Source organism: Salmo salar, chromosome 01 (genome assembly GCF_965601325.2).
Source record: "Salmo salar chromosome 01, fSalSal1, whole genome shotgun sequence".
Taxonomy (NCBI): domain Eukaryota; kingdom Metazoa; phylum Chordata; class Actinopteri; order Salmoniformes; family Salmonidae; genus Salmo; species Salmo salar.
Window position 1 is genome coordinate 107,601,278 of NC_138291.1, and position 115,611 is coordinate 107,716,888.

The 115,611-nt window shown below is 43.7% G+C and overlaps 1 protein-coding gene across 3 annotated transcripts; it reads left to right on the forward strand.

The window, feature by feature from the left end:
- Window positions 1-4,425: 4,425 nt before the first annotated feature.
- LOC106591555 (exportin-1) lies at window positions 4,426-113,541 on the forward strand. 3 transcript variants are annotated; one of them, XM_082978747.1, is made up of 25 exons: window positions 4,426-4,814; window positions 6,516-6,680; window positions 8,963-9,064; window positions 17,731-17,803; window positions 60,304-60,365; window positions 60,483-60,527; window positions 65,357-65,538; window positions 68,831-68,879; window positions 69,477-69,596; window positions 73,620-73,748; window positions 73,823-73,981; window positions 75,396-75,593; window positions 79,348-79,486; window positions 80,333-80,514; window positions 86,361-86,517; window positions 87,036-87,199; window positions 88,286-88,420; window positions 92,299-92,482; window positions 92,829-92,935; window positions 96,415-96,609; window positions 97,598-97,766; window positions 105,627-105,761; window positions 107,557-107,716; window positions 111,299-111,395; window positions 111,757-113,541. In XM_082978747.1, exons 2-25 carry the CDS (start codon window positions 6,555-6,557, stop codon window positions 111,901-111,903), a joined length of 3,216 nt encoding a protein of 1,071 aa, XP_082834873.1. In that variant the 5' UTR covers window positions 4,426-4,814; window positions 6,516-6,554; the 3' UTR covers window positions 111,904-113,541. The 3 variants fall into 3 exon arrangements, with proteins under 3 accessions (XP_082834873.1, XP_082834872.1, XP_082834874.1); XM_082978746.1 differs by having other exon boundaries at window positions 4,427-4,814; window positions 6,549-6,680; XM_082978748.1 differs by having other exon boundaries at window positions 4,432-4,545; window positions 6,549-6,680.
- The last annotated feature ends 2,070 nt before the right edge of the window (window positions 113,542-115,611 follow it).

Consider the following 115,611-nt stretch of genomic DNA (forward strand, 5'->3'; position numbering starts at 1 on the left):
TTATCACAAACAACTTCCATATACACTGGTTTGAAACCAACACCACAATAACAACCTGACAAGTGTCTCACAACACAGACCTTATCCCCCTCTGCTTTGCAGGCTAGTATCATTCTACATGCCCTCCCAAACCGTGCCAGAGTTCCAATACCTCCACTAGTCTGTATTATATCCAATAACACTGCACTGGCTGTACGAACATAAGAGCAACAACAGAAGTGAATACAGGTTTGTTGTGGAGGAACTCCTAGAACACCAGGGTCAGAACCCTATTATGATGTAATGAATAATGTATGTAAATGACCTGGCCCCGATCACAACCAGACAGAACAAGATTTGACCAGTCTAATCCTGAGTGAGCAGGTTTGGTTGCTCACTTCCAATTCTCGCACATGTGTAACAATGAATTCCTGTGAGAGCTGTTGACAGGGGAAAGGAGGAAGGGAGGGGCACAAATCACAGGCAGCCTAACTCTTTTTCATTTTCAAATGATACCGCTCTCTCTCTCTGCAGTCAAAAAGTGACTTTTTTTCCTGACAGATTCATTTGAATAGTTTTATTGGCATGACAGGATAGTTAAATGATGCATGCTATAGAAACATAGAATAGAAAATGTAGAATATATCTCTATAATATGATGATATGATGCAAGCTGAAGAATGGAGTGAAAGGTGACCGTATGGAGGGACTTTTAAAAGTCCAGTGACAGTTGCACAGTTCATTGGTCAGTCAATATTTGTAAACATTACTCAGTCAAAATAGTGCACTTATAATAAGTTTAGAGGTGGCTATATCCCTTTTTAAAAGAAGAATAGAGGTATATCCCTCTATGTAAACGAAACAACCCTCAAACAAAACCAGGAGAGTAAGAAAGACTCCAGATATTACACACGGGTGTAAAACAACCCTCAAACAAAACCAGGAGAGTAAGAGAGACTCCAGATATTACGCACGGGTGTAAAACAACCCTCAAACAAAACCAGGAGAGTAAGAGAGACTCCAGATATTACACACGGGTGTAAAACAACCCTCAAACAAAACCAGGAGAGTAAGAGAGACTCCAGATATTACACACGGGTGTAAAACAACCCTCAAACAAAACCAGGAGAGTAAGAGAGACTCCAGATATTACACACCGGGTGTAAAACAACCCTCAAACAAAACCAGGAGAGTAAGAGAGACTCCAGATATTACACACGGGTGTAAAACAACCCTCAAACAAAACCAGGAGAGTAAGAGAGACTCCAGATATTACGCACGGGTGTAAAACAACCCTCAAACAAAACCAGGAGAGTAAGAGAGACTCCAGATATTACACACGGGTGTAAAACAACCCTCAAACAAAACCAGGAGAGTAAGAGAGACTCCAGATATTACGCACGGGTGTAAAACAACCCTCAAACAAAACCAGGAGAGTAAGATAGACTCCAGATATTACGCACGGGTGTAAAACAACCCTCAAACAAAACCAGGAGAGTAAGAGAGACTCCAGATATTACGCACGGGTGTAAATCATATGCTGCCTGATTTGTCTGCCAATCTGTTAATATGTTATATTCAAATTAGACAAACTGTCATTTCAAGCGCAGGCTTGTTACTGTGCCTGCAGCCTGTCACGTTAGTAGGATCTGGAAATCACCTTATTGATTAATGAAGATAATAAATGTACACAACAGTCTTCTTCTCTCTGTAGGCGGCCTGATGAAGGCTAGCTAATGATAAACCTGTTGGTTTTGTATCAATAAAGAACAATGTGTCTATCAATTTCAATTGTCTTAGAAGTTGTGACTGAATAATACCTGACATATCTGTTCCTCATATCTATTCATTGAACCCTTTGCAATGTAAACAACAGAAACTGAATTTATATAGCCTTTATTTAACCAGGTTAGAATCCCTTTGAGAATAGAAACCTCTTTTCTCTTGAGGCAGACCTAAAACTCAGAATCTTAATTCAACAGTCTGTGCACACTCTGCATCCCAAATGGCACCCTATTCCCTTCATAGTGCACTACTTTTGACCAGGGCCCTATATAATGCACTACTTTTGACCAGAGCCATATGGGACTAGGGTGCCATTTGAGCCGTCCGTTTGTCTACCTGTTAAATTTAAACCTGAAGGAGCTGAGATCACTGAGGGAGGTTACTCAAACGCTTTTTTTCTCAAGTTCCTGGAAAGTCGACAGCCCTGTTTGTTTTTCTTTCAAGGTGGAATTTCTTGGAATTTGACATTGACTTCAAGAGAAGGGGAAGATGAGAGAAAATCTAAGCCAGAGGGGACTACACACACTCTTTCAAACATTTACTGAATGACCTGCATGGCTGAGGACTTATCTTGGCTTGTGTATATATATATATATATATATATATATGGTTTACCTGATTTACTCTTAATTGCTGTTATCTTTCAGGCTTGGCTGTAGTAGGCTAGTGAAGGCATCAAGTTCACAAATAGACAGGAAGATAACAATTTTTTTCTGTGTAGCCAGCACATATTGTTAAAATATGCTTAAACCCAAAAAGCTTTGTTGAATACGGGTGAATTGACAAATATTCTTCAACCCAAACAGCTTTGTAGAATATGGGTGAATGAACTAATATGCTTCAACCCAAATAGCTTTGTAGAATACAGGTCAATTAACAGTTGACAAAAAAAGGAAAATGTGAACTTCCACTGGACACCTGCTTGTTGAACATCTCATTCCAAAATCATTACTATGGAGTTGGTCCCGCCTTTACTGCTATAACATCCTCCACTCTTATGGGAAGCCTTTCCACAAGCTGTGAGTGTTGCAACTGAGGACAAGCAATATTTGTGCGCTACGCCCTTCAGCATTCGGTGGTCCCTTAGAACTTGTGTTTGCCCTACCACTTAGGGCTGAGCCGCTGTTGCTCCTAGACCTTTCCACTTTACAATAACAGCACTTACAGTTGACTGGGGCAGCTCTAGCAGGGTAGAAATTTGACGAACTGACTTGTTGTAAAGGTGGCATCCTATGACAGTGCCACGTTGAATATCACTGATCTCTTCAGTACGGGCCATTCTACTGCCAATGTTTGTCTATGGAGATTGCATGGCGGTGTGCTCGATTTTATACACCTGTCAGCAATGGGTGTGGCTGAAATAGTCAAATCCACTAATTTGAAGGGGTGTCCACATACTTTTGGTCAGGTAGTGTGCATTGTATAATGGCAATCAAAATTGTGCAGAATAGCATGCAATGACATTGTGCATGGTCTGCTTATTTGATGACAATGTTTGTTTGTGTGCAAAAGTATAGAAAATTAAAACCACACACTGATTATTGCACATGTGTAATAGCCATGTAATGATTGAAAATCTATTATTAATGTCTCTCTCTATGATAGCTCAAACCACACTGAGCACATTGAATTTGAGGGTAACAGTGTTGTGTTGCTGGGTAAGGTAGCCTATAGAATAATGAACGTACGTCCTTCTGAAACCCCGCTCTCAATTATGTTAGCGGATGACTTTACTAGTACAGCTTGCCTACACTAAATCCAGTATTTTTCCATCAAGTGGCACGCTGGGTCACGTGACAGTGAGGGTTAAAAAAAAACGCTGTCATGTTTGCATCCTTTACAGAGCAGCAATGATACTACATATTTGTTTAACTCTCCTAAATTGCAATCTGGACTAATGTTACATGGTCTTTGATGCTAGCGTCATGTTCTGAACTGAAGAGGTACACCACATAGCGTGGACATTTCCCTTCCATGTCATTTTTGTCAGCTTGTGCAGTGCGCGGATTCATTGTAACCACTCCCACTCGTGGCTGGTGGAAAATTACCAGCAACAGGCTCACGAGTCAGGCGATTGTATTGTGGACTGTATCTCCTCTACCTAATGTAAACACGTTTCCTCTTTGTATCTCGTGTAGGTTGCACAGCACAGATTAGTGAATTGCAATGTCATGATCACAACAAAACAGCGTGATGGTGAGCTGGGTCGATAACGAAATGAAATGCTGTTCTGATAAGTCACACATCCTTTTGCAATGGATACAGTGTTAGAAAAATACATTTCTCTAAACGTCAATCAAGTCAAGACTATTGAGCAATACTAGCGACACTTCTGAAGTTGCAAAGTGACTGTAGATTGTAATAAACGCGCACACAATGGCAAAACAATATTGAAAGCACTATTTGCCATTCACGTTAGAGGCATCGAAAAGTCCATTCTGCTTGATCGGAGTCCGCCCTCTTTTTCTGACCACGGGCGGGAGCAGTCGCGTGGGTGCCTGGACGAATTTAAGTTGATTGACAATGGAGTTACCCAATAGAGTTAAAGCAACGATGTCCGTAAAAAACAACCCCACCAATGGGAGTGTAAAGTGGGCGTGACGTTAGTCCAAACTTTCCGCGGCGCCATCGGCTGAAAACTAAACCGAGATGGAATCTCCCAGTCTGAACCGGTTTCAACCGGTTATGTGAGTTAGTTGCTTCAACGAGGAGAAGAGGCGCAGGAATACAATCTCTCAAACCGCCCCGCTGCAAAAAAATATTATAGTAAAGAATTAAATTGTAAATCAAGGTTTATTTTATTTCGTAAAATGAATCGGAGTATATTACTGAGCGTGCCGTGATAATAGTTGCGGAATCCACATCTGTGATCCTTATTAACTAGCCATCAATACACATTGTGGAATTGGAGCCAGCTAACGTTTCAGAGATAACAGTAACGTTAGCTAGTCTATTTCTTACTAAACAACAACGATATTGTATATAGCCTTGTAGCTAGCTTCCCTGGGGGGAAAATACAATCTTCTTTCAGTCAGAGGCTTGGACTTTTGGTAGGTAACTCAGGGGTGCAAAGTAGCATTTGACTTGGGGGTAAAAATCTATATTTTAGACTTTAATTTCACTTTTGGAATGTAAAATCCAGAGAGCATCAGTAATAAAGTGTAACTACTAGTTAGGTAAGTAAGTGGTAACGTTGCTGTGTGATGCACTTTACAAGGGATGCTGGTGTGTGAGGAACTCCTAGGGTTGGGTGTGAGTAGTGTGTGGTGATGATAGCAGGCAATGCTGAGGACCGGGGGTGACAACAACATATATATGAATTCGTCCACTACTTCCTCAGAAACAGCGTCCGAGGTGTGAACGGATGTATTTTGTTGCTAGTTTGCTAACGTTAATTGTGCTAACTTTACCAGTGATGCGCCGTGTTCGTGCGCTGTTTTGAACTATTATTTTACTAAGACATAAAAACATTAAGATGCATTAGGGTCATAGCTACTTTTCAAAGTTATTTAAAAAAAAAGATGTATTTTGTTAGTCGTGTATTACTTGCAGTAGTTAACCGAGGCCAGCCTGCAGTGGGAGGGTTGGGGAGGCGGGTGTCTGGTAGTCAGGGTGATGATAGTTAGCTAGCTATGGAGGACCACACGGTTTCTCTGGTGGAGGAGACTTCCTTTTGTCTTGACATCAACGACAGTCTTATCAATAGCTTGCTACCGAATCACAATTTAGCCAGGGGCAATGCGCTGCTGGTGCTGAGTGTATTTACTATTTTTTATCGAATTGAGATTGTTGAATTTTCCCCCAATTTTTTTTAAACGAACTTGTAAACTAGCCTACCTGTATCCAGTTTCGCTAACTTGTTATTGCTTACGAAGTGTTGCAGGTAATGGATAAATGTCACGTGGGCTGCTTACCCCATGTTTTATTGCCGCGTTCATATCAACTGGGAACTAGTACATTTCCATGTCCGACTTCAGTGTCGGGGGAAAAATCGATTTGAACGGTCATCAAACTCGGGCCTCTTTCTAGAGCTCCGACTTCCCCACCTGAAGATCAATGACGTCATGATTTGACTTTGTATTTTTCCGTGTCCCCAGTTGTTTTGAACGCGGCATTATATAGACCTGGAACGCACCCAATACCACCTAACGTTATCTACACCGTCACACGGTAGCTATCAACCGAAGTTGGTGGTTGTGTTAAGCGAGATAAACTGATTGATTTCATCGGATGTAAGACGATAAAGTAGCATATTTCAGTATTCTTCTACATTCATCAGTGTTTAAACTGTCAAAATAAGGTGTGTTTGAACTTCAAAATAACCACGCCTGTCAGGTACCAGATGTAAACAAAGTGACGTCCTGTGGCACGTGGTTCGATTGTGTTCTGGAGGTGGCATGATAATGTGATATTTTCAGTCTGTCAGACAATCTGTCATGTTTGTTTATTAAACGATATCAGAAAAAGCTTTTTATGAATTGTCAAAATACAACTGTCAGAACGTTCCTTTATGGAAAGGGTATATGCCTGATCTAAACTTAGCTGTCTGTCATTGTGTTTTGTTTTTCAGTGTATTTTCTTATTTATAACTTTGGGTAGTTTGTGTGACAAGATATAACTAATTGGAAAAAGTGAGCAAGGTGCCAGCTCATGTCACACACACACACACACACACACACACACACACACACACACACACACACACACACACACACACACACACACACACACACACACACACACACACACAGTCTAACCCCCCTCCTTGCTGTCCATCCTTGCAGAGCTCTATGCCAGCAGTTATGACAGTGTTAGCAGACCATGCAGCGCAGCAGCTGCTGGACTTCAGCCAGAAACTAGACATCAACCTGTTGGACAACGTGGTCAACTGTCTGTACCACGGGGTCGGAACACAGGTAAGTAGTACTGGCACTTGACCTTTTCCCCCCTTACTATAACTGACTTCTCCCCTTACTACCACTGACTTCCCCCCTTACTACCACTGACTTTCCCCCCTTACTACCACTGACTTCCCCCCTTACTACCACTGACTTCCCCCCTTACTACCACTGACTTCCCCCCTTACTACCACTGACTTTCCCCCTTACTACCACTGACTTCCCCCCTTACTACCACTGACTTCCCCCCTTACTACCACTGACTTCCCCCCTTACTACCACTGACTTCCCCCCTTACTACCACTGACTTCCCCCCTTACTACCACTGACTTCCCCCCTTACTACCACTGACTTTCCCCCTTACTACCACTGACTTTCCCCCTTACTACCACTGACTTTCCCCCCTTACTACCACTGACTTCCCCCCTTACTACCACTGACTCTCCCCCCTTACTACCACTGACTTCCCCCCTTACTACCACTGACTTTACCCCCTTACTACCACTGACTTTACCCCCTTACTACCACTGACTTTACCGCCTTACTACCACTGACTTTACCCCCTTACTACCACTGACTTCCCCCCTTACTACCACTGACTTTACCCCCTTACTACGACTGACTTTACCCCCTTACTACCACTGACTTTACCCCCTTACTACCACTGACTTTCCTGATAGCTACTTTATTGAGGACAAATGTACTGACTATGACTGAGATGTGGGGTTGTCCCACCTAGCTATCTGTAGATGAATGTACTGACTGTAAGTCACTCTGGATAAGAGTGTCTGCTAAATGACTAAAATGTAACTGTAAGTTGTCAAGTAACCACAAAGCTGGTGGAGTTTTGCGGGATTTGTAATTTTGCTATGATGGTCGCTTGCCCAGGTGCCTTACTAAGTTTTACTTCTAACTTTTTGGGGACAGATAGAAGAACAGGGAGTGAAACAAGTTAGTATTGCAGAAAATAATGTCTGAAATGGTGACGTATGAACAGGACAGCTTTTCTATCACACTCTGTCATTGGTGAGGGGTTTACCGGACACTCAGATTTTTTACCAGACAAAATATATATTTTTTTCTGTTAAAAATGGCAGAAATGGATGAGAATGCTTTATAATGTTTCTAAAACAATAAATGTATTACTAGAAATAAGTAATGTGGCTGGTAAATGTCTTATTTATTTCATTTTTTAACCAATATGCCGACGTTTATATATACACTACTGTTCAAAAGTTTGGGGTCACTTAGAAATGTCCTTGTTTTAGAAAGAAAAGCAATTTTTTTTATCCATTAAAATAACATCAAATTGACCAGAAATACAGTGTAGACATTGTTAATGTTGTAAATGACTGTTGTAGCTGGAAACGGCTGATTTTTAATGGAATATCTACATAGGTGTACAGAGGCCCATTATCAGCAACCATCACTCCTGTGTTCCAACAGCACGTTGTGTTAGCTAATCCAAGTTTATCATTTGAAAAGGCTAATTGATCATTAGAAAACCCTTTTGCAATTATGCTAGCTGGCCTTCTAGGCAGATTCTCTGTCCAGTGTCTGTGTTCTTTTGCCCATCTTAATCTTTTCTTTTTATTGGCCAGTCTGAGATATGGCTTTTTCTTTGCAACTCTGCCTAGAAGGCCAGCATCCCAGAGTCTCCTCTTCACTGTTGACGTTGAGACTGGTGTTTTGTGGGTACTATTTAATGAAGCTGCCAGTTGAGGACTTGTGAGGCGTCTGTTTCTCAAACTAGACACTCTAATGTACTTGTCCTCTTGCTCAGTTGTGCACCGGGGCCTCCCACTCCTCTTTCTATTCTGGTTAGAGCCAGTTTGCGCTGTTCTGTGAAGGGAGTAGTACACAGCGTTGTACGAGATCTTCAGTTTCTTGGCAATTTCTCGAATGGAATAGCCTTCATTTCTCAGAACAAGAATAGACTGATGAGTTTCAGAAGAAAGTTCTTTGTTTCTGGCCATTTTGAGCCTGTAATCGAACCTAGAAATGCTGATTCTCCAGATACTCAACTAGTATAAAGGCCTGTTTTATTGCTTCTTTAATCAGAAGTACAGTTTTCAGCTGTGCTAACATAAGACCAATAAAATTTGATTTGATTTGAAATGGACATCTTACTCGCCAATGTCTACCCGCATTTGGCAGGTGGCGGGTGTTCATTTTAGGCCGTGTGTGTGTGTGTGTGTGTGTGTGTGTGTGTGTGTGTGTGTGTGTGTTGTTTGTGTGAGATAGGCACACACTCTATGTTTCAAAATCGGATTTCATCCATTCTTGTTCCTGCATTGCAGCAAAGGATGGCTCAGGAGGTTCTGACCCAGCTGAAAGAGCACCCGGATGCTTGGACCAGAGTGGACACCATACTGGAGTTCTCCCAGAGTATGAACACCAAAGTAAGTGAAAAACCTGCAGGGAGCACGTGCTGGTGGAGGGTCGCAGCACTCTAGCTGTGAGTAATCTGCAGGGAGCACGTGCTGGTGGAGGGTCGCAGCACTTTAGCTGTGAGTAATCTGCAGGGAGCACGTGCTGGTGGAGGGTCGCAGCACTTTAGCTGTGAGTAATCTGCAGGGAGCACGTGCTGGTGGAGGGTCGCAGCACTTTAGCTGTGAGTAATCTGCAGGGAGCACGTGCTGGTGGAGGGTCGCAGCACTTTAGCTGTGAGTAATCTGCAGGGAGCACGTGCTGGTGGAGGGTCGCAGCACTTTAGCTGTGAGGAACCTGCAGGGAGCACGTGCTGGTGGAGGGTCGCAGCACTCTAGCTGTGAGTAATCTGCAGGGAGCACGTGCTGGTGGAGGGTCACAGCACTTTAGCTGTGAGTAATCTGCAGGGAGCACGTGCTGGTGGAGGGTCACAGCACTTTAGCTGTGAGGAAGTTAGGTGCTGGTAGTTACAACTCACTTGTCACTCAGTCGGTAGAGCATTACGCTTGTAACGCCAGGATAGTGGGTTCGATTTCCCCACATCACATGTATGTGAAATGTACGCACACATGACTAAAAGTCTCTTTGGATAAAAACGTCTGCTAAATGGCAGATACAGTGTTGTTACTTACTCAGGCCTTTTTCCCTTGAGGAGCATATGGCATCACCAGCAGCGCTCTCACATAGAACAACAACTTCAAACTAAAACACACACTCAAACATGAGTTGTTAAGTTCTGTCTGCCGAGCCCAATGGTAGGTTATCATGTAGTTCTGTCTGCCGAGCCCAATGGTAGGTTATCATGTAGTTCTGTCTGCCGAGCCCAATGGTAGGTTATCATGTAGTTCTGTCTGCCGAGCCCAATGGTAGGTTATCATGTAGTTCTGTCTGCTGAGCCCAGTGGTAGGTTATCATGTAGTTCTGTCTGCCGAGCCCAATGGTAGGTTATCATGTAGTTCTGTCTGCCGAGCCCAATGGTAGGTTATCATGTAGTTCTGTCTGCCGAGCCCAATGGTAGGTTATCATGTAGTTCTGTCTGCCGAGCCCAATGGTAGGTTATCATGTAGTTCTGTCTGCCGAGCCCAATGGTAGGTTATCATGTAGTTCTGTCTGCCGAGCCCAATGGTAGGTTATCATGTAGTTCTGTCTGCCGAGCCCAATGGTAGGTTATCATGTAGTTCTGTCTGCCGAGCCCTGTCGTTCTCCCTTTGTCACAAATGACCTGATGTAATATTTCTGGAGGGATGGTTGGTTGTTTTGGTCTGTCTTTGGTGTTGATAGATTTGGGAGTTGTAACACTGATGTAGGTTTACTCTGTTACTCCTCCTGAGAGACCCCCTACCACCCCCATCCTACCACCCCCATTCTCAGGACCCCGCTCTATCAGCTTGAGTCAAACTAGGCATCTCCACAGTGAAATCCCTTAGTGTGGTACTCACTACACGTAAATACAATCATAGTGAGCAATAGTAACAGCGTCTTTTTGTAGGGACTAACGGAGGATAAGTGGGCAAAGCCTATGGGGGAGATTCATGTTTTGTTGTCTAAACTCTGAAAATAACACAGGCTTAGAATAACTTCTGTTTTGTTCTATGAGATAATCTTCATCAGCTAAAATACATTTTTGTGAATTTTTTAAGAATTTATGTAATCAAAAAAAGCTACCAATGTGCTGACATGTAAACATGTTAAATACACTGCATGCACAGCTTCATCTAAATGGACATCCAAAATCTGGTTAAATAGCCGTGTAACACAGCTCTGTTAAATAGCCGCGTAACACAGCTCTGTTAAATAGCCGCGTAACACAGCTCTGTTAAATAGCCGCGTAACACAGCTCTTGTTAAATAGCCGTGTAACACAGCTCTGGTTAAATAGCCGTGTAACACAGCTCTGGTTAAATAGCCGTGTAACACAGCTCTGGTTAAATAGCCGTGGAACACAGCTCTGTTAAATAGCCGTGTAACACAGCTCTGGTTAAATAGCCGTGGAACACAGCTCTGTTAAATAGCCGTGTAACACAGCTCTGTTAAATAGCCGTGGAACACAGCTCTGGTTAAATAGCCGTGTAACACAGCTCTTGTTAAATAGCCGTGTAACACAGCTCTGGTTAAATAGCCGTGTAACACAGCTCTGGTTAAATAGCCGTGGAACACAGCTCTTGTTAAATAGCCGTGTAACACAGCTCTGGTTAAATAGCCGTGTAACACAGCTCTGGTTAAATAGCCGTGGAACACAGCTCTGGTTAAATAGCCGTGGAACACAGCTCTGGTTAAATAGCCGTGTAACACAGCTCTGTTAAATAGCCGTGTAACACAGCTCTGTTAAATAGCCGTGTAACACAGCTCTTGTTAAATAGCCGTGTAACACAGCTCTGGTTAAATAGCCGTGTAACACAGCTCTGGTTAAATAGCCGTGTAACACAGCTCTGGTTAAATAGCCGTGGAACACAGCTCTGGTTAAATAGCCGTGGAACACAGCTCTGGTTAAATAGCCGTGGAACACAGCTCTGGTTAAATAGCCGTGTAACACAGCTCTGGTTAAATAGCCGTGGAACACAGCTCTGGTTAAATAGCCGTGGAACACAGCTCTGGTTAAATAGCCGTGTAACACAGCTCTGGTTAAATAGCCGTGGAACACAGCTCTGGTTAAATAGCCGTGGAACACAGCTCTGGTTAAATAGCCGTGTAACACAGCTCTGGTTAAATAGCCGTGGAACACAGCTCTGGTTAAATAGCCGTGGAACACAGCTCTGGTTAAATAGCCGTGGAACACAGCTCTGTTAAATAGCCGTGTAACACAGCTCTGTTAAATAGCCGTGTCACACAGCTCTGGTTAAATAGCCGTGGAACACAGCTCTGGTTAAATAGCCGTGGAACACAGCTCTGGTTAAATAGCCGTGTAACACAGCTCTGGTTAAATAGCCGTGGAACACAGCTCTGGTTAAATAGCCGTGTAACACAGCTCTGTTAAATAGCCGTGGAACACAGCTCTGGTTAAATAGCCGTGGAACACAGCTCTGGTTAAATAGCCGTGTAACACAGCTCTGGTTAAATAGCCGTGGAACACAGCTCTGGTTAAATAGCCGTGTAACACAGCTCTGTTAAATAGCCGTGTAACACAGCTCTGTTAAATAAGTTAGTATGTTATATTTGCCTCCCTAAATTGTTTGGTTAGTTGTAAAGGGGTACGAAGACAGGAGGGAGATTCCATGCTAGCTAGCTAGCAAGCTAACGTAGCTAACATGCTTAGCTTACCTTATAAGACATACCCTAAGTCTCCTCTTGACAACACCGTTCGGGAAACAATAAAACAAGCACCTTTCTGCTGAAGAGCTATGGGTGCAGGCTGGAGCAAAACAATATACCATCCTGGTAAGCAGAAAGCTAACAAACTTGTTTAGCTAAGTAGTGGCGTGAAATTTTTTTCAACCTAATGTTGTTGTTCCATTTCTATTACAGTTAGCAACAGACTTATTTTGAGCACATAAAGGCTTCATAGTCCATAAAGGTCATGTTAACTGACTGATATTTGCTCATAGAACAAAACATAAATAAGTTCTCCTAAGCCTGTGGTCACCTCAAACCCCATTAATTTCCCTCACAACAAGTGCCAATGAAGCAGAGGTAGAAAATGCTAACTCATTTCTGTTTTTTAGGACTACAAGCTGGGCAGCTCTATTCCTTCCTTGCACTCGCATACAGCTTAAATAGCTCTACATACTGAAAGCTTATGCACACATCCAAATCAACTTGACAATCCAATGATAGGTATTACTTTCTAGTTTATTTGCAAAACAAACACACATTAAGGTGGGCAAAGGGAGGGTTCTCCTGTCCAGTATTTGTGTAACCATCAAAGGGGCTCTTGTTTAGATCTCTGTATTTTCTATAAGTGTTGAAAATGAAATGTAATTTTTAAGTTTTCCTCAAAGTGATGGTAATGTTTGCCTTTTCCTTTTTGTTGCTTGCCTGTTGCCCTTTAACCCTGACATCCATTACTAATGTCTTGAGTTGATCTACCAACAGTATTGTTATAGTTTCAAATTCATTACTTGCCCCAAAATGAGGTCTTTAGAGGAAAAGACAGGAAAGAAGGAATCAGAAAAGGTAAAACACCTCTTGGATTTGTCTAAATTCTGCATTCACCTTTTTCTTTCATTTATTGACAAAATAAAAGAGACAACAGTGCATCATTTTTTGACTAAAGCACTTGTTGTGAACATTTGGGTTTATTAATAGTTGATAACTACTTTCAAATAACTTAGTTTTCCTAAAGAAATTGAATTGAATGAATTCAAGTTGTTACTACTTGCTATTTGCTATTGATATGAATCCTAATGTTCCGTTATGTTGATTGGTTGTAATAGGAGGAAAAGGGGTGTCTCATCCTGTGCACCTTGACACTGCTAGGCTTTGACGGCAGGCCTACACAAGGTCTACCCTTTTCATTCCCTTTGACTCTGTTCTGTTCAGCACTTTCTATTACATCTGCTTCAGTGGGCTGAGGAAGTGGGGTACAGACTGAAGTCAGTCAGTCATTAGGGTAGAGGAAGTGGGGTGCAGACTGCAGTCAGTCATTAGAGTAGAGGGAGTGGGGTAAAGACTGCAGTCAGTCAGTCATTAGGGTAGTAATAATATAGATGAGAGGTCTAGTAGTGAGCGACTTGATATTTCACCTGAAGGGATCACAACTCTGTCTATTTCTATGTCTCTCTCTGTGTCTCTCTCTCTCTGTCTCTCTGTCTCTCTCTCTCTCTGATCTTCTCTCCATCCCTAAACCTTGCAATGCGGTGCTGGTGGCAGCGGAAAAAAGTGTTGCAAGACCTCACCCTCTGTCTTTCATTTAATTTTTTACCTTGTTTTATTTCTGCCCTGTTTTATTTCTGCCTTGTTTTATTTCTGTCTGGTGATAATTGAAGGTGTATCAGTCAAAAGGTTCTCAAGATGTTCACTAGGCATCACCTGACACCTGTTATTGGTGGAGACCAACAGTTAGTAGTGATGACAGTGTAGTGCACCTTTAATGAACCGCCCCACCAGCGTTAAAACTAACAACTTTCAATCTCATTTATTTGTTGAATCACTGACTGTCTTCCATCTTACCTTTTGAAACAGTGATCCCTACTGTCTTCCATCTTACCTTTTGAAACAGTGATCCCTACTGTCTTCCATCTTACCTTTTGAAACAGTGATCCCTACTGTCTTCCACCTTACCTTTTGAAACAGTGATCCCTACTGTCTTCCATCTTACCTTTTGAAACAGTGATCCCTGTTGTCTTCCACCTTACCTTTTGAAACGGTGATCCCTACTGTCTTCCACCTTTTGAAACAGTGATCCCTACTGTCTTCCACCTTACCTTTTGAAACAGTGATCCCTACTGTCTTCCACCTTTTGAAACAGTGATCCTTGTTGTCTTCCACCTTACCTTTTGAAACAGTGATCCCTACTGTCTTCCACCTTTTGAAACAGTGATCCCTGCTGTCTTCCACCTTTCCTTTTGAAACAGTGATCCCTACTGTCTTCCACCTTTTGAAACAGTGATCCCTGCTGTCTTCCACCTTTTGAAACAGTGATCCCTACTGTCTTCCACCTTAGCTTTTGAAACAGTGATCCCTACTGTCTTCTACCTTACCTTTTGAAACAGTGATCCTTACTGTCTTCCACCTTACCTTTTGAAACAGTGATCCCTACTGTCTTCTACCTTACCTTTTGAAACAGTGATCCCTACTGTCTTCCACCTTTTGAAACAGTGATCCCTGTTGTCTTCCACCTTTTGAAACAGTGATCCCTGCTGTCTTCCACCTTTTGAAACAGTGATCCCTGTTGTCTTCCATCTTACCTTTTGAAACAGTGATCCCTACTGTCTTCCACCTTTTGAAACAGTGATCCCTGTTGTCTTCCACCTTTTGAAACAGTGATCCCTGCTGTCTTCCACCTTTTGAAACAGTGATCCCTACTGTCTTCCACCTTTTGAAACAGTGATCCCTGTTGTCTTCCACCTTTTGAAACAGTGATCCCTACTGTCTTCCACCTTTTGAAACAGTGATCCCTACTGTCTTCCACCTTTTGAAACAGTGATCCCTACTGTCTTCCACCTTACCTTTTGAAACAGTGATCCCTGCTGTCTTCCACCTTACCTTTTGTAACAGTGATCCCTGTTGTCTTCCATCTTAGCTTTTGAAACAGTGATCCCTGCTGTCTTCCACCTTACCTTTTGAAACAGTGATCCCTGTTGTCTTCCATCTTACCTTTTGAAACAGTGATCCCTACTGTCTTCCACCTTACCTTTTGTAACAGTGATCCCTGCTGTCTTCCACCTTTTGAAACAGTGATCCCTACTGTCTTCCACCTTTTGAAACAGTGATCCCTACTGTCTTCCACCTTACCTTTTGAAACAGTGATTGATCCCTGCTGTCTTCCACCTTTTGAAACGGTGATCCCTACTTTCTTTCACTTTACTTTTGAAACGGTGATCCCTACTGCCTTCCACCTTACCTTTTGAAACAGTGATCCTACTGTCTTCCACCTTGCCTTTTGAAACAGTGATCCCTACTGTCTTTCACCTTACCTTTTGAAACAGTGATCCCTGTTGTCTTCCACCTTTTGAAACAGTGAGCCCTACTGTCTTCCACCTTACCTTTTGAAACAGTGATCCCTACTGTCTCCCACCTTACCTTTTGAAACAGTGATCCCTACTGTCTTCCACCTTTTGAAACAGTGATCTTTACTGCCTTCTACCTTACCTTTTGAAACAGTGATCGCTGCTGTCTTCCACCTTACCTTTTGAAACAGTGATCCCTAATGTCTTCCACCTTACCTTTTGAAACAGTGATCCCTACTGTCTTCCACCTTTTGAAACAGTGATCCCTACTGTCTTCCACCTTTTGAAACAGTGATCTTTACTGTCTTCCACCTTTCCTTTTGAAACAGTGATCCCTGCTGTCTTCCACCTTACCTTTTGAAACAGTGATCCTTACTGTCTTCCACCTTACCTTTTGAAACAGTGATCCCTACTGTCTTCCACCTTTTGAAACAGTGATCCCTGTTGTCTTCCATCTTACCTTTTGAAACAGTGATCCCTGCTGTCTTCCACCTTACCTTTTGAAACAGTGATCCCTACTGTCTTCCACCTTACCTTTTGAAACAGTGATCCCTAATGTCTTCCACCTTACCTTTTGAAACAGTGATCCCTAATGTCTTCCACCTTACCTTTTGAAACAGTGATCCCTACTGTCTTCCACCTTACCTTTTGAAACAGTGATCCCTGCTGTCTTCCACCTTTTGAAACAGTGATCCTTACCGTCTTCCACCTTTTGAAACAGTGATCCCTGCTGTCTTCCACCTTTTGAAACAGTGATCCCTGCTGTCTTCTACCTTACCTTTTGAAACAGTGATCCCTGCTGTCTTCCACCTTTTGAAACAGTGATCCTTACCGTCTTCCACCTTTTGAAACAGTGATTCCTACTGTCTTCCACCTTACCTTTTGAAACAGTGATCCCTACTGTCTTCCACCTTTTGAAACAGTGATCCCTACTGTCTTCCACCTTTTGAAACAGTGATCCCTACGGTCTTCCACCTTACCTTTAGTAACAGTGATCCTTACCGTCTTCCACCTTACCTTTTGAAACAGTGATCCCTGCTATCTTCCACCTTTTGAAACAGTGATCCCTACTGTCTTCCACCTTACCTTTTGAAACAGCGATCCCTGCAGTTGAAATACTGTTGATCCAAATAACAATAGACCAAATTATAAAATACACTAACTTGTAACATTTAAGTCCTTTTTAAATGTTTGTTTTGCTTGACTTTATAAAAGCATATCATTCATTTGATAGATAAAGGACAAATGAAAACCTGTGGCTGGTCTTGCTGTTTCTTAAGAGACACACTAATTTAAGGTGAAAATTGGTCCATGTCTAGAATGGTACCCTATTCCCTCTATAGTGCACTCCTTTTAACCAGAGCTGGTAGTGCACTATATAACGGATATGATGCCATTTGGGATGCACACACAACCTGATTAGTTTGGTTCTTATGAGGGAAGAGATTTGTTAGGTGCAGTAAGACACCAGTCTTACCCTGATGGTTCCTAAACAGACCAACGTTCACATTTTTGATAACAACCTCTTAAACCAATTGCTTAGACATAGTTTTAATACCAAATCTGCAATGTCTCTAAGGCTACTAGGTGTAACGTAACTAATAATATCTTTATTTTATATAGTATTTTTTATTACAAGTAGAATCTGTCACTTTAAAAACCAAATAAACAGTAGTATTTAACAAAACAAATGTTGTGAGGTGTATTAGTGTTCTTCCCCTCGGTCTTTCACCTTCTGGTGTGGTCCTGGGAGAAACAGCAGGACTTCTACATGCCTTCAGCCCTACGGTGGCTCGTAGAGAACAAAACTAAAATACCACTTTTATTCAAATGTTTACATACTAAAAATCTGCATGAAATGTAGTTCAATCCGATTGAAACAGATGAAAAATATATATATATATATTTTTAGGCAGGCTCAATTCATGTTTTTTGTTGTTTCTGTTGCTCCAAAATATACACCAAATGTTTTTAATGTTCAGCGTTGCTATGACCACTGTCACCTCACGCTGTTTCTCTCCTTGTGCGTTACAGTACTATGCTCTGCAGATTCTGGAAACGGTTATCAAAACAAGATGGAAGATTCTACCCAGAAACCAGTGTGAAGGTAAGCCTCGCTGCCCCTGCACAAATCACATTTATTTTCCAAAGCCCTTTTTATGTCAGCAGTTGTCGCTAAGTGCTTTACAGATACCAGCCTAAGAGCAAGCAATGCAGAATTAATTTATTAACCTTAATTTAACTAGGCAAGTCAGTTAAGAACAAATTCTTATTTACAATGACGGCCTACACCGGACAAACCCAGACAACGCTGGACCAATCGCCTTATGAGACTTCCAATCACAGCTGGTTGTGATACAGCCTGGATTCAAACCAGTGTGTCTGTAGTGACGCCGCTAGCACTGAGATGCAGTGTATTAGACCGCTGCGCCACTCGGGAGCCCAGTGGCACAGTGTCTACGAAAAACTCCCTGGAAGGCAGAAACCTAGAGAGGAACCAGGCTCTGAGGGGTGGCCAGTCTTCTCCTGGCTGTACTGGGTAGAGAGGAACCAGGCTCTGAGGGGTGACCAGTCCTCTCCTGGCTGTACTGGGTAGAGAGGAACCAGGCTCTGAGGGTGGCCAGTCCTCTCCTGGCTGTACTGGGTAGAGAGGAACCAGGCTCTGAGGGGTGACCAGTCCTCTCCTGGCTGTACTGGGTAGAGAGGAACCAGGCTCTGAGGGGTGACCAGTCCTCTCCTGGCTGTACTGGGTAGAGAGGAACGAGGCTCTGAGGGGTGACCAGTCCTCTCCTGGCTGTACTGGGTAGAGAGGAACCAGGCTCTGAGGGGTGGCCAGTCCTCTCCTGGCTGTACTGGGTAGAGAGGAACCAGGCTCTGAGGGGTGGCCAGTCCTCTCCTGGCTGTACTGGGTAGAGAGGAACCAGGCTCTGAGGGGTGACCAGACCTCTCCTGGCTGTACTGGGTAGAGAGGAACCAGGCTCTGAGGGGTGACCAGTCCTCTCCTGGCTGTACTGGGTAGAGAGGAACCAGGCTCTGAGGGGTGACCAGTCCTCTCCTGGCTGTACTGGGTAGAGAGGAACCAGGCTCTGAGGGGTGGCCAGTCCTCTCCTGGCTGTACTGGGTAGAGAGGAACCAGGCTCTGAGGGGTGGCCAGTCCTCTCCTGGCTGTACTGGGTAGAGAGGAACCAGGCTCTGAGGGGTGACCAGTCCTCTCCTGGCTGTACTGGGTTGAGAGGAACCAGGCTCTGAGGACCAGTCCTCTCCTGGCTGTACTGGGTTGAGAGGAACCAGGCTCTGAGGGGTGGCCAGTCCTCTCCTGGCTGTACTGGGTTGAGAGGAACCAGGCTCTGAGGGGTGGCCAGTCCTCTCCTGGCTGTTCTGGGTAGAGAGGAACCAGGCTCTGAGGGGTGGCCAGTCCTCTCCTGGCTGTACTGGGTAGAGAGGAACCAGGCTCTGAGGGGTGGCCAGTCCTCTCCTGGCTGTACTGGGTAGAGAGGAACCAGGCTCTGAGGGGTGACCAGTCCTCTCCTGGCTGTACTAGGTAGAGAGGAACCAGGCTCTGAGGGGTGACCAGTCCTCTCCTGGCTGTACTGGGTAGAGAGGAACCAGGCTCTGAGGGGTGACCAGTCCTCTCCTGGCTGTACTGGGTAGAGGAACCAGGCTCTGAGGGGTGACCAGTCCTCTCCTGGCTGTACTGGGTAGAGAGGAACCAGGCTCTGAGGGGTGACCAGTCCTCTCCTGGCTGTACTGGGTAGAGGAACCAGGCTCTGAGGGGTGACCAGTCCTCTCCTGGCTGTACCAGATGGGCATTAAGGCCAGATTGTTGTCAAACAATCACCTTTCGCCCCTCTCAGCCTCGCTCGCCAACCAAACCATTCCCTCACCTCATGTCTGAGGACAGGGGGGAACAGGACAGCAGACTGTTCAATGTGTGTTGACACGACTGTAGGTGAATTTGGACACGGTATTTGTGTCTTAGTTTCATTGCTCTGTCTCTTAAGACACATGTTCTTCCTCATTAAGAGTTGGAGAAGAACCCATGGGGAGAATCAGCTGTCCTTTGGAATATTGCTCCTGACAACTCAAGACGTCTTAATTGTGGAGGCAGCGACACCCTCTCTCTCTCCCCTTAACCCGGCCGACGTGCGGTTGCCAAGATGGGCCGTGTTCCCCTCTAAGCACGCCGGTTCACTTTCTGCTTGGCTGAGTCCTGTTCACTTCTGCAGAAAAGCTGGGTTCTGTCTCTGGCAGTTCTTTACACAAGGGAAAAGCTAGGGGGAAAGAATAAAACAGGCTGCTGTTCGTTGAGGGATTGTAAAGGGACTTGTGCTGTAACTTTAGCCAGCGACCACTGGTGTGAGTCTATCCGTCCCAGCATGTTCATCTTAGTTAAAACATGTAGATAGAAAGCCATGACAGACAGGCTGAGGCTCAATATGTTGGTCGAAGATCTAGCATCAGCTACACAGGAGATCTGATCAATTTAGGGACCAATAAGGCTCTGACCTTATTGTGCAATCCCGGTCACGTCAACATTTGAATCATTTTCTTCACTAGGTAGTGTGTATATTAGACTTGGGCAGTATACTGTGTACAGGGGATTTGGAAATGGCCACCGAATGGTTTTTCAATACAGTCCATACTGTTGAAACTACTGTATTTTTTGAAGTTTTTCAATAAATTGGAATATTTGTAGCTACTTTTTAAGTAAATACCTGCAGTGCAATAGGTTAGGAGATAAAGCAGGTTGGGTTCTTCATTTCACCTGTCACATTATTTTACATTATGAAGCTTAGTGTTGTTCCCCAGAACAGTTGAGCCAGTCATGTGTTTGTAATTAGCACAATGGGAGAAAGCAGGAGTCAAGCTGTGTATTGACAGGGCTCAGTGTTCTATATGGAAAGTCAACAGAGTTTTTGTTGCTTCAATAGAGTGATCAGAGACATGTAACTATAGTGTTCCTTCACAGAAAATACATCAGTGCAACACATTCAGCAGAAAACAGCTTCATTTTCATCAGATGACAACAAAAGTGCAACTCTATTTGGCTGGCAGCCACACCAGTAAATACTTTTGCAATGAAAAAGCAATGTGTTATTGATGGATGATGGAGAACAGTAGCTCCACATCAGAGTGCTGTCTGCTGATAGAATGATGGAGAACAGTAGCTCCACATCAGTCAGAGTGCTGTCTGCTGATAGAATGATGGAGAACAGTAGCTCCACATCAGTCAGAGTGCTGTCTGCTGATAGAATGATGGAGAACAGTAGCTCCACATCAGTCAGAATGCTGTCTGTTGATAGAATGCGTTTTTTCTGAATTCTCATCCGAGCGGAGAAGTGCAACTGAAGCACAAAATTAGTCTGATGCTGAGCAGAAATTACAATAAGAAGCATTCTACATCTGTGTTTACAAAATGCAGCAAGACATTCTGCGTGAAAAACGGAGAGATTGTGCGTTAATGCGACCCCTAATATTAACTTGCTAGTTATCTAAGTAGTTACTGAATTAATAAGGTGATGGGCATCGTATTGTGTTAGCTTTCCGCCGTGTTTGAGAAGTCAAAATAATTTGATTGAGTTATCTGTATAGCTGTCAATCTTCATTTCCTAGAGATTTTTTTCCCTCTCTTCGTTCTCGCCCGTCTTCTCAGAGCAGGCAGGCCCGTTGCCCTAGCGACTCGATTCCACACAGACACAGCAGGTACACATTCTGCTCCAGAGCCACTACTGTTCTTCCTTTAGACAAGCATGGTCAAAACTTTGTTCATTTGCACAATGTCTCTCATTCACATTCTTTTTTAAATGTCCAAACTCACCAAAAAGGACATTCGGTAGCTCCTACCTATATATGTATAACTTTATGAGTTGGATTGCCTGTCTTTGCGATTTGTTTATTTTCGTTTGCACTCGTTAGCATATTTAGCTAATAACCGACCATGGAAATTCGCTATTACTTGTGCTGAATGCACCAATTTGTAAGTCGCTCTGGATAAGAGTGTCTGCTAAATGACATAAATGTAAACGCAATGCAGATTTTTTTAGTTGTTGTGTGTTTTTGGCGCCCCCTTGTGTACTAAGCTGGTAATACTATAACTCCGGGGATGAAAGGACGATATGAAAATCTGCATACCGCCCAACGCTAGTGCATATATATTATTATTATTATTATTATTTTAAATCAATCAACTGAGATTTGAAACACTCTGTCTGCCCCCAAAACTGAGCCAGTATTCAAACTCAGCATGCACTACTCGCTATAATTGCCCTACTCTCTATAAATCAAATCAAAAACTTTATTTGTCACATGCGCCGAAATGCCATGAAATGCTTACTTACAAGCCCTTAACCAACAGTGCAGTTCAAGAAGAGTTAAGAAAATATTTACCAAATAAACTAAAGTAAAAAATAAGAAGTAACACAATAACATAACAATAACGAGGCTATATACAGGGGGTACCGGTACAGAGTCAGTGTGGAGGTACCAAGTCAGTGTGGAGGTTATATACAGGGGGTACAGGTACCGAGTCAGTGTGGAGGTTATATACAGGGGGTACCGGTACAGAGTCAGTGTGGAGGTTATATACAGGGGGTACCGGTACAGAGTCAGTGTGGAGGTTATATACAGGGGGTACCGGTACAGAGTCAGTGTGGAGGTTATATACAGGGGGTACCGGTACAGAGTCAGTGTGGAGGTTATATACAGGGGGTACCGGTACAGAGTCAGTGTGGAGGTTATATACAGGGGGTACAGGTACCGAGTCAGTGTGGAGGCTATATACAGGGGGTACCGGTACAGAGTCAATGTGGAGGGTATATACAGGGGGTACAGGTACCGAGTCAGTGTGCGGGGGTACAGGTTAGAGGTAATTTGTACATGTAGGTAGGGGTGAAGTGACTATGCATAGATAATAAACAGTGAGTATCATCAGTATACAAAACAAATGGGGGGGGTCAATGTAATAGTCCGGTGGCCACTTGATTATTTGTTCAGCAGTCTTATGGCTTGGGGGTAGAAGCTGTTAAGGAGCCTTTTGGTCCTAGACTTGGTGCTCCGGTACCGCTTGCCGTGCGGTAGCAGAGAAGACAGTCTATGACTCGGGTGACTGGAGTCTCTGACAATTTTATGGGCTTTCCTCTGACACCGCCTATTATATAGGTCCTGGATGGCAGGAAGCTTGGCACCAGTGATGTACTGGGCCGTACACACTACCCTCTGTAGTGCCTTACGGTCAGATGCCGAGCAGTTGCCATACCAGGCGGTGATGCAACTGGTCAGGATGCTCTCTGGTGCAGCTGTAGAACTTTTTGAGGATCTGGGGACACATACCAAATATTTTCAGTCTCCTGAGGGGGAATAGGTTTTGTTGTGGCCTCTTCACGACTGTTGGTGTGTTTGGACCATGAAAGATCGTTGGTGATATGGACACCAAGGAACTTGAAACTCTCGACCCGCTCCACTACAGCCCCGTTGATGTTAATGGGGGGCCTGTTCGGCCCGCCTTTTCCTGTAGTCCACGATCAGCTCCTTCATCTTGTTCACGTTGAGGGAGAGGTTATTGTCCTGGCACCACCCTGCCAGTTCTCTGACCTCTCCATAGGCTGTGTCATCGTTGTCGGTGATCAGGCCTACCACTGTTGTGTCGTCTGCAAACTTAATGATGGTGTTGGAGTCGTGTTTTGGCCACGTAGTCGTGGGTGAACAGGGAATACAGGAGGGAACTAAGTACACACCCCAGAGGGGCCCGAGTGTTGAGGATCAGCGTGGCTGACGTGTTGTTGCCTACCCTTACCACCTGGGGGCGGCCTGTTTAAACAATGAGTTTAAACGCTATGTGCATGATAACAGCATACCCATTCATAAACTGGTCGCGGTCACTACAGACGGGGCACCAGCAATGCGTGGGCTGCATTCGGGCTTCGTTGCACTGTGCCGTCGTGATCCGATTTCCCAGAGTTTTTGAACGATCACTGTGTGATCCATCAGCAAGCACTAGCTAGTAAAGTCGTGGACTTGTCTCATGTCATGACACTAGCTAGTAAAGCAGTGGACTTGTCTCATGTCATGACACTAGCTAGTAAAGTAGTGGACTTGTCTCATGTCCTGACACTAGCTAGTAAAGTAGTGGACTTGTCTCATGTCCTGACACTAGCTAGTAAAGTAGTGGACTTGTCTCATGTCATGACACTAGCTAGTAAAGTAGTGGACTTGTCTCATGTCATGACACTAGCTAGTAAAGTAGTGGACTTGTCTCATGTCATGACACTAGCTAGTAAAGTAGTGGACTTGTCTCATGTCATGACACTAGCTAGTAAAGTAGTGGACTTGTCTCATGTCATGACACTAGCTAGTAAAGTAGTGGACTTGTCTCATGTCATGACACTAGCTAGTAAAGTAGTGGACTTGTCTCATGTCCTGACACTAGCTAGTAAAGTAGTGGACTTGTCTCATGTCATGACACTAGCTAGTAAAGTAGTGGACTTGTCTCATGTCATGACACTAGCTAGTAATGTAGTGGACTTGTCTCATGTCCTGACACTAGCTAGTAAAGTAGTGGACTTGTCTCATGTCATGACACTAGCTAGTAAAGTAGTGGACTTGTCTCATGTCATGACACTAGCTAGTAAAGTAGTGGACTTGTCTCATGTCATGACACTAGCTAGTAAAGTAGTGGACTTGTCTCATGTCATGACACTAGCTAGTAAAGTAGTGGACTTGTCTCATGTCATGACACCTGTCTTTATGATTGTTAATTCGATTAGTGCAAAAGGACTTCAGCACCGCTTGTTTAAATCTTTATTAGATGAGCTTGATGCCGCGTACGGTGACTTGATTCTCCACACTTGCGTAAGGTGGTTGAGTCGCGGGAAAGTACTGCAGCGATTTGTTGACTTGCTGCCCGAGATCAAATCATTTCTGGAGTCATGAAGTGAGGAGCGTGAGGGACTGTCTGATGATGCATGTCCTCACGGACATAACAGCCAAACTGAACCAGCTCAACTACGAGCTTCAGGGAAAAGACAAAGACGTGATACACATGATCAGTGCTGTCAATGCCTTTAAGGCCAAGGCCTTTCAGCTGAGGAATGGAAGGCTGGTGCACTTCCCAAACCTGGAGAAAATGTCACTAAACATCGGAAACAAAGATTATTTTCTCCCTCCAAGAATTCTGTTCCCACCTGGAGAAACAGGCATCTGAATTCAACAGGTGTTTTCAGGAGTTAAATGACACGGGAGGTTGTAACATTTTATCTCAAACCCTTTCCTCTCCATTGACATGGAGGAGGTGTCCGCCAAATTCCAGCAAGTATTTGCTTTACCAGTCGGAGTTGACATGGAGATAATTGAATTGCAAAATGACATCGAGTTGAAAGCAAGATCAAGAAATGGTGACTTGAGGTCTTGTAAACACTGAAAAGTTTCCCCTCCTTTCATCCTGCACACTTAAGGTGAAGGTCTACTTTGGATCAACTGTATCTCTGTGAGATGGCCTTTCCACAGATGAAAAGAGTCATGTCAAAGAACAGGTCTTTTCGATCTAATAGACGTCTTACAGACCGTGTTAGACTTCCTGATAGTGTGCGATCACAGCCGTCACATTGAATGTGTGTGTGGGGAGAGGGGATCTCATCCACAGCCGTCAGAGGGAGTGAGTGTGTGTGGGGAGAGGGGATCTCATCCACAGCAGTCATATTGAATGTGTGTGTGGGGAGAGGGGATCTCATCCACAGCCGTCAGAGGGAGTGAGTGTGTGTGGGGAGAGGGGATCTCATCCACAGCCGTCAGAGGGAGTGAGTGTGTGGGGAGAGGGGATCTCATCCGCAGCCGTCAGAGGGAGTGAGTGTGTGGGGAGAGGGGATCTCATCCACAGCCGTCAGAGGGAGTGAGTGTGTGTGGGGAGAGGGGATCTCATCCACAGCAGTCAGAGGGAGTGAGTGTGTGGGGAGAGGGGATCTCATCCACAGCTGTCAGAGGGAGTGAGTGTGTGTGGGGAGAGGGTATCTCATCCACAGCTGTCAGAGGGAGTGAGTGTGTGTGGGGAGAGGGGATCTCATCCACAGCTGTCAGAGGGAGTGAGTGTGTGTGGGGAGAGGGGATCTCATCCACAGCTGTCAGAGGGAGTGAGTGTGTGTGGGGAGAGGGGATCTCATCCACAGCCGTCAGAGGGAGTGAGTGTGTGTGGGGAGAGGGGATCTCATCCACAGCAGTCAGAGGGAGTGAGTGTGTGGGGAGAGGGGATCTCATCCACAGCTGTCAGAGGGAGTGAGTGTGTGTGGGGAGAGGGGATCTCATCCACAGCTGTCAGAGGGAGTGAGTGTGTGTGGGGAGAGGGGATCTCATCCACAGCCGTCAGAGGGAGTGAGTGTGTGTGGGGAGAGGGGATCTCATCCACAGCCGTCAGAGGGAGTGAGTGTGTGTGGGGAGAGGGGATCTCATCCACAGCCGTCAGAGGGAGTGTGTGTTGCCAGTTGTAAATGTGTTTATGATGTGTGATCTGTGTTGTATGTTGTTCCAAAAGGGAAAGTGAAACATTACTGTACATGATTGGCTTAGGCCTGTAATTGACTGATTATTGAGGTTATATATGAATGGTAGTAGGCCTGTAATTGACTGATTATTGAGGTTATATATGAATGGTAGTAGGCCTGTAATTGACTGATTATTGAGGTTATATATGAATGGTAGTAGGCCTGTAATTGACTGATTACGGAGGTTATATATGAATGGTAGTAAGCCTGTAATTGACTGATTATTGAGGTTATATATGAATGGTAGTAGGCCTGTAATTGACTGATTACGGAGGTTATATATGATTGGCTTAGGCCTGTAATTGACTGATTACGGAGGTTATATATGAATGGTAGTAGGCCTGTAATTGACTGATTATTGAGGTTATATATGAATGGTAGTAGGCCTGTAATTGACTGATTACGGAGGTTATATATGAATGGTAGTAGGCCTGTAATTCACTGGTTACTGAGGTTATATATGAATGGTGAATGAGTAGTAGGCCTGTGGAAATATTGAAACATGTAATATGACTGTTATAAAATGTTGAATAATAGTGCTATTTTATACGATTATACTATTTTTATAATTAAATGAATACTTTACTTGTGACTGACAAGTAACAAAATAAAGAATGTCAAAGTGGAACTACGTTGTGGCCTTGTTATGTCCTCATTTTGTGGTAGATCTTGGTTTACATTTGGACTTGGGATGTGATTTTAGGCTTGAAAAGGTTGGTGACCACTGCACTATAATTACCCTACTCACTATAATTACCCTACTCACTATAATTACCCGACTCACTATAATTACCCTACACACTATAATTGCGCTACTGAATATATTTATGACACTGACTTGGCCCATAGTACTGCCTGCATCTTACTACTGACAGTGGGCTGTACACAGTAAGTTCTGATAAATAAGGAAATGTAGTTTATTGTTAACTGTAGCTCCAGCCATGTGCTATTCTGTGTCTTTACAAAGTGTTTATCTTGTTTCCTGTCCTGTTGTTAAACCGACGCACAACAAAAGTGTAATGATGTGTTTTTTTCTACTTCTGGAACTTCTCCTCCTGCTGACTGGTGTTCTCAGCTACCACCTACTGGTGTGGCCCTGTAATGTTTATCAGGGAAACAGTTCTAATCTACTGGGGTGGCCCTGTAATGTTTATCAGGGAAACAGTTCTAATCTACTGGGGTGGCCCTGTAATGTTTATCAGGGAAGCAGTTCTAATCTACTGGGGTGGCCCTGTAATGTTTATCAGGGAAACAGTTCTAATCTACTGGGGTGGCCCTGTAATGTTTATCAGGGAAACAGTTCTAATCTACTGGTGTGGCCCTGTAATGTTTATCAGGGAAACAGTTCTAATCTACTGGGGTGGCCCTGTAATGTTTATCAGGGAAACAGTTATAATCTACTGGTGTGGCCCTGTAATGTTTATCAGGGAAACAGTTCTAATCTACTGGGGTGGCCCTGTAATGTTTATCAGGGAAACAGTTCTAATCTACTGGGGTGGCCCTGTAATGTTTATCAGGGAAACAGTTCTAATCTACTGGTGTGGCCCTGTAATGTTTATCAGGGAAACAGTTCTAATCTACTGGTGTGGCCCTGTAATGTTTATCAGGGAAACAGTTCTAATCTACTGGGGTGGCCCTGTAATGTTTATCAGGGAAACAGTTCTAATCTACTGGGGTGGCCCTGTAATGTTTATCAGGGAAGCAGTTCTAATCTACTGGGGTGGCCCTGTAATGTTTATCAGGGAAACAGTTCTAATCTACTGGGGTGGCCCTGTAATGTTTATCAGGGAAACAGTTCTAATCTACTGGGGTGGCCCTGTAATGTTTATCAGGGAAACAGTTATAATCTACTGGTGTGGCCCTGTAATGTTTATCAGGGAAACAGTTCTAATCTACTGGTGTGGCCCTGTAATGTTTATCAGGGAAACAGTTCTAATCTACTGGTGTGGCCCTGTAATGTTTATCAGGGAAACAGTTCTAATCTACTGGGGTGGCCCTGTAATGTTTATCAGGGAAACAGTTCTAATCTACTGGGGTGGCCCTGTAATGTTTATCAGGGAAACAGTTCTAATCTACTGGTGTGGCCCTGTAATGTTTATCAGGGAAACAGTTCTAATCTACTGGGGTGGCCCTGTAATGTTTATCAGGGAAACAGTTCTAATCTACTGGGGTGGCCCTGTAATGTTTATCAGGGAAACAGTTCTAATCTACTGGGGTGGCCCTGTAATGTTTATCAGGGAAACAGTTCTAATCTACTGGGGTGGCCCTGTAATGTTTATCAGGGAAACAGTTCTAATCTACTGGGGTGGCCCTGTAATGTTTATCAGGGAAACAGTTCTAATCTACTGGTGTGGCCCTGTAATGTTTATCAGGGAAACAGTTATAATCTACTGGGGTGGCCCTGTAATGTTTATCAGGGAAACAGTTCTAATCTACTGGTGTGGCCCTGTAATGTTTATCAGGGAAACAGTTCTAATCTACTGGTGTGGCCCTGTAATGTTTATCAGGGAAACAGTTCTAATCTACTGGGGTGGCCCTGGTGTGGCCCTGTAATGTTTATCAGGGAAACAGTTCTAATCTACTGGTGTGGCCCTGTAATGTTTATCAGGGAAACAGTTATAATCTACTGGGGTGGCCCTGTAATGTTTATCAGGGAAACAGTTCTAATCTACTGGTGTGGCCCTGTAATGTTTATCAGGGAAACAGTTCTAATCTACTGGTGTGGCCCTGTAATGTTTATCAGGGAAACAGTTCTAATCTACTGGGGTGGCCCTGTAATGTTTATCAGGGAAACAGTTCTAATCTACTGGTGTGGCCCTGTAATGTTTATCAGGGAAACAGTTATAATCTACTGGTGTGGCCCTGTAATGTTTATCAGGGAAACAGTTCTAATCTACTGGGGTGGCCCTGTAATGTTTATCAGGGAAACAGTTCTAATCTACTGGGGTGGCCCTGTAATGTTTATCAGGGAAACAGTTCTAATCTACTGGGGTGGCCCTGTAATGTTTATCAGGGAAACAGTTATAATCTACTGGGGTGGCCCTGTAATGTTTATCAGGGAAACAGTTCTAATCTACTGGGGTGGCCCTGTAATGTTTATCAGGGAAACAGTTCTAATCTACTGGGGTGGCCCTGTAATGTTTATCAGGGAAACAGTTCTAATCTACTGGGGTGGCCCTGTAATGTTTATCAGGGAAACAGTTCTAATCTACTGGGGTGGCCCTGTAATGTTTATCAGGGAAACAGTTCTAATCTACTGGGGTGGCCCTGTAATGTTTATCAGGGAAACAGTTCTAATCTACTGGTGTGGCCCTGTAATGTTTATCAGGGAAACAGTTCTAATCTACTGGGGTGGCCCTGTAATGTTTATCAGGGAAACAGTTCTAATCTACTGGGGTGGCCCTGTAATGTTTATCAGGGAAACAGTTATAATCTACTGGTGTGGCCCTGTAATGTTTATCAGGGAAACAGTTCTAATCTACTGGTGTGGCCCTGTAATGTTTATCAGGGAAACAGTTCTAATCTACTGGGGTGGCCCTGTAATGTTTATCAGGGAAACAGTTCTAATCTACTGGGGTGGCCCTGTAATGTTTATCAGGGAAACAGTTCTAATCTACTGGGGTGGCCCTGTAATGTTTATCAGGGAAACAGTTCTAATCTACTGGTGTGGCCCTGTAATGTTTATCAGGGAAACAGTTCTAATCTACCGGGGTGGCCCTGTAATGTTTATCAGTGAAACAGTTCTAATCTACTGGGGTGGCCCTGTAATGTTTATCAGGGAAACAGTTCTAATCTACTGGGGTGGCCCTGTAATGTTTATCAGGGAAACAGTTCTAATCTACTGGGGTGGCCCTGTAATGTTTATCAGGGAAACAGTTCTAATCTACTGGTGTGGCCCTGTAATGTTTATCAGGGAAACAGTTCTAATCTACTGGGGTGGCCCTGTAATGTTTATCAGGGAAACAGTTCTAATCTACTGGTGTGGCCCTGTAATGTTTATCAGGGAAACAGTTCTAATCTACTGGTGTGGCCCTGTAATGTTTATCAGGGAAACAGTTCTAATCTACTGGTGTGGCCCTGTAATGTTTATCAGGGAAGCAGTTCTAATCTACTGGGGTGGCCCTGTAATGTTTATCAGGGAAGCAGTTCTAATCTACTGGGGTGGCCCTGTAATGTTTATCAGGGAAGCAGTTCTAATCTACTGGTGTGGCCCTGTAATGTTTATCAGGGAAACAGTTCTAATCTACTGGTGTGGCCCTGTAATGTTTATCAGGGAAACAGTTCTAATCTACTGGGGTGGCCCTGTAATGTTTATCAGGGAAACAGTTCTAATCTACTGGTGTGGCCCTGTAATGTTTTTCAGGGAAACAGTTCTAATCTACTGGGGTGGCCCTGTAATGTTTATCAGGGAAACAGTTCTAATCTACTGGTGTGGCCCTGTAATGTTTATCAGGGAAACAGTTCTAATCTACTGGGGTGGCCCTGTAATGTTTATCAGGGAAACAGTTATAATCTACTGGTGTGGCCCTGTAATGTTTATCAGGGAAACAGTTCTAATCTACTGGGGTGGCCCTGTAATGTTTATCAGGGAAACAGTTCTAATCTACTGGGGTGGCCCTGTAATGTTTATCAGGGAAACAGTTCTAATCTACTGGTGTGGCCCTGTAATGTTTATCAGGGAAACAGTTCTAATCTACTGGTGTGGCCCTGTAATGTTTATCAGGGAAACAGTTCTAATCTACTGGGGTGGCCCTGTAATGTTTATCAGGGAAACAGTTCTAATCTACTGGGGTGGCCCTGTAATGTTTATCAGGGAAGCAGTTCTAATCTATTGGGGTGGCCCTGTAATGTTTATCAGGGAAACAGTTCTAATCTACTGGGGTGGCCCTGTAATGTTTATCAGGGAAACAGTTCTAATCTACTGGGGTGGCCCTGTAATGTTTATCAGGGAAACAGTTATAATCTACTGGTGTGGCCCTGTAATGTTTATCAGGGAAACAGTTCTAATCTACTGGTGTGGCCCTGTAATGTTTATCAGGGAAACAGTTCTAATCTACTGGTGTGGCCCTGTAATGTTTATCAGGGAAACAGTTCTAATCTACTGGGGTGGCCCTGTAATGTTTATCAGGGAAACAGTTCTAATCTACTGGGGTGGCCCTGTAATGTTTATCAGGGAAACAGTTCTAATCTACTGGTGTGGCCCTGTAATGTTTATCAGGGAAACAGTTCTAATCTACTGGGGTGGCCCTGTAATGTTTATCAGGGAAACAGTTCTAATCTACTGGGGTGGCCCTGTAATGTTTATCAGGGAAACAGTTCTAATCTACTGGGGTGGCCCTGTAATGTTTATCAGGGAAACAGTTCTAATCTACTGGGGTGGCCCTGTAATGTTTATCAGGGAAACAGTTCTAATCTACTGGGGTGGCCCTGTAATGTTTATCAGGGAAACAGTTCTAATCTACTGGTGTGGCCCTGTAATGTTTATCAGGGAAACAGTTATAATCTACTGGGGTGGCCCTGTAATGTTTATCAGGGAAACAGTTCTAATCTACTGGTGTGGCCCTGTAATGTTTATCAGGGAAACAGTTCTAATCTACTGGTGTGGCCCTGTAATGTTTATCAGGGAAACAGTTCTAATCTACTGGGGTGGCCCTGGTGTGGCCCTGTAATGTTTATCAGGGAAACAGTTCTAATCTACTGGTGTGGCCCTGTAATGTTTATCAGGGAAACAGTTATAATCTACTGGGGTGGCCCTGTAATGTTTATCAGGGAAACAGTTCTAATCTACTGGTGTGGCCCTGTAATGTTTATCAGGGAAACAGTTCTAATCTACTGGTGTGGCCCTGTAATGTTTATCAGGGAAACAGTTCTAATCTACTGGGGTGGCCCTGTAAAGTTTATCAGGGAAACAGTTCTAATCTACTGGTGTGGCCCTGTAATGTTTATCAGGGAAACAGTTATAATCTACTGGTGTGGCCCTGTAATGTTTATCAGGGAAACAGTTCTAATCTACTGGGGTGGCCCTGTAATGTTTATCAGGGAAACAGTTCTAATCTACTGGGGTGGCCCTGTAATGTTTATCAGGGAAACAGTTCTAATCTACTGGGGTGGCCCTGTAATGTTTATCAGGGAAACAGTTATAATCTACTGGGGTGGCCCTGTAATGTTTATCAGGGAAACAGTTCTAATCTACTGGGGTGGCCCTGTAATGTTTATCAGGGAAACAGTTCTAATCTACTGGGGTGGCCCTGTAATGTTTATCAGGGAAACAGTTCTAATCTACTGGGGTGGCCCTGTAATGTTTATCAGGGAAACAGTTCTAATCTACTGGGGTGGCCCTGTAATGTTTATCAGGGAAACAGTTCTAATCTACTGGGGTGGCCCTGTAATGTTTATCAGGGAAACAGTTCTAATCTACTGGTGTGGCCCTGTAATGTTTATCAGGGAAACAGTTCTAATCTACTGGGGTGGCCCTGTAATGTTTATCAGGGAAACAGTTCTAATCTACTGGGGTGGCCCTGTAATGTTTATCAGGGAAGCAGTTATAATCTACTGGTGTGGCCCTGTAATGTTTATCAGGGAAACAGTTCTAATCTACTGGTGTGGCCCTGTAATGTTTATCAGGGAAACAGTTCTAATCTACTGGGGTGGCCCTGTAATGTTTATCAGGGAAACAGTTCTAATCTACTGGGGTGGCCCTGTAATGTTTATCAGGGAAACAGTTCTAATCTACTGGGGTGGCCCTGTAATGTTTATCAGGGAAACAGTTCTAATCTACTGGTGTGGCCCTGTAATGTTTATCAGGGAAACAGTTCTAATCTACCGGGGTGGCCCTGTAATGTTTATCAGGGAAACAGTTCTAATCTACCGGGGTGGCCCTGTAATGTTTATCAGGGAAACAGTTCTAATCTACTGGGGTGGCCCTGTAATGTTTATCAGGGAAACAGTTCTAATCTACTGGGGTGGCCCTGTAATGTTTATCAGGGAAACAGTTCTAATCTACTGGGGTGGCCCTGTAATGTTTATCAGGGAAACAGTTCTAATCTACTGGTGTGGCCCTGTAATGTTTATCAGGGAAACAGTTCTAATCTACTGGGGTGGCCCTGTAATGTTTATCAGGGAAACAGTTCTAATCTACTGGTGTGGCCCTGTAATGTTTATCAGGGAAACAGTTCTAATCTACTGGTGTGGCCCTGTAATGTTTATCAGGGAAACAGTTCTAATCTACTGGTGTGGCCCTGTAATGTTTATCAGGGAAGCAGTTCTAATCTACTGGGGTGGCCCTGTAATGTTTATCAGGGAAGCAGTTCTAATCTACTGGGGTGGCCCTGTAATGTTTATCAGGGAAGCAGTTCTAATCTACTGGTGTGGCCCTGTAATGTTTATCAGGGAAACAGTTCTAATCTACTGGTGTGGCCCTGTAATGTTTATCAGGGAAACAGTTCTAATCTACTGGGGTGGCCCTGTAATGTTTATCAGGGAAACAGTTCTAATCTACTGGTGTGGCCCTGTAATGTTTTTCAGGGAAACAGTTCTAATCTACTGGTGTGGCCCTGTAATGTTTATCAGGGAAACAGTTCTAATCTACTGGGGTGGCCCTGTAATGTTTATCAGGGAAACAGTTCTAATCTACTGGGGTGGCCCTGTAATGTTTATCAGGGAAACAGTTCTAATCTACTGGTGTGGCCCTGTAATGTTTATCAGGGAAACAGTTCTAATCTACTGGGGTGGCCCTGTAATGTTTATCAGGGAAACAGTTCTAATCTACTGGGGTGGCCCTGTAATGTTTATCAGGGAAACAGTTCTAATCTACTGGGGTGGCCCTGTAATGTTTATCAGGGAAACAGTTCTAATCTACTGGGGTGGCCCTGTAATGTTTATCAGGGAAACAGTTCTAATCTACTGGGGTGGCCCTGTAATGTTTATCAGGGAAACAGTTCTAATCTACTGGGGTGGCCCTGTAATGTTTATCAGGGAAACAGTTCTAATCTACTGGTGTGGCCCTGTAATGTTTATCAGGGAAGCAGTTCTAATCTACTGGTGTGGCCCTGTAATGTTTATCAGGGAAACAGTTCTAATCTACTGGGGTGGCCCTGTAATGTTTATCAGGGAAACAGTTCTAATCTACTGGGGTGGCCCTGTAATGTTTATCAGGGAAACAGTTCTAATCTACTGGGGTGGCCCTGTAATGTTTATCAGGGAAACAGTTCTAATCTACTGGGGTGGCCCTGTAATGTTTATCAGGGAAACAGTTCTAATCTACCGGTGTGGCCCTGTAATGTTTATCAGGGAAACAGTTCTAATCTACCGGGGTGGCCCTGTAATGTTTATCAGTGAAACAGTTCTAATCTACCGGGGTGGCCCTGTAATGTTTATCAGGGAAACAGTTCTAATCTACTGGTGTGGCCCTGTAATGTTTATCAGGGAAGCAGTTCTAATCTACTGGGGTGGCCCTGTAATGTTTATCAGGGAAGCAGTTCTAATCTACTGGGGTGGCCCTGTAATGTTTATCAGGGAAGCAGTTCTAATCTACTGGTGTGGCCCTGTAATGTTTATCAGGGAAACAGTTCTAATCTACTGGTGTGGCCCTGTAATGTTTATCAGGGAAACAGTTCTAATCTACTGGGGTGGCCCTGTAATGTTTATCAGGGAAACAGTTCTAATCTACTGGTGTGGCCCTGTAATGTTTTTCAGGGAAACAGTTCTAATCTACTGGTGTGGCCCTGTAATGTTTATCAGGGAAACAGTTCTAATCTACTGGGGTGGCCCTGTAATGTTTATCAGGGAAACAGTTCTAATCTACTGGGGTGGCCCTGTAATGTTTATCAGGGAAACAGTTCTAATCTACTGGTGTGGCCCTGTAATGTTTATCAGGGAAACAGTTCTAATCTACTGGGGTGGCCCTGTAATGTTTATCAGGGAAACAGTTCTAATCTACTGGGGTGGCCCTGTAATGTTTATCAGGGAAACAGTTCTAATCTACTGGGGTGGCCCTGTAATGTTTATCAGGGAAACAGTTCTAATCTACTGGGGTGGCCCTGTAATGTTTATCAGGGAAACAGTTCTAATCTACTGGGGTGGCCCTGTAATGTTTATCAGGGAAACAGTTCTAATCTACTGGGGTGGCCCTGTAATGTTTATCAGGGAAACAGTTCTAATCTACTGGGGTGGCCCTGTAATGTTTATCAGGGAAACAGTTCTAATCTACTGGTGTGGCCCTGTAATGTTTATCAGGGAAACAGTTCTAATCTACTGGGGTGGCCCTGTAATGTTTATCAGGGAAACAGTTCTAATCTACTGGTGTGGCCCTGTAATGTTTATCAGGGAAACAGTTCTAATCTACTGGTGTGGCCCTGTAATGTTTATCAGGGAAACAGTTCTAATCTACTGGGGTGGCCCTGTAATGTTTATCAGGGAAACAGTTCTAATCTACTGGTGTGGCCCTGTAATGTTTATCAGGGAAACAGTTCTAATCTACTGGTGTGGCCCTGTAATGTTTATCAGGGAAACAGTTCTAATCTACTGGGGTGGCCCTGTAATGTTTATCAGGGAAACAGTTCTAATCTACTGGGGTGGCCCTGTAATGTTTATCAGGGAAACAGTTCTAATCTACTGGGGTGGCCCTGTAATGTTTATCAGGGAAACAGTTCTAATCTACTGGGGTGGCCCTGTAATGTTTATCAGGGAAACAGTTATAATCTACTGGGGTGGCCCTGTAATGTTTATCAGGGAAACAGTTCTAATCTACTGGGGTGGCCCTGTAATGTTTATCAGGGAAACAGTTCTAATCTACTGGGGTGGCCCTGTAATGTTTATCAGGGAAACAGTTCTAATCTACTGGGGTGGCCCTGTAATGTTTATCAGGGAAACAGTTCTAATCTACTGGGGTGGCCCTGTAATGTTTATCAGGGAAACAGTTCTAATCTACTGGTGTGGCCCTGTAATGTTTATCAGGGAAACAGTTCTAATCTACTGGGGTGGCCCTGTAATGTTTATCAGGGAAACAGTTCTAATCTACTGGGGTGTCCCTGTAATGTTTATCAGGGAAACAGTTATAATCTACTGGTGTGGCCCTGTAATGTTTATCAGGGAAACAGTTCTAATCTACTGGTGTGGCCCTGTAATGTTTATCAGGGAAACAGTTCTAATCTACTGGGGTGGCCCTGTAATGTTTATCAGGGAAACAGTTCTAATCTACTGGGGTGGCCCTGTAATGTTTATCAGGGAAACAGTTCTAATCTACTGGGGTGGCCCTGTAATGTTTATCAGGGAAACAGTTCTAATCTACCGGTGTGGCCCTGTAATGTTTATCAGGGAAACAGTTCTAATCTACCGGGGTGGCCCTGTAATGTTTATCAGTGAAACAGTTCTAATCTACCGGGGTGGCCCTGTAATGTTTATCAGGGAAACAGTTCTAATCTACTGGGGTGGCCCTGTAATGTTTATCAGGGAAACAGTTCTAATCTACTGGGGTGGCCCTGTAATGTTTATCAGGGAAACAGTTCTAATCTACTGGGGTGGCCCTGTAATGTTTATCAGGGAAACAGTTCTAATCTACTGGTGTGGCCCTGTAATGTTTATCAGGGAAACAGTTCTAATCTACTGGGGGGGCCCTGTAATGTTTATCAGGGAAACAGTTCTAATCTACTGGTGTGGCCCTGTAATGTTTATCAGGGAAACAGTTCTAATCTACTGGTGTGGCCCTGTAATGTTTATCAGGGAAACAGTTCTAATCTACTGGGGTGGCCCTGTAATGTTTATCAGGGAAACAGTTCTAATCTACTGGGGTGGCCCTGTAATGTTTATCAGGGAAACAGTTCTAATCTACTGGGGTGGCCCTGTAATGTTTATCAGGGAAACAGTTCTAATCTACTGGGGTGGCCCTGTAATGTTTATCAGGGAAACAGTTATAATCTACTGGGGTGGCCCTGTAATGTTTATCAGGGAAACAGTTCTAATCTACTGGGGTGGCCCTGTAATGTTTATCAGGGAAACAGTTCTAATCTACTGGGGTGGCCCTGTAATGTTTATCAGGGAAACAGTTCTAATCTACTGGGGTGGCCCTGTAATGTTTATCAGGGAAACAGTTCTAATCTACTGGGGTGGCCCTGTAATGTTTATCAGGGAAACAGTTCTAATCTACTGGTGTGGCCCTGTAATGTTTATCAGGGAAACAGTTCTAATCTACTGGGGTGGCCCTGTAATGTTTATCAGGGAAACAGTTCTAATCTACTGGGGTGGCCCTGTAATGTTTATCAGGGAAGCAGTTATAATCTACTGGTGTGGCCCTGTAATGTTTATCAGGGAAACAGTTCTAATCTACTGGTGTGGCCCTGTAATGTTTATCAGGGAAACAGTTCTAATCTACTGGGGTGGCCCTGTAATGTTTATCAGGGAAACAGTTCTAATCTACTGGGGTGGCCCTGTAATGTTTATCAGGGAAACAGTTCTAATCTACTGGGGTGGCCCTGTAATGTTTATCAGGGAAACAGTTCTAATCTACTGGTGTGGCCCTGTAATGTTTATCAGGGAAACAGTTCTAATCTACCGGGGTGGCCCTGTAATGTTTATCAGGGAAACAGTTCTAATCTACCGGGGTGGCCCTGTAATGTTTATCAGGGAAACAGTTCTAATCTACTGGGGTGGCCCTGTAATGTTTATCAGGGAAACAGTTCTAATCTACTGGGGTGGCCCTGTAATGTTTATCAGGGAAACAGTTCTAATCTACTGGGGTGGCCCTGTAATGTTTATCAGGGAAACAGTTCTAATCTACTGGTGTGGCCCTGTAATGTTTATCAGGGAAACAGTTCTAATCTACTGGGGTGGCCCTGTAATGTTTATCAGGGAAACAGTTCTAATCTACTGGTGTGGCCCTGTAATGTTTATCAGGGAAACAGTTCTAATCTACTGGTGTGGCCCTGTAATGTTTATCAGGGAAACAGTTCTAATCTACTGGTGTGGCCCTGTAATGTTTATCAGGGAAGCAGTTCTAATCTACTGGGGTGGCCCTGTAATGTTTATCAGGGAAGCAGTTCTAATCTACTGGGGTGGCCCTGTAATGTTTATCAGGGAAGCAGTTCTAATCTACTGGTGTGGCCCTGTAATGTTTATCAGGGAAACAGTTCTAATCTACTGGTGTGGCCCTGTAATGTTTATCAGGGAAACAGTTCTAATCTACTGGGGTGGCCCTGTAATGTTTATCAGGGAAACAGTTCTAATCTACTGGTGTGGCCCTGTAATGTTTTTCAGGGAAACAGTTCTAATCTACTGGTGTGGCCCTGTAATGTTTATCAGGGAAACAGTTCTAATCTACTGGGGTGGCCCTGTAATGTTTATCAGGGAAACAGTTCTAATCTACTGGGGTGGCCCTGTAATGTTTATCAGGGAAACAGTTCTAATCTACTGGTGTGGCCCTGTAATGTTTATCAGGGAAACAGTTCTAATCTACTGGGGTGGCCCTGTAATGTTTATCAGGGAAACAGTTCTAATCTACTGGGGTGGCCCTGTAATGTTTATCAGGGAAACAGTTCTAATCTACTGGGGTGGCCCTGTAATGTTTATCAGGGAAACAGTTCTAATCTACTGGGGTGGCCCTGTAATGTTTATCAGGGAAACAGTTCTAATCTACTGGGGTGGCCCTGTAATGTTTATCAGGGAAACAGTTCTAATCTACTGGGGTGGCCCTGTAATGTTTATCAGGGAAACAGTTCTAATCTACTGGGGTGGCCCTGTAATGTTTATCAGGGAAACAGTTCTAATCTACTGGTGTGGCCCTGTAATGTTTATCAGGGAAACAGTTCTAATCTACTGGGGTGGCCCTGTAATGTTTATCAGGGAAACAGTTCTAATCTACTGGTGTGGCCCTGTAATGTTTATCAGGGAAACAGTTCTAATCTACTGGGGTGGCCCTGTAATGTTTATCAGGGAAACAGTTCTAATCTACTGGGGTGGCCCTTTAATGTTTATCAGGGAAACAGTTCTAATCTACTGGTGTGGCCCTGTAATGTTTATCAGGGAAACAGTTCTAATCTACTGGGGTGGCCCTGTAATGTTTATCAGGGAAACAGTTCTAATCTACTGGTGTGGCCCTGTAATGTTTATCAGGGAAACAATTCTAATCTACTGGTGTGGCCCTGTAATGTTTATCAGGGAAACAGTTCTAATCTACTGGGGTGGCCCTGTGATGTTTATCAGGGAAACAGTTCTAATCTACTGGGGTGGCCCTGTAATGTTTATCAGGGAAACAGTTCTAATCTACTGGTGTGGCCCTGTAATGTTTATCAGGGAAACAGTTCTAATCTACTGGTGTGGCCCTGTAATGTTTATCAGGGAAACAGTTCTAATCTACTGGGGTGGCCCTGTAATGTTTATCAGGGAAACAGTTATAATCTACTGGGGTGGCCCTGTAATGTTTATCAGGGAAGCAGTTCTAATCTACTGGGGTGGCCCTGTAATGTTTATCAGGGAAACAGTTCTAATCTACTGGTGTGGCCCTGTAATGTTTATCAGGGAAACAGTTCTAATCTACTGGTGTGGCCCTGTAATGTTTATCAGGGAAACAGTTCTAATCTACTGGGGTGGCCCTGTAATGTTTATCAGGGAAACAGTTCTAATCTACTGGGGTGGCCCTGTAATGTTTATCAGGGAAACAGTTCTAATCTACTGGGGTGGCCCTGTAATGTTTATCAGGGAAACAGTTCTAATCTACTGGGGTGGCCCTGTAATGTTTATCAGGGAAACAGTTATAATCTACTGGGGTGGCCCTGTAATGTTTATCAGGGAAACAGTTCTAATCTACTGGGGTGGCCCTGTAATGTTTATCAGGGAAACAGTTCTAATCTACTGGGGTGGCCCTGTAATGTTTATCAGGGAAACAGTTCTAATCTACTGGGGTGGCCCTGTAATGTTTATCAGGGAAACAGTTCTAATCTACTGGGGTGGCCCTGTAATGTTTATCAGGGAAACAGTTCTAATCTACTGGTGTGGCCCTGTAATGTTTATCAGGGAAACAGTTCTAATCTACTGGGGTGGCCCTGTAATGTTTATCAGGGAAACAGTTCTAATCTACTGGGGTGTCCCTGTAATGTTTATCAGGGAAACAGTTATAATCTACTGGTGTGGCCCTGTAATGTTTATCAGGGAAACAGTTCTAATCTACTGGTGTGGCCCTGTAATGTTTATCAGGGAAACAGTTCTAATCTACTGGGGTGGCCCTGTAATGTTTATCAGGGAAACAGTTCTAATCTACTGGGGTGGCCCTGTAATGTTTATCAGGGAAACAGTTCTAATCTACTGGGGTGGCCCTGTAATGTTTATCAGGGAAACAGTTCTAATCTACCGGTGTGGCCCTGTAATGTTTATCAGGGAAACAGTTCTAATCTACCGGGGTGGCCCTGTAATGTTTATCAGTGAAACAGTTCTAATCTACCGGGGTGGCCCTGTAATGTTTATCAGGGAAACAGTTCTAATCTACTGGGGTGGCCCTGTAATGTTTATCAGGGAAACAGTTCTAATCTACTGGGGTGGCCCTGTAATGTTTATCAGGGAAACAGTTCTAATCTACTGGGGTGGCCCTGTAATGTTTATCAGGGAAACAGTTCTAATCTACTGGTGTGGCCCTGTAATGTTTATCAGGGAAACAGTTCTAATCTACTGGGGGGGCCCTGTAATGTTTATCAGGGAAACAGTTCTAATCTACTGGTGTGGCCCTGTAATGTTTATCAGGGAAACAGTTCTAATCTACTGGTGTGGCCCTGTAATGTTTATCAGGGAAACAGTTCTAATCTACTGGTGTGGCCCTGTAATGTTTATCAGGGAAGCAGTTCTAATCTACTGGGGTGGCCCTGTAATGTTTATCAGGGAAGCAGTTCTAATCTACTGGGGTGGCCCTGTAATGTTTATCAGGGAAGCAGTTCTAATCTACTGGTGTGGCCCTGTAATGTTTATCAGGGAAACAGTTCTAATCTACTGGTGTGGCCCTGTAATGTTTATCAGGGAAACAGTTCTAATCTACTGGGGTGGCCCTGTAATGTTTATCAGGGAAACAGTTCTAATCTACTGGTGTGGCCCTGTAATGTTTTTCAGGGAAACAGTTCTAATCTACTGGTGTGGCCCTGTAATGTTTATCAGGGAAACTGTTCTAATCTACTGGGGTGGCCCTGTAATGTTTATCAGGGAAACAGTTCTAATCTACTGGGGTGGCCCTGTAATGTTTATCAGGGAAACAGTTCTAATCTACTGGTGTGGCCCTGTAATGTTTATCAGGGAAACAGTTCTAATCTACTGGGGTGGCCCTGTAATGTTTATCAGGGAAACAGTTCTAATCTACTGGGGTGGCCCTGTAATGTTTATCAGGGAAACAGTTCTAATCTACTGGGGTGGCCCTGTAATGTTTATCAGGGAAACAGTTCTAATCTACTGGGGTGGCCCTGTAATGTTTATCAGGGAAACAGTTCTAATCTACTGGGGTGGCCCTGTAATGTTTATCAGGGAAACAGTTCTAATCTACTGGGGTGGCCCTGTAATGTTTATCAGGGAAACAGTTCTAATCTACTGGGGTGGCCCTGTAATGTTTATCAGGGAAACAGTTCTAATCTACTGGTGTGGCCCTGTAATGTTTATCAGGGAAACAGTTCTAATCTACTGGGGTGGCCCTGTAATGTTTATCAGGGAAACAGTTCTAATCTACTGGTGTGGCCCTGTAATGTTTATCAGGGAAACAGTTCTAATCTACTGGGGTGGCCCTGTAATGTTTATCAGGGAAACAGTTCTAATCTACTGGGGTGGCCCTTTAATGTTTATCAGGGAAACAGTTCTAATCTACTGGTGTGGCCCTGTAATGTTTATCAGGGAAACAGTTCTAATCTACTGGGGTGGCCCTGTAATGTTTATCAGGGAAACAGTTCTAATCTACTGGTGTGGCCCTGTAATGTTTATCAGGGAAACAGTTCTAATCTACTGGTGTGGCCCTGTAATGTTTATCAGGGAAACAGTTCTAATCTACTGGGGTGGCCCTGTGATGTTTATCAGGGAAACAGTTCTAATCTACTGGGGTGGCCCTGTAATGTTTATCAGGGAAACAGTTCTAATCTACTGGTGTGGCCCTGTAATGTTTATCAGGGAAACAGTTCTAATCTACTGGTGTGGCCCTGTAATGTTTATCAGGGAAACAGTTCTAATCTACTGGGGTGGCCCTGTAATGTTTATCAGGGAAACAGTTATAATCTACTGGGGTGGCCCTGTAATGTTTATCAGGGAAGCAGTTCTAATCTACTGGGGTGGCCCTGTAATGTTTATCAGGGAAACAGTTCTAATCTACTGGTGTGGCCCTGTAATGTTTATCAGGGAAACAGTTATAATCTACTGGTGTGGCCCTGTAATGTTTATCAGGGAAACAGTTCTAATCTACTGGGGTGGCCCTGTAATGTTTATCAGGGAAACAGTTCTAATCTACTGGGGTGGCCCTGTAATGTTTATCAGGGAAACAGTTCTAATCTACTGGGGTGGCCCTGTAATGTTTATCAGGGAAACAGTTATAATCTACTGGGGTGGCCCTGTAATGTTTATCAGGGAAACAGTTCTAATCTACTGGGGTGGCCCTGTAATGTTTATCAGGGAAACAGTTCTAATCTACTGGGGTGGCCCTGTAATGTTTATCAGGGAAACAGTTCTAATCTACTGGGGTGGCCCTGTAATGTTTATCAGGGAAACAGTTCTAATCTACTGGGGTGGCCCTGTAATGTTTATCAGGGAAACAGTTCTAATCTACTGGGGTGGCCCTGTAATGTTTATCAGGGAAACAGTTATAATCTACTGGTGTGGCCCTGTAATGTTTATCAGGGAAACAGTTCTAATCTACTGGGGTGGCCCTGGTGTGGCCCTGTAATGTTTATCAGGGAAACAGTTCTAATCTACTGGTGTGGCCCTGTAATGTTTATCAGGGAAACAGTTATAATCTACTGGGGTGGCCCTGTAATGTTTATCAGGGAAACAGTTCTAATCTACTGGTGTGGCCCTGTAATGTTTATCAGGGAAACAGTTCTAATCTACTGGTGTGGCCCTGTAATGTTTATCAGGGAAACAGTTCTAATCTACTGGGGTGGCCCTGTAATGTTTATCAGGGAAACAGTTCTAATCTACTGGTGTGGCCCTGTAATGTTTATCAGGGAAACAGTTATAATCTACTGGTGTGGCCCTGTAATGTTTATCAGGGAAACAGTTCTAATCTACTGGGGTGGCCCTGTAATGTTTATCAGGGAAACAGTTCTAATCTACTGGGGTGGCCCTGTAATGTTTATCAGGGAAACAGTTCTAATCTACTGGGGTGGCCCTGTAATGTTTATCAGGGAAACAGTTATAATCTACTGGGGTGGCCCTGTAATGTTTATCAGGGAAACAGTTCTAATCTACTGGGGTGGCCCTGTAATGTTTATCAGGGAAACAGTTCTAATCTACTGGGGTGGCCCTGTAATGTTTATCAGGGAAACAGTTCTAATCTACTGGGGTGGCCCTGTAATGTTTATCAGGGAAACAGTTCTAATCTACTGGGGTGGCCCTGTAATGTTTATCAGGGAAACAGTTCTAATCTACTGGGGTGGCCCTGTAATGTTTATCAGGGAAACAGTTCTAATCTACTGGTGTGGCCCTGTAATGTTTATCAGGGAAACAGTTCTAATCTACTGGGGTGGCCCTGTAATGTTTATCAGGGAAACAGTTCTAATCTACTGGGGTGGCCCTGTAATGTTTATCAGGGAAACAGTTATAATCTACTGGTGTGGCCCTGTAATGTTTATCAGGGAAACAGTTCTAATCTACTGGTGTGGCCCTGTAATGTTTATCAGGGAAACAGTTCTAATCTACTGGGGTGGCCCTGTAATGTTTATCAGGGAAACAGTTCTAATCTACTGGGGTGGCCCTGTAATGTTTATCAGGGAAACAGTTCTAATCTACTGGGGTGGCCCTGTAATGTTTATCAGGGAAACAGTTCTAATCTACTGGTGTGGCCCTGTAATGTTTATCACGGAAACAGTTCTAATCTACCGGGGTGGCCCTGTAATGTTTATCAGTGAAACAGTTCTAATCTACCGGGGTGGCCCTGTAATGTTTATCAGGGAAACAGTTCTAATCTACTGGGGTGGCCCTGTAATGTTTATCAGGGAAACAGTTCTAATCTACTGGGGTGGCCCTGTAATGTTTATCAGGGAAACAGTTCTAATCTACTGGGGTGGCCCTGTAATGTTTATCAGGGAAACAGTTCTAATCTACTGGTGTGGCCCTGTAATGTTTATCAGGGAAACAGTTCTAATCTACTGGGGTGGCCCTGTAATGTTTATCAGGGAAACAGTTCTAATCTACTGGTGTGGCCCTGTAATGTTTATCAGGGAAACAGTTCTAATCTACTGGTGTGGCCCTGTAATGTTTATCAGGGAAACAGTTCTAATCTACTGGTGTGGCCCTGTAATGTTTATCAGGGAAGCAGTTCTAATCTACTGGGGTGGCCCTGTAATGTTTATCAGGGAAGCAGTTCTAATCTACTGGGGTGGCCCTGTAATGTTTATCAGGGAAGCAGTTCTAATCTACTGGTGTGGCCCTGTAATGTTTATCAGGGAAACAGTTCTAATCTACTGGTGTGGCCCTGTAATGTTTATCAGGGAAACAGTTCTAATCTACTGGGGTGGCCCTGTAATGTTTATCAGGGAAACAGTTCTAATCTACTGGTGTGGCCCTGTAATGTTTATCAGGGAAACAGTTCTAATCTACTGGTGTGGCCCTGTAATGTTTATCAGGGAAACAGTTCTAATCTACTGGGGTGGCCCTGTAATGTTTATCAGGGAAACAGTTCTAATCTACTGGGGTGGCCCTGTAATGTTTATCAGGGAAACAGTTCTAATCTACTGGTGTGGCCCTGTAATGTTTATCAGGGAAACAGTTCTAATCTACTGGGGTGGCCCTGTAATGTTTATCAGGGAAACAGTTCTAATCTACTGGGGTGGCCCTGTAATGTTTATCAGGGAAACAGTTCTAATCTACTGGTGTGGCCCTGTAATGTTTATCAGGGAAACAGTTCTAATCTACTGGGGTGGCCCTGTAATGTTTATCAGGGAAACAGTTCTAATCTACTGGGGTGGCCCTGTAATGTTTATCAGGGAAACAGTTATAATCTACTGGTGTGGCCCTGTAATGTTTATCAGGGAAACAGTTCTAATCTACTGGTGTGGCCCTGTAATGTTTATCAGGGAAACAGTTCTAATCTACTGGGGTGGCCCTGGTGTGGCCCTGTAATGTTTATCAGGGAAACAGTTCTAATCTACTGGTGTGGCCCTGTAATGTTTATCAGGGAAACAGTTATAATCTACTGGGGTGGCCCTGTAATGTTTATCAGGGAAACAGTTCTAATCTACTGGTGTGGCCCTGTAATGTTTATCAGGGAAACAGTTCTAATCTACTGGTGTGGCCCTGTAATGTTTATCAGGGAAACAGTTCTAATCTACTGGGGTGGCCCTGTAATGTTTATCAGGGAAACAGTTCTAATCTACTGGTGTGGCCCTGTAATGTTTATCAGGGAAACAGTTCTAATCTACTGGTGTGGCCCTGTAATGTTTATCAGGGAAACAGTTCTAATCTACTGGGGTGGCCCTGTAATGTTTATCAGGGAAACAGTTCTAATCTACTGGGGTGGCCCTGTAATGTTTATCAGGGAAACAGTTCTAATCTACTGGGGTGGCCCTGTAATGTTTATCAGGGAAACAGTTCTAATCTACTGGGGTGGCCCTGTAATGTTTATCAGGGAAACAGTTCTAATCTACTGGGGTGGCCCTGTAATGTTTATCAGGGAAACAGTTCTAATCTACTGGGGTGGCCCTGTAATGTTTATCAGGGAAACAGTTCTAATCTACTGGGGTGGCCCTGTAATGTTTATCAGGGAAACAGTTCTAATCTACTGGGGTGGCCCTGTAATGTTTATCAGGGAAACAGTTCTAATCTACTGGGGTGGCCCTGTAATGTTTATCAGGGAAACAGTTCTAATCTACTGGTGTGGCCCTGTAATGTTTATCAGGGAAACAGTTCTAATCTACTGGGGTGGCCCTGTAATGTTTATCAGGGAAACAGTTCTAATCTACTGGGGTGGCCCTGTAATGTTTATCAGGGAAACAGTTCTAATCTACTGGTGTGGCCCTGTAATGTTTATCAGGGAAACAGTTCTAATCTACTGGTGTGGCCCTGTAATGTTTATCAGGGAAACAGTTCTAATCTACTGGGGTGGCCCTGTAATGTTTATCAGGGAAACAGTTCTAATCTACTGGGGTGGCCCTGTAATGTTTATCAGGGAAACAGTTCTAATCTACTGGGGTGGCCCTGTAATGTTTATCAGGGAAACAGTTCTAATCTACTGGTGTGGCCCTGTAATGTTTATCACGGAAACAGTTCTAATCTACCGGGGTGGCCCTGTAATGTTTATCAGTGAAACAGTTCTAATCTACCGGGGTGGCCCTGTAATGTTTATCAGGGAAACAGTTCTAATCTACTGGGGTGGCCCTGTAATGTTTATCAGGGAAACAGTTCTAATCTACTGGGGTGGCCCTGTAATGTTTATCAGGGAAACAGTTCTAATCTACTGGGGTGGCCCTGTAATGTTTATCAGGGAAACAGTTCTAATCTACTGGTGTGGCCCTGTAATGTTTATCAGGGAAACAGTTCTAATCTACTGGGGTGGCCCTGTAATGTTTATCAGGGAAACAGTTCTAATCTACTGGTGTGGCCCTGTAATGTTTATCAGGGAAACAGTTCTAATCTACTGGTGTGGCCCTGTAATGTTTATCAGGGAAACAGTTCTAATCTACTGGTGTGGCCCTGTAATGTTTATCAGGGAAGCAGTTCTAATCTACTGGGGTGGCCCTGTAATGTTTATCAGGGAAGCAGTTCTAATCTACTGGGGTGGCCCTGTAATGTTTATCAGGGAAGCAGTTCTAATCTACTGGTGTGGCCCTGTAATGTTTATCAGGGAAACAGTTCTAATCTACTGGTGTGGCCCTGTAATGTTTATCAGGGAAACAGTTCTAATCTACTGGGGTGGCCCTGTAATGTTTATCAGGGAAACAGTTCTAATCTACTGGTGTGGCCCTGTAATGTTTTTCAGGGAAACAGTTCTAATCTACTGGTGTGGCCCTGTAATGTTTATCAGGGAAACAGTTCTAATCTACTGGGGTGGCCCTGTAATGTTTATCAGGGAAACAGTTCTAATCTACTGGGGTGGCCCTGTAATGTTTATCAGGGAAACAGTTCTAATCTACTGGTGTGGCCCTGTAATGTTTATCAGGGAAACAGTTCTAATCTACTGGGGTGGCCCTGTAATGTTTATCAGGGAAACAGTTCTAATCTACTGGGGTGGCCCTGTAATGTTTATCAGGGAAACAGTTCTAATCTACTGGTGTGGCCCTGTAATGTTTATCAGGGAAACAGTTCTAATCTACTGGGGTGGCCCTGTAATGTTTATCAGGGAAACAGTTCTAATCTACTGGGGTGGCCCTGTAATGTTTATCAGGGAAACAGTTATAATCTACTGGTGTGGCCCTGTAATGTTTATCAGGGAAACAGTTCTAATCTACTGGTGTGGCCCTGTAATGTTTATCAGGGAAACAGTTCTAATCTACTGGGGTGGCCCTGTAATGTTTATCAGGGAAACAGTTCTAATCTACTGGGGTGGCCCTGTAATGTTTATCAGGGAAACAGTTCTAATCTACTGGGGTGGCCCTGTAATGTTTATCAGGGAAACAGTTCTAATCTACTGGTGTGGCCCTGTAATGTTTATCAGGGAAACAGTTCTAATCTACCGGGGTGGCCCTGTAATGTTTATCAGTGAAACAGTTCTAATCTACCGGGGTGGCCCTGTAATGTTTATCAGGGAAACAGTTCTAATCTACTGGGGTGGCCCTGTAATGTTTATCAGGGAAACAGTTCTAATCTACTGGGGTGGCCCTGTAATGTTTATCAGGGAAACAGTTCTAATCTACTGGGGTGGCCCTGTAATGTTTATCAGGGAAACAGTTCTAATCTACTGGTGTGGCCCTGTAATGTTTATCAGGGAAACAGTTCTAATCTACTGGGGTGGCCCTGTAATGTTTATCAGGGAAACAGTTCTAATCTACTGGTGTGGCCCTGTAATGTTTATCAGGGAAACAGTTCTAATCTACTGGTGTGGCCCTGTAATGTTTATCAGGGAAACAGTTCTAATCTACTGGTGTGGCCCTGTAATGTTTATCAGGGAAGCAGTTCTAATCTACTGGGGTGGCCCTGTAATGTTTATCAGGGAAGCAGTTCTAATCTACTGGGGTGGCCCTGTAATGTTTATCAGGGAAGCAGTTCTAATCTACTGGTGTGGCCCTGTAATGTTTATCAGGGAAACAGTTCTAATCTACTGGTGTGGCCCTGTAATGTTTATCAGGGAAACAGTTCTAATCTACTGGGGTGGCCCTGTAATGTTTATCAGGGAAACAGTTCTAATCTACTGGTGTGGCCCTGTAATGTTTATCAGGGAAACAGTTCTAATCTACTGGTGTGGCCCTGTAATGTTTATCAGGGAAACAGTTCTAATCTACTGGGGTGGCCCTGTAATGTTTATCAGGGAAACAGTTCTAATCTACTGGGGTGGCCCTGTAATGTTTATCAGGGAAACAGTTCTAATCTACTGGTGTGGCCCTGTAATGTTTATCAGGGAAACAGTTCTAATCTACTGGGGTGGCCCTGTAATGTTTATCAGGGAAACAGTTCTAATCTACTGGGGTGGCCCTGTAATGTTTATCAGGGAAACAGTTCTAATCTACTGGTGTGGCCCTGTAATGTTTATCAGGGAAACAGTTCTAATCTACTGGGGTGGCCCTGTAATGTTTATCAGGGAAACAGTTCTAATCTACTGGGGTGGCCCTGTAATGTTTATCAGGGAAACAGTTCTAATCTACTGGGGTGGCCCTGTAATGTTTATCAGGGAAACAGTTCTAATCTACTGGGGTGGCCCTGTAATGTTTATCAGGGAAACAGTTCTAATCTACTGGGGTGGCCCTGTAATGTTTATCAGGGAAACAGTTCTAATCTACTGGGGTGGCCCTGTAATGTTTATCAGGGAAACAGTTCTAATCTACTGGGGTGGCCCTGTAATGTTTATCAGGGAAACAGTTCTAATCTACTGGTGTGGCCCTGTAATGTTTATCAGGGAAACAGTTCTAATCTACTGGGGTGGCCCTGTAATGTTTATCAGGGAAACAGTTCTAATCTACTGGTGTGGCCCTGTAATGTTTATCAGGGAAACAGTTCTAATCTACTGGGGTGGCCCTGTAATGTTTCTCAGGGAAACAGTTCTAATCTACTGGGGTGGCCCTTTAATGTTTATCAGGGAAACAGTTCTAATCTACTGGTGTGGCCCTGTAATGTTTATCAGGGAAACAGTTCTAATCTACTGGGGTGGCCCTGTAATGTTTATCAGGGAAACAGTTCTAATCTACTGGTGTGGCCCTGTAATGTTTATCAGGGAAACAGTTCTAATCTACTGGTGTGGCCCTGTAATGTTTATCAGGGAAACAGTTCTAATCTACTGGGGTGGCCCTGTGATGTTTATCAGGGAAACAGTTCTAATCTACTGGTGTGGCCCTGTAATGTTTATCAGGGAAACAGTTCTAATCTACTGGTGTGGCCCTGTAATGTTTATCAGGGAAACAGTTCTAATCTACTGGTGTGGCCCTGTAATGTTTATCAGGGAAACAGTTCTAATCTACTGGGGTGGCCCTGTAATGTTTATCAGGGAAACAGTTATAATCTACTGGGGTGGCCCTGTAATGTTTATCAGGGAAGCAGTTCTAATCTACTGGGGTGGCCCTGTAATGTTTATCAGGGAAACAGTTCTAATCTACTGGTGTGGCCCTGTAATGTTTATCAGGGAAACAGTTATAATCTACTGGTGTGGCCCTGTAATGTTTATCAGGGAAACAGTTCTAATCTACTGGGGTGGCCCTGTAATGTTTATCAGGGAAACAGTTCTAATCTACTGGGGTGGCCCTGTAATGTTTATCAGGGAAACAGTTCTAATCTACTGGGGTGGCCCTGTAATGTTTATCAGGGAAACAGTTATAATCTACTGGGGTGGCCCTGTAATGTTTATCAGGGAAACAGTTCTAATCTACTGGGGTGGCCCTGTAATGTTTATCAGGGAAACAGTTCTAATCTACTGGGGTGGCCCTGTAATGTTTATCAGGGAAACAGTTCTAATCTACTGGGGTGGCCCTGTAATGTTTATCAGGGAAACAGTTCTAATCTACTGGGGTGGCCCTGTAATGTTTATCAGGGAAACAGTTCTAATCTACTGGGGTGGCCCTGTAATGTTTATCAGGGAAACAGTTCTAATCTACTGGTGTGGCCCTGTAATGTTTATCAGGGAAACAGTTCTAATCTACTGGGGTGGCCCTGGTGTGGCCCTGTAATGTTTATCAGGGAAACAGTTCTAATCTACTGGTGTGGCCCTGTAATGTTTATCAGGGAAACAGTTATAATCTACTGGGGTGGCCCTGTAATGTTTATCAGGGAAACAGTTCTAATCTACTGGTGTGGCCCTGTAATGTTTATCAGGGAAACAGTTCTAATCTACTGGTGTGGCCCTGTAATGTTTATCAGGGAAACAGTTCTAATCTACTGGGGTGGCCCTGTAATGTTTATCAGGGAAACAGTTCTAATCTACTGGTGTGGCCCTGTAATGTTTATCAGGGAAACAGTTATAATCTACTGGTGTGGCCCTGTAATGTTTATCAGGGAAACAGTTCTAATCTACTGGGGTGGCCCTGTAATGTTTATCAGGGAAACAGTTCTAATCTACTGGGGTGGCCCTGTAATGTTTATCAGGGAAACAGTTCTAATCTACTGGGGTGGCCCTGTAATGTTTATCAGGGAAACAGTTATAATCTACTGGGGTGGCCCTGTAATGTTTATCAGGGAAACAGTTCTAATCTACTGGGGTGGCCCTGTAATGTTTATCAGGGAAACAGTTCTAATCTACTGGGGTGGCCCTGTAATGTTTATCAGGGAAACAGTTCTAATCTACTGGGGTGGCCCTGTAATGTTTATCAGGGAAACAGTTCTAATCTACTGGGGTGGCCCTGTAATGTTTATCAGGGAAACAGTTCTAATCTACTGGGGTGGCCCTGTAATGTTTATCAGGGAAACAGTTCTAATCTACTGGTGTGGCCCTGTAATGTTTATCAGGGAAACAGTTCTAATCTACTGGGGTGGCCCTGTAATGTTTATCAGGGAAACAGTTCTAATCTACTGGGGTGGCCCTGTAATGTTTATCAGGGAAACAGTTATAATCTACTGGTGTGGCCCTGTAATGTTTATCAGGGAAACAGTTCTAATCTACTGGTGTGGCCCTGTAATGTTTATCAGGGAAACAGTTCTAATCTACTGGGGTGGCCCTGTAATGTTTATCAGGGAAACAGTTCTAATCTACTGGGGTGGCCCTGTAATGTTTATCAGGGAAACAGTTCTAATCTACTGGGGTGGCCCTGTAATGTTTATCAGGGAAACAGTTCTAATCTACTGGTGTGGCCCTGTAATGTTTATCACGGAAACAGTTCTAATCTACCGGGGTGGCCCTGTAATGTTTATCAGTGAAACAGTTCTAATCTACCGGGGTGGCCCTGTAATGTTTATCAGGGAAACAGTTCTAATCTACTGGGGTGGCCCTGTAATGTTTATCAGGGAAACAGTTCTAATCTACTGGGGTGGCCCTGTAATGTTTATCAGGGAAACAGTTCTAATCTACTGGGGTGGCCCTGTAATGTTTATCAGGGAAACAGTTCTAATCTACTGGTGTGGCCCTGTAATGTTTATCAGGGAAACAGTTCTAATCTACTGGGGTGGCCCTGTAATGTTTATCAGGGAAACAGTTCTAATCTACTGGTGTGGCCCTGTAATGTTTATCAGGGAAACAGTTCTAATCTACTGGTGTGGCCCTGTAATGTTTATCAGGGAAACAGTTCTAATCTACTGGTGTGGCCCTGTAATGTTTATCAGGGAAGCAGTTCTAATCTACTGGGGTGGCCCTGTAATGTTTATCAGGGAAGCAGTTCTAATCTACTGGGGTGGCCCTGTAATGTTTATCAGGGAAGCAGTTCTAATCTACTGGTGTGGCCCTGTAATGTTTATCAGGGAAACAGTTCTAATCTACTGGTGTGGCCCTGTAATGTTTATCAGGGAAACAGTTCTAATCTACTGGGGTGGCCCTGTAATGTTTATCAGGGAAACAGTTCTAATCTACTGGTGTGGCCCTGTAATGTTTTTCAGGGAAACAGTTCTAATCTACTGGTGTGGCCCTGTAATGTTTATCAGGGAAACAGTTCTAATCTACTGGGGTGGCCCTGTAATGTTTATCAGGGAAACAGTTCTAATCTACTGGGGTGGCCCTGTAATGTTTATCAGGGAAACAGTTCTAATCTACTGGTGTGGCCCTGTAATGTTTATCAGGGAAACAGTTCTAATCTACTGGGGTGGCCCTGTAATGTTTATCAGGGAAACAGTTCTAATCTACTGGGGTGGCCCTGTAATGTTTATCAGGGAAACAGTTCTAATCTACTGGTGTGGCCCTGTAATGTTTATCAGGGAAACAGTTCTAATCTACTGGGGTGGCCCTGTAATGTTTATCAGGGAAACAGTTCTAATCTACTGGGGTGGCCCTGTAATGTTTATCAGGGAAACAGTTATAATCTACTGGTGTGGCCCTGTAATGTTTATCAGGGAAACAGTTCTAATCTACTGGTGTGGCCCTGTAATGTTTATCAGGGAAACAGTTCTAATCTACTGGGGTGGCCCTGTAATGTTTATCAGGGAAACAGTTCTAATCTACTGGGGTGGCCCTGTAATGTTTATCAGGGAAACAGTTCTAATCTACTGGGGTGGCCCTGTAATGTTTATCAGGGAAACAGTTCTAATCTACTGGTGTGGCCCTGTAATGTTTATCAGGGAAACAGTTCTAATCTACCGGGGTGGCCCTGTAATGTTTATCAGTGAAACAGTTCTAATCTACCGGGGTGGCCCTGTAATGTTTATCAGGGAAACAGTTCTAATCTACTGGGGTGGCCCTGTAATGTTTATCAGGGAAACAGTTCTAATCTACTGGGGTGGCCCTGTAATGTTTATCAGGGAAACAGTTCTAATCTACTGGGGTGGCCCTGTAATGTTTATCAGGGAAACAGTTCTAATCTACTGGTGTGGCCCTGTAATGTTTATCAGGGAAACAGTTCTAATCTACTGGGGTGGCCCTGTAATGTTTATCAGGGAAACAGTTCTAATCTACTGGTGTGGCCCTGTAATGTTTATCAGGGAAACAGTTCTAATCTACTGGTGTGGCCCTGTAATGTTTATCAGGGAAACAGTTCTAATCTACTGGTGTGGCCCTGTAATGTTTATCAGGGAAGCAGTTCTAATCTACTGGGGTGGCCCTGTAATGTTTATCAGGGAAGCAGTTCTAATCTACTGGGGTGGCCCTGTAATGTTTATCAGGGAAGCAGTTCTAATCTACTGGTGTGGCCCTGTAATGTTTATCAGGGAAACAGTTCTAATCTACTGGTGTGGCCCTGTAATGTTTATCAGGGAAACAGTTCTAATCTACTGGGGTGGCCCTGTAATGTTTATCAGGGAAACAGTTCTAATCTACTGGTGTGGCCCTGTAATGTTTTTCAGGGAAACAGTTCTAATCTACTGGTGTGGCCCTGTAATGTTTATCAGGGAAACAGTTCTAATCTACTGGGGTGGCCCTGTAATGTTTATCAGGGAAACAGTTCTAATCTACTGGGGTGGCCCTGTAATGTTTATCAGGGAAACAGTTCTAATCTACTGGTGTGGCCCTGTAATGTTTATCAGGGAAACAGTTCTAATCTACTGGGGTGGCCCTGTAATGTTTATCAGGGAAACAGTTCTAATCTACTGGGGTGGCCCTGTAATGTTTATCAGGGAAACAGTTCTAATCTACTGGTGTGGCCCTGTAATGTTTATCAGGGAAACAGTTCTAATCTACTGGGGTGGCCCTGTAATGTTTATCAGGGAAACAGTTCTAATCTACTGGGGTGGCCCTGTAATGTTTATCAGGGAAACAGTTCTAATCTACTGGGGTGGCCCTGTAATGTTTATCAGGGAAACAGTTCTAATCTACTGGGGTGGCCCTGTAATGTTTATCAGGGAAACAGTTCTAATCTACTGGGGTGGCCCTGTAATGTTTATCAGGGAAACAGTTCTAATCTACTGGGGTGGCCCTGTAATGTTTATCAGGGAAACAGTTCTAATCTACTGGGGTGGCCCTGTAATGTTTATCAGGGAAACAGTTCTAATCTACTGGTGTGGCCCTGTAATGTTTATCAGGGAAACAGTTCTAATCTACTGGGGTGGCCCTGTAATGTTTATCAGGGAAACAGTTCTAATCTACTGGTGTGGCCCTGTAATGTTTATCAGGGAAACAGTTCTAATCTACTGGGGTGGCCCTGTAATGTTTCTCAGGGAAACAGTTCTAATCTACTGGGGTGGCCCTTTAATGTTTATCAGGGAAACAGTTCTAATCTACTGGTGTGGCCCTGTAATGTTTATCAGGGAAACAGTTCTAATCTACTGGGGTGGCCCTGTAATGTTTATCAGGGAAACAGTTCTAATCTACTGGTGTGGCCCTGTAATGTTTATCAGGGAAACAGTTCTAATCTACTGGTGTGGCCCTGTAATGTTTATCAGGGAAACAGTTCTAATCTACTGGGGTGGCCCTGTGATGTTTATCAGGGAAACAGTTCTAATCTACTGGTGTGGCCCTGTAATGTTTATCAGGGAAACAGTTCTAATCTACTGGTGTGGCCCTGTAATGTTTATCAGGGAAACAGTTCTAATCTACTGGTGTGGCCCTGTAATGTTTATCAGGGAAACAGTTCTAATCTACTGGGGTGGCCCTGTAATGTTTATCAGGGAAACAGTTATAATCTACTGGGGTGGCCCTGTAATGTTTATCAGGGAAGCAGTTCTAATCTACTGGGGTGGCCCTGTAATGTTTATCAGGGAAACAGTTCTAATCTACTGGTGTGGCCCTGTAATGTTTATCAGGGAAACAGTTCTAATCTACTGGTGTGGCCCTGTAATGTTTATCAGGGAAACAGTTCTAATCTACTGGGGTGGCCCTGTAATGTTTATCAGGGAAACAGTTCTAATCTACTGGGGTGGCCCTGTAATGTTTATCAGGGAAACAGTTCTAATCTACTGGTGTGGCCCTGTAATGTTTATCAGGGAAACAGTTCTAATCTACTGGGGTGGCCCTGTAATGTTTATCAGGGAAACAGTTCTAATCTACTGGGGTGGCCCTGTAATGTTTATCAGGGAAACAGTTCTAATCTACTGGGGTGGCCCTGTAATGTTTATCAGGGAAACAGTTCTAATCTACTGGGGTGGCCCTGTAATGTTTATCAGGGAAACAGTTCTAATCTACTGGGGTGGCCCTGTAATGTTTATCAGGGAAACAGTTCTAATCTACTGGGGTGGCCCTGTAATGTTTATCAGGGAAACAGTTCTAATCTACTGGGGTGGCCCTGTAATGTTTATCAGGGAAACAGTTATAATCTACTGGTGTGGCCCTGTAATGTTTATCAGGGAAACAGTTCTAATCTACTGGGGTGGCCCTGTAATGTTTATCAGGGAAACAGTTCTAATCTACTGGGGTGGCCCTGTAATGTTTATCAGGGAAACAGTTCTAATCTACTGGGGTGGCCCTGTAATGTTTATCAGGGAAACAGTTCTAATCTACTGGGGTGGCCCTGTAATGTTTATCAGGGAAACAGTTCTAATCTACTGGTGTGGCCCTGTAATGTTTATCAGGGAAACAGTTCTAATCTACTGGGGTGGCCCTGTAATGTTTATCAGGGAAACAGTTCTAATCTACTGGTGTGGCCCTGTAATGTTTATCAGGGAAACAGTTCTAATCTACTGGTGTGGCCCTGTAATGTTTATCAGGGAAACAGTTCTAATCTACTGGGGTGGCCCTGTGATGTTTATCAGGGAAACAGTTCTAATCTACTGGGGTGGCCCTGTAATGTTTATCAGGGAAACAGTTCTAATCTACTGGTGTGGCCCTGTAATGTTTATCAGGGAAACAGTTCTAATCTACTGGTGTGGCCCTGTAATGTTTATCAGGGAAACAGTTCTAATCTACTGGGGTGGCCCTGTAATGTTTATCAGGGAAACAGTTATAATCTACTGGGGTGGCCCTGTAATGTTTATCAGGGAAGCAGTTCTAATCTACTGGGGTGGCCCTGTAATGTTTATCAGGGAAACAGTTCTAATCTACTGGTGTGGCCCTGTAATGTTTATCAGGGAAACAGTTCTAATCTACTGGTGTGGCCCTGTAGTGTTTATCAGGGAAACAGTTCTAATCTACTGGTGTGGCCCTGTAATGTTTATCAGGGAAGCAGTTCTAATCTACTGGTGTGGCCCTGTAATGTTTATCAGGGAAACAGTTCTAATCTACTGGGGTGGCCCTGTAATGTTTATCAGGGAAACAGTTCTAATCTACTGGGGTGGCCCTGTAATGTTTATCAGGGAAACAGTTCTAATCTACTGGGGTGGCCCTGTAATGTTTATTAGGGAAGCAGTTCTAATCTACTGGGGTGGCCCTGTAATGTTTATCAGGGAAACAGTTCTAATCTACTGGGGTGGCCCTGTAATGTTTATCAGGGAAACAGTTCTAATCTACTGGGGTGGCCCTGTAATGTTTATCAGGGAAGCAGTTCTAATCTACTGGGGTGGCCCTGTAATTTTTATCAGGGAAACAGTTCTAATCTACTGGGGTGGCCCTGTAATGTTTATCAGGGAAGCAGTTCTAATCTACTGGTGTGGCCCTGTAATGTTTATCAGGGAAACAGTTCTAATCTACTGTAATGTTTATCAGGGAAACAGTTCTAATCTACTGGGGTGGCCCTGTAATGTTTATCAGGGAAACAGTTCTAATCTACTGGGGTGGCCCTGTAATGTTTATCAGGGAAACAGTTCTAATCTACTGGTGTGGCCCTGTAATGTTTATCAGGGAAACAGTTCTAATCTACTGGGGTGGCCCTGTAATGTTTATCAGGGAAACAGTTCTAATCTACTGGGGTGGCCCTGTAATGTTTATCAGGGAAACAGTTCTAATCTACTGGGGTGGCCCTGTAATGTTTATCAGGGAAACAGTTCTAATCTACTGGTGTGGCCCTGTAATGTTTATCAGGGAAACAGTTCTAATCTACTGGGGTGGAAGTTGCACAGAATTATCACAACGATTCAAGTGTGAGCTCAGCAGATTAGCTCAGTGGCTACATTTTGTTGAGGGAACATTGGATAGTAGTGGAGGGGAAAAGGGTGCATGTGTTTGGGCATTGATAAACACACCAGTCTGCATTAATGATAGGTAGTAAAATAAAGACGCCACTTCTAAAAGCCTATTTCACACCATATCCTGATGAATTTGCAAGAACTTTTCTTTTCATTTTCATTTTGGACAAATTAAAATGTTCCACCGACTCACCCATAGATTGATGTTTCAGCATTGTCTCAATGAATAGTTCTGACTCACCCATAGATTGATGTTTCAGCATTGTCTCAATGAATAGTTCTGACTCACCCATGGATTGATGTTTCAGCATTGTCTCAATGAATAGTTCTGACTCACCCATAGATTGATGTTTCAGCATTGTCTCAATGAATAGTTCTGACTCTCCCATGGCTTGATGTTTCAGCGAATAGTTCTGACTCACCCATGGCTTGATGTTTCAGCATTGTCTCAATGAATAGTTCTGACTCTCCCATGGCTTGATGTTTCAGCATTGTCTCAATAAAGAGTTCTGACTCGCCCATGGATTGATGTTTCAGCATTGTCTCAATGAATAGTTCTGACTCACCCATAGATTGATGTTTCAGCATTGTCTCAATGAATAGTTCTGACTCTCCCATGGCTTGATGTTTCAGCGAATAGTTCTGACTCACCCATGGCTTGATGTTTCAGCATTGTCTCAATGAATAGTTCTGACTCTCCCATGGCTTGATGTTTCAGCATTGTCTCAATAAAGAGTTCTGACTCGCCCATGGATTGATGTTTCAGCATTGTCTCAATGAATAGTTCTGACTCACCCATAGATTGATGTTTCAGCATTGTCTCAATAAAGAGTTCTGACTCGCCCATGGCTTGATGTTTCAGCATTGTCTCAATAAAGAGTTCTGACTCGCCCATGGATTGATGTTTCAGCATTGTCTCAATAAAGAGTTCTGACTCGCCCATGGATTGATGTTTCAGCATTGTCTCAATGAATAGTTCTGACTCACCCATAGATTGATGTTTCAGCATTGTCTCAATGAATAGTTCTGACTCTCCCATGGCTTGATGTTTCAGCGAATAGTTCTGACTCACCCATGGCTTGATGTTTCAGCATTGTCTCAATGAATAGTTCTGACTCTCCCATGGCTTGATGTTTCAGCATTGTCTCAATAAAGAGTTCTGACTCGCCCATGGATTGATGTTTCAGCATTGTCTCAATAAAGAGTTCTGACTCGCCCATGGATTGATGTTTCAGCATTGTCTCAATGAATAGTTCTGACTCTCCCATGGATTGATGTTTCAGCATTGTCTCAATAAAGAGTTCTGACTCGCCCATAGATTGATGTTTCAGCATTGTCTCAATGAATAGTTCTGACTCTCCCATGGATTGATGTTTCAGCATTGTCTCAATAAAGAGTTCTGACTCGTCAATGGATTAGCGATGGGCGGACGAGCAATTATCCACCGTCGTAGTACGAATGAAGCCTGAGCTGGAATGTGAAGCTAACTGAAGCTGGTTAGCTTTAGAAAACCCAGAGTAGATGTAGCTAGGATACCCCTCTGGTGTTATGAGATCTGATGAAGCCTGACTGCTATGAAGACAACCTGGACACACCCGTTGTGTTGAATGTGTCCACCCTTCTGTATTCCTACTCAGTTAGTCTCATGGCACTATGGTAAGAGTAAGGGTGTTATCCCCGCTGTGTTGGGATGTATTCACTTGGATCCAAACAGAACCGGGGAGGGACCCTCCCCGAATTTGTCCAATAGAAAGTCTCGTTTTCGCTGCAAAACGTTTTCCGTTTTACAACGGTTTGTACTAATGATCCCCCCCCCCCCCCGGCTAAATAACCAATATGGTCCTCAAACCATCATAGCCACCTAATCATCCCCAGCTTCCAATTGGCTCATTCATCCCCTCTCCCCTGTAACTCTTCTCCAGGTCGTTTCTGTAAAAGACAATATGTTCTCATCAACGTAGCTGGTCAAATAAGGGTTAATAATAATGGCGCTGTACAGAAAAGTAGGTAGTCTGTGTGCAGCTTGTTTAAAAGCAGCCAGCATCAGTCCAGTTCAGCAGCTAGCTACATTACACAGTAACAGTATGCATGACAGCAAGCAGCAGACTAGCAGACACTTATCAATACTCTGCTTGCTCACTAGGTTCCACTAAAGCAGATATGTGGATCAGCCAATGCCCAGCTGTTGGTTCAGTAGATTCTAGATTCACACCTTGTGAAGCAGCACTGTGTTCTGGGTCACTGATTATGTTGTTACCTGCTCTGTAAGGATGTGTTGTGTACAAACCTGTGTCCTGTACGTTCTGGTGGAGGCTGACTGATCTGGTCCTGTTGTTTCTGCTGGTCTCTGATCTGGTCTTGTTGTTTCTGCTGGTCTCTGATCTGGTCTTGTTGTTTCTGCTGGTCTCTGATCTGGTCCTGTTGTTTCTGCTGGTCTCTGATCTGGTCTTGTTGTTTCTGCTGGTCTCTGATCTGGTCTTGTTGTTTCTGCTGGTCTCTGATCTGGTCCTGTTGTTTCTGCTGGTCTCTGATCTGGTTCTGTTGTTTCTGCTGGTCTCTGATCTGGTCCTGTTGTTTCTGCTGGTCTCTGATCTGGTCCTGTTGTTTCTGCTGGTCTCTGATCTGGTCTTGTTGTTTCTGCTGGTCTCTGATCTGGTCCTGTTGTTTCTGCTGGTCTCTGATCTGGTCTTGTTGTTTCTGCTTGTCTCTGTAGGTATTAAAAAGTATGTTGTTGGACTTATTATCAAGACGTCGTCGGACGCCACAATGGTCGAGGTGAGGGCTGAAACATGTGTCATGTTAATATGAGTGTAAACTCCCGTCACATGATGCTGGTAACAATGATGATAACAGCATGTTGACGTTGACTCCGTTCTCATTTACCTTTTTCAGAAAGAGAAAGTTTACATTGGAAAGCTGAACATGATCCTTGTGCAGGTAAGAGAGAGTGTGTGTGTGTCTGTGTGTGTGTGTGCACCTACTAACATTGCTGTTCTCTTATCTGTGAATGAACTAGGATGCTCTCTTTATAAACTAGGACTCAGGTGTGCTGCTCAGCTTCATCTGAGCAGAGTCCTCCAATCTGTGTGTGTGTGAGTTTATTCATATGTGTGTACCACGTGTATCATGTGTGTGTACAGCTGACTGTAGCTGCATGAGTCTCTGTGTGTCATTTAGTGTGAGTCAGTGTGTCTGCGTCAGCTGATGTTGTTTTGTCCTGAAGAGACCAACCAGGTCAGAGTGTCTCAGCGTCTACTGTCTGTTCTGACTGGTTGGGTGTGAGGGGGTAGTGTGTGTGTGTAGGGGGTGTGTGTGTGAGGGGGTGTGTGTGTGAGGGGGTGTATGTGTGTGAGGGGGTGTGTATGTGTGGGGGTGTGTATGTGTGGGGGTGTGTGTGTGTGGGGGTGTGTGTGGGGGGGTGTGTGTGTGTGGGGGTGTGTGTGTGGGGGGTGTGTGTGTGTGAGGGGGGGTGTGTGAGGGTGTGTGTGGGGGGGTGTGTGTGTGGGGGGGTGTGTGTGTGAGAGGGGGGGGGGTGAGGGGGGTGTGTGTGTGTGTGGGGGGTGTGTGTGTGAGGGGGTGTGTGTGTGTGTGGGGGGGGGGGGGGGGGTGTGTGTGAGGGTGTGTGTGTGTGAGGGTGTGTGTGTGAGGGTGGTAGTTTGGTGAATCACACACTTAAGGAATGAGTAACCTTCTCCGAGAGCAGCATTAGCTCCCAGAACTAATGATGTCTATACAGTGCCTTGCAAAAGTATTCGGCCCTCTTGAACTTTTCGACCTTTTGCCACATTTCAGGCTTCAAACATAAAGATATAAAACTGTAATTTTTTGTGAAGAATCAACAACAAGTGGGACACAATCATGAAGTGGATTTATTGGATATTTCAAACTTTTTTAACAAATAAAAAACTGAAAAATTGGGCGTGCAAAATTATTCAGCCCCCTTAAGTTTATACTTTGTAGCGCCACCTTTTGCTGCGATTACAGCTGTAAGTCACTTGGGGTATGTCTCTATCAGTTTTGCACGTCGAGAGACTGAAATTTTTGCCCATTCCTCCTTGCAAAACAGCTCGAGCTCAGTGAGGTTGGATGGAGAGCGTTTTCAGTTCTTTCCACAGATTCTCGATTGGATTCAGGTCTGGACTTTGACTTGGCCTTTCTAACACCTGGATATGTTTATTTGTGAACCATTCCATTGTAGATTTTGCTTTATGTTTTGGATCATTGTCTTGTTGGAAGACAAATCTCCGTCCCAGTGTCAGGTCTTTTGCAGACTCCATCAGGTTTTCTTCCAGAATGGTCCTGTATTTGGCTCCATCCATCTTCCCATCAATTTTAACCATCTTCCCTGCCCCTGCTGAAGAAAAGCAGGCCCAAACCATGATGCTGCCACCACCATGTTTGACAGTGGGGATGGTGTGTTCAGGGTGATGAGCTGTATTGCTTTTACGCCAAACATAACGTTTTGCATTGTTGCCAAAAAGTTCGATTTTGGTTTCATCTGACCAGAGCACCTTCTTCCACATGTTTGGTGTGTCTCCCAGGTGGCTAGTGGCAAACTTTAAACGACAATTTTTATGGATATCTTTAAGAAATGGCTTTCTTCTTGCCACTCTTCCATAAAGGCCAGATTTGTGCAGTATACGACTGATTGTTGTCCTATGGACAGAGTCTCCCACCTCAGCTGTAGATCTCTGCAGTTCATCCAGAGTGATCATGGGCCTCTTGGCTGCATCTCTGATCAGTCTTCTCCTTGTATGAGCTGAAAGTTTAGAGGGACGGCCGGGTCTTCGTAGATTTGCAGTGGTCTGATACTCCTTCCATTTCAATATTATCGCTTGCACAGTGCTCCTTGGGATGTTTAAAGCTTGGGAAATCTTTTTGTATCCAAATCCATCTTTAAACTTCTCCACAACAGTATCTCGGACCTGCCTGGTGTGTTCCTTGTTCTTCATGATGCTCTCTGCGCTTTAAACGGACCTCTGAGACTATCACAGAGCAGGTGCATTTATACGGAGACTTGATTACACACAGGTGGATTCTATTTATCATCATTAGTCATTTAGGTCAACATTGGATCATTCAGAGATCCTCACTGAACTTCTGGAGAGAGTTTGCTGCACTGAAAGTAAAGGGGCTGAATAATTTTGCACGGCCAATCTTTCCGTTTTTTATTTGTTAAAAAAGTTTGATATATCCAATAAATTTCGTTCCACTTCATAATTGTGTCCCACTTGTTGTTGATTCTTCACAAAAAATTACAGTTTTATATCTTTATGTTTGAAGCCTGAAATGTGGCAAAAGGTCGAAAAGTTCAAGGGGGCCGAATACTTTCGCAAGGCACTGTAGGCTTTAGCACAGCAAGCTAACATACAGAGCCTTCAGAAAGGGTTTTGTTTGTATTTATTATGGATCCTCTTCCTGGGGTCCAGCAAAATTACGGCAGTTTATACAATTTTAAAAACATTACAATACATTCACAGAATTCACAACACACTGTGTGCCCTCAGGCCCCTACTCCACCACTACCACATATCTACAGTACTAAATCCCTGTGTGTGTGTGCGTGTGCGTGTGTGTGTGTGCCAATGTTTGTGTTGCACACAGAGTGAGTATTCATACCCCTTGATTTATTCCACATTTTGTTGTGTTACATCCTGAATTCAAAGTGGATTAAATCTTTTTTTTAATCTCACCCATCTACACACAATACCCCATAATGACAAAGTGAAAACATTATTTTTCAAAATTTGTGCACATTTTTTAAATTTGTATAATATGTTTTATTATTTTTCAATAATAATAAAAATAAGACATTTATTGACATTCATTGTATTGTTGAATGGGATGGCAAATTTAGAGGAGAAAACTCAACTTAACTCACATATAGAAAACATAAAATAAATCCTATTAGGTGGTACATATTATTAGAAGACAGCATATAGTCATTACAAGAAGTGTAGTGAAACCCAAAATAAATATTGAGTGGAGTACAACACAGAGTAGCAGCACATCTTAACCCAGTTATGAAGGGGGAATAAACCATTTATCCTGTATCAGCTGACATATTTTATAAAACATTGGACTATTGAAGGTATTGTGTTGAATCTTGTGGCCATTTATTGAAAATGAACTACAGAAATATCTCATTTAGATAAGTATTCAACCCCCTGAGTCAATACATATTAGAATCACCCAGTGATTACAGCTGTGAGTCTTTCTGGGTAAGTCTCTAAGAGCTTTCTACACCTGGATTGTACAATATTTACACATTATTCTTTTTAAACTCTTCAAGCTCTGTCAGATTGGTTGTTGATCATTGCTAGACAACCATTTTCAAGTCTTGACATAGATTTCCAAGTAGATTTAAGTTAAAACTGTAACTTGGCCGTTCAGGTACATTCAGGGTCTTCTTGGTAAGCAACTCCAGTGTAGATGTGGCCTTGTGTTGTAGGTTATTGTCCTGCTGAAAGGTGAATTCATCTCCCAGTGTCTGTTGGAAAGCAGACTGAACCTGAAACTCCCTTGCCTATGACAAGCGTACCCATAACATGATGCAGCCACCACCATGCTTGAAAATATGGAGAGTGGTACTCAGTGATGTGTTGTATTGGATTTGCCCCAAACATAACACTTTGAATTCAGGACAAAAAGTGAATCGCTCTGCCACATTTTTTGCAGTATTACATTAGTGCCTTGTTGCAAACAGGATGCATGTTTTGGAATATTTTTATTCTGTACAGGCTTCCTTCTTTTCACTCTGTCAATTAGGTTAGTATTGTGGAGTAACTACAATGTTGTTGATCTATTCTCAGTTTTCTCCTATCACAGCCATTAAACTCTGTAACTGTTTTAAAGTCACCATTGGCCTCAAGGTGAAATCCCTGAGCGGTTTCCATCCTCTCCGGCAACTGAGTTAGGAAGGACGCCTGTATCTGTGTAGTGACTGGGTGTATTGATACACCATCCAATGTGTAATTAATAACTTCACCATGCTAAAAAGGATGTTTAACATCTGCTTTTTTTTTTATTTCTACCCATCTACCAATAGGTGCCCTTCTTTGCGAGGCATTGGAAAACCTCCCTGGTCTTTGTGGTTGAATCTGTGTTTGCAATTCACTGCTGGACTGAGGGACCTTATAGATAATTGTATGTGTGGGTTACAGAGATGAGGTAGTTATTACAAAATCATGTTAAACACTGTTATTGTACACAGAGTGAGTCCATCCAACTTACTATGTGACTTGTTAAGCACATTTTTACTCCTGAACTTTAGGTTTGTCATAACAAAGGGGTTTAGTACTTATTGACTCAAGACATTTCAGATTCTCATTTTTGTATTAACTTGTAAAAATCTAGAAAAAGATGATGAAAAAAAAATCTCAATATAATCAATTTTAAAATCAGGTTGTAACACAATGTGGAATAAGTCAAGGGGTGTGAATACTTTCTGAAGACACAGTAGTCTGGTGGTGTGCAGACCACATGGGTTCAAACCTAATTGGTCACGTGTGTGTGTGTGTGTGTGTGTGTGTGTGTGTGTGTGTGTGTGTGTGTGTGTGTGTGTGTGTGTGTGTGTGTGTGTGTGTGTGTGTGTGTGTGTGTACCTACAGTATGTCTGTATTGTGTGTGTGTGTGTACCTACAGTATGTCTGTATTGTGTGTGTGTGTGTGTTGGCATGCATCCGCGAGTGGGTGTGCATGTGTTTGCATGTATGAATGATTGTATATATTAAAGTGTGTGTATACCTCTCCTCCTTTCTCTCCAGATCCTAAAGCAGGAGTGGCCCAAGCACTGGCCCACGTTCATCAGTGACATCGTGGGAGCCAGCCGCACCAGCGAGAGCCTCTGTCAGAACAACATGATCATCCTCAAGCTGCTCAGTGAGGAGGTGTTTGACTTCTCTAGTGGGCAGATGACCCAGGTCAAGGCCAAGCACCTCAAAGACAGGTAATATAGAAATTTACTGTATATCTTAACATAGCAGATTTTGTATATTTGTGTGTGTGTGTGTATATATATATATATACACACTGCTCAAAAAAATAAAGGGAACACTTAAACAACACAATGTAACTCCAAGTCAATCACACTTCTGTGAAATCAAACTGTCCACTTAGGAAGCAACACGGATTGACAATAAATTTCACATGCTGTTGTGCAAATGGAATAGACAACAGGTGGAAATGATAGGCAATTAGCAAGACACCCCCAATAAAGGAGTGGTTCTGCAGGTGGGGACCACAGACCACTTCTCAGTTCATATGCCTCCTGGCTGATGTTTTGGTCACTTTTGAATGCTGGCGGTGCTTTCACTCTAGCGGTAGCATGAGACGGAGTCTACAACCCACACAAGTGGCTCAGGTAGTGCAGCTCATCCAGGATGGCACATCAATGCGAGCTGTGGCAAGAAGGTTTGCTGTGTCAGTCAGCGTAGTGTCCAGAGCATTGAGGCGCTACCAGGAGACAGGCCAGTACATCAGGAGACGTGGAGGAGGCCGTAGGAGGGCAACAACCCAGCAGCAGGACTGCTACCTCCGCCTTTGTGCAAGGAGGAGCAGGAGAAGCACTGCCAGAGCCCTGCAAAATGACCTCCAGCAGCCCACAAATGTGCATGTGTCTGCTCAAACGGTCAGAAACAGACTCCATGAGGGTGGTATGAGGGCCCGACGTCCACAGGTGGGGGTTGTGCTTACAGCCCAACACCGTGCAGGACGTTTGGCATTTGCCAGAGAACACCAAGATTGGCAAATTCGCCACTGGCGCCCTGTGCTCTTCATAGATGAAAGCAGGTTCACACTGAGCACGTGACAGACGTGACAGAGTCTGGAGACGCCATGGAGAACGTTCTGCTGCCTGCAACATCCTCCAGCATGACCGGTTTGGCGGTGGGTCAGTCATGGTGTGGGGTGGCATTTCTTTGGGGGGCCGCACAGCCCTCCATGTGCTCGCCAGAGGTAGCCTGACTGCCATTAGGTACCGAAATGAGATCCTCAGACCCTTTGTGAGACCATATGCTGGTGCGGTTGGCCCTGGGTTCCTCCTAATGCAAGACAATGCTAGACCTCATGTGGCTGGAGTGTGTCAGCAGTTCCTGCAAGAGGAAGGCATTGATGCTATGGACTGGCCCGCCCATTCCCCAGACCTGAATCCAATTGAGCACATCTGGGACATCATGTCTCGCTCCATCCACCAACGCCACGTTGCACCACAGACTGAGGAGATCCCTCAGGAGACCATCCGCCACCTCATCAGGAGCATGCCCAGGCGTTGTAGGGAGGTCATACAGGCACGTGGAGGCCACACACACTACTGAGCCTCATTTTGACTTGTTTTAAGGACATTACATCAAAGTTGGATCAGCCTGTAGTGTGGTTTTCCACTTTAATTTTGAGTGTGACTCCAAATCCAGACCTCCATGGGTTGATAAATTGGATTTCCATTGATTATTTTTGTGTGATTTTGTTGTCAGCACATTCAATTATGTAAAGAAAAAAGTATTTCATAAGATTATTTCTTTCATTCAGATCTAGGATGTGTTGTTTAAGTGTTCCCTTAATTTTTTTGAGCAGTATATATATATATATATATATATATATATATATATAATATATATATATATATATCATTTAGCAGACACATTGATCTAAAGCCACTTAGTCATGTGTGTATACATTTTCTGTATATGCCCCGGGAATCGAACCCACAATCCTAGCGTTTCAATCAGCATCCTCTACCAACTGAGTCATACATACCGGACCAAACTCTTTTATATAATGTAGCACCTCAAAGCTGTTAGCACCCTGCTCTACCAAAAGCTGTTAGTACCCTGCTCTACCAAAAGCTGTTAGTACCCTGCTATACCAAAAGCTGTTAGCACCCTGCTCTACCAAAAGCTGTTAGCACCCTGCTTTACCAAAAGCTGTTAGCACCAGGCTCTACCAAAAGCTGTTAGCACCCTGCTCTACCAAAAGCTGTTAGCACCCTGCTCTACCAAAAGCTGTTAGCACCAGGCTCTACCAAAAGCTGTTAGTACCCTGCTCTACCAAAAGCTGTTAGCACCAGGCTCTACCAAAAGCTGTTAGCACCAGGCTCTACTAAAAGCTGTTAGCACCCTGCTCTACCAAAAGCTGTTAGTACCCTGCTCTACCAAAAGCTGTTAGTACCCTGCTCTACCAAAAGCTGTTAGTACCCTGCTCTACCAAAAGCTGTTAGCACCAGGCTCTACCAAAAGCTGTTAGTACTCTGCTCTACCAAAAGCTGTTAGCACCCTGCACTACCAAAAGCTGTTAGTACCCTGCTCTACCAAAAGCTGTTAGCACCCTGCTCTACCAAAAGCTGTTAGTACCCTGCTCTACCAAAAGCTGTTAGTACCTTGCTCTACCAAAAGCTGTTAGCACCAGGCTCTACCAAAGCTGTTAGCACCCTGCTTTACCAAAAGCTGTTAGTACCCTGCTCTACCAAAATCTGTTAGCACCAGGCTCTACCAAAAGCTGTTACCACCCTGCTCTACCAAAAGCTGTTAGCACCCTGCTCTACCAAAAGTTGTTAGTACCCTGCTTTACCAAAAGCTGTTTATCACCCTGCTCTACCAAAAGCTGTTAGCACCCTGCTTTACCAAAAGCTGTTAGCACCCTGCTCTACCAAAAGCTGTTAGCACCAGGCTCTACCAAAAGCTGTTAGTACCCTGCTCTACCAAAAGCTGTTAGCACCCTGCTCTATCAAAAGCTGTTAGCACCCTGCTCTACCAAAAGCTGTTAGCACCCTGCTCTACCAAAAGCTGTTAGTACCCTGCTCTACCAAAAGCTGTTGGTACCCTGCTCTACCAAAAGCTGTTAGTACCCTGCTCTACCAAAAGCTGTTAGCACCAGGCTCTACCAAAAGCTGTTAGTATAGCTGAGAAAAGACTAGATCTTAAAACGTTGTGGTGTTCTGATATGTGCACTGTGACTGCTTCCTGGTAGCAGTTTCATATCAATGTGGATCCTGAGATTGATCAGCAGTGCAGCGTGACTGCAGTAAAGACCACCTGGAACGCGCCCCTGGTCTGCACCTCAGACAGTGATGCCCTACATATCTCAGAGACTGATAAACTCTCACCACAATCAATAGGCAAGAATGTCTGCACCACAGAACTGGCATGAGTTGTATTTGTCTGGTGTGAGCTATGCTGTCTTCCTATGACCCTGAAAATGGAAATAAAATCCTGACTCTGTCGTAACACTCACTGTCTCTCTTTCAGCATGTGTAACGAATTCTCCCAGATATTCCAGCTCTGCCAGTTTGTCATGGTACGTGAAGCCTCTTCCTTTACCTCAGACCAGTTTAGAATATATTATAAACTGGGTGGTTTGAGCCCTGAATGCTTTTTGTCTGAAAGCTGTGGTATATCACACCGTATACCACGGCTATGACAACATGTATTTTTATTGTTCTAATTATGCCGGTAACCAGTTTATAATAGCAATAAAGCACCTTGGGGGTTTGTGGTATATGGCCAATATACCGTGGCTAATGGCTGCATCCAGGCACTCCACGTTGTGCCGTGCATAAGAGCAGCCCTTAGCCGTGGAGTATTGGCCATATACCACAACCCCTCGGGCCTTATTGCTTAAATAATATATGCCATTTAGCAGACGCTTTTATCCAGAGAGACTTACAGTCAAGCTGCATACATATTATATATGGGTGGTCCCGGGAATCAAACCCACTACCCAGGAATCAAACCCACTACCCAGGAATCAAACCCACTACCCTGGTGTTACAAGCTCCGTGCTCTACCAACTGAGTTACAGAGGACATAAACATCAATGGCACTTTTCCTCATCTCTCCTCCACTGTTCTTATTTGGTCGTCAACGTTTCCCCCATGTGTGTTCTGTTCTCCAGGAGAATTCCCAGAATGCACCACTGGTCCACGCCACTCTAGAAACGCTGCTGAGGTTTCTCAACTGGATTCCTCTGGGGTACATTTTTGAGACCAAACTCATCAGCACACTCGTCTACAAGGTAGATATCTCTGTCTCGCTCTCTCTCTGTCTCTGTCTCTCTCTGTCTCGCTCTCGGTCTCTCTCTGTCTCTCGGTCTCGCTCTCGGTCTCTCTCTCTGTCTCTCTCTCTCTGTCTTGCTCTCTCTTTGTCTCTGGCTCTCTGTCTCTCTCTCTCTGTCTGTCTCGCTCTCTCTCTGGCTCTCTGTCTCTCTGTCTCTCGCTCTCAGTCTCTCTCGGTCTCTCTCTCTGTCTCTCTCTCTCTGTCTCGCTCTCTCTTTGTCTCTGGCTCTCTGTCTCTCTCTCTCTGTCTGTCTCGCTCTCTCTCTGGCTCTCTGTCTCTCTGTCTCTCGCTCTCAGTCTCTCTCGCTCTCAGTCTCTCTCTGTCTCTGGCTCTCTGTCTCTCTGTCTCTGGCTCTCTGTCTCTCTGTCTCTGGCTCTCTGTCTCTCTGTCTCTCGCTCTCTGTCTCTCTCTCTCTGTCTCGCGCTCTGTCTCTGTCTCTCTCTCGCTGTGTGTGTGTTCACATCCGTGTCTAGTTTACTGCCCTGGTCTAAATCAACCTATTTCCTAGGCCCTTGTGTAGCTAGATAGCTATGTGTGAAAGGATTGGATAGTTTCCATCTAGCCTAACAGAGGACAAGGTAAAGCTATTGCCGTATTGCAAATACCAATCCTTTTTAGAGTGTAGGGCAGTGTTTTTTGGGAAACCCTGGACTAGGGCTTGTTTTAGGACCTCTCTCGCCAACACGTGGGTCGTATTCTCCAGGTCAAGCACACCGATCGTAGCAAAACATGTTGCAACGGAAAACAAGCGTTTCAGTCTGTTTTCTTCTGTTTGGCGCCTAATGAATACAACCCTGGACAGTTAACCTGTTGGGGATAGGGGGCAGTATTTGCACGGCCGGATAAAAAACGTACCCGATTTAATCTGGTTACTACTCCTGCCCAGTAACTAGAATATGCATATAATTGTTTGATTTGGATAGAAAACACCCTAAAGTTTCTAAAACTGTTTGAATGGTGTCTGTGAGTATAACAGAACTCATTTGGCAGGCCAAAACCTGAGAAGATTCCAAACAGGAAGCGCTCTCTCTGACTATTTCTTGATCATCTCTATCCAAAACAGGGGATCTCTGGCATAAGGTGACATTTTCTAACGCTCCCATAGGCTCTCAGAAGGCGCCAGAACGTTGAATGGTGACTTTGCAGGCCATGGCTGAAAAACAGTAGCGCATTTGGATAGTGGTCGATCTGAGAACAAGGAGACTGGGGGCGCGTGCACGAGCCGACACCATGTTTTAATTTTTTCGCCTTTGAACGAAAACAGGGTTTCCCAGTCGGAATATTATCGCTTTTTTACGAGAAAAATCGCATAAAAATTGATTTTAAACAGCGTTTGACATGCTTCGAAGTACGGTAATGGGATATTTGGCATTTTTTTGTCACGAAACGAGCCGGGCGCGTCACCCTTCTTTACCCTTTGGATAGTGTCTTGAACGCACGAACAAAACGCCGCTATTTGGATATAACTATGGATTATTTGGAACCAAACCAACATTTGTTATTGAAGTAGAAGTCCTGGGAGTGCATTCTGACGAAGAACAGCAAAGGTAATCCAATTTTTCTTATAGTAAATCTGAGTTTGGTGAGTACCACACTTGGTGGGTGTCAAAATAGCTAGCCCGTGATGGCCGGGCTATCTACTCAGAATATTGCAAAATGTGCTTTCACCGAAAAGCTATTTTAACCTGTTAGGGCTAGGGGCAGTATTTACACCGCCGGATAAAAAACGTACCCGATTTAATCTGGTTACCACTCCTACCCAGTAACTAGAATATGCATATACTTATTACATATGGATAGAAAACACCCGAAAGTTTCTAAAACTGTTTGAATGGTGTCTGTGAGTATAACAGAACTCATTTGGCAGGCAAAAAACTGAGAAGGTTTCATGCAGGAAGTGGCCTGTCTGACAAGGTGTCGTTCTTCTTGTCTCTGTTTATTGAAGAGTGAGGATCTTAGCTGTCCCGTGACACTTCCTACGGCTGGCATAGGGTCTCAGAAGGCGGTAAAAAGCTGAATCGTGGCTTTGCAGGCTCTGGCTGAAAAAAAGTAGCGCGTTTGGGTAGTGGCTGGTAACAGTACTGTGAGACTCAGGCTCGTGCCCGCGTCGACCGAAAGCTTTGTTTACTTTCCTCTGTTTAGCTAAATGGACATTCCCGGTCGGAATATTATCGCTTTTTTACGAGAAAAATGGCATAAAAATGGATTTTAAACAGCGGTTGACATGCTTCGAAGTACGGTAATGGAATATTTAGATTTTTTTTGTCACGAATTGCGCCATGCGCGCGACCCTGATTTACCATTTCAGATAGTGTCTGGGACGCACGAACAAAACGCCGCTATTCGGATATAACAATGGATTATTTTGGACCAAACCAACATTTGTTATTGAAGTAGCAGTCCTGGGAGTGCATTCTGACGAAGACAACAAAAGGTAATCAAACTTTTATAATAGTAAACCTGATATTGGTGAGTGCTAAACTTGCCGGGTGTCTAAATAGCTAGCCCGTGATGCCTGGGCTATGTACTTAGAATATTGCAAAATGTGCTTTCACCAAAAAGCTATTTTAAAATCGGAAATATCAAGTGCATAGAGGAGTTCTGTATCTATAATTCTTAAAATAATTGTTATGCTTTTTGTGAACTTTTATCGTGAGTAATTTAGTAAATCGTTAGTGAATTCGCCGGAAGTTTGCGGGGGGTATGCTAGTTCTGAACGTCACATGCTAATGTAAAAAGCTGGTTTTTGATATAAATATGAACTTGATTGAACAAAACATGCATGTATTGTATAACATAATGTCCTAGGAGTGTCATCTGATGAAGATCATCAAAGGTTAGTGCTGCATTTAGCTGTGGTTTTGGTTTTTGTGACATATGCTAGCTTGAAAAATGGGTGTCTGATTATTTCTGTCTGGGTACTCTGCTGACATAATCTAATGTTTTGCTTTCGTTGTAAAGCCTTTTTGAAATCGGACAGTGTGGTTAGATTAACGAGAGTCTTGTCTTTAAAATGGTGTAAAATAGTCATATGTTTGAGAAATTGAAGTAATAGCATTTCTAAGGTATTTGAATATCGCGCCATGGGATTCCACTGGCTGTTGAGAAGAGGTTAGCCCATAGAGGTTAATGGAGAAGATGAGGGATTCCTCTTTTATAAATACATTTCTGGGAGCATTCAGCCAGGAGAGGACTGGCCACCCCTCAGAGCCTGGTTCCTCTCTACCCAGTACAGCCAGGAGAGGACTGGCCACCCCTCAGAGCCTGGTTCCTCTCTACCCAGTACAGCTAGGAGAGGACTGGTCACCCCTCAGAGCCTGGTTCCTCTCTACCCAGTACAGCCAGGAGAGGACTGGTCACCCCTCAGAGCCTGGTTCCTCTCTACCCAGTACAGCCAGGAGAGGACTGGCCACCCCTCAGAGCCTGGTTCCTCTCTACCCAGTACAGCCAGGAGAGGACTGGTCACCCCTCAGAGCCTGGTTCCTCTCTACCCAGTACAGCTAGGAGAGGACTGGTCACCCCTCAGAGCCTGGTTCCTCTCTACCCAGTACAGCCAGGAGAGGACTGGTCACCCCTCAGAGCCTGGTTCCTCTCTACCCAGTACAGCTAGGAGAGGACTGGTCACCCCTCAGAGCCTGGTTCCTCTCTACCCAGTACAGCCAGGAGAGGACTGGCCACCCCTCAGAGCCTGGTTCCTCTCTACCCAGTACAGCCAGGAGAGGACTGGTCACCCCTCAGAGCCTGGTTCCTCTCTACCCAGTACAGCCAGGAGAGGACTGGTCACCCCTCAGAGCCTGGTTCCTCTCTAGGTTTCTTCCTAGGTTCCTGCTTTCCAGGGAGTTTTTCCTAGCCACCGTGCTTCTACATCTGCATTGCTTGCTCTCTGGGGTTTTAGGCTGGGTTTCTGTACAGCACTTTATGACATCTGCTGATGTAAGAAGGTCTTAATAAATGACATGTGATTGGTTGATTGATTCTGTAGTTCCTGAACGTGCCGATGTTCCGCAACGTGACGTTGAAGTGTCTGACGGAGATCGCCGGGGTCAGTGTCAGCCAATACGAGGAGCAGTTTGTCAACCTCTTCACACTCACCATGTGTCAACTCAAACAGGTATACACACACACACACACACACACTTTCCCAGTCAATCGTCCATTCCTAATCGCCGTGGTCTCCCTCTCCAGATGCTTCCCCTGAACACCAACATTCGTCTGGCGTATTCCAACGGTAAAGATGACGAGCAGAACTTCATCCAGAACCTCAGCCTGTTCCTCTGCACGTTCCTTAAGGAACACGGACAGCTCATCGAGAAGAGGCCCAACCTCCGAGAGACACTCATGGAGGTAAGAAACATACCACAACCGTTTCTCCCAAAACGGCACTTTTCTCATTTCCTGAACGCTGCTGGTCTTAGTTGATTCAAGCCCACTGGTTACATCCTGGGACTGGGTGGAACAGAGGACATGGTTACATCCTGGGTGGGACATAGTGGAGAACAGAGGACATGGTTACATCCTGGGACTGGGTGGGACAGAGGACATGGTTACATCCTGGGACTGGGTGGGACATAGTGGAGAACAGAGGACATGGTTACATCCTGGGACATAGTGGAGAACAGAGGACATGGTTACATCCTGGGACTGGGTGGGACATAGTGGAGAACAGAGGACATGGTTACATCCTGGGACATAGTGGAGAACAGAGGACATGGTTACATCCTGGGACTGGGTGGGACATAGTGGAGAACAGAGGACATGGTTACATCCTGGGACTGGGTGGGACATAGTGGAGAACAGAGGACATGGTTACATCCTGGGACTGGGTGGGACATAGTGGAGAACAGAGGACATGGTTACATCCTGGGACTGGGTGGGACATAGTGGAGAACAGAGGACATGGTTACATCCTGGGACATAGTGGAGAACAGAGGACATGGTTACATCCTGGGACTGGGTGGGACATAGTGGAGAACAGAGGACATGGTTACATCCTGGGACATAGTGGAGAACAGAGGACATGGTTACATCCTGGGACATAGTGGAGAACAGAGGACATGGTTACATCCTGGGACTGGGTGGGACATAGTGGAGAACAGAGGACATGGTTACATCCTGGGACTGGGTGGGACATAGTGGAGAACAGAGGACATGGTTACATCCTGGGACTGGGTGGGACATAGTGGAGAACAGAGGACATGGTTACATCCTGGGACTGGGTGGGACAAAACCACTAAACACTAACTATACAAACAGATTCTTCAAATTAAACAAAGTAACCTCTCCTCCCCTCTCTCCCCCCCTCTCTCCTACCCTCTCTCTCCCCCTTCCTCTCCCCTCTCTCCTACCCTCTCTCTCTCCCTTCCTCTCCCCTCTCTCCTACCCTCTCCCACCTCCTCTCCTCCCCCTCTCTCCCCCTTCTCTCCCCTCCTCTCTCTCCCCCTTCCTCTCCTCCCCTCTCCCACCTCCTCTCCTCCCTCTCCCCCCTCTTCGCCTCCCTCTCTCTCCTCCCCCTCTCTCCTCCCTCCTCTCCCCCCTCTCTCTCCTCCCCTCTCCCACCTCCTCTCCTCCCTCTCTCCTCCCCCTCTCTCCCCCTTCTCTCCCCCCTCCTCTCCCCCCTCCTCTCCTCCCCCTCTCTCCCCCTTCTCTCCCCCCTCCTCCCTCTCTCTCCTCCCTCTCCCCCCTCCTCTCCCCCCTCTCTCCTCCCTCTCTCTCCTCCTCTCCCCCCTCTCTCTCCTCCTCTCCCCCTCCTCTCCTCCAGGCTCTCCACTACATGCTGCTGGTGTCTGAGGTAGAGGAGACAGAGATCTTTAAGATCTGTCTGGAGTACTGGAACCACCTGGCTGCAGAGCTTTATAGGGAGAGTCCCTTCTCCACCTCCACCTCCCCCCTGCTGTCTGGATCACAACACTTTGATGTCCCTCCTCGCAGACAGCTCTACCTGCCTGTACTCTCCAAGGTGACCAGACAGACAGACAGACAGACAGACAGACAGACAGCTCTACCTGCCTGTACTCTCCAAGGTGACCAGACAGACAGACAGACAGACAGACAGACAGACAGACAGACAGACAGACAGACAGCTCTACCTGCCTGTACTCTCCAAGGTGACCAGACAGACAGACAGACAGACAGACAGACAGACAGACAGACAGACAGACAGACAGACAGACAGACAGACAGACAGACAGACAGACAGACAGACAGACAGACAGACAGAGAGAGAGAAAATTTGTTGGCACATGGTCAGAGTGTGTGTGGTCCAAAGAATTTGTTGGCATGAAGTGAGTGTGTGTGTAGTTAGTCTGTGTCTCTGTGTGTGTCTCTCTCTCTCTCTGTGTGTGTCTCCCTCTCTGTGTGTGTGTCTTTCTCTGTGTGTCTCTCTCTCTGTCTCTCTGTGTGTCTCTCTCCGTGTCTCTGTGTGTGTCTCTCTCCGTGTCTCTGTGTGTGTCTCTCTCCGTGTCTCTGTGTGTGTCTCTCTCCGTGTCTCTGTGTGTGTCTCTCTCCGTGTCTCTGTGTGTGTCTCTCTCCGTGTCTCTCTCCGTGTCTCTGTGTGTGTCTCTCTCCGTGTCTCTGTGTGTGTCTCTCTCCGTGTCTCTGTGTGTGTCTCTCTCCGTGTCTCTGTGTGTGTCTCTCTCCGTGTCTCTGTGTGTGTCTCTCTCCGTGTCTCTGTGTGTGTCTCTCTCCGTGTCTCTGTGTGTGTCTCTCTCCGTGTCTCTGTGTGTGTCTCTCTCCGTGTCTCTGTGTGTGTCTCTCTCCGTGTCTCTGTGTGTGTCTCTCTCCGTGTCTCTGTGTGTGTCTCTCTCCGTGTCTCTGTGTGTGTCTCTCTCCGTGTCTCTGTGTGTGTCTCTCTCCGTGTCTCTCTCCGTGTCTCTGTGTGTGTCTCTATGTGTGTCTCTCTCCGTGTCTCTATGTGTGTCTCTATGTGTGTCTCTCTCCGTGTCTCTGTGTGTGTCTCTCTCCGTGTCTCTGTGTGTGTCTCTCTCCGTGTCTCTGTGTGTGTCTCTCTCCGTGTCTCTCTCCGTGTCTCTGTGTGTGTCTCTCTCCGTGTCTCTCTCCGTGTCTCTGTGTGTGTCTCTCTCCGTGTCTCTGTGTGTGTCTCTCTCCGTGTCTCTGTGTGTGTCTCTCTCCGTGTCTCTGTGTGTGTCTCTCTCCGTGTCTCTGTGTGTGTCTCTCTCCGTGTCTCTGTGTGTGTCTCTCTCCGTGTCTCTGTGTGTGTCTCTGTGTGTGTCTCTCTCTGTGTCTCTATGTGTGTCTCTCTCCGTGTCTCTGTGTGTGTCTCTCTCCGTGTCTCTGTGTGTGTCTCTCTCCGTGTCTCTGTGTGTGTCTCTCTCCGTGTCTCTGTGTGTGTCTCTCTCTGTGTCTCTGTGTGTGTCTCTCTCTGTGTCTCTGTGTGTGTCTCTCTCCGTGTCTCTGTGTGTGTCTCTCTCCGTGTCTCTGTGTGTGTCTCTCTCCGTGTCTCTGTGTGTGTCTCTCTCTGTGTCTCTCTCTGTGTCTCTGTGTGTGTCTCTCTCCGTGTCTCTGTGTGTGTCTCTGTGTGTGTCTCTCTCTGTGTCTCTGTGTGTCTCTCTCCGTGTCTCTGTGTGTGTCTCTCTCCGTGTCTCTGTGTGTGTCTCTCTGTGTGTCTCTGTGTGTGTCTCTCTCCGTGTCTCTGTGTGTGTGTGTCTCTGTGTGTCTCTGTGTGTGTCTCTTTCCGTGTCTCTGTGTGTGTCTCTCTCCGTGTCTCTCTGTGTGTCTCTCTCCGTGTCTCTCTGTGTGTCTCTGTGTGTGTCTCTCTCCGTGTGTCTGTGTGTGTCTCTCTGTGTGTCTCTGTGTGTGTCTCTCTCTCTGTGTCTCTGTGTGTGTCTCTCTCCGTGTCTCTGTGTGTGTCTCTCTCTGTGTCTCTGTGTGTGTCTCTCTCCGTGTCTCTGTGTGTGTCTCTCTCCGTGTCTCTGTGTGTGTCTCTCTCTGTGTCTCTCTGTGTGTCTCTGTGTGTGTCTCTCTCCGTGTCTCTGTGTGTGTCTCTCTCTCTGTGTCTCTGTGTGTGTCTCTCTCCGTGTCTCTGTGTGTGTCTCTCTCTGTGTCTCTGTGTGTGTCTCTCTCCGTGTCTCTGTGTGTGTCTCTCTCCGTGTCTCTCTGTGTGTCTCTCTCCGTGTCTCTATGTGTGTCTCTCTCCGTGTCTCTCTGTGTGTCTCTGTGTGTGTCTCTCTGTGTGTCTCTGTGTGTGTCTCTCTCTCTGTGTCTCTGTGTGTGTCTCTCTCTGTGTGTGTCTCTCTCTGTGTGTGTCTCTCTCTCTGTGTCTCTCTCTGTGTCTCTGTCGTGTGTCTCTGTGTGTGTCTCTCTCCGTGTCTCTATGTGTGTCTCTCTCCGTGTCTCTCTGTGTGTCTCTGTGTGTGTCTCTCTGTGTGTCTCTCTGTGTGTCTCTCTCCGTGTCTCTGTGTGTGTCTCTCTCCGTGTCTCTGTGTGTGTCTCTCTCTGTGTCTCTGTGTGTGTCTCTCTCCGTGTCTCTGTGTGTGTCTCTCTCCGTGTCTCTGTGTGTGTCTCTCCTCCCGTGTCTCTGTGTGTGTCTCTATGTGTGTCTCTCTCCGTGTCTCTGTGTGTGTCTCTCTCCGTGTCTCTGTGTGTGTCTCTATGTGTGTCTCTCTCCGTGTCTCTGTGTGTGTCTCTCTCCGTGTCTCTGTGTGTGTCTCTATGTGTGTCTCTCTCCGTGTCTCTCTCAGTGTCTCTATGTGTGTCTCTCTCCGTGTCTCTATGTGTGTCTCTCTCCGTGTCTCTATGTGTGTCTCTCTCCGTGTCTCTATGTGTGTCTCTCTCCCGTGTCCTCTGTGTGTGTCTCTCTCCGTGTCTCTGTGTGTGTCTCTCTCCGTGTCTCTGTGTGTGTCTCTCTCCGTGTCTCTGTGTGTGTCTCTCTCCGTGTCTCTGTGTCTGTCTCTCTCCGTGTCTCTGTGTGTGTCTCTCTCCGTGTCTCTATGTGTGTCTCTGTGTGTGTCTCTCTCCGTGTCTCTGTGTGTGTCTCTCTCCGTGTCTCTGTGTGTGTCTCTCTCCGTGTCTCTGTGTGTGTCTCTCTCCGTGTCTCTGTGTGTGTCTCTCTCCGTGTCTCTGTGTGTGTCTCTCTCCGTGTCTCTGTGTGTGTCTCTCTATGTGTGTCTCTCTCCGTGTCTCTCTCCGTGTCTCTATGTGTGTCTCTCTCCGTGTCTCTGTGTGTGTCTCTCTCCGTGTCTCTGTGTGTGTCTCTCTCCGTGTCTCTGTGTCTGTCTCTCTCCGTGTCTCTGTGTGTGTCTCTCTCCGTGTCTCTGTGTGTGTCTCTCTCCGTGTCTCTATGTGTGTCTCTCTCCGTGTCTCTATGTGTGTCTCTCTCCGTGTCTCTGTGTGTGTCTCTCTCCGTGTCTCTGTGTGTGTCTCTCTCCGTGTCTCTGTGTCTGTCTCTCTCCGTGTCTCTGTGTGTGTCTCTCTCCGTGTCTCTATGTGTGTCTCTGTGTGTGTCTCTCTCCGTGTCTCTGTGTGTGTCTCTCTCCGTGTCTCTGTGTCTGTCTCTCTCCGTGTCTCTGTGTGTGTCTCTCTCCGTGTCTCTCTGTGTGTGTCTCTCTCCGTGTCTCTGTGTCTGTCTCTCTCCGTGTCTCTGTGTGTGTCTCTCTCCGTGTCTCTCTGTGTCTGTCTCTCTCCGTGTCTCTCTGTGTCTGTCTCTCTCCGTGTCTCTCTGTGTGTGTCTTGACGGCTGTTGATGTTGGTAACAGGTGCGTCTGCTGATGGTGAGCCGCATGGCCAAGCCGGAGGAGGTGCTGGTGGTGGAGAATGACCAGGGAGAGGTGGTACGAGAGTTCATGAAGGATACAGACTCCATCAACCTCTACAAGAACATGAGGGAGACACTGGGTAAGTCACGTGTGTGTGGTGGGGTGATGCTTGATGAGTGCAGGAACCAGATACAGCAGCTGTTTGGAATAGTCTATGTGTTACTTTCTACATTTAGACTGATTGTCAGTTTCCTTTGTGGACATCACATAACTGTACAGCACTACTACATGTTCAATAAGGACTATAGTCTATTGACTGGATCTACACTCTAAACTCTCTGTGATCGTCTCCTCTCTCTCTCATGCTCTCTCTCACTCTGTCTCTCGCTCTGTCTCTCTCGCTCTGTCTCTCTCACTCTGTCTCTCGCTCTCTCTCACTCTGTCTCTCGCTCTGTCTCTCTCGCTCTGTCTCTCTCACTCTGTCTCTCGCTCTCTCTCGCTCTGTCTCTCGCTCTGTCTCTCTCTCGCTCTGTCTCTCTCTCTCGCTCTGTCTCTCTCGCTCTGTCTCTCGCTCTGTCTCTCGCTCTGTCTCTCTCACTCGCTCTGTCTCTCTCACTCGCTCTGTCTCTCTCACTCGCTCTGTCTCTCTCACTCACTCTGTCTCACTCGCTCTGTCTCTCACTTGCTCTGTCTCTTTCACTCGCTCTGTCTTTCTCACTCGCTCTGTCTCTCTTTTGCTCTGTCTCTGTCGCTCGCTCTGTCTCTGTCGCTCGCTCTGTCTCTGTCGCTCGCTCTGTCTCTCTCTCTCGCTCTGTCTCTCTCTCTCGCTCTGTCTCTCTCACTCGCTCTGTCTCTCTGTCTCTCTCTATCTCCGTCTCTCTGTTTGTCTCTCTCTGTCTCTGTCTCTCTCTGTTTGTTTGTCTCTCTCTCTCTGTCTCTCTGTCTCTCTCTCTCTCTCTCTCTCTGTTTGTCTCTCTCTCTCTAGTGTACCTGACCCATCTGGACTATGCAGACACGGAGCGTATAATGACAGAGAAGCTTCATAACCAGGTGAACGGTACAGAGTGGTCCTGGAAGAACCTCAACACACTGTGCTGGGCTATAGGGTCCATCAGTGGAGCCATGCACGAAGAGGACGAGAAGAGGTTCCTGGTTACCGTCATCAAGGTACGGAGGCCACCTATGGACAAGTAGAGCGGTATAACGGAGAGAGTAAAATGGGATTCATGTAGAGACTTGATGACCAGAAGGCTTTAGGAGAATGTTGAGCTGAATCTTTCTCTCTGGGAGAATGTTGAGCAGAATCTTTCTCTTCAGGAGAATGTTGAGCAGAATCTTTCTCTTCAGGAGAATGTTGAGCAGAATCTTTCTCTTCAGGAGAATGTTAAGCTGAATCTTTCTCTTCAGGAGAATGTTGAGCTGAATCTTTCTCTTCAGGAGAATGTTGAGCTGAATCTTTCTCTTCAGGAGAATGTTGAGCTGAATCTTTCTCTTCAGGAGAATGTTGAGCTGAATCTTTCTCTTCAGGAGAATGTTGAGCTGAATCTTTCTCTCTGGGAGAATGTTGAGCAGAATATTTCTCTTCAGGAGAATGTTGAGCAGAATCTTTCTCTTCAGGAGAATGTTGAGCTGAATCTTTCTCTTCAGGAGAATGTTGAGCTGAATCTTTCTCTCTAGGAGAATGTTGAGCTGAATCTTTCTCTTCAGGAGAATGTTGAGCTGAATCTTTCTCTTCAGGATAATGTTGAGCTGAATCTTTCTCTCTGGGAGAATGTTGAGCAGAATATTTCTCTTCAGGAGAATGTTGAGCAGAATCTTTCTCTTCAGGAGAATGTTGAGCTGAATCTTTCTCTTCAGGAGAATGTTGAGCTGAATCTTTCTCTCTGGGAGAATGTTGAGCAGAATATTTCTCTTCAGGAGAATGTTGAGCAGAATCTTTCTCTTCAGGAGAATGTTGAGCTGAATCTTTCTCTTCAGGAGAATGTTGAGCTGAATCTTTCTCTCTGGGAGAATGTTGAGCTGAATCTTTCTCTCTAGGAGAATGTTGAGCTGAATCTTTCTCTTCAGGAGAATGTTGAGCTGAATCTTTCTCTTCAGGAGAATGTTGAGCTGAATCTTTCTCTCTAGGAGAATGTTGAGCAGAATCTTTCTCTTCAGGAGAATGTTGAGCTGAATCTTTCTCTTCAGGAGAATGTTGAGCAGAATTTTTCTCTCTTGGAGAATGTTGAGCAGAATCTTTCTCTTCAGGAGAATGTTGAGCTGAGTCGTTCTCTTCAGGAGAATGTTGAGCTGAATCTTTCTCTTCAGGAGAATGTTGAGCTGAATCTTTCTCTTCAGGAGAATGTTGAGCTGAATCTTTCTCTTCAGGAGAATGTTGAGCTGAATCTTTCTCTTCAGGAGAATGTTGAGCTGAATCTTTCTCTTCAGGAGAATGTTGAGCTGAATCTTTCTCTAGGAGAATGTTGAGCTGAATCTTTCTCTCTAGGAGAATGTTGAGCTGAATCTTTCTCTCTAGGAGAATGTTGAGCTGAATCTTTCTCTTCAGGAGAATGTTGAGCTGAATCTTTCTCTTCAGGAGAATGTTGAGCTGAATCTTTCTCTTCAGGAGAATGTTGAGCTGAATCTTTCTCTCTAGGAGAATGTTGAGCAGAATCTTTCTCTCTAGGAGAATGTTGAGCTGAATCTTTCTCTCTAGGAGAATGTTGAGCTGAATCTTTCTCTTCAGGAGAATGTTGAGCAGAATCTTTCTCTTCAGGAGAATGTTGAGCTGAATCTTTCTCTCTAGGAGAATGTTGAGCTGAATCTTTCTCTTCAGGAGAATGTTGAACTGAATCTTTCTCTTCAGGAGAATGTTGAGCTGAATCTTTCTCTCTGGGAGAATGTTGAGCTGAATCTTTCTCTTCAGGAGAATGTTGAGCAGAATCTTTCTCTTCAGGAGAATGTTGAGCTGAATCTTTCTCTTCAGGAGAATGTTGAGCTGAATCTTTCTAGGAGAATGTTGAGCTGAATCTTTCTCTTCAGGAGAATGTTGAGCTGAATCTTTCTCTTCGGGAGAATGTTGAGCTGAATCTTTCTCTTCGGGAGAATGTTGAGCTGAATTTTTCTCTCTAGGAGAATGTTGAGCAGAATCTTTCTCTTCAGGAGAATGTTGAGCTGAGTCTTTCTCTTCAGGAGAATGTTGAGCTGAATCTTTCTCTTCAGGAGAATGTTGAGCTGAATCTTTCTCTTCAGGAGAATGTTGAGCTGAATCTTTCTCTTCAGGAGAATGTTGAGCTGAATCTTTCTCTTCAGGAGAATGTTGAGCTGAATCTTTCTCTAGGAGAATGTTGAGCTGAATCTTTCTCTCTAGGAGAATGTTGAGCTGAATCTTTCTCTAGGAGAATGTTGAGCTGAATCTTTCTCTTCAGGAGAATGTTGAGCAGAATCTTTCTCTCTAGGAGAATGTTGAGCAGAATCTTTCTCTTCAGGAGAATGTTGAGCTGAATCTTTCTCTCTAGGAGAATGTTGAGCTGAATCTTTCTCTTCAGGAGAATGTTGAGCTGAATCTTTCTCTTCAGGATAATGTTGAGCTGAATCTTTCTCTCTGGGAGAATGTTGAGCAGAATATTTCTCTTCAGGAGAATGTTGAGCAGAATCTTTCTCTTCAGGAGAATGTTGAGCTGAATCTTTCTCTTCAGGAGAATGTTGAGCTGAATCTTTCTCTCTGGGAGAATGTTGAGCAGAATATTTCTCTTCAGGAGAATGTTGAGCAGAATCTTTCTCTTCAGGAGAATGTTGAGCTGAATCTTTCTCTTCAGGAGAATGTTGAGCTGAATCGTTCTCTCTGGGAGAATGTTGAGCTGAATCTTTCTCTCTAGGAGAATGTTGAGCTGAATCTTTCTCTTCAGGAGAATGTTGAGCTGAATCTTTCTCTTCAGGAGAATGTTGAGCTGAATCTTTCTCTCTAGGAGAATGTTGAGCAGAATCTTTCTCTTCAGGAGAATGTTGAGCTGAATCTTTCTCTTCAGGAGAATGTTGAGCAGAATTTTTCTCTCTTGGAGAATGTTGAGCAGAATCTTTCTCTTCAGGAGAATGTTGAGCTGAGTCGTTCTCTTCAGGAGAATGTTGAGCTGAATCTTTCTCTTCAGGAGAATGTTGAGCTGAATCTTTCTCTTCAGGAGAATGTTGAGCTGAATCTTTCTCTTCAGGAGAATGTTGAGCTGAATCTTTCTCTTCAGGAGAATGTTGAGCTGAATCTTTCTCTAGGAGAATGTTGAGCTGAATCTTTCTCTCTAGGAGAATGTTGAGCTGAATCTTTCTCTAGGAGAATGTTGAGCTGAATCTTTCTCTTCAGGAGAATGTTGAGCTGAATCTTTCTCTTCAGGAGAATGTTGAGCTGAATCTTTCTCTTCAGGAGAATGTTGAGCTGAATCTTTCTCTCTAGGAGAATGTTGAGCAGAATCTTTCTCTCTAGGAGAATGTTGAGCTGAATCTTTCTCTCTAGGAGAATGTTGAGCTGAATCTTTCTCTTCAGGAGAATGTTGAGCAGAATCTTTCTCTTCAGGAGAATGTTGAGCTGAATCTTTCTCTCTAGGAGAATGTTGAGCTGAATCTTTCTCTTCAGGAGAATGTTGAACTGAATCTTTCTCTTCAGGAGAATGTTGAGCTGAATCTTTCTCTCTGGGAGAATGTTGAGCTGAATCTTTCTCTTCAGGAGAATGTTGAGCAGAATCTTTCTCTTCAGGAGAATGTTGAGCTGAATCTTTCTCTTCAGGAGAATGTTGAGCTGAATCTTTCTAGGAGAATGTTGAGCTGAATCTTTCTCTTCAGGAGAATGTTGAGCTGAATCTTTCTCTTCGGGAGAATGTTGAGCTGAATCTTTCTCTTCGGGAGAATGTTGAGCTGAATTTTTCTCTCTAGGAGAATGTTGAGCAGAATCTTTCTCTTCAGGAGAATGTTGAGCTGAGTCTTTCTCTTCAGGAGAATGTTGAGCTGAATCTTTCTCTTCAGGAGAATGTTGAGCTGAATCTTTCTCTTCAGGAGAATGTTGAGCTGAATCTTTCTCTTCAGGAGAATGTTGAGCTGAATCTTTCTCTTCAGGAGAATGTTGAGCTGAATCTTTCTCTAGGAGAATGTTGAGCTGAATCTTTCTCTCTAGGAGAATGTTGAGCTGAATCTTTCTCTAGGAGAATGTTGAGCTGAATCTTTCTCTTCAGGAGAATGTTGAGCAGAATCTTTCTCTCTAGGAGAATGTTGAGCAGAATCTTTCTCTCTAGGAAAATGTTGAGCTGAATCTTTCTCTTCAGGAGAATGTTGAGCTGAATCTTTCTCTTCAGGAGAATGTTGAGCAGAATCTTTCTCTTCAGGAGAATGTTGAGCTGAATCTTTCTCTCTAGGAGAATGTTGAGCTGAATGTTTCTCTTCAGGAGAATGTTGAACTGAATCTTTCTCTTCAGGAGAATGTTGAGCTGAATCTTTCTCTCTGGGAGAATGTTGAGCAGAATCTTTCTCTTCAGGAGAATGTTGAGCAGAATCTTTCTCTTCAGGAGAATGTTGAGCTGAATCTTTCTCTTCAGGAGAATGTTGAGCTGAATCTTTCTCTTCAGGAGAATGTTGAGCTGAATCTTTCTAGGAGAATGTTGAGCTGAATATTTCTCTCTAGGAGAATGTTGAGCTGAATCTTTCTCTTCAGGAGAATGTTGAGCTGAAACTTTCTCTCTAGGAGAATGTTGAGCAGAATCTTTCTCTTCAGGAGAATGTTGAGCTGAATCTTTCTCTAGGAGAATGTTGAGCAGAATCTTTCTCTTCGGGAGAATGTTGAGCTGAATCTTTCTCTTCGGGAGAATGTTGAGCTGAATTTTTCTCTCTAGGAGAATGTTGAGCAGAATCTTTCTCTTCAGGAGAATGTTGAGCTGAGTCTTTCTCTTCAGGAGAATGTTGAGCTGAATCTTTCTCTTCAGGAGAATATTGAGCTGAATCTTTCTCTTCAGGAGAATGTTGAGCTGAATCTTTCTCTTCAGGAGAATGTTGAGCTGAATCTTTCTCTTCAGGAGAATGTTGAGCTGAATCTTTCTCTCTAGGAGAATGTTGAGCTGAATCTTTCTCTCTAGGAGAATGTTGAGCTGAATCTTTCTCTTCAGGAGAATGTTGAGCTGAATCTTTCTCTCCAGGAGAATGTTGAGCTGAATCTTTCTCTTCAGGAGAATGTTGAGCTGAATCTTTCTCTTCAGGAGAATGTTGAGCTGAATCTTTCTCTTCAGGAGAATGTTGAGCTGAATCTTTCTCTTCAGGAGAATGTTGAGCTGAATCTTTCTCTTCAGGAGAATGTTGAGCTGAATCTTTCTCTCTAGGAGAATGTTGAGCTGAATCTTTCTCTAGGAGAATGTTGAGCTGAATCTTTCTCTTCAGGAGAATGTTGAGCTGAATCTTTCTCTTCAGGAGAATGTTGAGCTGAATCTTTCTCTTCAGGAGAATGTTGAGCAGAATCTTTCTCTCTAGGAGAATGTTGAGCAGAATCTTTCTCTCTAGGAGAATGTTGAGCTGAATCTTTCTCTTCAGGAGAATGTTGAGCTGAATCTTTCTCTAGGAGAATGTTGAGCTGAATCTTTCTCTTCAGGAGAATGTTGAGCTGAATCTTTCTCTTCAGGAGAATGTTGAGCTGAATCTTTCTCTCTAGGAGAATGTTGAGCTGAATCTTTCTTTCTAGGAGAATGTTGAGCTGAATCTTTCTAGGAGAAGGAGAAGAATGGGAGTTTGTTTGGTGGATATTTAGTTGAGCTGATGGACAATGTGACAGAGATGCAGGAGGAAAGATGTGGGGGTAAAACAGTGCTGCCTCTGGACACACTGGACCTCAAGGATGAACATATCGCTCATCTATTGTCCAAAGACTCTCTGTTATCCATCTGTCTAACTGAGTTGGGATTCTGTGTGTGTGTGTGTGTGTGTGTGTGTGTGTGTGTGTGTGTGTGTGTGTGTGTGTGTGTGTGTGTGTGTGTGTGTGTGTGTGTGTGTGTGTGTGTGTGTGTGTGTAGGATCTGCTGGGTCTGTGTGAACAGAAGAGGGGGAAGGACAATAAGGCCATCATTGCCTCCAATATCATGTACATCGTGGGCCAGTACCCTCGCTTCCTCAGAGCCCACTGGAAGTTCCTCAAGACTGTCGTCAATAAACTCTTTGAGTTCATGCACGGTGAGAGAACTAACTCTGTCTGTGTAACTGGTGTACAGAGGTGAGAGAACTAACTCTGTCTGTGTAACTGGTGTACAGAGGTGAGAGAACTAACTCTGTCTGTGTAACTGGTGTACAGAGGTGAGAGAACTAACTATGTCTGTGTAACTGGTGTACAGAGGTGAGAGAACTAACTGTCTGTGTAACTGGTGTACAGAGGTGAGAGAACTAACTTTGTGTAACTGGTGTACAGAGGTGAGAGAACTAACTTTGTGTAACTGGTGTACAGAGGAGAGAGAACTAACTGTCTGTGTAACTGGTGTACAGAGGTGAGAGAACTAACTTTGTGTAACTGGTGTACAGAGGTGAGAGAACTAACTCTGTCTGTGTAACTGGTGTACAGAGGTGAGAGAACTAACTCTGTCTGTGTAACTGGTGTACAGAGGTGAGAGAACTAACTCTATCTGTGTAACTGATGTACAGAGGTGAGATGTGTGTTTTCCAGCCTGTCTCACCCCCTCCCTCCCTCCCCCTCTCAGAGACCCATGATGGGGTACAGGATATGGCGTGTGACACTTTCATCAAGATCGCCCAGAAGTGCCGTCGCCATTTTGTCCAGGTGCAGGTGGGCGAGGTGATGCCCTTCATCGACGAGATCCTCAACAACATCAACACCATCATCTGTGACCTGCAGCCACAACAGGTACACACACACACACACACACACACACACACACACGTGACGAGATCCTCAACAATATCAACTCCATCATCATGACCTTTAACCCCAACAGATAGGTCAGCCTCAGGCCCTAGAAATGCACTGACTAGAGAGAACTATAACTGTCATTCACTCAACCAAAACTAAAAGGCGTGTATTAGGGCATGTTGAAATGGGTTCGAACACATACCAAGCTGTAGAAATGGATTGAGTAGAGAGGACTCTGTCGTCTACTGAAAAAGCGCTGGGATTCAGAACATTTGAGCATTTCCAGTCTAACCAATAAAACCCAGATTGTCTTTCACTGTTTCTTGTATCTGTGTTCATTATTAATAACGCTGACAAAAGTTACAAACCTTGACCATCCCTCAGTGCTGATGTTATGTTTGTGTGTTCGTACCAAGCTGTAGAAACACACTGACTAGATGGGACTTGATCTCTATGTCCACTGAGAAGCATCACGCTGACTCAGAGCAGAATCTAGTATTTGTGTATCTATCTCTCTCTACTGAGAAGCATCACGCTGACTCAGAGCAGAATCTAGTATTTGTGTATCTATCTCTGTCTACTGAGATGCATCACGCTGACTCAGAACAGAATCTAGTATTTGTGTATCTATCTCTGTCTACTGAGATGCATCACGCTGACTCAGAGCAGAATCTAGTATTTGTGTATCTATCTCTGTCTACTGAGATGCATCACGCTGACTCAGAGCAGAATCTAGTATTTGTGTATCTATCTCTGTCTACTGAGAAGCATCACGCTGACTCAGAGTAGAATCTAGTATTTGTGTATCTATCTCTGTCTACTGAGAAGCATCACGCTGACTCAGAGTAGAATCTAGTATTTGTGTATCTATTTCTGTCTACTGAGAAGCATCACGCTGACTCAGAGTAGAATCTAGTATTTGTGTATCTATCTCTGTCTACTGAGAAGCATCACGCTGACTCAGAGCCGAATCTAGTATTTGTGTATCTATCTCTGTCTACTGAGAAGCATCACCCTGACTCAGAGTAGAATCTAGTATTTGTATATGTTATGTCACATGTATCTGTGTGTGTTGTGCAGGTTCATACGTTCTACGAGGCCGTGGGGTATATGATCGGAGCCCAGACAGACCAGGCAGTACAAGAGCATATCATAGAGAAATACATGTTACTACCTAACCAGGTGTGGGACAGCATCATTCAACAGGCCACCAAGGTACGTCACTCCTGTAATAATCAATCTATTCACTCCTGTAATAATCAATCTATTCACTCCTGTAATAATCAATCTATTCACTCCTGTAATAATCAATCTATTCACTCCTGTAATAATGAATCTATTCACTCCTGTAATAATCAATCTATTCACTCCTGTAATAATGAATCTATTCACTCCTGTAATAATCAATCTATTCACTCCTGTAATAATCAATCTATTCACTCCTGTAATAATGAATCTATTCACTCCTGTAATAATGAATCTATTCACTCCTGTAATAATCAATCTATTCACTCCTGTAATAATCAATCTATTCACTCCTGTAATAATCAATCTATTCACTCCTGTAATAATCAATCTATTCACTCCTGTAATAATGAATCTATTCACTCCTGTAATAATCAATCTATTCACTCCTGTAATAATCAATCTATTCACTCCTGTAATAATCAATCTATTCACTCCTGTAATAATCAATCTATTCACTCCTGTAATAATCAATCTATTCACTCCTGTAATAATGAATCTATTCACTCCTGTAATAATCAATCTATTCACTCCTGTAATAATCAATCTATTCACTCCTGTAATAATCAATCTATTCACTCCTGTAATAATCAATCTATTCACTCCTGTAATAATCAATCTATTCACTCCTGTAATAATCAATCTATTCACTCCTGTAATAATCAATCTATTCACTCCTGTAATAATCAATCTATTCACTCCTGTAATAATGAATCTATTCACTCCTGTAATAATGAATCTATTCACTCCTGTAATAATGAATCTATTCACCCCTGTAATAATGAATCTATTCACTCCTGTAATGATGAATCTATTCACTCCTGTAATGATGAATCTATTCACTCCTGTAATGATGAATCTATTCACTCCTGTAATAATCAATCTATTCACTCCTATAATAATCAATCTATTCACTCCTGTAATGATGAATCTATTCACTCTTGTAATGATGAATGTATTCACTCCTGTAATGATGAATCTATTCACTCCTGTATTAATCAATCTATTCACTCCTGTAATAATCAGTCTATTCACTCCTGTAATAATCAATCTATTCACTCTGTGATCATTCATTTCATATTTTGTAAATGTTTTGTAAATAAGCTAAAATCGCCCAGTGAGAACGTGACTGGATAGGACAGTGAGTAAGACAGGATGGAGGGAGAGCGTTGTTCAGAAGAGCAGTGTGTCTGATTGAAACCCAGGTCAGGACTGTTATGTACATGTGTTCAGCTGCTGGAGAACCCCAGGTCACAGAAAGACCTGTAGTAGCTACCCCTTTCCTGTAGTCAAAGACCTGTAGAAGCTACCCCTTTCCTGTAGTCAAAGACCTGTAGTAGCTACCCCTTTCCTGTAGTCAAAGACCTGTAGTGGCTACCCCTTTCCTGTAGTCAAAGACCTGTAGTAGCTACCCCTTTCCTGTAGTCAAAGACCTGTAGTGGCTACCCCTTTCCTGTAGTCAAAGACCTGTAGTCGCTACCCCTTTCCTGTAGTCAAAGACCTGTAGTGGCTACCCCTTTCCTGTAGTCAAAGACCTGTAGTAGCTACCCCTTTCCTGTAGTCAAAGACCTGTAGTAGCTACCCCTTTCCTGTAGTCAAAGACCTGTAGAAGCTACCCCTTTCCTGTAGTCAAAGACCTGTAGTAGCTACCCCTTTCCTGTAGTCAAAGACCTGTAGTGGCTACCCCTTTCCTGTAGTCAAAGACCTGTAGTAGCTACCCCTTTCCTGTAGTCAAAGACCTGTAGTGGCTACCCCTTTCCTGTAGTCAAAGACCTGTAGTCGCTACCCCTTTCCTGTAGTCAAAGACCTGTAGTGGCTACCCCTTTCCTGTAGTCAAAGACCTGTAGTAGCTACCCCTTTCCTGTAGTCAAAGACCTGTAGTGGCTACCCCTTTCCTGTAGTCAAAGACCTGTAGTAGCTACCCCTTTCCTGTAGTCAAAGACCTGTAGTGGCTACCCCTTTCCTGTAGTCAAATCACCTAGTGGCCTCATGGCTGGTATGTTATTCATATTTTTCATCATTTCCTAATTAATAAGTTGTATAAATAAAAAATATATTAAAAAAAAACAGAAAATCTGATGTTTCTATGTCAAACAGTTTTGTTATATTTCAGTCTTCTGTGACCCTGATTTAGTCCACTGCAGTGAAAGATTATTAACTTAATCCATTCACGTTTCTGTCACGGTTGTTGTATGGATTGGACCAAAACGCAGCGGTAATATGTATACTCATCTTCTTTTTATTTTGAAGAAAGAGAAACAACTAAATACGTATAGAAAAAGGACAAAACAGTCCTGTCAGGTGCAACAAACATTAACCAAGGAACAACTACCCACAAATCCCATAGAAAAACACCCCTCTTAAATAGGACCTTCAATTAGAAGCAACGAGGAGCAGCTGCTTCCAATTGAAGGTCCACCCAATAAACATCACATAGAAATAGACATACTAGAACTAACATAGAAATAGACTAACAAAGAACATAGCCCAACAAACCCCGAAACACTCTAAACAAACACCCCCTGCCACGTCCTGACCAAACTACAATAACAAATAACCCCTTTTACTGGTCAGGACGTGACAGTTTCAGTCTGATCAATAACCCTGATCAATAACCCTGATCAAGTCACCCACACACCTGGGAAACTGAATATACAAAATCTATTTTCTCTCTAATGATGTCCAGCTGTCTTTATGGGCTATTTGTCCAGGACACAGATAAAGTTTACTCCTGAACTGAAAAAAGTATTCTCCATTGAGGTAATTGATTGTAAATGATTGTTTTGTTCTTTGCGGACCCCAGGAGGAAGAGTAGCTGTTGCAGCTTATTGGCATTATTAAACTCAATATAATCAGAATGAATAAACAGGCTCATCATATCTGTTTCTTCTCTAGTCAACCCCTTTATTATTGTCATGTTTTAACTCCGTCCATTCACGTTTCAGTCTCATGATCACTAAAGTACCCTTCTCTTACATTTCTACCCAGTACAGCCAGGAGAGGACTGGTCACCCCTCAGAGCCTGGTTCCTCTCTACCCAGTACAGCTAGGAGAGGACTGGTCACCCCTCAGAGCCTGGTTCCTCTCTACCCAGTACAGCTAGGAGAGGACTGGCCACCCCTCAGAGCCTGGTTCCTCTCTACCCAGAACAGCCAGGAGAGGACTGGCCACCCCTCAGAGCCTGGTTCCTCTCTACCCAGTACAGCCAGGAGAGGACTGGCCACCCCTCAGAGCCTGGTTCCTCTCAACCCAGTACAGCCAGGAGAGGACTGGCCACCCCTCAGAGCCTGGTTCCTCTCTACCCAGTACAGCTAGGAGAGGACTGGTCACCCCTCAGAGCCTGGTTCCTCTCTACCCAGTACAGCCAGGAGAGGACTGGCCACCCCTCAGAGCCTGGTTCCTCTCTACCCAGTACAGCTAGGAGAGGACTGGCCACCCCTCAGAGCCTGGTTCCTCTCTACCCAGTACAGCTAGGAGAGGACTGGTCACCCCTCAGAGCCTGGTTCCTCTCTACCCAGTACAGCCAGGAGAGGACTGGCCACCCCTCAGAGCCTGGTTCCTCTCTACCCAGTACAGCTAGGAGAGGACTGGTCACCCCTCAGAGCCTGGTTCCTCTCTACCCAGTACAGCCAGGAGAGGACTGGTCACCCCTCAGAGCCTGGTTCCTCTCTAGGTTTCTTTCTAGGTTCCTGCTTTCCAGGGAGTTTTTCCTAGCCACCGTGCTTCTACATCTGCATTGCTTGCTGTTTGGGGTTTTAGGCTGGGTTTCTGTACAGCACTTTATGACATCTGCTGATGTAAAAAGGTCTTAATAAATGACATGTGATTGATTGACTCCCCTCTGTTAGAACGTGGACATTCTGAAGGACCCAGAGACAGTGAAGCAGCTAGGCAGCATCCTGAAGACCAACGTCCGGGCTTGTAAGGCCGTGGGACACCCCTTCGTTATCCAGTTAGGACGCATTTATCTGGACATGCTCAACGTCTACAAGTGCCTCAGTGAAAACATCTCCGCAGCCATCCAGACCAACGGTCAGTGGGGGGGTGTTTGGGGGATGGGGTGGGTTGGGCTGGGGGCTGTGTGTGTGTGTCCTCTCCTCATGCATCTCTTCTGTTGGCGGTGTGTCCTTTCCTCATGCGTCTGTTCTCTTGGCGGTGTGTCCTTTCCTCATGCGTCTGTTCTCTTGGCGGTGTGTCCTTTCCTCATGCGTCTGTTCTCTTGGCGGTGTGTCCTTTCCTCATGCGTCTGTTCTCTTGGCGGTGTGTCCTTTCCTCATGCGTCTGTTCGCTTGGCGGTGTGTCCTTTCCTCATGCGTCTGTTCTCTTGGCGGTGTGTCCTTTCCTCATGCGTCTGTTCTCTTGGCGGTGTGCGTTTCAGGAGAGATGGTGACGAAACAGCCCCTGATCAGAAGTATGAGGACGGTGAAAAGAGAGACGCTCAAACTCATCTCCGGCTGGGTTAGCAGATCCAGCGATCCACAGATGGTGAGATACACATATATACACATCTGACAGGAAGATATTGGTACTACATATATCACATATATACACATCTGACAGGAAGATATTGGTACTACATATATCACATATATACACATCTGACAGGAAGATATTGGTACTACATATATCAGATATATACACGTCTGACAGGAAGATATTGGTACTACATGTATCAGATATATACACATCTGACAGGAAGATATTGGTACTACATGTATCAGATATATACACATCTGACAGGAAGATATTGGTACTACATATATCAGATATATACACATCTGACAGGAAGATATTGGTACTACATATATCAGATATATACACATCTGACAGGAAGATATTAGTACTACATATATCAGATATATACACATCTGACAGGAATATATTGGTACTACATATATCAGATAAATACACATCTGACAGGAAGATATTGGTACTACATGTATCAGAATATATTGTTACTACATACAGTTGAAGTGGGAAGTTTACATACACTTAGGTTGGTTTTTCAACCACTCCACACATTTCTTGTTAACAAACTATAGTTTTGGCAAGTCGGTTAGGACATCTACTTTGTGCATGACACAAGTAATTTTTCCAACAATTGTTTACAGACATATTATTTCACAATTCCAGTGGGTCAGAAGTTTACATACACCAAAGTTGACTGTGCCTTTAAACAGCTTGGAAAATTCCAGAAAATGTCATCATGGCTTTAGAAGCTTCTGATAGGCTAATTTACATAATTTGAGGTGTACCTGTGGATGTATTTCAAGGCCTACCTTCAAACTCAGTGCCTCTTTGCTTGACATCATGGGAAAATCAAAAGAAATCAACCAAGACCTCAGAAAAAAAATTGTAGACCTCCACAAGTCTGGTTCATCCTTGGGAGCAATTTCAAAACGCCTGAAGGTACCACGTTCATCTGTACAAACAATAGTACGCAAGTATAAACACCATGGGACCACGCAGCCGTCATACCACTCAGGAAGGAGACGCATTCTGTCTTCTAGAGATGAACGTACTTTGGTGCGAAAAGTGCAAATCAATCCCAGAACAACAGCAAAGGACCTTGTGAAGATGCTGGATGAAACAGGTACAAAAGTATTTACATCCACAGTAAAACGAGTCCTATATCGACATAACCTGAAAGGCTGCTCAGCAAGGAAGAAGCCACTGCTCCAAAACCGCCATAAAGAAGTCAGACTACTGTTTGAAACTGCACATGGGGACAAAGATCGTACTTTTTGGAGAAATGTCCTCTGGTCTAATGAAACAAAAATAGAACTGTTTGGCCATAATGACCATTGTTATGTTTGGAGGAAAAATGGGGAGGCTTGCAAGCCGAAGAACACCATCCCAATCGTGAAGCACGGGGATGGCAGCATCATGTTGTGGGGGTGCTTTGAGGGACTGGTGCACTTCACAAAATAGATGGCATCATGTGGAAGGAAAATGACGTGGATATATTGAAGCAACATCTCAAGACATCAGTCAGGAAGATAAAGCTTGGTCGCAAATGGGTCTTCCAAATGGACAATGACCCCAAGCATACTTCCAAAGTTGTGGCAAAATGGCTTAAGGACAACAAAATCAAGGTGTTGGAGTGGCCATCACAAAGCCTTTACCTCAATCCTATAGAAAATGTGTGGCAGAACTGAAAAGGCGTCTGCGAGCAAGGAGGCCTACAAACCTGACTCAGTTACACCAGCTCTGTCAGGAGGAATGGGCCAAAATTCACCCAACTTATTGTGGGAAGCTTGTGGAAGGCTACCCGAAACGTTTGACCCAAGTTAAAAAAAAATGTAGGCAATGCTACCAAATACTAATTGAGTGTATGTAAACTTCTGACCCACTGGGAATGTGATGAAAGAAATAAAAATCGTTCTCTCTACTATTATTCTGACGTTTCACATTCTTAAAATAAAGTGGTGATCCTAACTGACCTAAGACAGGGATTTTTTACTAGGATTAAATGTCAGGAATTGTGAAAAACTGAGTTTAAATGTATTTCGACAAGGTGTATGTTAACTTCTGACTTAAACTGTATATCAGGATATATTGTTACTACATGTATCAGGATATATTGTTACTACATATATCAGGATATATTGTTACTACATATATCCTGATATATTGTTACTACATATATCAGGATATATTGCTACTGCATGTATCAGGATATATTGTTACTACATATATCCTGATATATTGTTACTACATATATCAGTATATATTGCTACTGCATGTATCAGGATATATTGTTACTACATGTATCAGGATATATTGTTACTACATATATCAGGATATATTGTTACTACATATATCAGGATATATTGTTACTACATATATCAGGATATATTGTTACTACATATATCAGGATATATTGTTACTACATGTATCAGGATATATTGTTACTACATATGTCAGGATATATTGTTACTACATGTATCAGGATATATTGTTACTACATGTATCAGGATATATTGTTACTACCGTAATTTCCGGATTATTAAGCGCACCTGAATATAAGCCGCACCCACTGAATAAAAAAATATATATTATTTTGAACATAAATAAGCCGCACATGTCTATAAGCCGCAGGTGCCTACCGGTACATTGAAACAAATGAACTTTACAAAGGCTTTAACGAAACACGGCTTGTAACAAAAATAAATAGGCTTTAACGAAGCACGGCTTGTAACAAAAATAAATAGGCTTTAACGAAACACGGCTTGTAACAAAAAATAAAAAATTAGCAGTAAACAGTAGCCTACCAAGAAAGTCATTGGTCACTATCTTCCTCCTCCTGTGCACTGAAACCACTGAAGTCATCTCCCTCGGTGTCGGAGTTGAATAGCCTCAGAATTGCTTCATCCGATATTGGATCGTTTTCATTGTCGCTCTCGTCACTTTCATCCAGAGGCAAATCCCCCGCTGAGCCCTCTTGATAGTGGATTTTTTGACAATGCTCCACGCTGTCAGGACCCACAAATTTGAAAGCGGGAAAAATCCATATATTAGCCACATCATTGTTTAAGCCGCGAAGTTCAAAGCATGGGAAAAAAGTTGCGGCTTATAGTCCGGAATTTACGGTACATGTATCAGGATATATTGTTACTACATGTATCAGGATATATTGTTACTACATGTATCAGGATATATTGTTACTACATATATCCCAATGAAAGACAGCGGAGGTGTTTCAATGAAAAACTACATGACAGAAAAGACTTGTACACCCTAGACTGTCCAACCTGACTGTTTAAAGCAGTACTTGTCAGTCCTGTGTGTACTCCAGGAACCGTGTTGGTCACTTAGTCCTTAGTAACAAACACACACACACTGACCTCAGTCCTGTCCTACAATAACCTGGTGAGAACATAACAACAACATTCCTCCCTCTGCCGCGTTGATCTGTCCGTTAATCCCATCCTCTCTTCCCTTCCGGTGTTCCTTCCTTCCAGGTGGGGGAGAACTTTGTTCCGCCGCTGCTCGACGCCGTTCTCATCGACTACCAGCGCAACGTCCCCGCCGCCCGGGAGCCCGAGGTCCTCAGCACCATGGCAACCATCGTCAACAAGCTGGGTGGACACATCACCGGGGAGATCCCGCAGATCTTCGATGCCGTGTTCGAATGCACGCTCAACATGATCAATAAAGTACGTATCAGCATTATTAATAGTGGGTATTGTTCTAAACTTTCATCTTGAAAATGTATAAAATGTACTCTTAACATGTTGAAGTCAGTATGGCTGTAAATCCTTGACATAGTAGGCAAAATTTGTCAAAAGTACAAACCAAACTACCAAAACATCCAATGATGTGATTTATAAATAAATTATCTGGGTTCCTGAAAGGACTGATCTTAATAATATATAAACAACTTTTGGAAAGCTCATATTCTGAGCTAGACATTAAAAGAGTCAATTCTACAGATCTAATTGAATCTGAACAACGCTTTAACTGGAACAGAATATGGGAAAATCTGACCTTGGCATCCCGTAATCTGAGGGTGTAGGAAGCATGGTTTCTGGGTGGAGAGGGAGGATGTGGGTGGGTGGATGGGGACTGAGGGGGGGAATGGGTCGGGTTACCTTGTATGCATTGATTTGATTGTTTTTGTACCTGTAACCCCCCTCTGAAAAAAGAAAAATGACAGCAAAAGAAGTCAATTTTAAAGAGGTAGTTCACTGAGATCTCCATTTCCATACTGACTGTAGGGGGTCTCTCTCCATGGAGTGTTCCATTTCCATACTGACTGTAGGGGGTCTCTTTCCATGGAGTGTTCCATTTCCATACTGACTGTAGGGGGTCTCTCTCCATGGAGTGTTCCATTTCCATACTGACTGTAGGGGGTCTCTCTCCATGGAGTGTTCCATTTCCATACTGACTGTAGGGGGTCTCTCTCCATGGAGTGTTCCATTTCCATACTGACTGTAGGGTGTCACTCTCCATGGAGTGTTCCAATTCCATACTGACTGTAGGGGGTCTCTCTCCATGGAGTGTTCCATTTCCATACTGACTGTAGGGGGTCTCTCTCCATGGAGTGTTGTGCTACCAATACCAAGGCCAACCTATCTTTTTAGTGCCTACAACTGTTGTCGGTTGGTTCTCATCAATATGGCCCGTTTCACTCTCTCCCTCCAGGACTTTGAGGAGTACCCGGAACACAGGACTCATTTCTTCTACCTGCTGCAGGCGGTCAACTCCCACTGTTTCCCAGCATTCCTGGCCATCCCTCCGGCCCAGTTCAAACTGGTGCTGGACTCCATCATCTGGGCCTTCAAACACACCATGAGGAACGTGGCCGACACCGGTGAGAACACACACACACAAACACACACACACACACACACACACACACACACACACACACATGCTGCAGAAATCTTCTTTAAAGCAGTATCCAAATCCATTGGATGTACTGAACACAATATAGTAGCCATATCTAGGAAAACCAAAGTTCCAAATGCTGGGCTTAATATAGTATATAAGAGGTCATACAATAAGTTTTGTAGTGATTCTTATTTTAATGTAAATAATATTTGCTTGTCTGTGGTGTGTAATGAGGAGCAACCAGACGCTGCACTTGACACATTTTATGAAATTGCTTATTCCAGTTACTAATAAGCATGCACCCATTAAGAAAATTACTGTAAAAACTGTTAAATCCCCCTGGATTGATGAATAAAAAAACTATTGTATGGTTCATGGGAATGAGGCAAAAAGAATGACAAATAAGCCTGGATGCTCAACGGATTGGCAAAAGTACTGCAAATTGAGAAATAATGTGACTAAAACTGAATTAAAAGAATAAGAAACTATACTATGAAACAAAGATAAATTATATAAAGAATGATAGTAAAAAGCTTTGGAGCACATTCAATTACATTTGGGGCAAAAAGGCAAACTCAGCTCCATCATTCATTGAATCAGATGGCTCATTCATCACAAAACCAACTGATATTGCCAACTACTTTAATTATTTTTTTCATTGGCAAGATTAGCAAAGTTAGGCATGACATGCCAGCAACAAATGCTGACCTTACACATCCAAGTATAACTGACTGATTATGAGACAAGCATTGTAATTTTTAATTCTGTAAAGTGAGTGTGGAAGAGGTGAACAAATGATTGTTGTCTATCAACATAATAGCGGACGATATTGGCACTCCTATTTGCCATATCTTCAGTCTCAGCCTTCAAGAAAGTGTGTGCCTTCAGGCCTGGAAGGAAGCTAAATTCATTCTGCTACCCAAGAATAGTAAAGCCCCCTTTACTGACTCAAATAGCCAACCAATCAGCCTGTTACCAACCCTTAGTAAACTTTTGGAAAAAATGGTGTTTGACAAGATACAATGCTATTTTACAGTAAACAAATTGACAACTGACTTTCAGCGCTCTTATAAGGAAGGACATTCAACGTGCACGGCACTTACACAAATGACTGATGATTGGCTGAGATAAGTTGATGATAAAAAGCTTGTGGAAGCTGTTTTGTTAGATATCAGTGCATCTTGACATTATCAATCATAGTCTGCTGCTGGAAAAACGTATGTGTTATGGCTTTACATCCCCTGCTATATTGTGGATAAAGAGTTACCTGTCTAACAGAACACAGAGGGTGTTCTTTAATGGAAGCTTCTCCAACATAATCCAGGTAGAATCAGGAATTCCCCAGGGCAGCTGTCTAGGCCCCTTTCTTTTTTTCAATCCTTACTAATGACCTTTGAGTAAAGCCAGTGTGTCTGTATGTGGATGACTCAACACTATACACGTCAGCTACTACAGCAAATTAAATCACTGCAACACTTAACAAAGAGCTGGAGTCAGTTTCAGAATGGGTGGCAAGGAATAAGTTAGTCCTAAATATTTACAAATCTAAAAGCATTGTATATGGGACAAATCATTCACTAAACCCTAAACCTCAACTACATCTCGTAATGAATAATGTGGAAATTGAGGAAGTTGAGGTGACTAAACCGCTTGGAGTAACCCAGGATTGTAAACTGTCATGGTCAAAACATGTTGATACAACAGTAGCTAAGATGGGAAGAAGTCTGTCCATAATAAATGCACAGCTCTGCCGTCTTAACAACACTATCAACAAGGCAGGTCCTACAGGCCCTAGTTTAGTCGCACCTGGACTACTATCCAGTCGTGTGGTCAGGTGCCACAAAGAGGGACAGGAAAATTACAATTGGCACAGAACAGAGCAGCACGGCTGGCCCTTAAAAGTACACAGAGAGCTAACATTAATAATATGTATGGAAATCTCTCCTGGCTCAAAGTAGAGAAGAGAGTGACTTCATCACTACTTGTTTTTGTAAGAAGTGTTGACATGCTGAATGCACCGAGCTGTCTGTTTAATCTAGAGGTCGACCGATTAATCGGAATGGCCAATTAATTAGGGCCGATTTCAAGTTTTCATAACAATCGGTAATCGGCATTTTTTGGACACCGATTATGGCCGATTACATTGCGCTCCACGAGGAGACTGCGTGGCAGGCTGACTACCTGTAATGCGAGTGCAGCAAGGAGCCAAGGTAAGGTGCTAGCTAGCATTAAACTTATCTTATAAAAAACAGTCAATCTTAACATAATCACTAGTTAACTACACATGGTTGATGATGTTACTAGTTTATCTAGCTTGTCCTGCGTTGCATATAATCGATGCGGTGCCTGTTAATTTATCATTGAATCATAGCCTACTTCGCCAAACGGGTGATTTAACAAGCGAATTCGCAAAAAAAGCACTGTCGTTGCACCAATGTGTACCTAACCATAAACATCAATGCCTTTCTTAAAATCAATACACGTATATATTTTTAAACCTGCATATTTAGTTAACCTGTTATGGCTAGGGGGCAGTATTTTCACGGCTGGATAAAAAACGTGTCCGATTTAATCTGGTTACCACTCCTACCCAGTAACTAGAATATGCATATACTTATTACATATGGATAGAAAACACCCTAAAGTTTCTAAAACTGTTTGAATGGTGTCTGTGAGTATAACAGAACTCATTTGGCAGGCAAAAACCTGACAAGGTTTCAGGCAGGAAGTGGCCTGTCTGACAAGGTGTCGTTCTTCTTGTCTCTGTTTATTGAAGAGTGAGGATCTTAGCTGTCCCGTGACACTTCCTACGGCTGCCATAGGGTCTCAGAAGGCGGTAAAAAGCTGAATCGTGGCTTTGCAGGCTCTGGCTGAAACAAAGTAGCGTGTTTGGGTAGTGGCTGGTTACAGTACTGTGAGACTCAGGCGCGTGCCCGCGTCGACCTTTGTTTTCTTTCCTCTGTTTAGCTAAAAGGAGATTCCCGGTCGGAATATTATCGCTTTTTTACAATAAAAATGGCATAAAAATGGATTTTAAACAGCGGTTGACATGCTTCGAAGTACGGTAATGGAATATTTCGATTTTTTTTGTCACGAATTGCGCCACGCGCGCGACCCTGATTTACCATTTCAGATAGTGTCTGGGACGCACGAACAAAACGTTGCTATTCGGATATAACGATGGATTATTTTGGACCAAACCAACATTTGTTATTGAAGTAGCAGTCCTGGGAGTGCATTCTGACGAAGACAACAAAAGGTAATCAAACTTTTATAATAGTAAACCTGATATTGGTGAGTGCTAAACTTGCCGGGTGTCTAAATAGCTAGCCCGTGATGCCTGGGCTATGTACTTAGAATATTGCAAAATGTGCTTTCACCAAAAAGCTATTTTAAAATCGGACATATCGAGTGCATAGAGGAGTTCTGTATCTATAATTCTTTAAATAATTGTTATGCTTTTTGTGAACGTTTATCGTGAGTAATTTAGTAAACTCTTAGTGAATTCGCCGGAAGTTTGCGGGGGGTATGCTAGTTCTGAACGTCACATGCTAATGTAAAAAGCTGTTTTTTGATATAAATATGAACTTGATTGAACAAAACATGCATGTATTGTATAACATAATGTCCTAGGGTTGTCATCTGATGAAGATCATAAAAGGTTTGTGCTGCATTTAGCTGTCTTCTGGGTTTTTGTGACATTATATGCTAGCTTGAAAAATGGGTGTCTGATTATTTCTGGCTTGGTACTCTGCTGACATAATCTAATGTTTTGCTTTCGTTGTAAAGCCTTTTTGAAATCGGACAGTGTGGTTAGATAAAGGAGAGTCTTATCTTTAAAATGCTGTGAAATAGTCATATGTTTGAAAAATTGAAGTTTTTGTATTTTTGAGGAGTTTGTATTTCGCGCCACGCCCATCATTGGATGTTGGAGCAGGTGTTCCGCTAGCGGAACGTCTAGATGTAAGAGGTTAATATTGCCTGCTAACATGAATTTCTTTTAACTAGGGAAATTGTGTCACTTCTCTTGCGTTCTGTGCAAGCAGAGTCAGGGTATATGCAGCAGTTTGGGCCGCCTGGCTCGTTGCGAACTGTGTGAAGACCATTTCTTCCTAACAAAGACCGTAATTAATTTTCCAGAATTGTACATAATTATGACATAACATTGAAGGTTGTGCAATGTAACAGCAATATTTAGACTTAGGGATGCAACCCATTAGATAAAATACGGAACGGTTCCGTATTTCACTGAAAGAATAAACGTTTTGTTTTCGAAATGATAGTTTCCGGATTTGACCATATTAATGACCTATGGCTCGTATTTCTGTGTGTTATTATATTATAATTAAGTAACTACATAGAGCCATGACTACATGGAACTCTATTCCACATCAAGTAACTGATGCAAGCAGTAGAATCAGATTTTCAAAAACAGATTAAATACACCTTATGGAACACCGGGGACTTTGAAGAGACACACATGCATACATATGCTAACACACACACTCTACACACACGTACATATGGATTTTCTATTGTAAATGCACTACATATACAAAAGTATATGGACACCCCTTCAAATTAGTGGATTTGGCTATTTCAGCCACACCCGTTGCTTACAGGTGTATAAATTCTAGCACACAACCATGCAATCTCCATAGACAAACATTGGCAGTAGAATGCCCTTACTGAAGAGCTCAGTGACTTTGAACGTTGCACCGTCATAGGATGCCACCGTTCCAACAAGTCAGTTGGTAAAATGTATGCCCTGCTAGAACTGCCCCGGTCAACTGTAAGTGCTGTTATTGTGAAGTGGAAACGTTTAGGAGCAACAACGGCTCAGCCTTGAAGTTGTAGGCCACACAACACTCAGTACCAAGTTCCAAATTCCCTCTGGAAGCAACGTTAGCACAAGAAGTGTTCGTCGGAGCTTCATGAAATGGGTTTCCATGGCGTAGCAGCCGCAAACAAGCCTAAGATCACCATGTGCAATGCCAAGCGTCGTCTGGAGAGCTGTAAAGCTAGCCGCCATTGGACTCTGGAGCAGTGGAAACACATTCTCTGGAGTGATGAATCACGGTTCACCATTTGGCAGTCCGACGGACGAATCTGGGTTTGGCGAATGCCAGGAGAACTCTACCTACCCCAATGCATAGTGCCAAGTGTAAAGTTTAGTGGAGGAGGAATAATGGTCTGAGGTTGTTTTTCATGGTTCAGGCTAGGCCCCTTCATTCCAGAGAAGGGAAATCTTAACGCCACAGCATACAATGACATTCTAGATGATTCTGTGCTTCCGACTTTGTGGCAACAGTTTGAGGAAGGCCCTTTCCTGTTTAAGCATGACAATGCCCCTGTGCACAAAGTGAGGTCCATACAGAAATGGTTTGTCGAGATCGGTGTGGAAAGACTTGACTGGCCTGCACAGAGCCCTGACTTCAACCCCATCAAACACCTTTGGGATGAATTGGAACGCTGACTGCGAGCCAGGCCTAATCGCCCAACATCAGTGCCCGACCTCACTCATGCTCGGATTGACTGACCTTCATGTCTTAAAGTAATGATGGACTGTTGTTTCTCTTTGCTTATTTTGGGGGTGGCAGGTAGCCTAGTGGTTAGAGAGTTGGGCCAGTATCTGAAAGGTTACTGGATTGAATCCCCGAGCTGACAAGGTAAAAATCTGTTGTTCTGCCCCTGAATAAGGCAGTTAACCCACTGTTCCTAGGCTGTCATTGTAAATAAGAATTTGTTCTTAACCTGTTGGGGCTAGGGGGCAGTATTTTCACGGCTGGATAAAAAAACGTACCCGATTTCATCTGGTTACTAATCCTACCCAGTAACTAGAATATGCATATACTTATTATATATGGATAGAAAACACCCTAAAGTTTCTAAAACTGTTTGAATGGTGTCTGTGAGTATAACAGAACTCATTTGGCAGGCAAAACCCTGAGACATTTTCTGACAGGAAGTGGATACCTGATGTGTTGAATTACCTTTAAGCTTATGCCATTGAAACACACAGGGGTTGATTAATGTTTTGGCACTTCCTATTGCTTCCACTAGATGTCACCAGCCTTTACAAAGTGTTTTGAGTCTTTTACTGTGAGATCTGACCGAACAAGAGCCATGGAACCGTGATGGCCGATTAGACTCTGGCGCGCGAGTTCATGTTGGGTACCCTCGTTCCAATACGTTATAAAAGAGAATGCATTCGTCCACCTTGAATATTATTCATGTTCTGGTTAAAAAAGGCACTAATGATTTATGCTATACAATGTTTGACATGTTTGAACGAACGTAAATATATTTTTTCCCCTCGTTCATGACGAGAAGTCCGGCTGGCTTAGATCATGTGCTAACAACACGGAGCTTTTGGGATATAAATGATGAGCTTTTTTTAACAAAACTACATTCGTTATGGACCTGGGATTCCTGGAAGTGACATCTGATGAAGAGAATCAAAGGTAATGGATTATTTACATAGTATTTTCGATTTTAGATCTCTCCAACATGGCCGTTTGTCTGTATAGCAAAGCATATTTTTCTGGGCGCAGTGCTCAGATTATTGCAAAGTGTGATTTCCCAGTAAGGTTATTTTTAAATCTGGCAAGTTGATTGCGTTCAAGAGATGTAAATCTATAATTCTTTAAATGACAATATAATATTTTACCAATGTTTTCTAATTTTAATTATTTAATTTGTGGTGCTGACTTGACTGCCGGTTATTGGAGGAAAACGATTTCCTCAACATCAATGCCATAGTAAAACGCTGTTTTTGGATATAAATATGAACTTGATAGAACTAAAAATGCATGCATTGTCTAACATAATGTCCTAGGAGTGTCATCTGATGGAGATTGTAAAAGGTTAGTGCATCATTTTAGCTGGTTTTATGGTTTGGTGACGCCCGTCTTTGAATTGACAAAACATTACACACAGCTATTGTCAATGTACTCTCCTAACATAATCTAACTTTATGCTTTCGCCATAAAACCTTTTTGAAATCGGACAACGTGGTTAGATTAAGGAGATGTTTATCTTTCAAAGGGTGTAAGATAGTTGTATGTTTGAAAAATGTGAATTTTGACATTTATTTGGTTTCAAATTTGCCGCTCTTGAAATGCACCTGCTGTTGATAGGGTGCACCACGGGTGGCACGCTAGCGTCCCACATAGCCCCAAGAAGTTAACTGACTTGCCTAGTTAAATATAGGTAAAATAAAATTTCAGCTATTCTTGCCATAATATGGACTTGGTCTATTACCAAATAGGGCTAAATTTTGTATACCGCCCTACCTTGTCACAACACAACACATTGGCTCAAACACATTAAGAAGGAAAGAAATTCCACAAATTAACTTTTAACAAGGCACACCTGTTAATTGAAATGCATTCCAGGTGACTACCTCATGAAGCTGGTTGAGAGAATGCCAAGAGTGTGCAAAGCTGTCATCAAGGCAAAGGGTGTCTACTTTGAAGAATCTAAAATATATTTTTATTTGTTTAACACTTTTTTGGTTACTACATGATTCCATAGGTGTTATTTCATAGTTTTGATGTCTTCACTATTATTCTACAATGTAGAAAATAGTAAAAATAAAGAAAAACCTTTGAATGAGTTGGATACATTGGACACAGTTTTTGCTTTGTTATTATGGGGTATTGTGATGTCATTATGGGGTATTGTGATGTCATTATGGGGTATTGTGTCGATTGAGGAAAAAAAACAATAATCAATTTTAGAATAAGGCTGTAACGTAAGAAAATGTAGAAAAAGTCAAAGGGTCTGAACTTTTCGAATGCACTGTATATGATACATATTGTGTATGTTCCTGTGGCAGGTCTTCAGATCCTCTACACTCTACTGCAGAACGTGACTCAGGAAGAGGCTGCAGCACAGAGCTTCTACCAGACATACTTCTGTGACATCCTCCAACACATCTTCTCTGTGGTCACTGACACATCACACACTGCTGGTGAGTACAGTACACACATGGATGCAACGCACACACACGGATGCAATGCACACACACACACTGACGATGAGCACGCACACACACCCCAGCTAGCACATTTGGTTCCGTGGAAGTTGTGGGAACTAACGTTTTTTGTTTCCCAATGGTTCTGGGGACGAAGCCATACGTTTCCTGACTGGTAAATGTAAAAAACATTTTTTTTTTTACATTCTGAGAATGGAAGTGAACATTTTTCCTGTTCTGGTAACGTACTTTTATAGGTTGCAGGGAGGTTCTGAGAACCTTTTACTCTGGGTCCTTGAAAGTTTTCCTAGAAGGTTTTATTAATTCTCTGAGAACGGAAATGATAGGTTATTTTGAGATAACTTCCTTAAAACTTTCACTGAACCTAACACTGCTAGGTTATTTTGGGTTATTTTTTAACTCCACGCACTGATAGGATACATGGAAATGAATTTCCTTAGGCATTAATCATGAGAACACATAGTGATGGGGGGAAAATGTATACAGTTACAGATTGGGATATTATTTTTGATGATGTATTGGTTTGACAATATTATGTTAGTGCAAAACTCCAGTATTTTTCCTTCATAGCTTGTTCTCCATCTTTTTAAAAAAGGGGGACAATTTGTTTTCAGCACTTTTTTATTTCCAACTCATTGTCTCATGGTTCTCTCTTGTCCCTCTGCAGCAGACATATGGTGAGAAATATGTTTGGAACATCAAATCGCAATAAAATCACAGTATCGAATACATATAATATCAGCACTTAAGTATTGTGATATCGTATCGTGAGGTCTCTGGCAATTCTCAGCCCTACAAGCACATTTCTGTTTTACTGTGAAACGGCATCAGTGGGATTCAAACCTATAATCTTCTATTCATGGAATTAGTCCACTGACCCAGAAGGATGGAGCTAGCATGCCATATGTTTTACACATACAAAGCTGTTCCTTTTAGTCTATTCAAACAGACCCCATTTCAAAGGAAACAAGGACTCATTAAGATCAGCTGTGGCCAATCAGTGGGCACGGCTAACACCTGAACACACTTAACAAGATGGAGAATAGAGAGTTTTGTTGATGCTGAGAACGGAATGTATATGTTTTTAAATAACATTCTTAGAACGTTACTAACGTTTACTTTACGTTCTGAGAATTAATGTTTTTTCCAATTACATCCTTAGAATGTTCTCTGACCGTTACTAATGTTTTCTTGTGTTTTTTTTAATGGAAAGTTTTCTTAACGTTCTTGGAACAAATTGAGAACATGATTTTAAATAGAACCATGAGGAAACCTGTAGGAAATGTTATGCTGAATTACTGAAATTCCCAAAGAACAACTGTTTCTTAAGGTTCTCTGGACTATTTGAGAACATTCCCAATGTCAAACCAGTTGGAGAACGTTCCTAGAACATTACCAAAATTGTAACCATGTAAATGTAATCATGTTTGAACTTTTAGGAAACGTTTTGTTAAAGTAATGATTTACAAAGCAAATAGCGGTTTTCTTTTGTCAAGTTAAATGTGCAGAGAATGTTCCAAAGCCAAGCAACTATCCTGCACCATTCCCAGGAAGTTGTGGCAAGGTTGTATGCTAAATAACCATAGGACAACCACGCTCTCACCAAGTTCTAAGTAACATATGGTTCTCAGAACGTTATGTGTTAGCTGGGACACACGCACAAACTGCCAGGAAGAACACACATCTCTTGTTCTGTTTTACCATTTTGTATAAATCCATGTCACGTAACTGTGCAAGTCTGGTTGTGTGTGTCTCTCTGCCTCTCCCCCAGGCCTGACGATGCATGCCTCCATCCTGACCTACATGTTTAACCTGGTGGAGGAAGGGAAGATCAACACCCAGCTCAACCCCTCCAACCCCAGCAACAACCAGGTCTTCATACAGGAGTACGTGGCCAACCTGCTCAAAACTGCTTTCCCACATCTACAGGAGTAAGTACCTTTATGAACAAAATAAAATTCATCATTATTTCCATACCATTATTAGAGAATCAGGAAAATTATGCTACCCTCTGCCTATTGGCTACTTAGCTATTCCACCCTGTCTCAAAATACACAAAATACAAATGCATCTACTCATGACCGCTCATGCTGTAAAAACAGTCCAGTTGAAAGTGAATGGCACAAATCCATATATGGACAAAAGCTGAAGAACATAGGCACATCCAGGTACTTTTAGCAGGTGCTGGAGTTGTAGATGAACTCATGGAAAACAGAAAGGAAAATGCCGCACAGATCCATATATGGCAATGGTCTATTTGCATATAGGCCTATTGCAGCTATGATTGGTTATGGTACCGGTCTGTGTAGAGTACGGGCTTGAGTCGTGCCTGTTAATGCAATAGAATCCTACTCCGATGCGTTCTGCCTACAAGAAAATATCTTGCATAATTAGTTTTGCATACTAAGTCTTGCATAGTTCGTTTAGTTTCGGTATGTTTAATTGAATGTGGTTAATATTGCGTTGATTCAATTACAATTCCCACAGTAAAGGGAAACGTTGATAGTTTTAACTAAAGGGGAAAACTCTTTAAAGTTGAGTGAAGTTTAATCTCATGCATCTCTGCACGGGCTGATATTTCTTCTGTGCGGCAGTCTCCCAGGGGAGCTGCGTGCCCGCACACGCACGCACCTTAGAGGGAACATTGCTTACTGCTATTAGCCCATACTAACACATTGAATAACAGATTCACTACATAGAACAACAAGATAGTCCTTACTGCTATTAGCCAATAGAAACACATTGAATAACAGATAGTCCTTACTGCTATTAGCCAATAGAAACACATAGAATAACAGACAGTCCTTACTGCTATTAGCCAATAGAAACACATTGAATAACAGTCCTTACTGCTATTGACCAATAGAAACACATTGAATAACAGATAGTCCTTACTGCTTTTAGCCAATAGAAACACATTGAATAACAGACAGTCCTTACTGCTATTAGCCAATAGAAACACATTGAATAACAGATAGTCTTTACTGCTATTAGCCAATAGAAACACATTGAATAACAGATAGTCCTTACTGCTATTAGCCAATAGAAACACATTGAATAACAGATAGTCTTTACTGCTATTAGCCAATAGAAACACATTGAATAACAGATAGTCCTTACTGCTATTAGCCAATAGAAACACATTGAATAACAGATAGTCTTTACTGCTATTAGCCAATAGAAACACATTGAATGACAGATAGTCCTTACTGCTATTAGCTCATACCAACACATTGAATAAGAGATTCACTACATGGAACAACAGATACAACAACAGAAAGTTTGTTCTGAAGTGTTTGTCCTATATCTGAGGGATATAAGAAAGATCAGAAAACTATTATTATTTTCCATGTATTTATCCCCATATTTTAGGCACTAAACTATCTCCATGTTCAGTGCATTCTGAAAGTATTCAGACCCTTTGACCTTTTCCACATTTAGTTACATTACAGCCTTATTCTAGAATGGATTACATTTCATAAAATACTCAGCAATCTACACACAATACCTCACAATGACAAAGCATAAACAGGTTTTACAAATGTTTGCAAATGTACTAAAAATAAAAAACAGATACCTTATTTACATAAGTATTCCTTTGCTATGAGACTCACAATTGAGCTCAGTTGCATCCTGTTTCCATTGATCATCCTTGAGATGTTTCTACAACTTGATTGGAGTCCACCTGTGGTAAATGAAATGGATTGGACATGATTTGGAAAGGAAAACACCTGTCTATATAAGGTCCCACAGTTGACAGTGAATGTCAGAGCAAAAACCAAGCCATGAGGTCGAAGGAATTGTCTGTAGAGTTCCGAGTCAGGATTTTGTCGAGGCACAGACCCAGTACGTCATGTGTTTCAGTCAAACCAACATGCAGTGTACCCAGTACGTCATGTTTCAGTCAAACCAACATACAGTATACCCAGTACGTCATGTGTTTCAGTCAAACCAACATACAGTATACCCAGTACGTCATGTGTTTCAGTCAAACCAACATACAGTGTACCCAGTACGTCATGTGTTTCAGTCAAACCAACATGCAGTGTACCCAGTACGTCATGTTTCAGTCAAACCAACATACAGTATACCCAGTACGTCATGTGTTTCAGTCAAACCAACATACAGTATACCCAGTACGTCATGTGTTTCAGTCAAACCAACATGCAGTGTACCCAGTACGTCATGTTTCAGTCAAACCAACATACAGTATACCCAGTACGTCATGTTTCAGTCAAACCCAACATGCAGTATACCCAGTACGTCATGTGTTTCAGTCAAACCAACATACAGTATACCCAGTACGTCATGTTTCAGTCAAACCAACATACAGTGTACCCAGTACGTCATGTGTTTCAGTCAAACCAACATACAGTATACCCAGTACGTCATGTTTCAGTCAAACCAACATACAGTATACCCAGTACGTCATGTGTTTCAGTCAAACCAACATCTAGTGTACCCAGTACGTCATGTTTCAGTCAAACCAACATACAGTATACCCAGTACGTCATGTGTTTCAGTCAAACCAACATACAGTATACCCAGTACGTCATGTGTTTCAGTCAAACCAACATGCAGTGTACCCAGTACGTCATGTGTTTCAGTCAAACCAACATACAGTATACCCAGTACGTCATGTGTTTCAGTCAAACCAACATACAGTATACCCAGTACGTCATGTGTTTCAGTCAAACCAACATACAGTATACCCAGTACGTCATGTTTCAGTCAAACCAACATGCAGTATACCCAGTACGTCATGTGTTTCAGTCAAACCAACATACAGTATACCCAGTACGTCATGTGTTTCAGTCAAACCAACATACAGTATACCCAGTACGTCATGTGTTTCAGTCAAACCAACATGCAGTGTACCCAGTACGTCATGTGTTTCAGTCAAACCAACATACAGTATACCCAGTACGTCATGTGTTTCAGTCAAACCAACATACAGTATACCCAGTACGTCAGTGTTTCAGTCAAACCAACATGCAGTATACCCAGTACGTCATGTGTTTCAGTCAAACCAACATACAGTATACCCAGTACGTCATGTGTTTCAGTCAAACCAACATACAGTATACCCAGTACGTCATGTGTTTCAGTCAAACCAACATACAGTATACCCAGTACGTCATGTGTTTCAGTCAAACCAACATGCAGTGTACCCAGTACGTCATGTGTTTCAGTCAAACCAACATACAGTATACCCAGTGTTTCAGTCAAACCAACATACAGTATACCCAGTACGTCATGTGTTTCAGTCAAACCAACATACAGTATACCCAGTACGTCATGTGTTTCAGTCAAACCAACATACAGTATACCCAGTGTGTTTTCAAGTGTCCGGTTATCACACAGTCTGCCTTACCCGTGGTGGAGAGATACAGAGAGGGAGGTAGAAATGTACCCTGAGGGTCATGGTGTGGTCCAGAGTCGGCGGTGTGCGACCACGACTAGACCACTGTTGTCCTGTTTTTCTATGTCTCCTAAGTTGTCTTGTCCCCCAGTGCCCAGGTCAAGGTGTTTGTAACAGGACTGTTCAGTCTAAACCAGGATATTGCAGCCTTCAAGGAACACCTGAGGGACTTCCTGGTACAGATTAAGGTGAGCCTTTTCCTCCAACCGAGGTTCCTCAGTAGAAATGACCTTGGGGGGCATTCAAGGTCATCTTTATTGCAGTTGCAGTCAGATGATGAGATCTCAGAACGCCTTGGAAGTGTTTAACATCTTAGGAACCACATTAGTATGATGTAACAATCTTGGAAAAGTCTTTGTGTTTATATACACGGACCCCCTTCTCTCCTTCTGTAGGACAGGACACCACAGACCTGTTGTCTGTCTGTCTGTATTTGTGTGTGGTAATGTCTCTCTCTCCTCCTGTAGGACAGGACACCACAGACCTGTTGTCTGTCTGTCTGTATTTGTGTGTGGTAATGTCTCTCTCTCTCTCTCTCTCCTCCTGTAGGAGTTTGCAGGGGAGGACACCACAGACCTGTTCCTGGAGGAGCGGGAGGCATCGCTGCGTCAGGCGCAGGAGGAGAAACACAAGCTGCAGATGTCAGTTCCTGGTATCCTCAACCCACATGAAATACCTGAGGAGATGTGTGATTGAGACGTCCAACCCCTGCGACACGCCACATGAACCAAACTGCTGTTACTGTACATACAGGCATACCAACAAACACACACAACTAACCCTAACAGAACAGAGGTGGGAGGCCCCCGGTCACTTCGCTGAGGTACGGAGAGAGCAGACACGCACGTCCTCATCCATCAGGTGTTTTGTCGACCAAAACCATGTCAATATGTAAATGACGACGTACCACGTCACCCCGTGGCCGTTATACATAGCACCTACGCTACGTTTTATATGGAGACTTCTGGGTGATATGTTTCCACTGTTTAACCCAAACTTGTATTGTTAATTTGGTCATGGGTCATCACCCCCCCTAGCTGTCATGGGTCATCACCCCCCTAGCTGTCATGGGTCATCACCCCCCCTAGCTGTCATGGGTCATCACCCCCCCTAGCTGTCATGGGTCATCACCCCCCCTAGCTGTCATGGGTCATCACCCCCCCTAGCTGTCATGGGTCATCACCCCCCCTAGCTGTCATGGGTCATCACCCCCCCCTAGCTGTCATGGGTCATCACCCCCCCTAGCTGTCATGGGTCATCACCCCCCCTAGCTGCAGACGTATGGATAAGACTTCTGAACTTTACTTGTTTTGTTTCCTTCCCTCCTTGTTCTCCCCTTCACATGTTATCTCTCTCTCTCTATATATATATATAGAGAGAGAGAGAGACTGAGGAAAGTTTTTGTGAAACAAGGCATATGTGTCAAAAAGTTCTCAGCAAAGAGGCTTCTAGAACTAAGGTGTGACAGACGGACAGACTAGAAGGAATGAAGTGGTATTATATAAGTATGTGTGTGCACCCTGCGTCTGATTCCCAACCCAATGCATTGTGGTTAGAATGTGAAGCTAGCGGATTATGAAGGAAGGAAGTCAGAGATGCTGCTGCTTTGTGTGTCAGGTGGTCAGGCTAGCGGCCGTGCTCATTGGTTGAACCTCCGCCCAACTGAAAGAAACCTACTGCGTTTGGTCACCTGGCTGTGACGAGGCGGGAACTAGGAAGACAGGAAGGAGCATCATCGGAGCAAGACAGTCAGATTATGTGCATATCATCCCAATTCTATAGCACATGAATTACCATGGGAACATCATTATTATTTACTGTATTTTTGTGGGTGTGTTGAGTGCGTGTGCTGTCGCCTAGACGACATGGGCGTTTAGTTTTCCTCTGCGAGGATCGTTGCTCACCGTAGTGAGCTCTTCATTAAAATGGACCTTTAACTGAAAGAAGAAGCGGTTATTGAAATTGTATTTATGGGTTCAAGATGGCTGCATCTTTATAACAAACTCCTGTTTAACTTGTGTCAGTCTGAATTGGAACTAATTGACATTGTTTACCATGCTAGTAGTGCTTCAACAACACTACCTAAAAGACAAGCAAAAATAACAACAACTCGGTTTACATTTAATTTGGATCTTTATAACATCTCTTCTATCCAAAATAAAACAAAAGGCTTTTATTCCAGAGTGAAATAAGTAGTTGACAATAGTTTAATTAAGCAACAAATGTATAAATCCTAATCCACACTCAATCTGTAAATGGCAAATAGTTCCCCTTCTCTACTCGTTCCAGTTGTTGTGAAACTTTTTGAACTGATTAAAGTTGAGGATTTTATAACCAATGGCTCTGGGCTCTATTTCTTTTCCGTACATCGCTTTTTTTGTGGTGGTAGTAAGTGTAACTTATTTTTTAAATATTCATATTCTCTAAAGTAGCGGTCACCAACCCTGGTCTGTCTGTATTTGTCTGTAGTAACTTCTGTCTCCTGAGAGAGAGCCAAGCACTAAAACACATGACCCTGATCAACTAATAATCAATACCCGAATTGTTGAGTAAAAAGTGTTTCAGTGCTGGGCTGTAACAAAAACCTACAAACCCTTCAGAGCAACAGTTCAGACTGAGGGACGGTGATAACTGCTCTGATAGAGCTGCTCTGATAGAGCTGCTCTGATAGAGGTGAGAAACAACTGTTCTGGTAACCATCACTGGCTACAGGCCCGGTCTCCTGTCATCTATACTGACAGCTTGGCAGAATCCTGCCCACTTCCCCTCTCTCTGGCTGAGGTAAACACACACCAACTGATTTCTAGTGAAACATGAGGCTGATGATGTGCCTCTGCGTCACTCTGCCCTCTTTATGCCAGTGTCTGAGCTCTCTCACCCAACACACACTAGATATTCCTGTGGTGTGTCAATTTCCATTTTGACGTCTTTGGCCAAGGTTGGGCTGCAGTAAAACACCCCCCCCCCACTAATCACTGATAACATACTGGTATTCCACTAAAGGTTACGCTGACTGTCTCGCACTGAAACAAAATACTCTGTTTATGGAGCGAGGTCCAATACTCTATATCATGGATTCAATGCCTGTGACGAGCACAAGCTCCAGCGATACACAGGACAGTTTAGAAAGAGAATCTCCATTAGAAGCACTACAGCCCCATTCTGCTGACCTCGTCTCCATTAGAACCACTACAGCCCCATTCTGCTGACCTCGTCTCCATTAGAAGTACTACAGCCCCATTCTGCTGAACTCGTCTCCATTAGAAGCACTACAGCCCCATTCTGCTGACCTCGTCTCCATTAGAAGCACTACAGCCCCATTCTGCTGACCTCGTCTCCATTAGAAGCACTACAGCCCCATTCTTCTGACCTCGTCTCCATTAGAAGCACTACAGCCCCATTATGCTGACCTCGTCTCCATTAGAAGCACTACAGCCCCATTCTTCTGACCTCGTCTCCATTAGAAGCACTACAGCCCCATTCTGCTGACCTCGTCTCCATTAGAAGCACTACAGCCCCATTCTGCTGACCTCGTCTCCATTAGAAGCACTACAGCCCCATTCTTCTGACCTCGTCTCCATTAGAAGCACTACAGCCCCATTCTGCTGACCTCGTCTCCATTAGAAGCACTACGGCCCCATTCTTCTGACCTCGTCTCCATTAGAAGCACTACGGCCCCATTCTTCTGACCTCGTCTCCATTAGAAGTACTACGGCCCCATTCTGCTGACCGTTGTTCATGTTCAGCCATGTTTTGTTTAGTGATGAAGTCAGCCATGCAACTTTTTGGTAATAATTCATGAACGCAGAGCTTGTGCTGAAATGATCATTAAACCCATCTCACACAGGGGGCAGTTCTCTAGGGGTAACAAGAGACCCTCTCCCCTATGACCCACTTCCAGGGAACAAACCTGGGTTCAAATACTATTCAAAATAATTTGAAATACTGTATAGGTGCTTGATTGAGCTTGCCTGGCTTAATGGAACCAATGAAATAGTTTTAAAAGTCCAAACCCTGCCCACCTGGCACTCCAGGAAGACTAGAGCAAACGCTTAACGTTTTTGAAAGATGTTGAGTAGTATTTGAACCCAGGTCTGCTTCCAGTGAGCCATAGCCCTGGTATGGCATCCCTTTTGAAGAGCTCACAGCACCGCTGGGAAGGTGTCCAGATACACTCCAAATGGCATCCTAATCCCTATATAGTGCACTGTATAGGGAATAGGGTGCCATTTGGTACAGAATCCTAGCCCCCGCACATGGCTCCATGCTGAGGTTATAAATTTAGACTTCTCGGAGTTGTGGTGGAAGCCTGTTACCTAGCAAACCACCCAGCTGGCCAGCCACATGGCGAGAAAGAGCGTAAGAGAGACCCCAATGCCCATACTGTATGGGAGGGGGGAGGAG

Coding starts and splice junctions, on each gene's coding strand:
- LOC106591555 (XM_082978747.1), top strand. CDS start 6,555: ATGCCAGCAGTTATGACAGTGTTAGCAGACCATGCAGCGCAGCAGCTG. Junction 60,366..60,482: donor CGGACGCCACAATGGTCGAG/GTGAGGGCTGAA, acceptor TACCTTTTTCAG/AAAGAGAAAGTTTACATTGG. Junction 92,483..92,828: donor CGCAGCCATCCAGACCAACG/GTCAGTGGGGGG, acceptor TGTGCGTTTCAG/GAGAGATGGTGACGAAACAG.